This window comes from Phocoena sinus, chromosome 3, assembly GCF_008692025.1.
Source record: "Phocoena sinus isolate mPhoSin1 chromosome 3, mPhoSin1.pri, whole genome shotgun sequence".
Classification (NCBI taxonomy): Eukaryota; Metazoa; Chordata; class Mammalia; order Artiodactyla; family Phocoenidae; genus Phocoena; species Phocoena sinus.
In genome coordinates, this window is record NC_045765.1 from 9,699,607 (window position 1) to 9,825,190 (window position 125,584).

At 54.0% G+C, this 125,584-nt stretch overlaps 14 protein-coding genes across 28 annotated transcripts; 7 read left to right on the plus strand and 7 right to left on the minus strand.

The window, feature by feature from the left end:
• The first annotated feature begins 2,040 nt into the window (after positions 1-2,040).
• Positions 2,041-4,138, plus strand: GADD45GIP1 (GADD45G interacting protein 1). The gene is made up of 2 exons (XM_032628215.1): positions 2,041-2,408; positions 3,772-4,138. Exons 1-2 carry the CDS (start codon positions 2,059-2,061, stop codon positions 4,088-4,090), a joined length of 669 nt encoding a protein of 222 aa, XP_032484106.1. The 5' UTR covers positions 2,041-2,058; the 3' UTR covers positions 4,091-4,138.
• Positions 4,139-4,656: 518 nt separating this feature from the next.
• On the minus strand, positions 4,657-10,541 carry RAD23A (RAD23 homolog A, nucleotide excision repair protein). Of its 2 annotated transcripts, none has more exons than XM_032628214.1 (9): positions 10,262-10,541; positions 8,766-8,927; positions 8,416-8,597; positions 8,221-8,276; positions 7,960-8,087; positions 7,617-7,695; positions 7,363-7,493; positions 5,518-5,682; positions 4,657-5,435 (listed from the first exon to the last, which is right to left on the minus strand). In XM_032628214.1, the coding sequence occupies exons 1-9, from the start codon at positions 10,331-10,333 to the stop codon at positions 5,322-5,324; spliced, it is 1,089 nt and encodes a 362-aa protein (XP_032484105.1). In that variant the 5' UTR covers positions 10,334-10,541; the 3' UTR covers positions 4,657-5,321. The 2 variants fall into 2 exon arrangements, with proteins under 2 accessions (XP_032484105.1, XP_032484104.1); XM_032628213.1 differs by having other exon boundaries at positions 7,363-7,496; positions 10,262-10,537.
• Positions 10,542-12,428: 1,887 nt separating this feature from the next.
• On the minus strand, positions 12,429-16,564 carry CALR (calreticulin). Of its 3 annotated transcripts, XM_032628496.1 has the most exons (10): positions 16,394-16,563; positions 15,926-16,027; positions 15,537-15,740; positions 14,999-15,093; positions 14,700-14,909; positions 14,504-14,617; positions 14,277-14,420; positions 13,320-13,412; positions 13,145-13,234; positions 12,429-12,686 (listed from the first exon to the last, which is right to left on the minus strand). In XM_032628496.1, the coding sequence occupies exons 1-10, from the start codon at positions 16,482-16,484 to the stop codon at positions 12,576-12,578; spliced, it is 1,254 nt and encodes a 417-aa protein (XP_032484387.1). In that variant the 5' UTR covers positions 16,485-16,563; the 3' UTR covers positions 12,429-12,575. The 3 variants fall into 3 exon arrangements, with proteins under 3 accessions (XP_032484387.1, XP_032484386.1, XP_032484388.1); XM_032628495.1 differs by having other exon boundaries at positions 12,429-13,234; positions 16,394-16,562; XM_032628497.1 differs by having other exon boundaries at positions 12,429-13,412; positions 14,999-15,037; positions 15,700-15,740; positions 16,394-16,564.
• A 3,420-nt stretch (positions 16,565-19,984) lies between these two features.
• Positions 19,985-30,867, plus strand: FARSA (phenylalanyl-tRNA synthetase subunit alpha). The gene is made up of 13 exons (XM_032628758.1): positions 19,985-20,170; positions 22,002-22,139; positions 22,226-22,324; positions 22,413-22,531; positions 23,591-23,683; positions 23,769-23,897; positions 23,974-24,089; positions 26,790-26,874; positions 26,986-27,085; positions 27,178-27,346; positions 27,477-27,554; positions 27,717-27,831; positions 28,509-30,867. Exons 1-13 carry the CDS (start codon positions 20,024-20,026, stop codon positions 28,645-28,647), a joined length of 1,527 nt encoding a protein of 508 aa, XP_032484649.1. The 5' UTR covers positions 19,985-20,023; the 3' UTR covers positions 28,648-30,867.
• A 1,678-nt stretch (positions 30,868-32,545) lies between these two features.
• On the plus strand, positions 32,546-47,233 carry SYCE2 (synaptonemal complex central element protein 2). Its single transcript, XM_032626801.1, has 5 exons — positions 32,546-32,576; positions 33,194-33,309; positions 42,938-43,148; positions 44,428-44,616; positions 45,734-47,233. Exons 1-5 carry the CDS (start codon positions 32,562-32,564, stop codon positions 45,779-45,781), a joined length of 579 nt encoding a protein of 192 aa, XP_032482692.1. The 5' UTR covers positions 32,546-32,561; the 3' UTR covers positions 45,782-47,233.
• On the minus strand, positions 44,300-60,596 carry GCDH (glutaryl-CoA dehydrogenase). 8 transcript variants are annotated; one of them, XR_004349211.1, is made up of 14 exons: positions 55,388-55,729; positions 51,096-51,225; positions 50,971-51,006; positions 50,545-50,688; positions 50,314-50,376; positions 49,861-50,031; positions 49,026-49,155; positions 48,728-48,944; positions 48,083-48,186; positions 47,693-47,818; positions 47,243-47,403; positions 45,174-45,649; positions 44,545-44,674; positions 44,300-44,448 (listed from the first exon to the last, which is right to left on the minus strand). XR_004349211.1 is itself a non-coding variant. In XM_032626794.1 (13 exons), the coding sequence occupies exons 2-13, from the start codon at positions 55,559-55,561 to the stop codon at positions 45,576-45,578; spliced, it is 1,530 nt and encodes a 509-aa protein (XP_032482685.1). In that variant the 5' UTR covers positions 55,562-55,615; positions 60,542-60,571; the 3' UTR covers positions 45,099-45,575. The 8 variants fall into 8 exon arrangements, 6 of the variants coding, with proteins under 6 accessions (XP_032482689.1, XP_032482685.1, XP_032482686.1 ...); XR_004349212.1 differs by lacking the exon at positions 44,545-44,674 and having other exon boundaries at positions 44,311-44,448; XM_032626794.1 differs by lacking the exons at positions 44,300-44,448; positions 44,545-44,674 and adding an exon at positions 60,542-60,571 and having other exon boundaries at positions 45,099-45,649; positions 55,388-55,615.
• KLF1 (Kruppel like factor 1) lies at positions 55,773-59,757 on the plus strand. The gene is made up of 3 exons (XM_032626800.1): positions 55,773-56,403; positions 57,058-57,898; positions 59,090-59,757. Exons 1-3 carry the CDS (start codon positions 56,317-56,319, stop codon positions 59,263-59,265), a joined length of 1,104 nt encoding a protein of 367 aa, XP_032482691.1. The 5' UTR covers positions 55,773-56,316; the 3' UTR covers positions 59,266-59,757.
• A 213-nt stretch (positions 60,597-60,809) lies between the features above and the next one.
• DNASE2 (deoxyribonuclease 2, lysosomal) lies at positions 60,810-63,338 on the plus strand. Its single transcript, XM_032626799.1, is given in 7 exon segments — positions 60,810-61,120; positions 61,236-61,416; positions 61,508-61,586; positions 61,917-62,081; positions 62,173-62,370; positions 62,787-63,124; positions 63,127-63,338. Coding segments are annotated over 7 exon segments (1,104 nt in total). The 5' UTR covers positions 60,810-61,025; the 3' UTR covers positions 63,175-63,338.
• Positions 63,339-63,588: 250 nt separating this feature from the next.
• MAST1 (microtubule associated serine/threonine kinase 1) lies at positions 63,589-89,502 on the minus strand. 2 transcript variants are annotated; one of them, XM_032628946.1, is made up of 27 exons: positions 89,464-89,502; positions 85,765-85,796; positions 83,695-83,783; positions 83,143-83,239; positions 81,096-81,174; positions 79,036-79,196; positions 78,841-78,916; positions 78,459-78,668; positions 76,656-76,757; positions 76,420-76,552; positions 76,273-76,340; positions 73,522-73,601; positions 73,224-73,432; positions 70,632-70,770; positions 70,384-70,516; positions 70,082-70,247; positions 69,876-69,977; positions 69,589-69,711; positions 68,956-69,065; positions 68,051-68,229; positions 67,711-67,958; positions 67,170-67,376; positions 66,748-66,977; positions 66,306-66,428; positions 66,044-66,180; positions 65,003-65,190; positions 63,589-64,902 (listed from the first exon to the last, which is right to left on the minus strand). In XM_032628946.1, exons 1-27 carry the CDS (start codon positions 89,500-89,502, stop codon positions 63,665-63,667), a joined length of 4,698 nt encoding a protein of 1,565 aa, XP_032484837.1. In that variant the 3' UTR covers positions 63,589-63,664. The 2 variants fall into 2 exon arrangements, with proteins under 2 accessions (XP_032484837.1, XP_032484835.1); XM_032628944.1 differs by lacking the exons at positions 85,765-85,796; positions 89,464-89,502 and adding an exon at positions 85,433-85,515 and having other exon boundaries at positions 83,143-83,218.
• Positions 89,503-93,110: 3,608 nt separating this feature from the next.
• Positions 93,111-95,873, plus strand: RTBDN (retbindin). 3 transcript variants are annotated; one of them, XM_032627977.1, is made up of 5 exons: positions 93,111-93,497; positions 94,034-94,100; positions 94,215-94,325; positions 94,869-94,965; positions 95,401-95,873. In XM_032627977.1, exons 1-5 carry the CDS (start codon positions 93,329-93,331, stop codon positions 95,839-95,841), a joined length of 885 nt encoding a protein of 294 aa, XP_032483868.1. In that variant the 5' UTR covers positions 93,111-93,328; the 3' UTR covers positions 95,842-95,873. The 3 variants fall into 3 exon arrangements, with proteins under 3 accessions (XP_032483868.1, XP_032483870.1, XP_032483869.1); XM_032627979.1 differs by having other exon boundaries at positions 95,451-95,796; XM_032627978.1 differs by having other exon boundaries at positions 93,443-93,497; positions 93,941-94,100.
• An 8,698-nt stretch (positions 95,874-104,571) lies between these two features.
• Positions 104,572-111,431, minus strand: RNASEH2A (ribonuclease H2 subunit A). Of its 2 annotated transcripts, XM_032628129.1 has the most exons (10): positions 111,136-111,431; positions 109,597-109,802; positions 108,338-108,731; positions 108,048-108,119; positions 107,796-107,922; positions 107,616-107,703; positions 106,171-106,308; positions 105,978-106,065; positions 104,881-105,004; positions 104,578-104,772 (listed from the first exon to the last, which is right to left on the minus strand). In XM_032628129.1, the coding sequence occupies exons 3-10, from the start codon at positions 108,462-108,464 to the stop codon at positions 104,643-104,645; spliced, it is 894 nt and encodes a 297-aa protein (XP_032484020.1). In that variant the 5' UTR covers positions 108,465-108,731; positions 109,597-109,802; positions 111,136-111,431; the 3' UTR covers positions 104,578-104,642. The 2 variants fall into 2 exon arrangements, with proteins under 2 accessions (XP_032484021.1, XP_032484020.1); XM_032628130.1 differs by lacking the exons at positions 106,171-106,308; positions 111,136-111,431 and having other exon boundaries at positions 104,572-104,772; positions 109,597-110,927.
• Positions 109,603-111,286, minus strand: LOC116750653 (thrombospondin type-1 domain-containing protein 8-like). Its single transcript, XM_032625581.1, has 2 exons — positions 111,136-111,286; positions 109,603-109,802 (listed from the first exon to the last, which is right to left on the minus strand). The coding sequence occupies exons 1-2, from the start codon at positions 111,284-111,286 to the stop codon at positions 109,603-109,605; spliced, it is 351 nt and encodes a 116-aa protein (XP_032481472.1).
• A 33-nt stretch (positions 111,432-111,464) lies between the features above and the next one.
• Positions 111,465-114,638, plus strand: PRDX2 (peroxiredoxin 2). The gene is made up of 6 exons (XM_032628131.1): positions 111,465-111,599; positions 112,069-112,173; positions 112,270-112,423; positions 113,036-113,158; positions 113,323-113,453; positions 114,316-114,638. The coding sequence occupies exons 2-6, from the start codon at positions 112,071-112,073 to the stop codon at positions 114,399-114,401; spliced, it is 597 nt and encodes a 198-aa protein (XP_032484022.1). The 5' UTR covers positions 111,465-111,599; positions 112,069-112,070; the 3' UTR covers positions 114,402-114,638.
• Positions 114,639-116,797: 2,159 nt separating this feature from the next.
• JUNB (JunB proto-oncogene, AP-1 transcription factor subunit) lies at positions 116,798-118,631 on the minus strand. The gene has a single exon (XM_032628701.1). It carries the CDS (start codon positions 118,331-118,333, stop codon positions 117,290-117,292), a length of 1,044 nt encoding a protein of 347 aa, XP_032484592.1. The 5' UTR covers positions 118,334-118,631; the 3' UTR covers positions 116,798-117,289.
• Between the last annotated feature and the right edge of the window lie 6,953 nt (positions 118,632-125,584).

Genomic DNA, 125,584 nt, shown 5'->3' on the forward strand with positions numbered 1-125,584 from the left:
TGTGAGCTGCTGTGAATGCTCCTGCATTCCTGTGCAGTATTCTGTTGGCTAAAACATCACAATTTAGGTATCCAGTCTACTGCAGATGGACTCAGGTGTGGATTGTTTCCGCTTGAGACTGATATATATGAGATATATGTTACTGCTACGAACTATGAACACTCTTGTCCAGGCTTCTTTGCTCACTGAGCACACTGCATTTTTTTTTTTTTTTTTTTTTGGCTGCGTAGGGGTCTTCGTTGCTGTGAAGACCTAGTTGCGGCGAGCAGGAGCTACTCTTCCTTGCGGTGCGCGGGCTTCTCACTGTGGTGGCTTTTCTTGTTGCAGAGCACAGGCTCTGCACATGCAGGCTTCAGTAGTTGTGGCACGCGGGCTCAGTAGTTGTGGCTTGCGGGCTCTAGAGTGCAGGCTCAGTAGTTGTGGCGCACAGGCTTAGTTGCTCCGCGGCATGTGGAATGCTACCAGACCAGGGATTGAACCCGTATCCCCTGCATTGGCAGGCAGATTCTTAACCACTGCGCCACCAGGGAGGTCCCTTTTTAAATCATTTTTAAGTGTACTGTTCAGTGGCATCAAGCACATTCACAGTGTTGTGTAACCATCATCACCATCCATCTCCAGCACTTTTTCATCATCCCAAACAGAAACTCTATACCTATTAAGCAATAACTCCCATTCCCAATCTCCCTGCCCCTCCCAACCACCATTCTACTTTCTGTCTCTGTGAATTCTACTACTCTATGCACCTCATATAAGTGGAATTATACAATCTATGTCCTTTTCTGACTGCTTTATTTCTCTCAGTATTATGTCTTTCAAGTTCATCCATGCTGTAGCATGGGTCAGAATTTCCTTCCTTTTCAAGGTGGAAATCCTTTTTAAAAATAGTATTTAGGGCTTCCCTGGTGGCGCAGTGGTTGAGAGTCCGCTTGCTGATGCAGGGGACACGGGTTCGTGCCCCGGTCCGGAAAGATCCCACATGCCGCGGAGCGGCTAGGCCCGTGAGCCATAGCCACTGAGCCTGCGCGTGCGGAGCCTGTGCTCCACAACGGAAGAGGCCACAACAGTGAGAGGCCCGCGTACCGCTAAAAAAAAAAAAAAAAAAAAAAATATTTAATTTCTACACCACGATCAAACGTTTTAAAATATAAAAAAATTAAAAGGTATAAAGTAACTATTTACAATAGAATTTAAAATAGGGCTTCCCTGGTGGCGCAGTGGTTGAGAGTCCGCCTGCCGACGCAGGGGACACGGGTTCGTGCCCCGCTCCGGGAAGATCCCACATGCCGCGGGGCGGCTGGGCTTGCGCGTCCGGAGCCTGTGCTCTGCAACGGGAGAGGCCACGGCCGTGAGGGACCCGCGTAGCACCAAAAAATAAATAAATAAATAAATTTTCTACATAAATATCTTAAACAATAGCTACATTCAAATTTAAATGTTTTAAACAGAAATGTAAATATTTAAAATGTTAAGTAAAGCTTTAAATAATTATTGAAAATTAAAATTTTAATAAAGATACTAAGATCAAATTAAAAAGCATAAAATAAATAATGTTATGAACAATATTTAAATAAGTGTTTATAAATTTTAAATACTTCGAATAGATTTAAAATATTTAAATTAAAATATAAAGTACCACGTAGATTGAACTTAAAATTGAAATGACATTTGAATGTTTAAATAAGTAATTGCTTTTTTGTTGTTGTTGTTTTTTGGTTTTTTTTTTGGCCGGGATCTTCCCGGACCGGGGCACAAACCCGTGTCCCCTGCATCGGCAGGCGGACTCGCAACCACTGCGCCACCAGGAAAGCCCATAAGTGCTATTTTTAATATATAGAATTAAATTTTAAATACGACTTTAATAAATTAACTGCTACAATAAAATTTAAAATTACACTTGAAGATGTGTAAAAAAATATATTACTCCCCTCTTCTCCTCCCTGCCCGGAAGAGAGGCAGTAGGGAAGCTACTGGCCTCCTCCGGGGCTTCAGCAAACCTCACGCGCAGGCAGCGCCTTGGCCAGCCCGGCCAACTCGCGAGGACCCCGTACGGCCAATATGGCTGCGCCCGTACGGCAGGCGCGCAGCCTGCTCGGGTTGGTGACGACCCTAGGCCCGGGCTCCCGCGGCTACCGAGCGCCTCCGCCCCCGCGCCGCTCAAGGGGGCCCTGGTGGCCCGACCCGGATGACCCACTGACCCCGCCCTGGCAGCTGGGGCCGCGCTATGCAGCTAAGCAGTTCGGGCGGCATGGCGCCGCCTCCGGGGTGGCCGCCGGTTCTCTGTGGCCTTCGCGGAAACAGCTGCACGAGCTGGAAGCTGAGGAGCGCGAATGGTACCCGAGCCTGGCGGCCATGCAGGAGTCGCTGCGGGTGCAGCAGCTGGCCGAGGAGCAGAAGCTACAAGCCAGGTGCGAGCGTGCGGTCGGGCAGGCGCGGGGCTGCGGGCCGTGGGTGAACTGTGTCCCAATAGCAGTACTTAGTCCATCGGGCAATTTATCGCGGGGTTTGCATGCAGTATTTACGTGAATCCTCACCTAGATACAAAACAGACTTCTGAATAACAGTTCATTTAGTCATTCATCAACAAATCTTTACTGAACGCCTACTGTGCGCAAGGCCTTGCCCCCCCTACTGAGGACACAGCAGGGAACAAAACAAAGATAATTTCAGGTGTCGACAGAGAGCCATTAGGAAAATAAAATTGGGTGGAGAATGCATGCCTGAGGGAGACTTCGGTTTGGTAAGCCTCAGGCCTCTCTGAGAATTTGACGTTTAAATGTTTAAGCAGAAACCTGAATGATGAGTGGTAGTCAAAGGAAGATCGTAGGCAGAGCGTTCTCAGTGGCGGGAACAGCTGGTGCAAAGGCCCTGAGGTAGGAATGTGCTTTAAGGAACAGCCTGGACATTAGTGTAGCTGGGGAAGAGTGGGAGGTGATGGGGCATGGAATCAAGGGCAGAGGTCAGCCTTGGAGGCAGGTCTGAAGGATTTGGAGTAGAATGGAAGCAAGACCAGGGACATTGATTGTGCCACTTAACCAAACGGAGGGGGCAGCCAAAGGCAGGCAGGTGTGTTCCCGGTGTTTATTGTTCTTGTCCTCACAGCAGCTCTAAGAGGAAGAGGGAACCACCCTTATTTCAGAGATAGGACACTGAGGCCTAGGAAGGTGAAGTCACTTGTCCAGTCAGGTAGTGAACGGTGGAGTTAGGATGTGAACACCTCTCTGATAACCTCAGTTATCCCAGCTAGTTGACCCTGCCAGGGGGCTTTCAGCTTCATGTTTCTAATTCTTAAAATGGGACAGTGACTCACACCTACACACTCACAGGATTGGAGGGAAAGGTCCAATCCATTTCTGGCCTTCACTTCTGTCCCTCGAAGTAGGCCTGCCATACAGTGGTTGCTCAGTGATGTCTGTAGGACGGAGGCGTGAGCTGTGGGAATAGCTGGCGTAACACGCAGCATAACATGCGACATTCAGTAGACAGCTCAAGGAAACGTTGCGTTGACTTGGGGTCTGCTCCTAGGAATTACTGGGGCTTGGTTCTCTCATGCTCAAGGCTACACATGTTGGTTTCTCTTCCCCGCCTCTCTTCACTTGCCAAGAATTTTTCTTCGCAGTTTTAATGGTCACCATAAGTCTTCCCGGTCTTTCATCTGGAGATGTGGGGGCCTTGGGAGAGGCAGGATGTGGGCAAAGGCTTGGGGGTGGGGAGTGGGGTGGATGGGTACTGCTCTGGCTGCCCTCACTGACCACTCTCTTTCCCCTGCAGGGAGCAGCTCATTGAAGAGCGCATGGCCAAGATGCCACAGATGATTGAGAACTGGCAGCGGCAGCAGCAGGAGCGCAGGGAGAAGGAGCAAGCAGACAAGGAGCGGAGGGCTCGGCTGCAGGCTGAGGCCCAGGAGCGCCTGGGATACCACGTGGACCCGAGGAGTGCCCGCTTCCAGGAGCTGCTGCAGGACTTGGAGAAGCAGCATCGCAAGCGCCTCAAAGAGGAGAAACAAAGAAAGAAGAAGGAGGCACGAGCTGCTGCGATGGCCGCTGCTGCAGCCCAAGACCCAGCAGACTCTGCAACACCCAGCTCCTGAGTTGTGTTCTTTCCCAATAAAACCTGCTGCCTGATAGCCCCACCCCTGAAAAGCTCTGCATCCTCTCTTATCACACCCCTCCCTGGGCACCCTGGTTCTTTCCCCAGCACGTGGAGCCAGGGAATCCCCACCCTTCCCTGACTCTGCTCACTTAGGGACTCTAGGCCATGCCGACTAACTCTGGGGCTTCAGGGGGAGTGAAAGGGGGATGCAATGGGGAAATAATGGAGGAGCAGATGGCAGAGGAGAAGAGGGCTTCTGTTTACCAACATTAATCTCCAGTAATTAGCCAATTACCAGGGGGGAAGTGTAGCCAAAACAGACTGTGGTGATGATGGTGGGGGGCAGGGAGAAGCAGCCCTTCCAAGGCTGAGCCAGGGCTGGGGCTCATTGCCTGGGAGTGAGACAGCTTGGGGGAGGGGGAGTGAAGACACTGGGAGCCACAATCTGCAGAGGTTGACAGACCCCTCTGCCCCTTCATGGCATTCCCACATCTCCTGTGTCCAACTAGCCCCAGACCCACACAAGCTGGAGTGGGAAGCCCCAGCAGGCACAAACCACAGGACTGGCTTTTAAAACTTTATTCACTTCAAAATCTTTTATCAGAGACACGGTTCTGTTCTGGGGTGGGGGGTGGCCTTGACCTCCAGAATGACTCTGATGTTTCCCCTTCCCCAGGCAAGACAAACCAGACCTCCTCCTCCCCAGCAAAAGGATGCAGGATGGAGGCCAAGGCCAGACCATGGAGGGGTCTTGGGCCTCCGAGTGCTCACCCCAGATGGAAAGATTTGGGCCACTCCAATGGAGAATCAAAGTTTGGAGCTCCAGCTACCCCTCACCCTGCAGGAGGGCGGGGGAGCTCTCAGGGGCTCTTTGGGGGGATGGGGAAGCAAGCAGCCGCCTCTCCATCTGGCTGCAGGGAGCTGGGACAGAGGCCAAGAGGGGCCCATCTGTCACCTCCAGTCCTGCCAGCTCCTTGGAGCAGGCTGGGCTCGGGTGGGGGATGGGAGGACAGCTGTCTGGCCCAGGTCTTCTCAGGCCAAGATGGGAATGCGGGGCCACTTTAGGAGAGTGGGAAGTTGGGGTGGAGTGTTTTGGTTTTTATTAGTTTTTGATTTTTTTTTCCACTTCTTAAATAAACATGAATATATATATATTTTTTTCTTTTATAAAACTTTTGTGGAGTTGGGGGTGGGGAGGAGGGAGCGGTGGGCGGCCTGGCCTCCCGGCATCACTCGTCATCAAAGTTCTGACTCAGGAGGAAGTTGGCAGCCAAGTTCTCGTTTTTTTCACAAGCGAAGTAGGCCTGGATCACCAGGCTCTCTGGGAAGCCCAGGGCCTTCAACTGCGGGAAGATGGGCAGGTATGAGCAAGAGGTAGGGGCCCTGCCCACCCATGAGGTCACCCCTCTCAGCCAGATCTCTTACCCTCTCTATAGCCTCTTTTTCCTGCGGTGTCACCTGGATGTAGTTCATCTGTGGGGCCTCCTCGCCTATCGCGCCCACCTCACCCTCCACATCCGAGATGTCTGCCAGCTCCCCAGGGGGCTCGTTCAACATCTGGATGAATTGCTCCTGGTGCCGGCTGATTTGCTGTGGGAGACAGAGAAAGTGGTGGTGACCCACAGCCCTTGTCCCCCGCTTCCCCAGGTCCCTGTTACAGCCCTTGCTTTTTCTTTCATGCACTCAGCAAATATTTAGAGGGTGTCTATTCTGGCCAAAGAGCCACACGGTGGACATGGGCCCTGTCCTAGAGGAGCTGATGTTCCAGGGTGGAGAGGCAGGCCGTAAACAAGCAAGCAAGTTGACAGCAACTTACAATGTAAATACTGGGCGTAACATACATTAGGGTAGATCTTGGGCTGGGAAAGACACTTTAGGCCAGGAGCAAGGGCCCTGTGAACTATTGGATGGGGAAGGAAGTTTCCCTCCACATAGAGCAAAAATCAAGTGCAAAGGCCCAGGGATGGGGTCCATTTGGAAAATTCAAAAAGCAAAAGATCCATGTGGCAAAACAGTAAACCAGGAAGGGAAGGAGGAAGCAGAAGATCAGATCAGAGAGGAAGGGACCAGATATGCTTTCTTCTAGTGTGACGGGACACCACAGTGGTGAGGATTAAATAGGGAAAGACATCTGTGTACCTTTTAAAAAGATTAACTCATCTGGGTGTTGCGTATCTGGGGGTTCTAATATGCCACTCTCTCTTTTTATGTACATCTGAAAATTTACACATCAAAGGAAAAAGTGCTTTTTCAGGAATCTGGCTCCTAGTGGAGAATGGACCGTGGGGGCTGTGCAGATGCAGAGAACTGGGTGGTGGCTGCCAGGGGACCTGGGAGAAGATTAGGTGGCAGCCACAGAGGTGGAGTGCGGGGCTGGGCTGAGTGAGATGTTCTGGAAGTAGAGCAAAGAGGACAGGTGAGAGACAACCCCAGCAGGCCCCCAGTGCCTGGGGCTCAAGCAACCCCAGGTCCTTGCGGGGTTACGGAGGGCTGGGAGGATCTGTTCTGGTCTTGGATATCTAGAAAGCATTTTCATGGAGGTATCAAGTCAGTCACGGGAGAGCATGGCATCCAGAGGGCCCAGACTGGTCATATGGATTTAAGGGTCGCCACAGACTGAAAGCCCCAGGATTGACTGCAGATAAATGGAGATGCGCAGCCCTGGCCCTCCAACATCTGGAGGTGAGCGGGAGTCAGCACAGGAGACTGAAAAGTCGGCGGTAGAAGCAGCAGACGCCTGAACCAGGAGAGGCAGGTTTTCACAGAGGAGGACCCAGGAGACCCTGTCACACCCAGGGGCCACTGCCCCTCTGCCTAGGAACCTTCAAGGACAGGATGGAGCCTTGCTGAGCACGGTGGTCCCGAAACCAACTAGGGCACACACAGCAGTCCTGGGTGCTGCCCATACAACCCTATGGACATTCAGAAAGCAACAGCAAAACGCAGAGTGGAGCCAGAGCACAGGATCCAGAGACTGGAGGCAGACACACACTCCACCAGTTGCCAGGCTGCTCCAAGCCTCTGACATCTTCCTCCATGGAGTGGAGATGACAGTAGCACCCACACCTTACAGAGTGGTTGAGAGCATTACATGAAACCACGTAGGTAATTAGGTCGCACGGAACAGGAGAAGGCTGTCGTTAGTCCTGCTTTCCAAGCATAGAGATGCCTACATACCACGCTGGGCCAGGCTCACTCTCTGGGGCTGTGGTACCCACAGGAGAAGGGAGATGGTACCTGCACTGACTCCCTCTGCCCCCAGGCCTGTACCTGTAAAAGCTGGGGGTTCTCCTGGCCCAGCTGCTGAAGCAGGGCTGGCAGCAGCGCCGGGTTCTGCTGAATCACCTGCCGCATGTTCTGGAACTGGGGCTGATCCCGCAGGAATTCCAAGGGGTTCTCTCCTGCTGGCAGGAGGAAAGGGTGTGGTCAGATACCACCCTGGGCTCCCTGAAGTATGGGGGCTTGGGATGAGTCAGGTGCCTTGACAGCAGACACCCCACATGCACACCTCCCAATCCACTCACCTGCTTCTGTGGCTGGCTGCTCGGGTACTTGGCTCTCCTGGACAGAACCGTGTTCCGGCTCGGGGCTCCCAGGAATTCCCTGTCAGGGGTCCTATTTAGTTCAAAGCACAGACTGCCCACTGCCTCCTTCCTGCATACTCAGCCCTGGCGGGAGACACGTGAAGCCTCTGCTCTGCCCTCCACAGGTCCACCCCATCGCTCATGTCCAGGCTCCTGCAGGAGGTCTTTCCTGGCTAGAACCATAACCCAAAGGCTTTTGGGGGCAGATTTTGACCAGCCAGCAGGGCACCGAAGCCTGCATGCTCCCTTGAGGACTCCCCAGGCAGCAGCAGCCCCACCTCACCGTGAGTAGATACTCCACGGCCCGGTGGGGATTGTTATAGCTGGCCCTCAGGGCAGCCACGACCCGCTCCCGCTCGTAGCCCATGGACATGATCTCCGTCAGCATCGTCTCGTACTCAGAGCCAGTCACTGTGGAGGGAGTGGCAAAAGGTGGGTCACCAAGGAGAGGGAAGGACAGCTCCCAGGCCCTCCCACACCCCCACAAGGCCCAGCTGATGACTGGGGCACCCAGTCATTTTCGCTCTGGGGACCACCCACCCACCTAGCGTGGAGGCCGCGTCTTCCTCTCGCCCGCTGCTACCTGAAGAGGGAACAGAGCTGCAAATTCAAGAGAGAGAAATCGGACCCTGGCTTCTGGTGGCTTGCCCTCCCCCAAGGTGTGTGGAACCACAAACGTGGGCGCTGAAATGTGCCGGAAAGACAGGGCCCAATCTGGGGCTGCTGCTCCCTGCCTTACCCGGACACAGACTCCGGGGAGGTCGTGGGGGCTGATTCCTCCGATGGGCTCTTGTCCTCTCTGGCGGTAGGTGGGGGATTGGACATGCCTGAGGCAGGGGCCGATGGGAAAGATGTGGAAGACTCCGGGGCAGCAGTGGGTGAAGCCTCTGGGGGTACTGAGGTGCCTGGGCTAGTTTTGGCCTGTGACACCCAGAAAAAGGGAGCAGGCATCAGTAACTCTATCTAGCCCCAACATCCTTCCACATCTCAGCCCCACCCTGTTCACGGCTAATCTCTCTTGGGCACACATGCTCTTTGCCAGCTCCCCAGCTAATCCACCCATCCTCCCAACCAGCATACATCACCCACCTTGGTCACCATGACGACCACGAAGTTCTTCTCATCGATGTGATAGTCCTTGATGGGGACATCATCGCTCAGGATCTTGCCAGCATAGATGAGTTTCTGTCCAGCCACGGGGAAAGCATCACGACCCTTCTCAGCTTCTATCTTCTCCTTCAGCACCTTCACCTGGAGGAAGGGGTAGACAGTCACTGCAAACCCCGAGATTCTCTCTTCCCTTCTAGTTTGGGGGCAGGGGGGAGGCTGCATGCCCTGATGGCTGAGAAGCTAAGCTTCATAATCAAGCATACTAGACCATTCCACAATTAAACAGAAGATTTGCTGAACACCTGATATGTGCCAGGTGCAGTTTTAGACACTGACGATACAGCAGAGAACAAAACTCAATACAAGTCCCTGTTCTCATAGAGATGACATTTGAGAGAAAAAAAAACACATATTTCAGATGATGTAAACATGATGAAACGCAAATCAAAATAAACGGGAGATAGGACCATTCCTCACTCCATGCTGCTGAGTGACCTTTACTAAGAGAATCCTAAGTTGACATCTCTATTGTAAACGTACACGGGTCACAAGTTTATTAAAGCCTCATATTAACTGAGTGAAACAGTTACCATTAGCCTCATTTTATATCTGAGAAAAACAGAAGTACAGACAGATTAACCAACTTGCCCCAAATCAAAAAGTTAGGCTGGTCAAAAAATCTGAGTCTGTTTCCTTTTCTACAAAAAGTGAACTTCAATGTCTCCCTCGTGGGGGAAATTGTGCAAAAAGTGCCAAGTACATATGTTTGTTAGGTCCTAAGTCTCTTTTCAGCTAAAAGGACAGCATCATGTTTAGACCGTGGGCTCTCACTTGAGGCAACTCCGAATTGAAACCGCTCTGCCATGACCTGCTTTTGTGCATATGCAACTATACCGAAGTTCTTTAATCCAAGTTTCCGCATCTGTGAAGTGAGGAGACTCAGAGTCCCCAAATGACAAGCCTACTTCGCAGATTTAGTAAGATAACATAAAAACGCTCAGCGACTGGTGAAGAACAAACACGGACCACTGAAACTCAAGACCGTTTATTATTATCGTCGTTGCTGTCATCACCCGGCATCTCCTGGTCACTACTCCCAGATTCGGCCACCAATGTCCCGAGGAGAAGCCTACAAAGCTGGGAACTCGGAGGACCCATCCCAGAGCAGGCCGGCCGAGAATCCGAGCCCGCGGCTCCCGCGCCCCGCGAAGACACTGACATTGGACCCGGGGCCTGGCGGGCGCCCCGGGGGTGGAGCCTCGCCTGGAGAGAGATCCAAGAGCTCCGCCCGAGCCACCAGGGGCTGAGCCGGGGACCATCAGGGTATCTGGGAAAGTCAGGCCCGTTGGGAGAATGGGCACTGCCCGGCGCCGCGCCGTCTTCCCCGCCTCTCTTGTCAGGATCCCGGCCTCCCCGCCCCCACCCCATCCCCGGCACCCGTCGCTCCCGCTCCCGGGCTCCGGCCTGGCTCGCACCGTCTCATCAGGCTCCATGCGGATCTTGAAGGTCTGCTGCTGCAGCGTTTTGAGCGTGATCGTGACGGCCATGGTGGGGCCCGAGCGACGCGGCGGCCCCGGGATCCTCACACAACATGCAACTCACGCCGCCGCCATCTTAGCGCCCAGCCGCGCCGTAAGCCGACCGCTTCCGGGGCAGGCGGTGCGCGCGCCGACCACCGCAGCACGTGTCCTGAGCGCGCCCCCTTTGCCTTCGTGAGCATGCACAAGAGAGCGGCCTCGAGCCAGGCATGCGCAGACTAAACTGTGCTCCGGGGGTGGGGGGGGGGCTTCTCGCTCAACTGTCACGTGGCTTCCTGCGAGTGACGCCATGCCCGTTAGCGGTGACGTCATGTGGCCACAAAATGGCTCCGACGTCCCCAGTGTCAAGCCTACGAGTTTCATTTATTTGTTGACGTTGAACTCTTCATGTACTTGTTATACTTTTACTTCTTCCATAAAATGTTCGTGTTTTTTTGCTCATTCCAAATGAGTTGTATTCTGGTCTGGCTACCCTGACGGGAAGCCTGTCAAGCCCTGAAAGAACTAAAGGATACTTGAAAGGTCACCAACAATTAAACGAAAATTCTGTAAACACGTTTGGCCAAGGAACTGGGGACACGAGGCCATTTTGTGGTCCCATCCATTCCTGAGGGAAGAGCTGGATTTTTGGAATGAATCTGTCCTAGCTCCTGGGTCTCCCCACGTCTCTGCTGCTCCTTCCCTGATCACTTTGTTCACCCAGCTACCCCCAGTCTGACCCCAAAGTTTTTAAGGAAGATGTAGCTTCCCTACACCGAATACAAAATTCTCTCCTTAAACTTTCCCTGGATACGCCAATCCTGGAGGCTTCCCAGAAGGGTGGCGCTAGGCCACAGGACACAGGAAGCTCAAAGGAGGCCTATCCAAGGAACAAGGAATCGAAGAGTTGATTGGCCGAAGCTGAAGAGGGTGCTTTGGCAGACAGGATGGAGGTGATGGTCTTATCTTCCAGTTAATGGGTGAACTCTCCCCCGCAATCCTGAACTGACCATTACCTGCCTCCTAAACTGCTCTTCTCAACATTCCCATCCAAGTAGGACACCAGGCAGTCGCCTGCCACCTGACTCATTACCCAACTGTTACCAGGTCCTACTGCTTCTCCCTTCACTGCATGCCCTGAGCTAAGAAGCTTCCACAAGAATAGGCCAGACTTGGCTGAGGGATTCTTTTTTTTTTGTTTTGTTTTTTTTGTTTTTTTTTTTTTTTTTGCGGTAAGTGGGCCTCTCACTGTTGTGGCCTCTCCCGTTGTGGAGCACAGGCTCCGGACGCACAGGCTCAGTGGCCATGGCTCACGGGCCTAGCCGCTCCATGGCTCATGGGCCTAGCTGCTCCATGGCATGTGGGATCTTCCCGGACCGGGGCACGAACCTGTGTCCCCTGCATTTGCAGGCGGGCTCTTAACCACTGCGCCACCAGGGAAGCCCTGGCTGAGGGATTCTTAACCTCTGGCAACAAGGGACATCAGTTCCCAACCACCCACTGGACATTAAGTGGCAGCCTTCAGGACCCCAGCAGAGGTGGGCCTAGGCCAACCTTAGGGGCCCACACTCTCCTCTGCCACTTTACACCATCACTTGGTGCCACCTCCTTCCCTTCAAGAGGTTCAAATCCTGACTTGGCCACTGAAGACCACTGGACAAGCTAGATACCATTTCTGAACCTATTTCTCCTTGACTATAAAGAGAATTAATAGCTTTTGACACTGGCTAATATTAAGAAAATGTGTTTAAAACTGTCCAATAGCTCTGTGTAGTCTTGCTCCTTAATAGGTAAGACGTACATATGCGGCACAGTGTAAAACGGTTGGTACAAGTTGGTGGCTAAGGTGTGGGTTCAAACCCCACCTCTTACTAAATCTCAGTCTCCTCTCATCAAACACAACTGGTACTAGAGCCAAAACTCACCAGTTTGATGCAACGACTCAATGAGTTAATAAGTGAAGTATTTGTAACGGCACTTAGAATAGTTACTCTTTCCCACCTGTTTGGGGTTCTCCGGATAAACAAGGGCCCCTGTAACCTTATGGGACATTCAACCAACACTTGTAGTGGCTGCAAAATGAGCCTCACTTAAGAGTCACCTACCCCAAAAGGAAACACAGGAGGAAGACACAAAACTTAATTTAATAGAAATTTCATTTGTAGTTCTTACATTCTCAGTATGAGCCGAGCTAGAACCCGCTGCCCCACTCGGAACTGGCCCAGTCCTGGGGGCAGGGGAGAAAGGAGAGAGGGAGGTCAGAGCTCAGGGCTTAGGAGCCCCATTCTTCCTCAGTGCTGGGAGGCTGGTGATGCCACCCTCTTCTCCTACCACCCCCCTGTGGGATCCAGGAAGGAGAGCAGATGGAATCTTGGGCCTGGGGCTCCTCCTCCACGCCACACCCCACCCTGAGTCCCCAAGTTGGAGGGGAGCTAAGGGATCTGGGGAGATAAGGGGACAGCAGAAAGCAAAGATGTCAAATCAAGAAAGATGAAGGCCAGGGGTGAGGGGTGAAGGAGGATCAGAGACAAAACACCTGTTAAAAAAAAAAAAAACAAAAAAAAAAAAAAGGGAGGGGGAGAACAAAAACAAAATCCACCCCAAATTGGAACCCGCCTGGAAAAAAATGAAAGTTCTCCAGTCTCACAGAGACATTATTTGGCGCGGCCGGCTCTGCGGCAGGAGCACTCAGGCCTCAGTCCAGCCCTGGAGGCGGCGGCGGCGTGGCCCCTACAGCTCATCCTTGGCCTGGCCAGCGGCAGCGTCTTCCTCGTCCTCTTCCTCTTTCTCGTCCTCATCCTCCTCATCCTCATCCTTGTCCTCCTCCTCTTCCTTGTCTGCCTCCTCCTCTTCCTTGCGCTTCTTCTCCTCCTCCTCCTCCTTTAGCCTCTGCTCTTCGTCTTGCTTGTCCTTCATTTGTTTTTCTGCTGCCTGTGTGCAAACCACACACCTCAGGGCCCGGACTCCCTTGGCAGCCCTGCCCACCCCCAAGCCCAGGACTGGACCCTGGTCCCACCTTCGTAACACCCCATGTCTCGTTGCCAAACTCCTCAGCGTATGCTTCGTCGTTGGTTATGAGGAAGTTGTCAAAGATGGTGCCAGACTTGACCTGTATGGGGCCAGGGAGTAGAGGGGTGGTCGGAAGGATGGTCAGAGGGGATATACCTGTTGGCCTTGGCCTCGAAAAGGTCTCCCGCCCATATTCCCATAACCACTACACAATGCTACAGTTTCATGTTGCAGTTAAAAAACAGGCTGCCTGAGCTTCCCTGGTGGTGCAGTGGTTGAGAGTCCGCTTGCCGATGCAGGGGACGCGGGTTCGTGCCCCGGTCCGGGAAGATCCCACATGCCGCGGAGCAGCTGGGCCCGTGAGCCATGGCCGCTGAGCCTGCGTGTCCGGAGCCTGTGCTCCGCCATGGAAGAGCCCACAGCGGTGAGGGGCCCGCATACGGCAAAAAAAAAAAAAAAAACCCCACAAAAAAACACAGGCTGCCTGGGTTCCAACACCAGCTCTTCCATTTCCTGCCTACATGACCTCAGGCTGGTGACTTCACCTCTCTGCACCTCAGTTTCTTCATCTGTAAAAAGGGGTCTCACTCCCTTCTTTAAATATTTCTCTAGTACCTACTACATGCCAGGCACCATTCTAGGTGCAGAAGGTACATCAGTGCACAGAACAGACAAAAATTCAGTCCCTGTGAACCTAATTTTCTAATGGTACTATGTAACCACCTTCTAGGTTGTTGGGGGCAATAAAATGAGTTGGTTCCCGTAGGTACTTGAAAAAGTACCAAGAAGTTAGTAAGTTCAACTTCAGAATGGGTGCTGTAAGAATGCCATAAGGACAAACCAGGAATTTCTTTAAAAAAAGAAAAAGCACCATTTTGGAGTCAGACCTCCTTTGTCCCTTTCCTCCTGGGTTGACCCTGTGCACTTGAGGTTCTGGGATCCTTCTCTTCCCTCCGTGTCTCACCTGCCATAGATCCAAGCCCAGTACAGCAAAGTTTTCATAGGCGTAGATGTTGCTATCAGGGGAATACTCAGGGTTGTCGATCTCTGGGTGGATCCAAATGCCCTTGTAATCTGGGTTGTCAATCTGTCGGGGCTTCCACTCACCCTGCAGAAGAAGTGAACTGGTGGGTGAGTGGAGATCAGTGCGTTCCCCACTGTGTACCGCCCTACTCAGAACCCCAGGCCCACCTTGTACTCTGGGTTCTGAATCACTGGTGGTTCCCACTCTCCATCCATCTCTTCATCCCAGTCCTCGGGCTTCTTAGCATCGGGGTCAGGAATGTGCTCAGGCTTGTCCCAGTCCTGCAGGTACATTAGGAGGTCAGAGTTGGCCCAGTTGTCCTCCACACCCTCCATGATGGGGAGCCCCTGCCCAAGAACAAACCTCAGGCTTGGAGTCCGTAGGGTCATCAACCTTGGCTCGCTCGTCCCAGTCTTCAGGCTTTGCAGCATCAGGATCCTTTATCTTCTTGGGAGGCAAGAAATCCCAATCGTCCTCCAGGGAGCCTGACTCCACCTGGCTGTTGTCGATCTTTACCTCATAGGTATTATCAGGCCGCACAATCAGCGTGTACAGGTGTGTGAATTCATCGTCCTGAAGGAAGTGGGAGATCAGTGCCCCGCCCACCAGGCTGGCCTCTGAGCCTTCCCTTACAGCCATTTGTCACCACCCCCAGAGCACACCTTGCAACGGATATCCTTGTTGATCAGCACGTTCTTGCCCTTGTAGTTGAAGATGACATGAACCTTCTTGGTGCCAGGACCACAGATGTCCGGGCCTTGATGAGAAGCAGATCCAGTCAGAACTAGAGATTGTCCACCATTATGAACCCCTTCCCACCCATTTATAAAAAGAAAATTTGGTTCTTAAACTCAGGTCTGTTAAGGTGAAAAGACAAAATTCAGATATCTCTAAGGGACCGTGATTAGGGATTTAAAGAAAAAAAAATCAGTGCTCTAGAAGTCAGTATCTTTACTTGCAGAACTAGTAAATGCCTACCTTATAAAATCGCGCAAATTAGCAGTCTTAAATCAACGATAACAATATAGAAAGTTGCTACTAACTGTAACTATTTTCTCAGCTTCTCCTCCAAAGAAATGTTTAACCATTTAAGTGTTTTCTATGATCTTAAGACCACTTTTCATGGGCTATAAAGAACTCATGGGGTTTCAAACTCCCTCTAACTAATCAGAGGTCAGCATCAGGGTGGGGCCCGCTCACCAAACATGATGTTGTATTCAGAGTCTCCATGCATGTCTGTCTGGTCCAGACCATCTGGAAATAGCTTCACGTAGCCGCCCCCACAGTCGATGTTCTGTTCGTGTTTCACGGTGAACTGCACCACCAGTGTATGACCCTTATTGGAGAAGGGCTCGAATCTGGCCGACAGAGCATAAAACCGGGCATCCTGGCTTGTCTGCAGCCCTATCAAGGAACGGTAGTCAGATCACGGCTCAGCAACAACCCCCGGGAGACCCTTAGGATGGGAAATACAGACGACTCTCCCTTCCTCCACCTGTTCTACTTCTAGGGATACCCAAACTGTGTGGTGACTAGGGCTTCCTCCAGGAAGTCCTCCTGGATCTGAGCACCCACCCCTAGGCTCTTACCTTTATCTTTCTCCTGGTCACCGTAGAACTTGCCGGAACTGAGAACGAATTTGCCAAAATCTGGTTTGTGTTTGGATTCGATCCAGCGCTCGGTCCATCCGTCTAAGGGACCAAAGGGGCAGGTCAGAGTAGCGGTGCTGATCACCCCCCACCAAACATCTACCAGGAGCTACAAACTGCTGGGGGCAAGGAAGGAGATTCCCCCTCCCCCCGACTGTCTCCACCCCAACCTCTAGCTTGACATCTCTGGTGGCTTAAAAGATTCTCGGGCGAACCCTAACTCCCGCCGCGGAAGGCCGCCGCGCCCTCCCCGCTCCCCAGGGACGCAGAAGGAAAGATCGCCTGCGGCTCTAGCCCCTGAATACCACTGTGTTGGTCCTCTGAGCAGTAATTACAGGCGACACGCAGATATGGGCTGGGGGGCCAGCCGCGTCGTTAGGACGGCCTCAAGGCGGGACTAGCCGTTACCTCCGTCCAGAAACTGCTCCTTGAAGTAAACGGCGGGTTCAGCGGCGCCCAGGCCAAGAAGGCCGAGCAGCACCAGCACGGGTAGCAGCATGGCGGGCCGAGGGGGCGGCGGCGCGCGGGCCCTTTAAGTCACTGTACCAGCAATAGCTCTGCAGTAGGGACGGACGGTGCCGCCAGCCGTGCGATTTTATAACCGGCCGCCTCTCAAACCAACCTGGTCCGGCCTCTTGGCCCTCCTCTCCCACTTTATCATTGGTCTGTGGCCACAGCTCTGCCTTTCCATTGGGCCCTTGTGGGTTCAGCAAGTTAGGCTGTGCCTCGGAACGCTGGGTTCCCAGATGGCCGATTTCTATTGGCCGCACCGCTGACCAATGAAGGTCGACCACGCGTTGTGGTGGACGCCCACCGGTGGAGTGGGGGCCTTGAGCCCCTCAGGCCAGGTCATGTGACCAGACCTCGGCCCAACCCCGCCCTCGCCCGCTAGCAGCGCTAGAGATCTAGGCGTTTAAAGAATCCGCGCGAGAGCAGGTGCAGCTGCTTAGAGCTAGGGCCCTACTCCAGCATCGACTCCACTTATCCCCTCTACAGGGATGGGTAGGCAAGGTTTTCCTATCCTTTTCTACCCTGAATTTGGGGAACCCCACCACTCCGACCCTCTCTCTCTCCATCTCTTTCTCTCTCTCTCTCTCTCTTAACCCCCGCCCCCCGCCCCGCCAGGATGGGGCAGAGGGCATCGAGCCCTAGGGCTTCACTTCACCCCAGCGCCAGAGCCGTGCAGGCCTGCGGGGGGAGTGCCGGCTCTCTCCTCCGTACGGCCCCTAGTTCCCTGGCAGCCTGTCAGACTGCTGCTGTGTGAGCTGGGGCAAGGCATTTAGCCTCTTTGAAGGCACAGGAGCTCCTGAAAGGCCAAGAGGAGCGACCCCGGCCAGCTGCTGGCCGGCAGAAATGCTTTCAAAGCTTTTAGGGATGTCTGGGACAGAGGGAAGGAAGCCCTGAACGGCTCGAAGTTGTGACTATAGGCTGGGTCTCCTACGGTTGTTCGCCTTATTGCAGCCTGTCCTTTACCCCCCATCCCCTCCTCAGCCGGTAAATGAAAGGGGTCACAGTCTTGTGGTCTCCCACAAACGGCCTGCTTTTGCAATTAAACGGCTAAAGATGAGAGGGCAGGGGGTTCCGTTGGGGAGGGAGAAAATGGGACGGATGGTGGGGAAGATAAGGTCTAAGGGAGGTGGCCAGGACCCCTGACACTAGAGCCTTCTTAGGAAGGCAGAGGCACATGACTGAAAGTAACACACCAGCTCCCTGCCCCTAGGCTGCAGGAAGGAGGAAGGAGAGGTGGGGCTTTCCCAAACTCTGAGCAAATTGGCTCTGGACCTGGGAAGTGGAAGTAAACTGCTGAAGGGGGGGATCCTGGCAAAAGGGTGGGGAGGGGGTGCTTCCCCTCTAGTGGTGGGGACTCAGAAAAGAGAGGAATTAGGAGTCTTGGAGAAGTTGGGGTTCTGCCCCTTCCCCAAGACAGTATCCAGTATTGCCCAACCTGGTCCTCCCCAACGAGGACCCCCCAAGTTTGGGATGACCACTCTAGGCCTTCCACTGACCTTCCCCCCGTCTTCCCGCCCTTCCACCATGTGTCAGGGACACGTGGGCTAGGTGCTGCCTGCCAGAGGGTAGACACTATGCCTGTCTTGTTCACCTCACCATTCCCCCCCGCACCCCACAGTGTCTCCTGCAGCACCAGGCACAGAACAGGCTTAAAACCTACTTGACGTGTGACAGAAGCAAGGAAAGAAGGACTCTTGCTGGAATTAAATAAGCAAAAATGGGGAAAGTGCTTTGAAGCTAAGAAGAGACTTTGAGGGATGCATTCTTAATTTTTATCAGGACCTCACTGTAGGTCCAGCATTGGGGGATATTAGTAACGCCATTTACCACGCTCAAATAACAGTTGTGATGGCTAAATGAGTAGGTGCTTAGAACAGCACCTAACACAGAGTCCACACTCAATTTAGTACCAGCAAGTATTGCATGTGTGTGTGGGTACTATTTCACTTAATTCTCACAGTAACCTGGGCTCATATCATTTCCATCCAAGTGAGGAAACTGAGGCACAGAAAGATTAAGTGATTTGGCTGAGGGACAAAAATGGCAGAACAGGGATTAGAATCTACTTGTGCTGTCTAATGTAGTCTCCACTGGCCACATGTGATTATTGCCTTTTGAAATGCAGCGGCTGTGAAGTAAGCTGTAAGTGGAAAATATACATCAGAATTTGAAGACTTAGTGTGAATAAATAATGTAAAATATTTCACTAGTAGTTTTATATTGTGTTGAAATGATAATGTGGACATTTTAGGTTCTATAAATTCTTCAAATTAATTTCACCCCTTTTGTTTTTAACGTTGCTACTAAAATGTGTAAAATTACATTTCTATCTCGAAATATATTTCTTGTTTTGTTTTGTCTTGGCCAAGCTGCGGCATGCTGACCAGGGATCAAACCCGTGTCCTCTGCAGTGGAATAGTGGAGTCCTAACCACTGGACCACCAGGGAATTCCCAGTATCTTGAATTATATTTCTATAGGACAGCACTGATCTATACTACAAATGATTTTCCTGACATTGGTCTTCTCAGAGCAGGGGTATGGGGAGGAGGGGGCAGGTTCTGGAGTGTTTATAATTTCTGACACTGTCCACCAGCTCCTTGCAGAACCTTGGGCAAGGCATACCACCCTCCAAGCCTCAGTTTTCACATCTGTGAAATGTACATTATATCAGTATCTACATCATACAGTTTTGGGGAAAATGAAGTAAGACACCTGAAGCACTTAGCACTGGGCTGGGCACGGGGGAGAACGTCCATACAGGTTAGCTGCAACCTTGAATATATTATTCAATAATATACTATTATTGAGTCCTTCTCCCCTCTATAAATAGGGTTGGTCCCTACCCAGACTCCCTTTTAAAATTTAAAAGTAGTTGACATCAGGGACTTCCCTGGTGGTGCAATGGTTAGGACGCCATGCTCCCAATGCAAGGGGCCTGGGTTCAATCCCTGGCCAGGGAACTAGATCCCACATGCATGCCGCAACTAAGGAGCCCTGGAGCCACAACTAAGGAGCCCATGTGCTGCAACCAAGGAGCTGGAGAGCTGCAACTTAAGACCCAGTGCAACCAAATAAATAAATAGATTTTTAAAATAATAATAGAAAAAATAAAAGTAGTTGACATCAGCAGGATGACTATAACTGGAGTCCACCACTCACAGCCCTCCTGTGGGGGTAAGAAAGAATCCCCAAGGGAGGACTGGTCTGAGGCCCAGAGAGGGGGAAGTCCAAGGTCACACAGCCCCTGCTGGTGAGGCTGGGTGAAGCTTAAAACAATGCTGTGAGTCTGTCTTTGATGGTATTAATTTGACCTCTCTGGTCAACAAGAAACCACCAGCCCAGCCAGTACCGGGTCCCTAACCCCCTCTTAAGTTCAAGTGACACGCTCAAGATGGCGGCACCCGACCCCTGCAGCATATTCTGCCACACTCAAGATGACGGTGTACGCCCCCCGGCGCCGGTTCCGGTTCCGGTTCCGGTTGTTCTGACCGCCGGTAGGCACACGCCGAGCGCCCAGGGAGCAGTCATGGCAGATGGTCCGGTGGCGGAGGTGCTGCTGCAGCGGCTGGAGGCGGCCGATGGCGGCTTGGACAGCGCTGAACTGGCGGCCGAGCTGGGCGTAGAGCATCAGACCGTGGTGGGCGCCGTGAAGAGCCTGCAGGCGCTGGGTGAGGTGAGCTGGGCCGGTGATGCCGGGCCTCCTCGCTTTTGCACCTGCGGTTCCCTTGCCAGGAGGGCTCTGCCTCCAGGCCAGATTATCTCAGGCCTGGTTAGGAGTAATTGTATGTGTCCCGCCCACGGTGCGCAGGCGGGGAGTCAGGAACGAGTGAGGGCCCCGGGGTACGGATGTTCCTCATGCAGTAAACGTCCGTTGAGGCATGATCAGTGTTGAGGGGGTGGAGAGGAGAATGGTGGACCAGAAAGACGCAGTCGCCGCCTTCACGCAGGCTGCGGTATAATGAATATACTCAAGTGACCGGAGTGATGGAGGAAGCACGGGGAACCCAGAGGTGTTAGCAGACCCAGCCTTGAGGATCAGGGAGAGTATCCCAAAGGAGCTGACAGCTGAGTCGGGTTTCTGCATTGAGTAGAAAAGCCACGGCACTTTAAGGATCAGTGGGGTAGGGAGGTGGCACAAGTGGTGAGAGAGACCCAGCAGAGCCAGATTCTGCGAGGCCTTGTAGGTCTTTGTCTCACAGGGGTACTGGGGGGCCATGGCAGGAGCTAGAGCCAATGAGATGTGTGTACTGCCTACATCACTCTTGGAAAGGATCGGTGCGGGCAGGACTGGAGGCAAGGGGACAGTGGCAGAGACTGGCACATCCCCAAACTACAGGGTATGGTCCCTGGCTGTAGGGAGGCAGCTGGAATGGAGAAGGGATTCAGGTGAAGGAATGAAATAAGGTTCATGGAAATGTAGGGGTAGCTCGGATGAAGCCCAGCCTTCTGACTTGGACAAGGGAAGGGTGATGGAGCCAGAGGGGGAGGTTGCTGACCGACCCGTGGGTCACCCAGCAGGCTGGATCCATGAGGCTAGGACTCAAAAAACATAGCTGAAAACATCAAGCTTACATGATGTGCCCTGCTCTGGCCTCAGATACATTCCTCATCCAATCTTTGATGTGACCTTCAGTTGATGGCACTGTTAATTATCCCCATATTGCAGATGTGACAACTTCTAAGCACTGGTCAGAATCTTGATCATTGTCACTAGAAGGAACAGGCAAACCTGGATTTGAAGCCCGAGGTCGTCAGTGCAGAAAGGGATTGAAGCTATGGTGTATGGGATGACAGTACCTTGATTGATGTGAGTGACATTTGTGTAGGCTACTGAGGGTTAAGTGTTGGCGGTTTAATGTGGTTCATTGTAAGGATGATGACGATGATATTAATGTAGTAGTAGTTATATTTATGCAGCATTTGCTGCATACTAAGTGCTCTGCATCCTTTCTGTGTATTAATTTAGTTACTCAAAGCAACTCTCTGAGGTAGAGCCCACCACACCCTTCTCTCATGGATAAGAAAATTTGCTCAGGGACGTTAAGCAACTTTCCCAAGGTCACACAGCAAGAGAGGAGCAGAGCTAGGAATTAGAACGAAAGGGGAGCCTAGGGTTCCTGTGTGTAATGTGGGCAGCCTGGGTTCTTCTCTGACATCTGGCTACACTGAGATGCATGTAAGTGTGGAAATAAATCATTTCACCCGAGACTTTAAAAAAATCTTTCCCAGGTTCAAAAGTGATAGGATTTGTTCTTTGCCAGGCAGGTAATACCCTCAGTACTTGACCTCACCCTGGGAGGTGTGAATCATTTTTGTCATTTTTCCCGTGTCACAAAAGATCTACTGAGGCTCAACGAGGCGAGATCACTCCGCTGGGAAGTGGTACAGCTGAGAGGCAAAGCTGGCATCACAGGCTGTTCTTTGACCCGCGTCCCCAGTGCTGCGGCAAGGGGGTGCCTGGATCTGAACCCTGTCCCTGCCCGTGTCCCCCTGTTTTCCTACAGATAATCGAGGCTGAGCTGCGTTCCACCAAGCGCTGGGAGCTTACCACTGAGGGCGAGGAGATTGCCCGGGAAGGCAGCCATGAGGCCCGGGTGTTTCGCAGCGTCCCCCCAGAGGGCCTGCCCCAGAGCGAGCTCATGGTAGGAGTCTGAGTGGGCAGGGCCTAGGGAGGTGTTGGGATGAGGGCGACCCTTGTGTCCCCCTCACTGCAGCCTTGCTCCCACAGCGACTGCCCAGTGGCAAGGTGGGCTTCAGCAAGGCCATGTCCAACAAGTGGATCCGAGTGGACAAGAGTGCTGCCGACGGGCCCCGGGTGTTCAGAGTGGTGAGTCCCTGCCGGGCGGTGGTTGGACAAGTAGTCGGACAGTTGGGCCCCCTGCCCTCACGGCCCCTCACGCCCATCACTGTGGCAGGTGGATAGCGTGGAGGATGAGGTGCAGCGGCGGCTCCAGCTGGTCCAGGGTGGACAGGCCGAGAAGCTGGGAGAGAAGGAGAGGAGCGAGCTCAGGAAGAGGAAGCTGCTGACTGAAGTGTGAGTGGGTGCCGCCCCCCAGGCTCACACCTGTGTCACCTGCATGGCCCTGGAGCTGAAGGGGAGCCATTCTGCCCACACTGGGCCAGGGTGCTATCAGTCTCCTCCCAGCCTCCTTTCACACTGTGGTTGTTGAGCACACATGCCAGGCTCATGCCGTGTCAGGGCCTTTGCCTCTGTTGTGCCTTCTGCTGAGAAAGAGCTTCCTGCTCTTCTTAAAGCAAGTTCTGACATCAAACCTCTGCTCATGTGTCACCTTAGAGAGGCCACCCTGACACCCTTTCCTCCCTTCAAATTGCATAAAAGTTCCTCACTCCCGGCTTCCATCCCTTGTGCCCTGTTGACTTCCTTTACAGTCCTAAGCACTGTCTGAAAGTTTATGACTGCTGGGACCTGGACAGGCTGGGGGCTCTGCCCTCACAGAGCTGACGACTCTTTGAGCAGACGTAGCAGTGGCCTAGCAGTTATAAGAACGCAAACTGGGAATTCCCTGGTGGTCCAGTGGTTAGGACTCTGAGCTTCCACCACAGGAGGCCTGGGTTCGATCCCTGGTTGGGGAACTAATATCCCACGTGCTGCATGGTGTGGCCAAAAGAAAAAAAAAAAAAAAAGACTGGAACGGGGCTGCCTGATTCAAGTCCCAGCTCTGTCATATGCTAGCTGTGTGACCTTGACCAAGTCACCTGATCTGTCCAAGCTTCTGTTTATGCCTGTGTAAAATGGCTCCTTTTCACACAGGATTATGGGGTGATTTTATGGAGCAGAGCCTAGTGTGGAGTAAACTCTCTAAACTTGACCTATTATTATCACTCCCAGCTATATGCCTAGTGCTTTGAACAGACCCTGGTACACATTAGGTTCTCAGTAAATGTTTGTTGAATGAGTAACTGCATGAACATAGGGATGTAGGTCGGGGCCAGCTAAGAGGATTCCGGAGATGGTAAGTGTCAGGAAGGAAATACAGCAGAATGACTTGGTGGGTGACTTTGGGGTCAGGATCAGATGGGAGGTCAAGGGAAACCACTTGGAGGAGGTAACAGCGTTGTCCTCTGGCCTCAGGAACCTGAAGACCTACTGGGTGAGCAAAGGCAGTGCCTTTAGCACCAGCATCTCCAAGCAGGAAACAGAGCTGAGCCCAGAGATGATCTCCAGGTAGGGGGTAGCCCCAGAGTTGGGGGCCGATGGGGGTGTGGTAGGCAGCCCCCACCAGACCCATGTACCCTGCATCCCCCCATAGTGGCTCTTGGCGGGATCGGCCCTTCAAGCCCTACAATTTCTCGGCCCATGGCGTCCTCCCTGACAGCGGCCACCTGCACCCCCTGCTCAAGGTCCGCACCCAGTTCCGGCAGATCTTCCTGGAGATGGGGTAAGCATGGGGCCAGGGGTGGGGCTAGCCCACCTGCTTGGCACAGGCAGGGCAGTCAGGCTGTGTCTCCCACCAGGTTCACCGAGATGCCGACCGACAGTTACATTGAGAGCTCCTTCTGGAACTTTGACGCACTCTTCCAGCCCCAGCAGCACCCAGCACGGGACCAGCATGACACCTTCTTCCTGCGAGGTGGGTGGGCCCCGCTGCACCATCAGAGGTGCCAGGACTGGACAGAGCCTTTTGGGGTGGCATACCGTTTTACAGGATAAACTCCATCCTCCTCAGTGTGGCCGACAAACGTGTGTGAGCTGCTATCATCAACTTCTGTTACCTTCTTCCACCTCCCCTCCTGCCCACCTCAGGGCCTTTGCCCGTGCTGTGGCTTCTGCCGAGAACTGTCTTCTCCCAGGTCTTCATGGCAGGCTCTGGCATGAAGCTTCTGTTCACATATCACCTCAGAGAGCCCACCCTGACATGCCCTTGTCCCCCCAAGTTCTGAAAGCTCCTCACTGCTAGTCTTCAACATTGCTTCCCAGTTCTTTCTTTCTTCCACAGTCCTTAGTACTCTCTGAAATTGAATGACTTTCCAAAATGGTGGTTGTTTCCCCCACCAGCAGGGCAGATGAGGCTGTTGGGTGCCTGTTACCTGGCCGGGAGCAACAGCGCCATTGTCATCATTTCAGCATCCAAAACTTGCTGAGCCGTGGGACTTCCCTGGTGGTCCAGTGGTTAGGGCTCTCCGCTTCCACTGCAGGGGGCCGCAGGTTTGATCCCTTGTCAGGGAAGTTCCACATGCCACGTAGTGTGGCCAAAAAAAAGAAAAAAAAAATATATAAAACTTACTGAGCTGTCACCGTCCTAATCTCTCCACCAACTATAGGAAGTAGACCGTTAGCCCTGTTTTGCAAATGAGGAAATTAGGTCTCAGAGAGGGGACATCACTTGCCCAGGGTCACAGCTTATAGGCGGTGGGCCTGGGATTTGATGTCAGGCTTTTAAGATGCACTAAAATTGTGTCTCTGGAAGGGAGTCATAAGAACTTGCACATTCGCTCAGCATATGACTGAGCTCCTGTGTGCCAAAGTCTCTGTGAAACACCTGGGTCACAGCCATGAATGAGACAGAAATCCTTGCCCTGATGAGACCCGCATATCCTGGTTGGGTGAGATATGCATTTAATCCTAAGTAAGCTGTAAACACGGCAATGAAAGATGGCAGTAAATGTGATGGGGGAATTGACGTTATGTTGGTGGGGGAGCACGCTGTCAATTTAAATTAAAGGCCGCGGGCTTCCCTGGTGGCGCAGTGGTTAAGAATCCGCCTGCCCATGCAGGGGACACGGGTTCGAGCCCTGGTGCAGGAAGATCCCGCATGCCGCGGAGCTACTAAGCCCGTGCACCATGACTACTAAACCTGTGCTCTAGAGCCCACGAGCCACAACTACTGAAGCCCACATGCCCAGAGCCCGTGCTCCACAACAAGAGAAGCCACCGCAATGAGAAGCCCGCGCACTACAACGAAGAGTAGCCCCCGCTCGCCACAGCTAGAGAAAGCCTGCACACAGCAATAAGACCCAATGCAGCCAAAAATAAATAAAATAAATAAATTTATTTTAAATTAATTAGATAAAGGCTGCTTGGGACTTCCCTGGTGGCGCAGTGGTTAAGATTCTGCCTGCCAACGCAGGGGACACGGGTTCAATGCCTGGTCCGGGAAGATCCCACATGCCGCTGAGCAACTAAGCCCGTGCGCCACAACTACTGAGCCTGCACTCTAGAGCTTGCAAGCCACAACTACTGAGCCTGCATTGCCACAACTACTGAAGCCCGTGCGTCTAGAGCCCGTGCTCTGCAACAAGAGAAGCCACCGCAATGAGAAGCCCGTGCACCGCAACGAAGAGTAGCCCCCGCTCGCCGCAGCTAGAGAAAGCCCACGCACAGCAATGAAGACGCAACGCAGCCAAAAATAAATTAATTTAAAAAAAAAAGTCTCCGTGCTCCCAATGCAGCGGGCCCGGGTTCAGTCCCTGGTGAGGGAACTAGATCCCACGTGCATGCCGCAACTAAGAGCTTGCATGCTGCAACTAAGGAGCTGGTGAGCCACAACTAAGAGGCACACCTGCCGCAACTAAGGAGCATGCCTGCTGCAACCAAGACCTGATGCAACCAAATAAATAAATTTTTTTTTTTTTTTTGCGGTACGCGGGCCTCTCACTGTCGTGGCCTCTCCCGTTGTGGAGCACAGGCTCCGGACGCGCAGGCTCAGCGGCCATGGCTTACGGGCCCAGCCGCTCCGCGGCATGTGGGATCTTCCCGGACCGGGGCACAAACCCACGTCCCCTGCATCGGCAGGCGGACTCTCAACCACTGCACCACCAGGGAAGCCCCAATAAAATATTTTTAAAAATAAAATAAAATGAAGGCTGCTTAAGCAAAGATGGAAGGAGGTCAGGGAGGGAGCTATGCCTGGGGAAGGAAAGTTCCAGGCAAAGGGAATGGCCAGTGCAAAGGCCCTGAGGCTGGCACATGCCTGGTGTGCTCACAGATCAGCAGGGAAGCCCTGTGGCTGGAGGAACTGATCAGTTAGGAGTGGGAGGAGAGAATTCCCCAGCAGTCCAGTGGTTAGGACTCTGCGCTTTCACTGCCTAGGGCACAGGTTCAATCCCTGGTCGGGGAACTAAGTCCTGTGCAGGATGGCCAAAAAAAAAAGAGGAAATGGGACCACGGAAGGTTCTGGGCAGAGGAGAGTTGTGACTGAGGTGTTCCCAGGTACCCTCTGGCAGCTGTGGAGGGCGGGGGAGGGAGCTGCCTGTGTCACTATCTGTTTTCAGGGCGGTGGCTATTTGAGAAATGCTCCTTGACTGACCAGATGTTGCTCTGTCCTGCCCAGATCCAGCCCAGGCCCAGCAGCTCCCAATGGACTACGTCCATCGCGTCAAGCGGACCCACTCTCAAGGCGGCTACGGCTCACAGGGGTAAGGCAGGACCCAGGACTTTGGGTCCTGGGCAGGACACCCAGGGGTGTCGGGGGAAAGAGGTTGGGGGCCGTGAGCTGCATCATGGACTTCCTGTATGTCCCTCTGAAGGTACAAATACAACTGGAAACTGGACGAGGCTCGGAAAAACCTACTGCGCACCCACACCACGTCGGCCAGCGCCCGCGCCCTCTACCGCCTGGCCCAGAAGGTGTGGCAGGGCTTGGGCAGCGTTGGAGGGGCCAGGGCTGACATCCTGACCTTCTCACCCATGCCCGGGCTTGGCCTGCCTCTCATCTCTAGAAGCCCTTCACAGCGGCCAAATACTTCTCCATTGATCGTGTGTTCCGGAATGAGACCCTAGATGCCACGCACCTGGCCGAGTTCCACCAGATCGAGGGCGTCGTGGCTGACCACGGCCTCACGCTAGGCCACCTCATGGGTGTCCTGCGGGAGTTCTTCACCAAGCTGGGTGAGCAGGCGGGCTGGGGTGGGCAAGCAGGAGGATGCCTTGGTCGTCAGCCTGACCCTCCCCCTTTGCCCCTCTCCTCCCCCTTTGCCCCACCCCCAACCCCACTCTGTTTGGCTGCCTCCCCACCCAGGTATCACCCAGCTGCGTTTCAAGCCGACCTACAACCCTTACACCGAGCCCAGCATGGAAGTGTTCAGCTACCATCAAGGTCAGGGTGGAACCCAGTACTGGGACAGGGAGGGAGGTCTCAGGCTGCCCATGGCTCAGCCCAGGTCCCCGTCACTGCCAAGCCCACACCCCACCTCCCAAGCTAACTGCCAGGCCCAGTATCACCCACACAAGCCGCCCCATCGTTCTCTTGCCTTCACAGGCCTGAAGAAGTGGGTGGAGGTTGGAAACTCTGGGATCTTCCGCCCCGAGATGCTGCTGCCCATGGGGCTCCCTGAGAATGTGTCAGTCATTGCCTGGGGCCTCTCCCTTGAGCGGTGAGTACCCAAACCACTTAGGGTATTGGCTGCCTTACTCAGGTGGCTTGCCAGGCATGGGGGCCTGCAGACTTTCAGCCCCATTCATTCGTTCATTCATTTGAGAAACGCTTAGTGAGCACCTGCTGTGTACTGAGTCCTGTGCTGTGATTATGACATACACATCTCTACTTCCATGAAGCCAGGGGTGCTAGTGGAACACAGAGGATGATAATTAGTGAGATAAATAACTCAACAAGTAAAGCTTAAAGTATGTCTAAAAGCAGTGTTATAGAGAAAACACAGCAGGGAGGGCTAAGGAGATGCCAGGGAAGGCCTCTCAGAGGAGGTGGCATCTGAGCAAAGACTGAAGGTGGGTGAATTGGTAAGCCGTGAGGATATCTGGGGAATGGCGTTCCAGGCAGAGGGAATAGCCAGTGCAAAGGCCCTGAGGCTGGAGCGGGCCTGCTGTGTTTGGAGAACACTAAGAAGGCCAGTGTGGTTGGAGGGAATGAGTGAGTGAAGGTGGCGAATGGGAGGAGATGAGGGTGGGGAGGTGACAGGACATATTGAGCAGGGCCTTTTGAGCCCCAGGAAGGACTTGGGCTTTTACTCAAGGAAGGTGATAAGAGAGGTTCTGATCAGAAGAGAGCATGACCTGACCTCGTGTTAAACCATGTCATGTCCCCCCTCCCAAGCCCGACAATGATCAAATACGGCATCAACAATATCCGGGAGCTGGTGGGCCACAAGGTGAACCTGCAGATGGTGTACGACAGTCCCCTGTGCCGCCTAGATGCCGAACGGGGGCCCCCGTCGACACAGGAGGCCGCATGACACGAACCGCCCTGGATAGGCCGCCTTCCCCAAGACCCTGCTGCCCTTTGCATCCCTGCCAGTGACCCCCTTGTACTTACGAGGCCTCTGTGAGGCCAGTCCCCCTGCCCCTGGTATCTCCTCTTCCCCACTGGCCCCAGGGTCCCAGGGACAGGGGAGCGGGTAGCAGGTTCATTCTGTTGTCCACCTGTGAGGGTGGGCCTTGGGGAGCCCTGCAGACCAGCTGCTGGCTAATAAAGTGGGCACTTGCCCTCATCTGGTGCCTTTCCTTAGGGGTGGAGGGGTGCTGGAGCCCCGGGTGTGAGGCGTGGTGGGTTGGAGGTCTTGGATCTTCAGGAACCCCTGGCCAGCCTGAGCCAGATCCCACCAGGGAAGACTAGCTCCATCAGGCATTTACTGATATACCTCCTGGTGCCAGGTCTCTTCTAGGTGAAGGGAACAGAACCCCCTACCCTTGTGGAAGGGGCATTTGGGAAGGGGAGGCCAAGGCGGGCGTCGGGGCCCCAGGAGCCAGCATTCCCACCAACTGGGAGCCAGCATTGGTGGGGTGGGGCGTATAGCAAGCTAAGCCTTTAAAGCTGCCCTTTTTGTTTTTTTAAGAGCAGTTTTAGGTTCATAGCAAAATTGAGTGGAAGGTAAAGGGATTTCCTATAAACCCCCTGCCTTGACACATCATAATGACCCAAAGTCCATAGTTTACATTACAGTTGATTCCCTGTGTTGTATGTAGGTTCGGACAAACATATGATGACGTGTATTCATTCATTATTATGGTATCATAGAGAGTATTTTCACTGCTCTGAAAGTCCTCTGTGCTCCACACATTCATCCCTTTCTCCTCCCCCTAAAATACTACTCTTAAAAAAAAAAAACTCTCAAGGATTTCAAATGAGCCCAGAATAGAGATGAATGAGTAGGATAAAGCTCCATGAACTCACCACTCACACTGAACAGTGAGCAGCATCTCACACCTGTTTCTATGGGAATATTTCAAAGCCAATCCAAGTCACCACGTCGCTCAGCCCAGATCTTCAGGGGCAGCACGCTTTTGGAAACATAGACAATTTTTTATGTAACCATGAGGCCACTTTTATACCCAGGGCAGTTGGCAGTCAGCTGAGACCATGGGTTTTGCTGGTCCCAGGGCCTGGGGGCACCAATCTTCCAAGGCTCCTCACTCAAATCTTTTGTTTATTTATAATTAAATAATCCAGGAATACAGAAAAATACTCCTTCATTCAATAAATGTACACCTTTACTTTTTTAATTTTTTTTTTTGAGGTATGGTTGATTTGCAATGCTGTGCCAATCTCTGCTGTACAGTGAAGTGACCCAGTTATACACATACAGACATTCTTTTTTAGTATTTTTTTGTTTGTTTGTTTGTTTTTTTGCGGTACGCGGGCCTCTCACTGTTGCAGCCCCTCCCGTTGCAGAGCACAGGCTCTGGATGCGCAGGCTCAGCGGCCATGGCTCACGGGCCCAGCCGCTTCGCGGCATGTGGGATCTTCCCGGACCGGGGCACGAACCCGCGTTCCCTGCATCGGCAGGCGGACTCTCAACCACTGCGCCACCAAGGAAGCCCTCTTTTTTTATTTTTATTCTTTTCCAGTTTGGTTTATCACAGGATATTCAATATAGCTTCCTGTGCTATACATTAGGACCTTGTTGTCCATTTGTTCTAACTGTAATAGTTTGAAACGTGCATCTCTTAAGTGCCAGCAGTGTTCATGAGCTGAAGACCCAGCAGTGGGCAAAGCTGGCTCAGGTCCCTGCCTTCAGGAGCTGACGTGGGGTGGGGGTGGGGAGGGACCTGGGGAGGCATGAGAGACAGGATGAACAGATAAAGAAATGGGGGAGGGGTAGAAGCCATGTAAAAAGTAAAGGCTGGTGAGGGTGAAGCATGTATAATATGAAGCATAATACAGTAAGCACCCAAGAATCCACCCCTAGTTCATTCGAATCTGAGCATAGATTATATTTGCTTTGATCTTTGACTTTTTGGATCTGTACGACTAATGGTTTGAAGACCCTATGAGCTTGTCCTAGTTTCTTTTGCCCCCAGCCCACTAAGGTTGCTGCCTCCTGAATTTGGTATTTATTATTCTCATGTGCTTTTAAACTGTTGCTACTTAACATGTGTCACTTTAACAAGACACGGTTTCAATTTGCATGGTTTCGAATGTTACACAGACTGTGCACCATAAAAATCATCCTGCATCTTCTGTGTTGCCTTTGTTTTGGTTTGGTGCCAGTGTGTTTGTGTATGCATGCTTAAAAGTAAGTCTGAGGGGCTTCCCTGGTGGCGCAGTGGTTGAGAGTCCGCCTGCCAATGCAGGGGACACGGGTTCATGCCCCGGTCCGGGAAGATCCCACATGCCGCGGAGCGGCTGGGCCCGTGAGCCGTGGCCGCTGAGCCTGCGCATCCGGAGACTGTGCTCCGCAACGGGAAAGGCCACAGCAGTGAGAGGCCTGCGTACCAAAAAAAAAAAAAAAAGATTTTTCCCAGTAGATAATCCTCAAATCTTTAAATCTGATGCTGCAGGAAGATGCATCTCACTTAACTTGTAGCTTTGCCACAAGATACTGTTAGCCACTGTTTATTAAACTCTTAATGTGTTCCAAATGTTTATCCCTGAAACCCTTATAATAGTCTCATGTTTTAGATTTTATCACCTTGCTATTTGACAAAGATGGGTTTTGAGAGTGAGTGGCAGTTTAATGATCACCCCCATTGGTAAGAGCCCAGATTGAAACCCAGTTCTCCAGAACGTAGGTGTTAAGGTGTGTGCTCTAGTGTGTGGCCAGGGACAGAGCCCTGCACAGAAGGGCTGAGCGATGTGAGCAGATTCCCACTGTCTCCCTTTTGTGAGCAATGTGACAGGTGTCCCGAAAAGGAGCTCCATCTCCTTCCCAGTCAGTTGGGACGAAGTCCCAACCCTTCATCCTTCACCCACTGCTTCCCCCCAGCCCTGCTCACGCCACCAGGCCTGGCTACTCCTCAAAGGCACTGAGCTTGCTCAGACCTCAGGGCCTTTGGCCAACCATTTCAAATCCTTTGCCTTTTTTTTTTTTTTTGCGGTACGCGGGCCTCTCACTGTTGGTGGCCTCTCCCGTTGCGGAGCACAGGCTCCGGATGCGCAGGCTCAATGGCCATGGCTCACGGACCCAGCTGCTCCGCGGCATGTGGGATCTTCCCGGACCGGGACGTGAACCCGTGTCCCCTGCATCGGCAGGCGGACTCTCAACCACTGCGCCACCATGGAAGTCCCCTTTGCCCATTTTTTAACTGGGGTTTTTCTGTCTCACTGAGTTGCAAGAGGTCTTTGTAGATACTGGATACAAGTTAAATACTTTCTCCCAGTCTGTGGCTCCTTGTGTGCCAATTACTATTATTGTTGTCACTATTAATTCATTACTGTTATTACTACTCTTATTATTAAGGGGTATGGGCCCAACCCTTAAGGGCCAGGCCCCCATGCTTTCAAGGAGCTTCTGGTTTTGGAGTGCAGGTAACTGATTCAAGGTGGTAACTGCATGAACTTTTTCACTGAGGGCAATAGGTCGTAATCAAGGGACAGCAAAGGTCAGAATTTTTTATTGGAAAGACCTCCGGGCAGAGCAGATGAACGGTTCTCACCATTCCCCTACTGACCTTGGGCCCTGGAACCTCACACATGCGCACACGCGCGCTCAGCGACCACAGGCTCGTCCCGGCGGTGCCGGCTGCGCGCGCAGCCCCTAGACAGCCCAACCGCCACTTAACGGCCGCCCCCGCCCCGCTGCGCGCGCAAGTTCCCAGAAAGAGGCGGGGCCAGGAGTGCGCACCGCTGCCCATCTTGGGGGCGGGGCATTCCGGGGGCGGGGGAGGCGCGTGCGCAGAGGGCGCGAACAAGAAGGCGGGAAAAGACGGAATGGAGCGGCAGGGAGTACGCTGCGCTTGTTTCCTTCGCGCGGGCGGCGGGCGGCGGGCGGACGGGCAGGGAATGGCAGCGATCTTGGGCTTCCCCGACGAACCAGAGCCCTGCCGTTTGTCTCCTGCCATCGCGGCCCCTCCTCGCCCGACTGGGCTCCGATTTCCTGACTGACCTACCGGACCCTGACTAACCGACTGATTGTGCGACTGACGCACTGACAGCCCAGGCAGGACCGACTTCCACGCATGGCGAGTGGCAGGAGTAGGGTAGAGAGAGACTCAGACATCCACGCGCCTCACCCGTTTTTCTTCTTTTCTCCTACCTCTTTCCCTCCTTGAAGGCCTTGAGCCGACTCGCACACCAGTTAGCCCAGGCCCCCCAGCACTCCATCCGGAGCACCTGTCCTCACCCCGGCCCCTTCAGGTCTCCCCACCTCAGTCCTCCTGTGCTCCAGGCACAGGATCCCCGCGGTCCTCGTGGTGCCCGTCCCAGCACCCCCCGTCTCTTCTGCGGGTCCCCAACATGCCGCATCGGCAGACAGAGGTGCCCAGGGTTGACGGGGCGGGAGCAGGGGGATCTGACTACTTCTCGCCCTCCTTCGACCTCTCAAGCGCTGGCCGTGCTCACAGGTGGACATGCCCCAGATAGAGTGCAAGGACCAGGAGCCACAGCTGTTGGGAGAGAGCCAGGAGCAGCAGCAAGGCGAGGAGAGCCGCGAAGAGGAGGCTGGTCGAGGGCCAGCTAGGTGAGGAAGAACCCGGCCCATCGAGTCCAAACAGATCCCTGAGTCCCTCTCATTCACCCTTTTCTTCTGCAAGACCCTACCAGTGTCTGCTCTTGTCGCATTTGTTGCACATACTCGTCCAGCATCTCCCATGTGCGTGGGATGGAAGTGCTGGGGACACAGCAGTGAGGTGACGTTCTAGGAGAACGTCTATAAACTTGGGAATATGCAGTAGTCAGGGGATGCTAAGTGCTCTGAGGAAAAAAATAGGGAGGGAGTGACAGGTGACCCGTTTATTTATTTATTTATTTTTAAGTTGATAAAATACATTTTGTTTATTCTGATGCAAAGCCAGTCTAAATCAGCTAAGTCTAAATTATAAAATAAGCTTTTAACAACTAGGAAACAACTTTTATATATATGCATTAGCCAGTCTAAATTAATCCAGCCAAGTATTGCTTTGAAGAGGCCCTTAGATACCTGGAGTTAATTTGAAAATGAAGAAGAAATTGCTTAAGAACATCATATAGCAGTTCCTGTTCAAAAAAGCTGTGTATTGGGGTGGCCAAAAAGTTTGTTCGAGTGTTCCATAAAATGGTCAGAAAAAACCCGAACGAACTTTTGGGCCAACCCAGTATGATGCCTGTGAACTCCCCTCCTCCCAAGAGTCTACAGCTACATATGGAAAAATTTCCTCTTATAAAAACCTAAAGGCTGGGCTTCCCTGGTGGCGCAGTGGTTGAGAGTCTGCCTGCCGATGCAGGGGGCGTGGGTTCATGCCCCGGTCCGGGAAGGTCCCACATGCCGCGGAGCGGCTGGGCCCGTGAGCCATGGCCGCTGAGCCTGCGCGTCCGGAGCCTGTGCTCCGCAACGGGAGAGGCCACAGCAGTGAGAGGCCCGCGTACCGCAAAAAAAACAAAACAAAACAAAACAAAAAAACCCTAAAGGCTGGCTGAGTAATAACTACACATTAGGCAAATGAGAAGAAAATCACATCAAAGTGGGTAGGAAAGGCTAGGAAACAATCTCACCATATACCCTACCCCAGTGTGGTGTCCCACAAGCAGGAAGGAACTCAGACCCTGGAGCTTCTCCCTGAGGACTGAAGGGTTCAAACCCACTCCTCAGGCATGTCGACTTTTTTTAAAGAGGTGAATTGTTGCACCTGAGACCATATGGCCTGCAAAGCAGAAGACTTCCTATCTGGCCCTTTATAGAAGTTTGTAGTCCTCCGGACTAAAAGGCTCCCTCTAGCTGCTGTGTAGAGAATAGATTATTGAGGGCAGGATTGGAAGCCGGGAGGCCAGTGGTTAGGCAATTGGAATAATTTATGTGCAAGATGACCCTAACTTGACCCAGGGTGGATCCATGTAGGTGAAGAGAAGTGGTCAGATTCTGGATAGATTTAAGAAGATAGAACTAACATAAACTGCTAGGGGATTCGATGTTGGAGTGAGAGAAAGAGTAGTGTCATGGATGACTTTAAAAAGACATTGTTGTCTTGCACATTTATTCACCAAGTATTTATCAAGGGTCTTCTTTACCCAAACACTGTTTTAGATGCTGGGGATACAATAGTGAACAAATCAGAATTCCTGCTCTCTTGGAGTTGACTTTCTTTCACTTAGTAATACACACTTAGTAATTTACACAATGTACCCCAGTTTATTTATGTACTCGCCTATTGAAGGACGTCTTGGTTGCTTCCAAGTTTTAGAATTATGAATAAAGTTGCTATAAACATATGCAGGTTTTGTGTGGATGTAAATTTTCAGCTCCTTTGGGTAAATACCAAGGAGCACAATTGTTAGATCATATGGTAAGAGTATTTTTAGTTTCGTAAGAAACTACCAAAATGTCTTCCGAAGTGGCTGAACCATTTTACATCCCTGTCTTCAATGAACGAGAGCTCCTGTTTCTCCACATCCTCACCAGCATTTTGTGTTGTCAGTGTCTTGGATTTTCCCCATTCTAACAGGCAGTAGTGGTATCGTTGTGTTGATTTGCAGCTTCTTTACGAAGTATGAAGTTGAACATCTTTTCATATACTTGTTTGACATCTGTATATCTTTTTTGGTGAGGTATCTGTTCAGATCTTTTGCTTATTTTTAAATTGGATTTTTTGTTCTCCTATTGCTGAGTTTCAAGAGTTTTTTATATATTTTGGGTGTCAGTCCTTTATCTGATTTGTGTTTTGTAAAGATTTGCCCCCAATCTGCGACCTGTCTTTTCATTCTCTTAATGGTGTCTTTTGCAGAGTAGAAGTTTTAAATTTTAATAAAGTCCAACTAACCAATTTTTTCTTTTGATATTGTATCTAAGAAGTCACCACCAAACCCAAAGCCATCTAGATTTTCTCCTATGATATCTTCTAGGAGTTTTATAGTTTTGTGTTTTAATTTAGGGATATCTATTTTGAGAAAAATTTTGTGAAATGTACAAGGTCTGTGTCCAACTTCACTTTTTTTGTATGTGGATGTCCAGTTGTTCCAACACCATTTGTTGAAAAGACTCTCCTTTCTCCATTGAATTTTCTTTGTTCCTTTGTCAAAGATAAGTTGACTATATATGTGTGGGTCTATTTCTGGGCTCTCTATTCTGTTCCATTGACCTATTTTCTATTCTTTCACCGGTACCACACTATCTGGATCGCTGCAGCTTTATAGTAAGTCTTGAAATCAAGTAGCGTCAGTCTTCCAACTTCATTCTTCTTTAATATTGTGTTGGCTATCCTGGGTCTATTGCCAAGCTGCCTTTCTAAAAGGTAGATAATTTTTTTAAAATGTGATTTCACTTGGTGGCAAGTGCTGTGAAGAAACAAAACAGAGAAGGAGCAACTAGAGTGACAGGGAGTTTAGAGTAGCTGGAGATCGCTAAGGAGGTCACATGAGGAGGAGCCAGCCAGGAGGTGCCCAGGACTCCAAACATTCCAGGCAGAGGGAGCTGCAAGTAGCAAGTCCCTGAGGCAGGAGCAGGCCTGGTGTGTTCACAAAACAGTGGGAAGGCCAGCATGTCAGTCATTGTGATTGGCAGCAGTGACACCCAGGGTACACTGACAGACATGCTCATACACTCCCAGTGCTTCCATCTGACAGGAAAGGCATATGCTGAACAAGTACTGACATGGAGGAGCTCAAGTAGCTAGGAAAATGTTTCCCTTGTGGGCAGGGGAGTGAGTGCCAGAGGGGGACTCAGCACAGGCTAGGTTGCAGGGCATTTTGTCGGCTGTGGACTTGATCCTAAGGATTTTTTTTTTTTTTTGGTAACAGCTTTATTGAGATATAATTCATATACCATACATTTCACTTACTTAAAATGTACAATTCAGTTGTTTTTAGTACATTCACAGAGCTCTGCAACCATTACCACAGTCAACTTTTTAACATTTTCATTGCCCTGAAATAATCCTTTGACCCCTTAGCCGTCACCTCCCAGTCCCTGCGTCCTTCCCAGTCCCTGGCAACCACAACTCTACTTTCTGTCTCTACAGATTTGCCTCTGCTGGATATTTCATATAAGTAGAATCATACAATTATGTGGTCCTTTGTGACTGGCGTCTTTCACTGAGCATAATGTGTTCAGGGTTCATGCATGTTGTTGTAACATGTATCAGAACTTCATTCCTCTGTGTGGCTGAATAATATTCTATATTATGGATGTACCACGTTTTATTTGTCCATCCGTCAGCTGATGGAAATTTGGGTTGTTTCTGCTCTTTGGCTCTTGTGAGTAATGCTGCTATGAACACCCATGTACACGTTTTCATTTCTCTTGGGTAGATACCTAGGTGGGGAATGGCTGGGTCATAGAAGTAACATGCTCAGGTTCCTGTTATAAAAAGACACCGGCTGCTCTGTGAAGAATAGGTGGGAGGGGGCATGAGTGGACCTGGGAGATAGGTGGGAGGCTTCTGCAGGGGTGGCATCTAGCAGGACAGATGGAGAGAAGATGAGGGGGGTCATTTAGTGAGGCATGAGGAAGGTGATGAGCTGAGGATGTCTCCCAGCTGCAGTGTGCTGGAGCCAGCTCCTGCCCGCAAGAGCCGGTTCTACACATCACTTCCCAACCTGGCATTTAGGAACTTCATGTTAGTAGCTTGAAATTGGCTATAGTGGGAGTCTCTGCACCATGGAAATTGGCAAACACTACAAATCAAGGCTTCCCCTGCCACTCCTGCTCCCCGCTTTCTGGCTTGGGGCAGTTTCCAGCTGGCAGAAGCACAAGTTGTATTTTGCCCTTGTTGAGTCTGAGGTGACCAGAGAAATACACATGAATGCGTCCAAGATGGGGGTTGGACTTTCTGATGCAGAATTCGGGGGGGGGGGGGCAGGGGCTGGAGATGGTGCTGCTTCAGTGAAGGAGCTCACCTGGGGATAGAATGAGGCTCAGGACGGGGCGCCTGAGGACTGCACCACGCACGAAGCCAGCTTCCTCTTGCCTCCCAGATTCCTCAGTTGTAAACAACACCGCAGGGCGGAATGGTTTCCAGGTGAGTGCAGTCAATTGGAGACCAGAAAAAAAAAGAATAACTGAAGTAGTTTGATAACACCTTCCTGCAAATAGTGTGTTTAGACTGGGATCTAAGTGGTGAGGAGACACAGACAACTGCGAATCATTGAGAGACTTCAAGGAGTTCCAAAAGAGCTTTGGGCTGAGAAGCAGATGGATTAGGACCAGTGCAAGGACCAGTTAATAGATCCAGCAGCAGACTCTCAGTGACATGATTAAAATGTGAGCACGTTTCAGGCGAGAAGAGCAGAGGGTGAAAGGAATGGGCTCTGCAGCTTCGATTCAAACCTTCCCCCTTCCTGGCTGTACTTCAGCAAAACATCGTTTTGCCCAAGCGCCAAAGATTCTGTTGTGTTCCTCCTTGAATGTTTGACTAGCTTTCCTCCCCTCCTGGGACTGCCGCCTGCGGTGGTCATAAGTGGCTGGCGGATTGTTTACTTGTATATCTGTTAGAGGCCATGGAGGGAGGGCCCCACCAGCGGGTGGCTCTGGCTCACACGCCTGCCAATCACAGCTTTACCTGGAGCGAACAGATGGTCTCTTCGCTTAAACCCATTTCCTCCGCAGTTCCCGGGCCCCCTGCCAGCCTGAGCTCTTCTCGGAAACTAGGTCCTAATCCTCAAAGCCGAATTAGGTACTCCTTAGAAGGACAGACCGTCATAGATGGGCGGAGGGATGTGTTCACAGCCCCCATCCCGACCCCCCACTGCCCTACCCCGTGCACACGCGGCCTGCTGTGTTGAGCTGACTTCCATTCCCTGGCCTCCATCCAGGGTTGGGCCACAGAGGCAGGCCCAGGAATGGGGGGAAGCCGGTGGAGAGGACATGGTGCATTTTGTTTATTAAAGTTAATTGGTGAATGCAGGCCCAGGGAAGCCTATGATTCATTAGCATCCTGATTATACGCAGCTGCTGAGTATTAGGAAAAATGAAATGGAAAGGAATAAATCCCCAAAGGAGAGGTTGGGAAAAATCAAGAAGCTCTCGGCAGACATCTGATGCAGGCCTTTGTCCCATAACGAAATTTGAGTGAGCCGAATTCCACTGATTTTTCACCATTTGTGTAGCTGCCACGAAGACCAGTTCCAGCTTTATCCCTTGAGCTTGAAAAAGGAGCAACTCTGAACAGTTAGCAGCTCAAGCAGGTTGTGAGCAATTACACAAAAAGAAGCACCTGGTTCTATCATTGATTTTAATTTCAGAATCCTATACTGTTGGGACAACAAAGCAACTTCGGGTGCAAAGTGGCTTAAGAGCAAGAATGTTACATCTGGCTCTGGCTCCAGCAGCAGCTCATTCATTTAGGTATTCGGCAAATGGTTGTGATGCCTTTGGAATGAAGGCAATGCAGCCCCTGCCCAGAGTGGCGCCTGGGGGGAATCTAGTGTACAAACTGGCAGTGTTGTGATTAGAAAGCAAAGGTGAGGTAAGGATGCTCCAAACGTTGCCTCGTGAAGTTGACAGAAAGGAAAAATCATTTCAGGCAAAGGCTGATGAGTTTGGTGAAATTGTGGAAAGTTTCAAGTTGCTGGGAGTGGAGTCTGAAAAGAGAAGGTGGAGGCCAGGGCCCTGGAAAGCCTTGTGTGCTGTGCTAGGGAATTTACTTGCTTCTGCAGCTGATAGGGGCTCTTGTAGGCTGTGGAGCAGAAGTGGGACATCGGATTGCGGTTATAAGGTCACTAGGGCCCAGGTGAGAATGATAGGCGTGGGGTTGTGAATGGTTGGGTGGCGAGGAGAGGATAGATTTGGGAGAAATTAAGGAGGTGGAAATGAAAGGATTTTGTGACAGGATTTGGAAGGACAGAGAGAAGCCAGGCTCCAGGCTGACTGCTAAGTTTCTGGCTTGGGAACCAGGTGGCTTTTGGTGTCATTCAATGAAATGAGGAGGGAGGACAACATTGGGCTGGTGTGCAGTTTTTTTTGCTGTTGTTTTTTTTGGCCGCACTACCCTGCATGTGGGATCTTAGTTCCTCGACCAGGGATCCCCTGCATTGGAAGCGTGGAGTCTTTTTTCTTTTTAAATTAATTAATTTATTTATGGCTGCATTGGGCTTTCTCTAGTTGCGGCGAGCAGGAGCTACTCTTCGTTGCGGTGCGTGGGCTTCTCACTGTGGTGGCTTCTCTTGTTGCGGAGCACAGGCTCTAGGTGCGCGGGCTTCAGTAGTTGTGGCACATGATTTTAGTTGCTCCGCGGCATGTGGGATCTTCCCATACCAGGGCTCGAACCCGTGTCCCCTGCAGTGGCAGGCGGATTCTTAACCACTGCACCACCAGGGAAGTCCTGGAAGCATGAAGTCTTAACCACTGGACCGCCAGGGAAGTCCCTGGTGTGCAAATTTAGAGGAGTTTAAAATGCCTCTGGGACAGCCAAGTGGAATGGGCCTGGGGATAGTCAGGTACCTTGTTGGGAGCTCAGAAGTTTGGGAGAAGGCTTCCCTGGTGGCGCAGTGGTTAAGAATCCGCCTGCCAATGCAGGGGACACGGGTTCGAGCCCTGGTCCGGGAAGATCCCACATGCCGCAGAGCAATTAAGCCCGTGTGCCACAACTACTGACCCCGCGCTCTACAGCCCGTGAGCCACAACTACTGAAGCCGGTGTGCCAGAACTACTGAAGCCCATGCATCTAGAGCCCGTGCTCCGCAACAAGAGAAGCCACCACAACGAGAAGCCTGCGCAATGCAACGAAGATTAGCCCCCGCTCACCGCAATTAGAGAAAGCCCACGTGCAGCAAAGAAGACCCAACACAGCCAAAAATAAAATAAAATAAATAAATTAATTTTTTTAAAAAAGAAGAAGTTTGGGAGACATGAAAGCATGGATGGTAATGAAAACCCTTGCTAGTCATTCATTCTTTTATTTGATGCACTTTTATTATTCTTCCCATGAGAGGTAGGTACCGGGGACAGCAAAACATTTTTAACAAGAACGCCCAGGGAGACTTTAGTTGGTCTGTTGTTTTCTAGCTGATATGAGGCTTTGCTATAAAATGTCTGCCTTAATCAGAGGCACGCTTTCTCATCTTGACAAATGCACTGAACACAAGTGTCTGGCTTTGGAGGCAGATGAACTTGCATGCTTTGTGTGAAGCCAGAGGAGGGAGGACTAGATCAGTATCCTTCACTCATTCAGCAAACAGTGGAGGACTTAATATGTGCTGGATGCTGGGAATGCAGAGATAAATGGGGAGATAAGGGTGTGAACAGTGACAAGCATAGGTCATAGGCGGCTTTGAGATGCCGTGGTCTGGGCTAGGTCTCACAGTCAGAGAGCAAATGCAAAGGCCCAGGGGCAAGGAAACTTCTGGTAAGGAATACACGAGGACAAGGACACAGCCAGCATCTCAGGCCTGAGGACTTTTGTGTCAGTGAGAGCCTGGCTCTCATGCACCCAGGTTTCACTGTGCTTGCATCCTGGGCCAAAATGAAGAGCTCAGGCAGTCGGGGAGAAGTCAAAAAAATAGTTGTATGGAGGAAGCATCCAAAAATCAAGACGTGTTTTTCTAAGTAGCTGTGCCTGCCTTGCAGTCATGGCTGACTTTATGGTTGTGTGTGAACTGGTGTGTTGAGGAACTGCTGTGTTGGCACCTCCGAGTCAGCCATTCAGAGCTGGAAGCACCTCAGGGGGCGAGGAGGAAACAGAACTTTGGGGGAAGCAGGACACAGGCTGGGGGTCAGGCCAACTGGGCACCACACCCGGCTCTGCACAGACTGGCTGGTGATCCTGAGAAAGTGATACAACCACGCTGAGCCTGTGTCCTCAGCTATGAGGTAAAGATGATGGGGATAGACCCCAAAGGATGGCTGTGAGGATGCAGCAAGATGAGGCATGTAGTTTAGCATGGTGCATGGCAGATAAAGCAAAGAAATGGCCAAAAAAAAAAAAAAAAAGCAACTTACCTTAAACATTTTAGCTTAATTTAAAACACCAATGGGTCTGCTGATCAGATTGCACCATTTTTATTTTTTTTGCATAAACCTCATTCATAATGCATTACCCACAATTTCCACTTTTGTGTTTTTATAGCAGAGCAAAAACTTACAGGCCTCGACAAAGCGATCTGTATGCAGGATCCTAGATTTTTATGTTCTTGGTCCCAATATATAGCTGTCTCCCCCACACTTGATTTAATAGTTATGTTTTATTAGGGTCACCTTTATTCATTCCATTTAGCTTTATTAGACACCTGTCCCTTTTTCACATGTCACTAGCTAACACGATATTTAATGAATTGCATAATTATAGCCGTGTACAATGTGGGACAAACATAACTAACTCTTTGGAGGGGTATTTTTGAAATTTTTATTTTTTAACATAACTACCTCTTTTTTAAATTTTTATTTATTTATTTTTGGCTGTGTTGGGTCTTCGCTACTGCGCGCAGGCTTTCTCTAGTTGCGGCGAGTGGGGGCTACTCTTCGTTGCAGTGCGCGGGCTTCTCATTGCGGTGGCTTCTCATTGCAGAGCACGGGCTCTAGGCGTGCGGGCTTCAGTAGTTGTGGCTCACGGGCTCTAGAGCACGGGCTCAGTAATTGTGGCACACGGGCTTAGTTGCTCCGCGGCATGTGGGACCTTCCCCCACCAGGGCTCGAACCCGTGTCCCCTGCATTGGCAGGCGGATTCTTAACCACTGCGCCACCAGGGAAGCCCCCCATAACTACCTCTTGACAGGCCACCTTACCTGATGGGAGCAGAGACACGCGGGTACACTAGCCCCAGGTGGTCTGCATGCTGCTATGAGCATCACTAAGTAGGTTTAGAAAGGGATGGAAAGGGATTCAGCAGGCTGGTGACAGGAATATCATCTATGAAAGCATCTAAACTATTTTTATTATTATTGATGCTCATTTCAAAGCAGCAAGTTGGTGTAATAAAACGACTGTGGGCTTTGCAGTCAGGCAGATCTTCTTGTTTGGGAACCTTGGGCAGATTTTGTTTGTGCTCCTGGGTCTGTTTTCACAGTTATAAGATGGGATGCCATCCCTGCCTCTCGGGGTGGGGGTGGGGGTGTATGTGTGAATGAAATAAGAAGTGTCACCCACGAGAGACACACAACACAGGTTCTCCTCCCACCACAGAGCTAATTCAGATCAGCCACTGTCAGCAGAGTTTGGCGCTGATCCCCGTTTCCTATACTTTCAGAAGCCAGGTTTCTAGCCCCTCTAGTGCCACCTCCAGTGCCAACCGCCAGCTGATGATGCTGGAAGGGAAGTCAGGACCCTACTTCTCCTCTCTGGACTCGAGCATCGACATCCTGAAGAAGAGGGCCCAGGAGCTGATCGAAAACATCAACGAGAGCAGGCAGAAGGACCATGCCCTCATGACCAACTTCAGAGACAGCCTCAGGATCAAGGTGACGGATTTCCCCCTACATACTGCCAAGCCCCAGTGAAAGGGGAGGGAATGAACCGCAGTTATGTTCCCAGCATGGTGCTAGGCAATTTGCATGCAGTACCTCATTTCACCCTTACAACAATCCTGCAAAGAGATTGGACCCATTTTGTAGATGGGAAAAGTAAGGTTTGGAAATAATTTGCCTAAGTGAGAGAACCAGGATAAGAAGCCAAGGTTCATCTGCACCCACAGCCCAGGCCCTTACTTCATGCCAGGACTAAGGGCTGTGGCAGGAGGGCATTGAGGCATAACCTGCATTGTCACACCCATTTGTCCTCCAGAAGTTGAATGATTTGTGACAGGAGAGTGGAGGTCCCTGGACATGGCTGGGGCTTATGTCTAACAAAGCCTGATGTTATGTTCAGGTCTGGTGTTAATGGTTGTCCCCGCCGATGCTTCTTCAGGATGCGTAATGGGTCCTGTGAGCTGGACAGCTTGTGGATTCCACATGTCATCTCTCGATGACAGGCTGACTTTTTTCCCTGCCCCCCACCATCCTTACCTACCTTGTACATAGAAAATTTAGAGAGTAGAGAAAAATATAACATAGCAGAAAAAATATAAAAACACCCTGATACCACCACCCAGAAGCCACTTTGTTGCATGTTTTCTTCCAGTCTCTGTTCTATGTACTTTCCTCCTAACCTGGTTGAGCTTATACTATATACATAATTTTGCAACTTGTTTTTTTTTAATATTTATTTTATTTTATTTTATTTTTTTTCTTTTGGCTGCGTTGGGTCTTAGTCACGGCACACGGGATCTTTGCTGAGGCATGCGGGATCTTTTTCCTTACAGCACGCGGTCTGCTCAGGTTTCTCTCTAGTTGCGGCGCGCAGTCTTCTCTCTAGCTGTGGCGTGAGGGTTTTCTTCTCTCTAGTTGTGGTGTGTGGGCTCTGCGGCACACAGGCTCTCTAGTTGAGGTGTGGGAGCTCAATAGTTGTGGCACGCGGGCTTAGTTGCCGCACGGCATGTGGGATCTTAGTTCCCCGACCAGGGATTGAGCCCGCATCCCCTGCACTGGAAGGCGGATTCTTTACCACTGGACCACCGGGGAATTCTCGCACCTTGCTTTTTAAAAAGAAAAACTTAACATATAGGCAATTTCACCTCCAGTCACAGGAGTTGTTTTTACCACTTTTATAAGATAAATTGCAGAAATCTTAAAGAGCCAGCTAGAACAAATGTCTTGTGATGCCTCTTGTTTGACTTTCCAAGAACATCTTATTCTTTCAAAGGTTTCAGACCTGACAGAGAAGCTAGAGGAGAGGATGTATCAGATTTATAATCACCACAACAAGATCATTCAGGAAAAGCTTCAAGAGTTCACCCAAAAAATGGCAAAGATCAGTCACCTGGAAACAGAGCTCAAAGAAGTGTGCCACAGCGTGGAGACCATGTACAAAGACCTGTGCGGCCAGCCTGAGGTAGGACTGAACTCATGCATGCACATGGGTGCCGCCAGAGGAACGAGAGTTGTAGCAGCTAAGGTGAAAGTAAATGTCAACAGAGAACAAGGACATTAGCACCACCGGGCCCTAAACCCCACAGGGGCCACACTATTACTGCAAAAGCCCTGGGGCTCTTGCCATCCCACTTGTGGCGCCGTGCTCCCCTGTAATGTGGGGAGTCCGAACTGAGAAGCTGGACCGTTATTTCCCACACTGTGCGTCAGCTTTGTGGTGACAGAAAGGACAACGTCCCCTCTGCCCTGAGCCCTGAGCCCTGGCAGTGCCTAACCGGGTTTATTTATTACAGCCGAGCCCAAAACTCAGGCGTGGATCACTCTGGGGCGGGGGAAATCCCCACCAGGTCCCAGCGCGCTTCACAGCCCCGACACATGTTCCCTTCTCCTGTGACTGAAATAACTTCTCGGGTGGTTACAAGTCACTGTGGTCCAACACTGTGGGCTCAGACACGCAGACTCTTTATTATTCTCTCTTTCCCCCTCACTCTGCTCCAACGTCCAGCATAAGGCACTTACCCTAAGATGGGAGGGTCAGAGGGCGCAGAGTAAACTCTTGCTGTGTGGAGGGGGTAGTTTGCGTAGTCAGACACCAGGTGGGTCTCACAAGTTGCTTCCATGTCACTCTCCTTCCCTCTCCCTGCTCCCCTGTCAAAGGGAGCTTCTGTTCCAAGGTGAGTGGAGTCTGTTCCCATCCACAGTTAAAACTGGATTGAGAAACTCAGTACAGACAGTCCCATCTTCTTTTTAAGGAACACATTTGAATGACTTCAAAAGGGAAATTTTGATATTTAAAAATCAGCGTCTCTCACTTCCCACCAGAAGAAATGGCTCCATCTGCCACCTCCCTGACTGAGCTCAGAGCGCAGTATCTCCCTGGGAAGGGGTTTGGTACCATCCGGGCTCCCAGGTGAAGTGGGTTCACTTGCTGGCTGTGAACGCCTGGATCCCTGTGATTGCCCTTCCGAGGATCAGAGCATGGATGTCATGAGTGCCTGGGCAAGATAAATGCAGAGTTGGTTTGGAGTCTTAACAGCTTACAACTTCCCTTTAAAGTCAATCTTCATGTCTCCCCACAGGCTACCACTTTGGAAGAAGAACAGACCCACAAAGACAGCGAATGCTGACAGCTGCCAGGAGAGCCCCCTTAGTGACAGCCACCAAGGGAAGGCTCAGAGGCCACCATTCTGGCCATGCCGAGAAAATTGTTTTTCAGAGTTCTGTAATACATCTTGGCAAAAACCGACTGACCAACCAACCCAAAGCTACTTGTGCCAGGCCCAAAACTGCAGCGGGTCCAGCCCCCACCATGGGCCAAGCTTTGGTGCTCCCCTATTCACCCGACCCCAACCCCACACGGTTGATTAAACATTTGATTTTCAACCCAGCCATGCTTTCTTCCCACAGAGGTGGAAAGAGCTGATGAGCTCTGCAGAAATGGATCAGGCCCTTTCTCACTCACAGGAGGAATGGGAAAGCAAACATCAGACAGTTAGTTGCCTGTCCCAGATGATCCCCCATCCTAGAGCCACCGCCCCACGCCCCACATTCCACATCACATCCCACATCCACATGTCTAAGTAATACTTTACAGCCCTCAGTTTTCTCATTTGCTCTTCCTCAGCTTCTAGAGGTGGAAGGCAGAGATTATGGCCTCCCTTTTATGGAGCAAAATAATTCTACTTTCTTCCTAAAGTGCAAATCTGACCCTGTCCCTCCCCTGCGTAAAACTATCTGAAGGTGCCCTCTGCTTGTCCTCCGGGTCATTGTCATGCCTGTAGAAACCGCCCACCCCCAGCCCTCCTTCTTGCTGTTTCTGGAATGTCCCATCCAGAATACCACATGGATACTATTTCACCATCTCTGCCCAGGGAGCTCCTACACCTCCCTCAAGGCTTAACATGGTCCCACTTTCTCTCTAAGAGATTGAGTGCCTGTTACAGCTCCCTCTAGTTCTGTGTGACTCACACTGGAATTGTACATCTCTTTTCTTTTTTTTTTTTTTGGCTGCACCACGGCTTGTGGGGTTTTAGTTCCCCAACCAGGGATTGAACCCAGGCCATCGCAGTGAAAAGGCCAAGTCCTAACCACTGGACCACTAGGGAATTCCCCACATCTCTTTTCTTTTTAATTATCTTTTTCTATGTCTGTCTTCCCATGAGGCAAGGGGTTCTGGGCCCCATGTGAGTCACAACTAGTTGTCAGGTGCAAACACCACAGCCTGCAAATGATTTACCTTTTCTCTTTCTTTCTCACATAAAATGGAGTGGTGATTCCTGTGTGTAGCTGCACTCTCACTCCCTTGCATCCACCAGCTCCCTAGGCATTAATGCCCCGCTCTGGGAATGCCTGTGGAAGCCATAAGCAGGCTTGGGAACATCCCTCCCCTGGACCATAACGGAGGGAAGGACTGGGAGGGTTTACTTCCACGGTCCCAGTATGGGCCACTCCAGATGAGGGACACAGGGTGGGACTTGCCCCACGTCATGCTGCCGACTGGTGACAGCTGGGAGTAGGACTTGGGTCTGCTGTCCTCTTCCCCAGACGTGAGGCCACTGTGAACCCCACCCCAGGGATCCGGCCCCCACCTTCATAGGTGTTCACGGCCTCCAGGTTCATGGCATGCCGGATCACGTGATACTCATCAGAAATCCCATTCCCTCCCAGCATGTCTCGGGCCTGGCGGGCAATGTCCAGGGCCTTCCCACAGTTATTCCTCTTCAGCAGGGAGATCATTTCCGGGGTGGCCCTGGGAACAGCACAGACGTGTAACGAGCATTGGATTATAAAGAACTGACCCTGCTTTGGGCATCCAGGCATCCCTACACCCTGGACAAACCCAGCTGGGGAGGAGGGTTACCGTCACAGCAACAGACACAGCTCCTAATGAGGGAGAGGCAGGAAGGGATGGGTCCCAAGGGGCCACCAGGCAGGAAGGACCTCTCTCTCCAGGGCCAGCTGCCACCAGGCCCAGAAGGGGCACTGGGTCCTCCCACCACAGCTGCCTCCCGCTTCCTCCCCAAACACACAGCCCCTACTTGTCTTGATCCTTCAAGCGGCCGAGCTGCAGGCAGGCATGAAGGCCCAGCGTGATCTCGGTGAGCATGTCCGCCAGCTTCTTCTGAATCAGTTGGTTCTTGGCCAGTGGGACACCAAACTGGATCCTATGTGGTCAGGGTCAGGGTCAGTACAAGGAGGGCCCACTCCCCAGTCCTGTCCCAGGGCCTTCCCATGCTGCCTCAGCCCCCATGCAGCTCACTCGGGCCCTATTGTTGACTGAGCCCCTCACTGCTCAGAAGGACTTCCTCGGCCATTTCCCAGAGCAAGGAACTTAGGTCTCGTGGGTGGGGGCCAGGGGTGGGGGGGTAAGAGACAGAACCCAATCTCCCACGCAACCCCCAGGAGTTCTCATGGCAGCCCCTACACACCTGTCCAGGGTGTACTGCCGGGCCGTGTGCAAACAGAACTCAGCAGCTCCAAGCACACCCCAGGCGATGCCATAGCGGGCATTGTTTAGGCAGCCGAAGGGACCCTGCAGGGTTCAGAGGGGGCCTCAGCCCCACCAAGAGGAGATGAGAGGCCTGCGCAGAACTAAATTTTAAGTAGTGGGTGGAAGGCCCCCTCCCCAGATACCCAAGACATGCAGTCAGTGTAAACAAGGGGGACTCAGGGCAACTGTTTAAGTCACACGTGGCCCTGACACCAAAGCTCATGCACATAAGGTCTTGCTCGCTGCCGGCTCACTCTTGGTTTGCATACAGTCCTACCCAGCCCAGGGTCTGGATTGGATACTCAGACCTGGGGTTGACGTAAGGAGACAGGAAGATGCACATACATCGAAGGATTAAGCTCGTTCAGGCCTATAAGTACTGGGCAGAGCCAGCATGAGTGAGATGGTCACCAAAATGGGGTAGCTTCTGCACATCAGTGAGCCAGGCAGAGCCTCTCCAAATCACTACTGTGTGAACTCCATGTGTGTCTGTTCCCCAGCTGGGTCTCTAGCATGGTACCTGCCCAAGAAAAGAGAACCAGCAGGTGACCTGATGCCAGTTCCCAAGGTGGCTGCTGCTTACCGCCAGACCAGACGCCTTGGGCAGCACATTCTCCTCTGGCACTTCCACATCGTCCATGATAATCATACCCGTGGCCGAGGCCCGCAGAGAGAACTTTCCCTCAATCTTGGGGGCCGAGAGGCCCCGCATCCCCTTCTCCAACAGGAAGCCCCGAATGCAACTATCTTCGCACCGAGCCCACACTACGAACAGGTCGGCCACAGGTGAGTTGGTGATCCTGGAGGCAGGACAGGCAGTGAGGCGTCTGGCCGTCACCCACTGCCCTTGCCCACCTGCCTGAGGCGCCCAGGCCTCTCACCAGGTCTTGGCCCCATTGAGGGTGTAGCTCCTGCCGGACGGGTTCTGGCGGGCTCTGGTCTCCATGCTGCCAGGGTCACTCCCATGGTTAGGTTCTGTGAGCCCAAAGCAGCCCAGAAGCTCCCCCTTGGCTGCAGGCATGAGACAGGGTCATGAGGCTGCCTCTCCCCCATTCATTTCCTCTACTGAAAATTGTCAGCCTCTCCGCTGAGCCAGGCCAAGGCAGATCCAGCCCTGCCCTCACAGCACTCCCAGGTGATGGGGGGACCGGTCTCACCCAGGCCATAGTCACAATGCCATGATGGGGTGAGGCCCAATACGAGTCAGGAAAGGGTGGGCTAAACTGTCTTGAAGGGCAGTTAAGCAGGAAAAGGTGTGAAGGGCAGTCCTGGTAGAGGGACCAGGATGTGCAAAGGCCTAGTGGTACAACTGAGAATTCCAAGTAGCTGAGTGTGGCTGGGAAGGAGCCATCAAGGGAGTGGCCAGAGATGAGGTGGGAAGATCAGCAGAGGCCTGCTCACGTGGGGTTTCGTGGACCCGGTTAGGAAGTTAAGACTTTAAACTGTGGACTGGAATGGGGAGTACAGAAAGCAAATCACGGGGGCTATGATGGTGGTGAGGGAGGGGCAGAGTTAAGAGAGACCTAGGAAAAAGAAAAAAAGACTTAGGAGAATCAGATGTGGGGGTGAAGCCCAGGGTCTGGCAGGGGGCCCGAGTGGCCACTGGTAATATCCTTGGGGTGAGGACAGAAGGCAGGCCTAGGGATAGCCCTGCCCCTGAGTTTCAGACCATTGGGACTGCCCTCCTTCCACCAAGCTCCACAGGCAGCTGCTCACCCAGCCGGGGCAGGTACTTCTGTTGCTGCTCCTCGCTGCCGTACGCGTAGATGGGGTGCATGACAAGGGAGGACTGGACACTCATCGCTGACCTGTAGCCGCTGTCCACTCGCTCCAGCTCTCGGGCCAGGAGCCCATAGGCCACAGATGAGACTCCAGCACAGCCATACCCTGGTGGGTGGGGAGGGGGAGGGGAGAAATAGGGCAATGGGGGACAAAGCCCTGCCCAGATGAGATCAGTGACTCCTGGGGCCCAAGAGACAGAGCTACATAGGGGCACCCAAGGAGAGGGTACCAAGCTGGCCCTTACTTGAGGGTTTCATCCCCACAGCCACTTCAGACAGAGGGATTAACAGCCTCTCTGTACAGACTGGGAAACTAGGCTCAAGGAAAGGAAGGGGCTTTTCAGGACACAGTGGGGGCTGCAGAGTGTGGAGAGAAATTTGTCCCTACCTTTGATGGTGGGGCCCAGCACACCCAGCTCCCCCATCTCTGAGATGATCTCCCGGTGAAAAACTGCAAAGGGACAGATGCCCAACCTCAGCCTTGGCCCACTGGAGCCCCAACCCAGGGCCAGAGGTGCCCTAAGGCCCAGCTAGAGCAGGCAGAGCTGGTGTGAATGGTGGAAAGTGTGGTTCAGGTGGCAGCGGGAGCTCCAGGGTGCCCACCCGCCTGCCTGGGCACCTTCGTTGCGATTGGCCAGCAGGATGCGGGGCATGAGGCGCTCCTGGCAGTAGGTGCGGAAGGTGTCCCTGATGAGGACCTCATCTGCTGTCAGCTGCTCCTCCAGCAATAGTGGGTCCCTCCAGTCAAACTCGGGCCGCGAGGCTGGGCAGAGTTGGAGGAGGTGGGGCTCATCCCTGTCCACCCGATCACTACACCCTCTCCTCCCCCAGAATCATCAGCTCCAACCCTCAATCCCCATTTCGCTCCCAACAAATGTGGGTTGCAAACAGGACTGACAAAGTGGCTTTTCTCGGGGAAACTCACTGCCTCAGCGGCCCTGCCTCCCCGCCTGGGCAGCCCTCGGATTCCGGGGCAGAGCCCATCCGGGACAGACAGACAGTTGGACAAGGGCCGCAGACGCACGGCGCGACAAGGGATCCTTACACTTGGCAGATCGGCTCTGGGTCTTCCCGCCTTTTTCTGCAAACACAGGACGGGAAAATCACCCCGGGAAAGTCCCCAAGCCTCAAGTTTCTCCCTCCCCATCCCACCCCAGGTCCGGCACTGACCGGTTTGCGTCGCCGCCGAGCTCCATGAACGAAGGACTCGCAGGCTGGGTCCGCGGCTCAGTAGCCACACATAGACGCCTCTCAGGGCCATGTGGGCAGTGAGCTGGCGAGCGGAACAACCAAGGCCGACCTGGAGGAATGGAGGCGTCTGAGCGGACTGGCTCCCCTGGCCCTTTGCGCCCTTCGCCCCTATAGCCAGTCCTTACCTGGAGACCCCGGGCTCACCGCACAGGCCACAGGGCTACTGACCAAGGCTTTTGACCTCCGGAGGGGGCGGGCTGGGAAGAGGCCAAATGGGGCTTGTCATTGGTTCGTCCTAGGACTCCGCTCTTTCAAGGTTCTGCCTTTTAAAGGGGCCACGGCAGCCTTGCAGGCGTAAGCAGGCGCGCCCAAGCCGAGGCACCTTAACCCCTTTAAGGGGCGGAAGAGGAAAGGGGCGGAAGGCGAGTGCGCCAACTCCATTGGCCAGCTGTATCCCTGCTCTGATTGGCCCTGGGAGGGAGCTCGGCCCACTCCTGGTGGTAGGGGGCGAGGGCAGAGTCTGGAGTTAAAGTAGGCAACTGAGGCACGAGAAAAATGAGTCCTAGTACTCAGGAGACCAGACCTCAAGGTCTCCTTTAATGGGGTCCTCTGTGTGGGAGGAGGAGGTGGGCTCTGGTGGGCGATCTCAGCCCAAGCTGTCTGCCAGTCTGTCCCAGGAAGCTTGCTAGCCACATGTGACTGTGGCTTGGTGTGATTCCCTATGCTTTGTGATTCTGTGCGGTTGATTTGAGTGACCGTGTATCTATATGTGAATGGGGCTGATTGTTTCTGTGACGTCGTGGGGCTGTTGATTATGGGTGGTTGTGTGCCTGTGTAACTGTGACTGTCTGTGTGGCTGAATGTCTTTGTGGTTTCTTGTCTAATTGTAAGCTCGTGTAATGGTATTCTGTGTGATCGTGTGTTTTTGTGGTACTGTGTGCATGACTCTTTTTTAAATAATTTTTTCAGGGCTACTGAAATTTTAAAAAATTTTTGTTTAATTAAATTAAATTAAATTAATTAATTAATTATTTTTTGGCTGTGTTGGGTCTTCATTGCTGCCTGAGGGCTTTTCTCTGGTTGCGGCGAGCGGGGGCTACTCTTCGTTGTGGTGCGCGGTTCTCTCATTGCGGTGGCTTCTCTTGTCGCAGAGCGCAGGCTCTAGGCGCGTGGGCTTCGGTAGTTGTGGCACGCAGGCTCAGTAGTTGTGGCTCACGGGCTCTAGAGCACAGGCTCAGTAGTTGTGGCGCACGGGCTTAGTTGCTCCGCGTGTGGGATCTTCCCGGACCAGGGCTCGAAGCCGTGTCCCCTGCATTGGCAGGCAGATTCTTAACCACTGCGCCACCAGAGAAGCCCCATGACTCTGTTTTGATGGCTTTCTCTGTAGATGCGGCTGTTATCTTTGTGAGAAGATGACTAGATATTTTTGTGTATGTCTGGGCGATTGTATATAACTATATGTGTCAGTGTGATTTGGTCTATGTGTTGTGTGTGGTTGTGAGCTTGAGTATATAGCTGAGTGAGTGGCTATGCTCTCCTAGATCACTTTTGTGAGCACTTGTGTGGTGTGCTTTCGAATCTGGATGCATCATGCTTGACCATCTCTGTATCTGAAAGTCACTCATCTACCACGACCGTGTCCATTTCCCAGTTGGGGAAAGGAAGGCTCAGAAAGCAGAATGGTCTTGCTCAAGGTCACAATGGACCAGGCCTCCTGCTTCCCAGGACAGACCCTGCCTGCTCACCCAGGAACACCTCTTCCCACATAGACAGTCTGGGTAGTTGTGTGTGTAGAATGCTCTGTCTCACACATTGTCTGCGACTGAGTATGATGGGAGTAACTGTGAGATTGTGTCTGAAGGTGATCACTAGCCTGCGTATCCCCAAGTGCCTGGGGCCTGGGTGTGTCCAGACTCTTCCACTTTCTGGGCCCTTCTTGCCCTTAATATCCAAATAAAATGATTTGAACTCTCTTCACTCAGTAGGGAGTCCATCACCACCCTGAATTGTCTGGGATTCTACATAACTCTTATTCTTCTGGACACCTCCCTCCACCAGGAACCAATGGCCTCCCTCCTTCCATCCCTTCCTTTCACCAAAGCTCCCTGCCCTGGAGTTGTTGTGGATATTGGAGTTCTCTGTAGGGGGGTGTACAGGGTGCTGACAGCATACACATTAGGAAACCCAAATTAAGGCTCAGGCCTTGCCACCCAGGGAAGTCTGTCATCTGTACTGGCTACCTGCTCCCAGAGGCCTTATCTCCCAGCCAGATGCCCACCCCTCCCCCCTGACCCTCAACCTCTTGCCTCACCTTTCAGAGCCAAACATGCCTGTTAGTGCTTTATCCTAAATCAAGGAGCTGTCTCCCCAAGAGACACTCTGCTTTCTTCTCCAGGAAACCACTCTAATTTCAAACATTTTTGTTTGATTGAAGTGAAATTCACATAACATAAAATGAACTTTTATTTTTTTGGCTGTGCCGTGTGGCTTGCAGGATCTTGGCTCCCCGACCAGGGACCGAACCGCAGCCACAGCAGTGAAAGTGCCGAGTCCTAACCACTGGACCGCCAGGAAATTCCCTAAAATGAACCATTTAAAGTGTACAGTTCAGTGGCTTTTAGTATATTCACAATGTTTTGCAACCACCACCGCTATCTAGTTCCAGAACACTTCCATCACCCCTGAAAGGAGACCTTACACCCATTAAGCAGTCACTCCCCATTTCTGCCTCCCCCCCCCCAGCCCCTGGCAACCACTAATCTTTCTGTCTCTGTGGATTTGCCTATCCTGGATATTTCATATAAGTGGAATCATATAATATGTGACATTGTGTAACTGGATTCTTTTACATAGCATGTTTTTGAGGTTCATCCATGTTGTAACATGTATTAGAACTTCATTACTTTTTATAGCTGAATAATATTCCTTTCTATAGATGGACCACATTTTGTTTATCCATCCGTTAATGGACATTGGGGTTGTTTCCACCTTTTGGCAACTGAAACTAATGCTACCGTGAACATCAGTGTACACATACTTGATCCAGTACATGTTTTCAGTTCCCTTAGGTATATACCTAGGAGTGAAATTGCTGGGTCATATGATAACTCTATGTTTAACTAATTGAAGAACCATCAAACTGTTTTCCACAGTAGCTGCACCACTTTGCATTCCCACCAGCAGTGTACGATGGTTCCAATTTCTCTGCATCCTCACCAACACTTGTTATTTTCCTTTTTTGTTGTTGTTAATAGCCATCCTAGTAAGTTTGTCGAGCTGATTTTTTTTTTTTCCTTGCGGTACGCGGGCCTCTCACTGTTGTGGCCCTTCCCGTTGCGGAGCACAGGCTCCGGACGCGCAGGCTCAGTAGTTGTGGCTCACGGGCGCAGCCGCTCCGTGGCATGTGGGATCCTCCCGGACCGGGGCTCGAACCCGTGTCCCCTGCAGCGGCAGGCGGACTCTCAACCACTGCGCCACCAGGGAAGCCCTGGCGAGCTGATTTTTACATGACTTTTTTGCTCCCCCCACCCTTGTTGCACATGACGATTTTTCGTCTTTTTGTGTGATGCATTTATGGTGCACCAACTCTGGTGATGTGCCTCCATCTGGGTGAGGCTGTATGCCTTTCACTACCAGGGTGTCTGATTTCATGTTAGTGTGGTTGTGTTTGGGTGTGCCCCCTGTGGTTGTGCATTAGTAGTTCAGTTGTGTGACTAAATAATTATACACAGTATCAGAGACAGGTGGCTGTGACTATGTAAGGTTGTGGCGTGTGATCGTGTCTGTGTCTGATGTATAACTGTGTACCTGACTACATCCAAAGTGTGTTTGTGAATGGTTGTGTGGATGTGTTTTACACTGTTGTGTCTCAGGCTTCGTCTGTGTTTGCTGGGATTGTGTGACTGCATCTTCTATAGTTCTGTGACGATATACCCAGGACTCTCCATGTGCCTGTTTGGTTGTGACTAAATCGTGTGTGTGTGATTTGGGTAACTGTGTATGATTGCCAGCGCCTGATTATGAATTCTATGTCTGAGGGATTGTGTGACTGTAACATCATGTAACCAACGTAGTGGATGGTTGTTTTTGTGCCTGAGATTATGTGTCTGTGCATGGTCTATGTGACACACAGACACACAAGTATTTGTGCAGGGACTATATGGGGTGTGTGACTTAGGGACCAGGAGATTTGTGTCATTATGTAATTGCATAGTGAGTGTGTGTGTGTGACTATGAACTATGTGTCTGTGATGTGTGTCTGTGTCACCCACCTGGACTCCTTTGGCACCACAGTCTCTGATGCAGAACCTCAGATTCCCTCCCCCGAGTGGGGTAGAAATCAAGAAGCAGCCAGGTCTCCTGAAGGTCAGGTGTTTCCTATGGCCCGATCCAACCTTCCCATGCCACGCAGGAGAGGGAGTCACCTCCTCCTTCCCAGCCCCCATCACGCGGGAGCAGCTCTAGTTGCACCAGCCTCAGCCTCCATGCAGCTACACTCCCTGCAATGCCGCCTGGGTTGGGGGGGTGTCCATGGTAGAAAGTGACGGCTGATTGGCAGGGGCCTCTCCTGCCACTGGGCTCAGACCTGGGAGCTCACTACCCAGGAAATTTAAAACCAAGTTAATCCCCAGCCCCCAGCCCTCCCACTCACCAGGGACAGAGCCTTGGCTGTTCTGGGTCCCCACCTGATAGCAGCCTCCAACATCTGGGGAGTCTGATAATGCTTGGCTTGGCAGGGAGTTCATGCCAAGTCCCGCCATCAGCACGGTTGCTGCTGTTTACGGGGAAGGGGAGAGCTGCAAGGTCCTGGTCAGGGGCAAGGGGGTCTTGAAGCTCCTTCCCAGAATCCCCATTCTGCCTGTCACCCCCTTCTCCAGGAAGGTAACTGAGAACAGGCTCCAAGTTTCTCCTTCTTTGGGAACCCAGTGCCTCACTTTGCCCAACCCCTGAACCCCCAGCCCCTGAACATCTGATTGGCTTTGGATACAGGATCAGTCTTTAAGGCTCAGCCCCAAACAGGCCTAGGCGAAGTCTGTTCCCCCAGAAACGGTGACCCCCGCCTTTGCCTGTCCCTTATCAGGGGCTGCAGCCAATCAGCTGAGGGCAGAGAGGAGCCCTCCAAGGGGCCATCAGAGCCTCAGAGCCCACGAGGCCGCCAAAGGAGAGGAGGCCTGAGCCCCAGGGTGGGCACCAGCCAGCCATGGCTGCAGCGGAGACCGCCTTGCCCTCCATCAGCACGCTGACCACCCTGGGCCCCTTCTCGGACACACAGGAAGACTTCCTCAAGGTGGGGCCAGCGGGGTCTAGATGGGCTGCCAGGGGTTCCGGGCCCAGGCCACAGAGCTGGGGGATCAGGTCTGAATCTTGCCTTGGAATTCAGAGACCTGGTCAGCACTGGGTGTCCTCAGTGCAGGCCAGGGCTCTGAACTTGGTCTAAGGGCCTATTTCTGTCATAGAAAACTCAGGCTGGGAACTGAACAACTCAGGGATCTAGGCTCAGTGAGACACCCCCAGATATCAGAGGGAAATGGCAGATGTGTCTAGGGGACATCCAGGAATTAATCTTGGAATTAATCTTGCTGGGGGACAGGGAAGACGAGGAAGATTCTTGGGGGAAACTGAGGCGAGGCTGAGCCTCCCCCAGCCTTCCATTCTTGACTCTGCCACCCCTTCCCCCTTGCCTGAGTGTGGCTCCAGATAATGTAAGCCTTATCTCCTGTCTCCAGCCTGACCGATAGACCTCTGTCTCTGGAGCTGAGGTGGTGGGGGGAGGGGGGGAAGGACAATGTGAGGGACAGACTGACATGACAGACAAGCAAACAAGACCCCTTTACTGAGCCTCTAGCCAGTCTGCCCCCATCAGGGCATCCGGCCCCCACCGTCTCCGGGCAGGATACCCTGGTGTCCACTGAAGCTTCGTGCTACCCGCTCCCTCCCACAGTGGTGGCGCTCTGAAGAGGTGCAGGACTGGGGCCCAGGCCCCCCCGACCCCACAGGGCCACCCCTTCACGTGAGGCCTGAGTTGGAGGACACGCCCGGGGAGGACGAAGACGATGAGAGGGACGCGGCTACCCCCTGGGACCTGGATCTCCTCCTCACCAACTTTCCGTGCCCAGAGCCGGGCAGCGCGCCCCAGACCTGCGTCCCCCAGACTTGCGCTCTGGCGCCTGGCGAAGGTTCCGGGGTGCAATTCCCACTGCCGCCCGAGACTCTGGGCGCGTACGCGGGCGGCCCGGGGCTGGTGGCTGGGCTCTTGGGTCCCGAGGAGCACCCGGGCTGGGCGCGCCCGACCCCACGAACCCCGGCTCCCGATGCCTTCGTGGGCCCAGCCCTGATTCCAGCCCCCGAGCCCAAGGCGCTGCCGCTGCAGCCGATGTACCCGGGACCGGGTGCGGGTTCCTCCAGCAGCTATTTCCCCCGGACGGGTCTTTCAGTGCCTGCAGCGCCGGGAGCCCCCTACGGGCTGCTGTCCGGGTACCCTGCGCTGTACCCGATGCCGCAGTACCAAGGGCACTTCCAGCTCTTCCGCGGGCTCCAGGCTCCGGCGCCCGGTCCCGCCACGCCCCACTCCTTCCTGAGTTGTCTAGGGCCCGGGACGACGGGTGCAGGACTCGGGGGGACCACAGGAGACCCAGGAGGGACCGCGGAGGCCGCGCCATCCAAGCGCAGCAGGCGATCGTGGGCGCGCAAGAGGCAGGCTGCGCACACGTGCACGCACCCGGGCTGCGGCAAGAGCTACACCAAGAGCTCTCACCTGAAGGCGCATCTACGCACGCACACAGGTGAGGGGGCAGGGCCCGGTGCAGGGGCGGGGCTGGGTGGGACCTTGGGAGCCTAGAGCTGCAGAGGAGCTGGAAATCAGGAGCAAGGGGCGGGGCTAAAGCAAAGTCTCGGAGCAAAAGGCTGGGCAGAAGGAGCTGGGGACGAGTCTGGAACATCAGGAGCCGGATGGGAAGTAGTGCGGAAGGCATGTGGGGACGGAGAGAGGACATGGAGAACCTGGGAAGCATTTCAAGGAACCGAGGGCTAAGACCTGGGCCAGGGACGGGCCGAAGAGGAGAAAGCCAGGCAAGCTGTGTAGGGGCCGGGGCTAGAGGAGGGACTGCGGGGAGAGGACAGCTCGAAATACCAGGGGCGGGGCCAAAGACCCAGGGTTCAGTTTTGGGGCAAGCGGGAGCGGAGTTAGGTGTTCTGGGGTGGTAGCCAGGACTTTACAGAGTGGGTTGCTTGGTTAGACTGTAGGGGGCGTGCTGGAGCTCAGGAGAGTTAGTTTCAGGGGCCCGGACGCAGGGGCAGATCCTGGAGAGCAAAGGGAAATGGCTGGGAAATACAGGAGGGTAGGCATAGGAGGAGAAGCCGGGTCCTGAGGAGCCAAAGACAGGGGAGGGGACGTGGAACAGAGGCGGGGAGGAGGAGGAATGAGGCCTATGCATAGGGGTCCGCTCAGAGGATGGGGCCACGTGTACAGACCCGTCCAGGAACGCAGGGAGGAGGGGCCACGTCTAGCAGGGGGGAGAGCATAATCACTGGGGACAGGGCCTAGAACACCAGGTGGATTTCGGGGCTCAAGGGCCAAGGCCAGGGACAGGATTGGGCAGCAGCTTGAGGGTCCCCTGGTGCAAAGGAGGGGCTGGGACATAGGGGCTGTGCCAAAGGACGAAGATTGTGGCGGCATTAGGACGCAGGGGCAGGGTACCGGGCACAGGAAGTAAGGCTAGTAGTGTAGAGGGCGCGACCTGTGACCAGGAAGTGAAAAGGGGCCTGGCGCCAGCAGGCACAGAAGAAGAAGGGTCGGGGTAGCAGAGGCCGGTCCTGGGTACAGATTCAGACACTCCCCGAGAGTGAGTGCCTCCTTAAATGTCACGACCTAGGCGCCTCACTTGCCTCACCCTAGTCCCGGCCGAGGCTAGGAGGGAGGACTCTGGGACCAGGTGTGGGGCACAGTGGCTTTCAAGGCTTCCTCGTGCCCCCAGGGGAGAAGCCATACGCCTGCACGTGGGATGGCTGTGGCTGGAGGTTCGCGCGCTCCGACGAGCTGACCCGTCACTACCGAAAGCACACCGGTCAGCGTCCCTTCCGCTGCCAGCTCTGTTCGCGTGCTTTTTCGCGCTCGGATCATCTGGCCTTGCACATGAAGCGTCATCTTTGAGCCCCGCCCCGGCACTTGGACCTTTTCTGGGGACAGGGGTTAGAACAAGAACGGATCCAGGCACGGTGGTTTTCCCTCGGATGAACCCTCGTCTGGACTCTTGGGCCCACAGATCCACCAAGGACTGGCCCATAGACAGACCTGGGGGAGCCTCCAGCAGAAGTTCCCACATGTCCTTGGCTAAAGGGAGCCACAGTCACACACGGTCATGTAGACCGAGCGAGATAGACCTCCAAATAAACGGACTCAGGTGGATACTTAGATACTTCTGACAAAGAGACAGACCCTCAGAGAGCTGGACCATCAGACCAGCTCACAGGTGGCCCTAGACAACGGAGGCGTTGTGCGGTGAGGCTTCCCAGAGACCCTTGTTCTAGAAGAAGGCTTCACACTGTGACTCCTGAGCCTCCACATAGCGGCTGGCATTGCTGTGAATGGTTACGGGTCTCGTAAAAATGCTCCTCCCAGATAAAGCTTCAGTGTTGGTCTGAATTTGTGGGTTTTGGTGTGGAAGTTGGGAAGAAGCTTAACCCCAGAGGTGATATTGGGGAGCCATACACACGCTACATTCTCCTCTCCTAAAACTGGGCAACCCTCCTCAGGCACTTGCAGCCGGTCCTTCCCCCACCCCAAGGTCAGGCTACATTGTCCCTGCCTCCTGCCTCGAAACCCAGGGACATTCACGGGGACCATCTTCCTCCACTTAAGAATCCTCAGCCCGGGGGCTTCCCTAGTGGCACAGTGATTAAGAATCCACCTGCCAATGCAGGGGACACGGGTTCGAGCCCTGGTGGGGGAAGATCCCACATGCCGCGGAGCAACTAAGCCCAAGGGCCACAACTACTGAGCCTGCGCTTTAGAGCCCGCGAGCCACAACTACCGAGCCTGCGTGCTGCAACTATTGAAGCCCGCACGCCTAGAGCAGGTGCCCCGCAACGAAAAGCCATCGCAAAGAGAAGCCCGCGCTCGGCAACGAAGAGTAGCCCCCGCTCACCGCAACTAGAGTAAAGCCCACGCGCAGCAACGAAAACCCAACGCAGCCAAAAAAAAAAAAAAAATCCTCAGCCGGGTCCCAGAGCCCCGTCATCCTTCACCCTGTCATCATCCAAAGTGACCCCTTGGCTAGCTCAGCGACGGTGGCGGGGGGTGGGGGGAACGTGCGGAATGAAAAGGGGGAGGACCAGGAGGGCAAGCGTCCTTTAAGGGAGCAAAAATCACAAGAGTTGGACCTCAGGCTGTAAGGCAGGAAAGGAAAAAAAAAAAAATCCAAATTTACCTCCGACGGAGAAGCCAGGGGAGGAGCGAGGTTCAGCGGAAGAGTGTTAACTGGGATTAGCCAGAATTGAAAGAGACGGAGGCGGGGCCTGCTGGAGGGGCGTGGGCTGTGATTGGCCAGGAGTAGAGCCGGAGGCCGGACACTGGAAACCACCTGGCCATGAGAGGCCGTGTCTGGGCCCAGCCAGAGCGTGCAGCCTATCAGGGACTAGTCTGCCGGAAGCAGGAGGAGGCCCCAGGCTGGCCCGGTCGGGGGCGGAGCCTGCAGGGAGTGACTGCCCGGAAGAAAGCCGAGCCCTCTAGAGGATCCTTGACAACCTATTCAAACCTCTGCTTCTCACCTCGCGGGCGGAGTCTCCATCCTCGTGAAGCCTGGGCCTGGGTTCCCAGGCGGATTTGGGGAAGTGAAAGTCACCAGAGGCCGGGTGTGGCCCAGCTCGTGACCCTGCGCCTTGCGGTCCTGACACAGCTAGAGCTCTGAGCTCATGGACGCCCTGAGTTTGCTGCTATTGGCCGCGCTGCTCTGGGTCCCTGTAGGGACCCTGACCTGCTACGGGGACTCGGGGCAGCCTGTGGACTGGTGAGTGCGCGGGAGCCGACCATCCCTCCAGGGCCGCATTGGGGATTGCTGCGTTCCTAGGTGAAGACGGGTTCCTTCTCTTCTCCCGCTATTCTGTCCATTTCCTAACCTCCAGGTTCGTCGTCTACAAGCTGCCGGCCCACAGCGGGCCCGGAGATGCGGCGCAGAGGGGGCTGCGGTACAAGTACTTAGACGAAGACTCAGGGGGCTGGCGCGACGGTGCGGGGTTCATCAGCAGCTCCACGGGGGCCGTGGGCCGCAGCCTGCTGCCGCTGTACCGAAACACCACCAGCCAGGTGAAGACGCCCCCGGCGGAACCAGGGGTGGGACTCTAGGGTGGGCCCGACTTGGGGGAACCTTCAAGTTGCCCCTGTCCATCATCCCCAGCTCGCCTTTCTACTCTACAATGACCAACCGCCTCAATCCAGCGGGTCTCAGGACTCTTCCAGCCGTGGGCACACGAAGGGTGAGGCCAGACTGGGGACTGGGGAAGAGTTCTGGTTTCCCTGTGCATTTCCCCCAGCTAACCCATGAGTTGCCGGGGGGTGGGGGGGTGGGGGGTGGAGAGTGGGCTGCTCTGTCAGGCCCTAGCCATCTGTTTCCTTATTTTAAATCAACACTGTCCTTCCTCTGGACTATGAGAATCGATGGCTGTGGAAACTGAGCTCAGCGGTGGTTCTGACCCTGCCCACTGGTCCTGTGGTCCAGGCCCCCTACAGACTGAGTGTTCCTGGGTTGCACATGTGCTTGCTGGGATGCCTCAAGCAGTCCCCCTGATCTCCAATTTCTGGTTCAGGTGTGCTGCTCCTGGACCAAGAAGGGGGCTTCTGGTTGATCCACAGCGTTCCGAACTTCCCTCCACCTGCCTCCTCTGCTGCGTACAGCTGGCCTCCTAGTGCCCGGAACTATGGGCAGACCCTGATCTGTGTATCTTTTCCTCTCACCCAGTTCCTGGATATCAGTGAGTGGAGACGGGGAGGCAGGGTGAGTCCCTGATTCCCAGGCTAGAGTCTTGGAACAGTCCCTCGTTTTCTTCTCCCCTTGCCCTCCAGGCAGACAGCTGACCTACACCTATCCCCTCGTGTATGACCACAGGCTGGAAGGGGACTTCGCCCAGAAATTCCCCCACCTGGAGGAGGTAATCAAGGGCCATCACGTTCGCCAGGGACCATGGAACAGCAGTGTAACACTCACATCAAACAAAGGACACGTGTTCCAGAGCTTTGCCAAATTTGGAAACTTTGGAGATGGTGAGCCTTGAGGTTGACAGTTGGAGAACTTTTTCTGCAGAGGGGGTGTCTGGTGTGTCCATGGCCGAGGGCAGGTCATGGCTAGGGACTAGAACACCTTGGAGTCATAATCACATGAGAGGTAAACAACCAATATACCTGTGTTCAAATATTGGTTTCTGGCTGTGTGATACACGATTTAACCAGGGCCTCAACTTACCTTTTTGAAGAGTGGGAATAATGGTATGAACTTTAAAGGGCTGTTGAGTGGCATGATGTATATAAAGCATTTAGTAAGGGCTATTAGTCTTGATGTTGTAATTCTCCAGATTGCCAGGAACTGATAACTGAGGAAACAGCTCAGAGATGGGAAGGGGCCTAGGGAATCCCTAGCAGTGATCCTGACCCTGTCCATGTCCTCTTTCCATCTTCTGCAGACCTGTACTCTGGCTGGTTGGTGGAGGCCCTTGGCAGTGACCTACAGGTCCAGTTCTGGCAAAGATCTTCTGGCATCCTGCCCTCCAACTGCTCTGGGGTCCAGCACGTACTGGATGTGACCCAGACGGCCTTCCCTGGGCTAGCTGGGCCAACCTTCAGTGCCACAGAAGACCATTCCAAGTGGTGTGTAGCCCCAGAAAGGCCCTGGGCCTGTGTGGGTGACATGAATCGGAACAAAAGAGAGGAGCACCGGGGTGGGGGCACACTGTGTGCCCAGCTGCCCGCCCTCTGGAAGGCCTTCCAGCCTCTGGTGAAGGCATGGGAGCCCTGTGGAAAGTAGAGCAGGGCCTTCTCTCTAGGAAGCCCAGCAGAGCATATAAGAGCTAAGGCTCAGGGGCCAGTTTGGACTTCAGTTTGAATCTATTTAGCCTCTTCCTATCTGTTTGGCCTTAATGTGCCTTAACCTCTCTGTGACTCAGTCTACTCACCTGCAAAACGGGAATCATAGCACCGCACTCAGGATTGTTGAGGAATAAAAAGAAATTGGTAAATGAGGCTGCTAGTCTTTTCTTCAGGTGGGACTCAGAAGAGCACTGCAGTTTGCTGAGGGTCTGGGGGCAGCTGGCACATAGGTGAGACACAAAGTGGGACCACAAGGAAGGGCCGACCAAGACTCACCTCCCCTCTTTATGGTAACCGGGACTGGAGTTCCACCCCTCAACAAGCACACAGGCAAGGGGGAGGAAACATGATGTCCTGCCTTGCTAGGGGAGGAGGGGCGAGCTCTAGAAAGCTCACGCAGCACGGACGCACTTTATTTATATGTGTACATATGTATACAGGCGGCTGTACAGCGCGGGGCCAGTGGCTCCCTTTGCTATGGGCCCGGAGGCATGGGGCAGGGCGCCCCTTTTTTGGTCGGGGCTGCTGGGGGCACAGCTTCAGCAGGGCACCGGGAAGTCAGCGCCACCTCAGGCTTGGTGGTGGGGACCAGGAGGGAAGCAGGTGGGGCTGCGGGCCCTGCACTGCTGGGTACATTCTTTGTTAGGGCTTGGGAGGGGGTCTGGGGCTCTGGGGAGAGCTTGGGAGAGGCAGGTTTGGAACGAGGCCCGCTCAGCGTGGTCCGCTCCTCCACCACCTCCAGCACCCAGCGCTCCCGGCCCCGCGGGGCCTCAGGTGCGGGAGGTGCCAGGGGTGCAGATTCCTGCAACCCCTTGGAGTCCACACTTGGGAGTTGTGGCACCTCAGCCTTGGCCCCAGACCGCACAGGCTCTACGACAATGGGCACCGGGGGCGTGCCTGCTTCGCCGGAGCTGCTGCGCCGGCCCGTCTCGTGTTCCTGCACCGGGCTGAGCGCCGCCTTGGCCACGGCCCTGGCCGCCCCGCCCGCGCCGTCCTCTGTCTGCACGCTCTGGTGTCGCGTGCCGCTGGCGTCCCGCTCCAGGGTCCGGCCCCCGGGGGTCGTCGCGCGGGGCGGAGTGCAGGCCTCGGCGCCACCCGGGGACTCTTTCTCCTTACTCGAAACCGGCAGCAGCGGGTCCGCGCCCAGGCTCAGGGGCGACTCCTGGCGGCCCAGGCGGCGGACGGCGACCTGCCGCGTCGCGCCGGGACCCTCGACAGGGGGCGTCTCGCCGTCCGACTCGGCGAGGCTATGCAGCGCTAGCTCGCCGTGGAAGTCCTTGCGGAAATCCGGGTGACCCACCTCGAGGCTGTGTTTGCGCAGCGCGCCCTTCTTGTCGGCGCCCAGCGAGGCTCCCAGCTTCTCCGCCGATTGCACGCGTTTAAGGAGTGGCGAGCGCGGGGGCTCGGCACTCTTAGGGCGCGGGCGCACCACTGGCGGCGACGAGTGCAGCTTGGCCGGAAAGCTCTGCGTCGTGTGAGAGCTGCCCACCGTGTGGCCCGGCAGCGGCGGCGGCGACGCCTGTGTCGGGGACGGCGTGTGCGCTAGCGGCGACAGCGGGATGTTGCCGGCCGACTTGCAGCGCGCAGAGCGGTACTGGCGGTGCAGCTTCGGCGACAGGCCGTGCAGCGTGCTGGGCCGGATGTGGTGCGAGGCCGACGACGCTGGCGAGTTGGGCGTGCTCGAGGCCGGCGAGCTGCTCTGGGACGAGGCGCCTGTGGACGGGCGAGAGAGGACGATGAGCGCCGCAGGCGCCGCCAGGGCACCGGCCCGCCACAGCGCGCAGCTCGGCCCCCGCCCAGGCTCAGGGCCTACCTAGGTAGGCGGAGTCAGGCGTGGAGCGGTAGCTGTGGGTGGGCGAGCGCGCCGGCAGTCCGTGCGTGGGCGAGCCCGGGAGGCTGTCACTGGACGACAGCGAACGGTTCAACGACGACAGAGAGCGGCTAGTGTGCAGCAGGTTCGACTGCTTCGTTATCTTGCGGAAGAGGGAGCTACGCTTCTTGCTGGAGGACAAGGAGGGGACCACCTTCCCTAGACCAGACTCCAGAGCTCCCGGCTCCTCCCACTTCAGGACTTCAAGGTACCTCCTGGAACCACCCACCCTTTCTGACCCCTCCCTCTTCAGCTACCACACAGTTCCAGACCAAAGAACTTCCTTTAGCTCCGTCCCACTTGGCTCCTCCCACCTCAGGTCTACCCGTTCCTTTCTGACCACTCACAGTCCAAGCTGGAAACACCCATCAAAACAGAACCAACCTTTTCTGGCCCCGCCCACCTGTCTAGCCCCTCCCTCTCCAACTAAACTCACCTGTCAGAATGGGAAGAAATTCACTGGGCTCAGCCAGGCTTATCTCAAATCCCCACTCACTCCTTGTCCAGGTCAAACCCACTGATCAAAACAGAAAACTCTCCTGGCTCCACCCACCTCTTCTAGTTCCTCCTACATATAAGGGAAGAAATTATTTCTACTGGCCTGGCATACTCATCCCAGATAGAAATCTCTTCTCCCGGCCCCTCTCAGTCGCCTAATACATCCGGCAAGGCAGAATCATCTCCTGGACGGCACCCTCTTAGTCCACATCTGCTGGCTCAGCTCTGCTCCCACAGTGCCTTTCCTTCAGCCTAGGAGCTTGGTACATCCTCCTTTCCTGACTCCTCCCGCTTTCCCAGCCCCTCCTTCTCTGTTGTCTTGGTTTTGCTCTTCACTTGGTGGCCCCGGCCACCTTTCCTGTGAATGTCCCTTCTCCTGTCCTCACCTATGCCTCTCCCACGTAAGCCCTGGCCATCGCTCATAAACTGGAGTGTTCCAGGGGCCTGCTGTTTATAGCCCCTCCCACTGCACTTGGCCCCACCCACCTCTCCTGGCCCTCCTTGGCAGAGGGCCGCTTGTTCCTCCGAGCCATTTTGGCCTTGTAGCTGCTGCGCCGCGCAGGGCCGATGCGAATGGAGGTATTTTCGAAGGGCGTGGTGGTCACGGCTACTTTGTTGCCACTCTGGGGGAAGAAAGGGGGAAAGTTCTCTGCTGGAAGCTGCTCTGGCAACTCCAACTCCCCGGGATCTCCCCCACCCTTCGCCCCACCCTCGCCCCAAGACAGTTGGCGCTCTCCCATGGACTCACCTTAAGGATCAGCTCGACGACCTCAGGATGCACCATGCCATGCACAGGCTCCCCATTCACGTGGGTGATGAGGTCCCCGGCACAGAGCCCTGCCTCCTGGGCTGGGCCCCCCTCCTCCACGTGCTGGGGATAGGGAGCCCCACAGGAGCAGAATTAACAGGCTTGGTAACAAGGAAAGCTCCCTAAGCTTATGTGCCAGACACCTAGCTCTGCAGGCACGGTAATCTTCATAACAGTTTATGAAATAACAGTTATTCTCCCCAGTTTACAAATGAAGAAACTGAGAGTCAGAAAGGAAAAGTTACAGAGGAGGGTCACAGAGGAGTCTCATCCAGGTTGCCTGGTTCCAGAGTTTGAGCTGTCCCTCACCCCTGGGGAGGGTGGGGGGTGTCTCTCTCCCCACCCCCACCGTAGAACACAGGCTCCACCCATTAGTGCTCACCCAGACAATGTGGTGTACACTGTATACATCTGAGTCACCCATGTAGACGCGGATAGCACGCAGTGTGAAGCCATACTTCTTGCCCGAGCGTTGGATGGTGATGGGGGAGCGAAGCCCACTGACAGCTGGCGAGTAGTCCCGACTCGGTGAGGAGTCCCGTGAGGACGGGTTGGAGGAGAGAGATCGTGGGGACATGGGGCTGGCCAAGGGTGAGCTTCCATGGGGGTCCACTGCAGACAGACCCATGGTCAGAGGTCAAAGCCAACAGACACAGGTCTCCCTGTGTCCGCTCCTCCCTCCTCCCAAGTCAAAGTCCCAGAGCTCTCACTGGCCCATCCCAGAGCCAGTCACTGTGGACAAGGAAAATGCACCTGGCACCAATGGGGGCAGCCCCTCCCCTGCCAGGCGGGGCCCAGTGTCACCTGCAGGGATCATGACAGACAAGGCAGTGGCCGAGGCTGACTTGATGACTTTGCCCCCGGTTCGAGAAGGCCGCTTCTCTACCACCGGGTCTCCTGACAGCTGCTGGTGCCGCGCCCGGCGCAGAACCAGGTCATTGGTGGCTCTCAGGCCTGATGGGTCCCCATCCTTCGAGGATGGGCAGAGGTCGCCTGGGCGTGGGCGGTCGGCTGCAACAGAGCAGATGGGTTAGGGGTCACTCCAGGGTTATAAACTTCTTGCACGCTGTTCCCTCTGCCTGGAATGCGCTTCCCACTTCTCTCCCTTGCTGGATTGTGAATTTCATGGGAGCAGGTAACATGCGTCACGAACAGCTCCTGACTCAGAGGAGTGCTCAAATACTTTTGTTGACTGACCATGGAAAACGGGTCTTCCTCATATTGATGAGAATCCCAGATTGGAGTGTGAAGAGTACACGAGAACTTGCATAAACAGTACAGGCTCATTGAACGCTCATATATGATCCCTGAGGAATTGGGGAAGGCGGCAGGAAGGGGCACTCACTGGCCTCCGGGTCCCCGGCGCTGGGGGTGCCATCCCCTTGAGCTGCCTCCTTGGGGGCCCGCGCATCCAGCGAGCCTGGGGGGTCGGAGCTGGGCCGAGCAGACCTGCGCAGCCGGGCCTCATCCTCGTCCTCCTGGGGGGCGCTGAAGCGGCTGGGCTCCAGCAGCGCCGAGAAACGGCGGCGCGCGCCCAACGGAGGACTGGCCTCCCCCTCCAGGAAGCTGGCCTCGGACGCCGAGAAGCGCTTGCTGCGCAAAGGGGGCGTGGTCAGAGGAGTTACTCCCCTTCGGGTCCAAAAGGACCCAAAAGGACCCAAACCCCAAATCCTGCCCCTGCTCACATCTCCGGGGAGCCCCCTCTCCAGGTCTTCTCGCGCAGGGTCAGGCCACCTAGGCCTTCCCGCTTGCCGGCCACCTTCTCCTCTGGGCCCTTGGCGCTCGGCTCCCGCTTGTTGGTCCCCGCTGCTGCCACGGGGGTCTTGGGCTCGTGCTGCGCCAGCTGCTCCATACTGCTATACACCTTCAAGGACGGATGAGTGGTGATGGAGGCAAGTCCAGCCCCCAGGTCCCGCCTTCCCTCCCGAACCAATCGAATTCCCGCTACTGGACCCGGCCAAACTACGCTCCGCCCCAGTAAAGCCGGGGGCCCAGCCCCCCAATTCTGGGCCGATCCCGACCACCTACAGTTCTTCAGTTCTGGCCCCACCCCACAAAATTAGGCTCCGACCTATTCTAGACCCTGCGCTGCCCAAGCCCCAAAGAATCTGCTCTCCTTCCTGCCCCGCCTCTCCAGGCCCCGCCCAGTTATGTGTGCCTTCGCCCAAGGCAGGTCCTGCACGCCCCCTACGTGCTGTTCCTAAAAGCGAGACGTTGCCCAGCCTCGCCAAGGCCTGGCCCAGCCCCCTCCATCCCCAGGCCCTGACCCCGCCGCTTCCAGATCTAGCCCCGCCCCACTGTGGGTCCTCATTTCCACAACTGTCCAGGCTCCCGTTAGATTCCACTCGATGCCAAAGGTCGGTTCCAAGACATCCAGCGAGGATGTCCCCCCGCCGCCCCCGCCCAAGCCTCATCATTCCCCGATCCTCACCGCCTCAGTAACTTCTCTAGTCTGAGACCTTGGGCCTGGACCCTGCTCCCCATAGCCTCCTCAGCCCCTGGCCACTTCAGGCCCACCTCCATCCCGTACTTAAACACAGGTCCCACCTCCCGACGGTCTCACCCCACCCCTATCCCCACCTGGCCTCACCTTGCTGAAGCGCGGGGAGCAGGAGGAGAACTGGCGGATCTCCACGGGCTCCTCCTCCGTCGTGTCGTCCTCGTCATAGGAGTTCACATGGTGATACCTGTCTGAGCGGGCTGGAGTGGAGGTGTGGGTCGTGACCACGGGCATGGGTCCACTCCTCAAATCACACCCCATCGGAGCCAGGTTCGGGTCCTGCAGCCCCGGCCACGCCCCTGCCCCTTTCTCGGATCAGATTTAGGTCCTTCCCCCTCGCTGGGTCCCCGTCCCACTCTCTGAGGCTTCGTCTAGCCCCGCCTCCACAGAGGCCACATCCCCAGATTGCACCGAAGGCTCTCTCCACCCTGGCTCCGCCTATGCCAGCCCAGGCTCTTGCCTCGTGCCGCGTCCTAGCACCGCCTCGTAACCTAGGTCCAGTCCCAGTTTTAGAACTTACTCCTGTCCAAGCCCCACCCCTACCCCAGCTTCCCTTCTTACCTTCTTCTCAGACTGAGCCCCGCCCCTATGCCAAGCCCCGCTCCCAACACAACTTCAGCCCTCTCCTCTCGTCTAAGGGGCTAGTCTCCTACCCAGCTGCGTCCCAGCCCAGGCCATATGCAAGCGCCCCCTCAAAGGATCCCACACCCTGTCCCCGCTCACTGTCAAAGTAGCTGGTGTCATCCTCGGACTCCAGGTGGGGGATGAACTCGGCCTTTTGCCTCAGCAGCCCTGTCCAATCCAGGTCTCGAAAGAAACTGTGCTGCTTCACCTCAAAGGCACCGCCTGGGGAGGAAGGGGTGTAGGGTGTAGGGGAGGGAATTCTTGCGACAGCTATGGCCAGCCAAGCAGCCCAGCTCCCCACCCATTTTCTGGCCCAGGGACACAGCACTGGGAGCCCTGCTCCCGGACAACAGACCCCCCAGCTCAGATTCTCTGTGACCCCTCACCTGCCCCTAGCCGGCCCAAGGGGTTGGTCTGCAGGAGGCTGGATATCAGGTGCTGGGCATCCGTGGGCAGGGCCTCGTCCCCCTCGGGCCACAGGATGTCATCTGCAGAGCAAGGTATAGGGCTGGGGTTCGCTTCTGGAGTCCATGAGGCCCTGGGCCAGCCCATGTTTCCGTGCCCCCGGCCTGCCCACCACGGAGGCACGCACCACTGATGACCTGTCCAAAGAGCTCTTCAGGTGTGTCTCCAAAGAAGGGCACGCAGCCCACCAGGAACTCGTAGAGAATGATGCCCATGGCCCACCAGTCCACCGGTTTGCCATAGCCCTGGCGCAGGATGACCTCGGGTGCGATGTACTCTGGGGTCCCACACACCTGGGGGCAGGACGTCAGCCCACGCCCTGGCCACAGGAGGGGCCTCCCGGGGGAGCAGTGCCCCCCGCCAGGCCCTGGGCCCCACAGTCCTGCCGGGTCACTCCACCCGAAGTGACCCCCACTCCCGCACACACACCTGTTTGTCCAGGAACTCCCGGGCATCCTTCTCAATGTGGCCCTCATATAGGTTGGTGGTTAGGCTCATAAGCCCCATCTTGGAGAGGCCAAAATCCGTAAGCTTGATGTGCCCCATGGAGGTGATAAGGAGGCTGCAGAAACAAACTGAGGTCTTAGAGGCCAGGACCATCCACTTCCCTCCTGGCCCTTCCATGCCAGGGCCTCCCGAGGGACAGGGAAGGAGTGATGGGAAAGGTCAAGGCTCACTTGTCAGGCTTAAGGTCGCGGTGCACGATGCCGTAGTTGTGCAAGTACTCGAGCGCCAGCACTGTCTCAGCGAAGTACATGCGGGCCATCTCCACAGGTAGCGCCCCAATGTTCTTCAGCAGGGTGGCGCAGTCCCCCCCTGGGGGTGAAGGAATAGGCCCATGTGAAGAGGGAGGTACCCCTGGCTCAGAGCTGAGCACTCAACATGCACCGTAGTACCGAGTCCCCATCTCACATTGCCCCAATTTTATAGCTAAGGAAAACTGAGGCTTCGATAGGGGTCTCCCTCTCCCCAGCTTGCACAGGGACTGCCCTCTACCAGGCTTCTCTTGTCCTCTTAGCCATCCTCCAATGTCAGTATAATCAGCTGATTTTACCCAGGAGGGGACTGAGACTCAGAGAGATGTTGGGTCATGCAGGGAGTTGACGGTGGAGGTAAGGTTTGGTTTGGGCCAAGGCTGCCTGCTTATCTACTGAGTTTAGGCCCTTGATCTGGAGTCTGAAACTTGAGGGTCCGGGGCCTTAATATATAAATTACTTGCCCCCACCAGATTTACTGCAAGCAGCATTCATATTTTAGTCTCCTTCGGTGTCCATTTCCCCTTTTTCTTACAAGGGTCAGATTTCCTTCCAGGTTTAATAGCTGGGTCAGCATGTAACCCAAGTTGCGCCAATGACTTTTCCCTATTTTTTCACAAAGATTACTAAGCCCATAGAATGTAAACCGGAATCTGTTGGATAGTAACCTCACTATATCAGGGCCTGTTTAAAGGGAAGTCCACAGAGCCAAAATATGGAGCGATTACTAATGACATGATTTGAGCACCTAGATACAGCCATTCCTGAAGGTGACCTGGATTTTTTCTATCACAAGTCAATAAATTTCTTTCTTTCCTTTTTTTTCTCTTGAGCCAGATTTATCTATGTCAGAAACTGATGAATCAGACTTGAAGCCGTGCCCTCTGCAGTGGAAGCACGGAGTCCTAACCACTGGACTGCCAGGGAATCTGAATTTGGGCACCAGATAATCCTGACACACACTTGTGCAGAGAATAAAGTGCCCATGTGGCCATGGTCTTCTTGAGCCTTATATCCCTTGTTGCCAACCTCACTATATGAAACAACCTTGTCTTTTTTGGCTTATTTTTCTTGTTTATTGTATGTTTATACAGACTTGAATGTTACCTACATGAGGGAAAAGTGTGTCTGTCTGGGTATCCACCAGCACCCAGCACAGCATGTGGAATGAGGGCGATGATGAGGGGACACCTGTTGAGTGACTGAATGTTCAGTTAAGGCTCGGAAGTGGCACAGTTGTATCCCTGTGAGATCATGTGTGTGTCCTAATAACCATAATACATGTCTGTTTGGATGATAGATGGATTAATACTGGGGATGGATAAACAGATGAAAAACCTATACATTGGTGGTTGGATGATTGGATGGATGGTAAATGGACAGATAAATTGATGGATGAATTGTGGATGAATAGATGGATTTAAATAGCTTGCTAGATAAAATGAGATAGCTGCTAGAATGGAGGTTTGGATGAATTAATAAAACTAAGAACAGTAAATGGATGGATGGAAAGAGGGATGGATAGCCGATGGATTAATAAATAGGTAAATAGGTATTGGTGGAGAGATGGATGGTAAGTAGTTAGGTGAATAAATAGATAGATGAATGAATGTCTAGATATAGAAAAAGATGGATTGATGGAAAACAGATGTACAATACAAGCAATGAACCCTAATATAAATTACGGACTTTAGTTAATAATTATGTATCAATATTTGTTCATCAATTGTAACCAATGTATCATACTAATACAAGATGTAAATAACACGGGAAACTTGGGGGGAGGGGGAAGCGAGTATGTGGGAACTCTCAGTACTTTCCAATCAATTTTTCTATAAACCTAAAACTGCTCTAAAAAGTGAAGTCTATTAATTTTAAAAAATAGATGTAGGGCTTCCCTGGTGGCGCAGTGGTTGACAGTCTGCCTGCCGATGCAGGGGACACGGGTTCGTGCCCCGGTCTGGGAGGATCCCACATGCCGCGGAGCGGCTAGGCCCGTGAGCCATGGCTGCTGGGCCTGCGCGTTCGGGGCCTGTGCTCCGCAAGGGGAGAGGCCACAACAGTGAGAGGCCCACGTACCGCAAAAAAAAAAAAAAAGATGTAATATAATATTGTAAATCAGCTATACTTGAATAAAATAAATAACGATGTAATGGATAAACAGAAATATGGATGGACAAACAGACGGATAATCAAATGGATGGATGGATGGAGAGATGGCACATAGATATATGGATAGAAAAACAGATGGATTAGCAAATGAATAGATGAAATGAAGGAAGGGTGGATAATTGGATGGATGTATCTATATTGAGAGAAATGAAGATAAGTCAATAGATGGCTGGATATAAATAAACAGATGGAATGGATGATCAGTGACTGGACGGATAAATGGTTGGATAAACATACAGGTGGCTAGTTAATTTGGTGACTGGGACTCAGGCAGGCCACCCCCAGCAGCCCTGACTAGCGAGCATCCCCTCATCTTCCCTGCAGCCCTGCAGGCAGCCACACCTTCCACATATTCCATGACCATGCAGAGGTGGCGCCGGGTCTCAAAGGAGCAGAACATGCCGACCACAAAGGGGTTCTCAGCGAAGGTGAGGATGTCGCGCTCCACGAAGGCCTGCTGGATCTGGTTGCGCAGGATCAGGTTCTGCTTGTTGATCTTCTTCATCGCGAAGCGCTGCCTCGTTTCCCGGTGCCGCACCAGGTAGACGGCGCTGCAGGGGGAGAGAGCGAGGACCGGCCATCACCTCCGAGACACCCGGCCTCCGCCACCCTCCCCCCGCCAGAGCCCCGGGTGGCTCACCCGTAGGCACCATTGCTTATGAGCTTGATGGTCTCAAAGTCATTCTCTCCAGGTGGTTTCTTAGCCTTGCTGCTTCGGCCCTGCAGGGGAAAGATGGAGACCACCCCATCATCATCATGAGACTGGCACTCTTGTTATTCCACCTAACACATGGGGAAACTGAGGCACAGAGGGGGTGGGTGTGTCCTTCATCCAAGTGCCACAGTGAGGGAGTAACAAAGTCAAGACGTGAACCCAAGACTGGCTGACCCTGAAGCCATATATTGATAACTAACTTCTCTCTATTAGGAAAGAAACATACAAAATGGCTAATCACTCTAATATATAAAGAGCTCTCAGACATCAACAAATAAACTAACAATTGAAGAGAAAAAATAGGCAAGATATGTGAATTAGAGTTAGAGCTCTTAACCATGTGAAAAAATGTTAAACCTCACATATAACGACAAAAAGGCAAACTAAAACTACACCAAGACACCATTTTGCACTCAGAAGATTGGCAAAAAAAAAAAAGAAAAAAAAATCCAAAAAGCTGACACTCTGTAGGCAAAGCTGTGGGGAAACAGATACTTTTATACCTTGCTGTTGGGAGTATAAATTGGTACAGCCCCCATGAAAGGTACTTGGGTGTATATCAGAATTACAAATGCATGTTCCCTTTAATCCAGCAATTTCACTTTTGAATTCATGCTACAAATATGCTTGCACATGTGAAAAATGACCTACGTACTATCCTGCTCATTGCAAGACTGGAAACAATCCATACACAGGAAATTGGTTAAATAAACACATGAGGGGATATAATCTAAAGGAATATTGTACCGTTGTTTTGTTTTGTTTTGTTTTGTTTTTGGCTGCATTGCGCCACATGCGGGATCTTAGTTCCCCGACCAGGGATCGAACCCGTGCCCCCTGCAGTAGAAGCATGGAGTCTTAACCACTGGACTGCCAGGGAAGTCTTGTACATTTTTAAAATGAGGAATATCTCTGTACACTTATTAGAAAGTTCTCCAAAGTATTTTGTTAAATGGGGAGGGGGATAAGGAACAATATTACTGTATGCTTTTGTGTAAAAAAGGGGACAAAATATAATCATATTTGAGGTAATAGGGATATGGGGGACAAGAGTGGGTATAAGATTTTTCACTGTATGTCTTTTTAAAAAATAATATTTATTTTTCTTAGGGACAAGAGATTTATTACATAAATATTTCACAAAAAGATCTATGAGATATAAAAATATTGGACTCTACACTCCTAAAAATGTAGCCCAAAAGAGTCTGACCACAAACATTGACAGAATTACGAAGAGAAATTACTCAAAACAAGAATTTAACACATGGCTCTCAGAAACTATCAGATCAATCCGGCAAAAAAAAAGATGAATAGGAAGATGGAAGATTTGAATCACTCAATTCACAAGTTTGATTGAATGGAATTACATAGGATCCTACAAACAACAATTAAAGATAAATACCTTTTTAGAGTTTTAGACTTTTGAGTGATGTCATTCCATTACCTATTCAAAAAATTAAACAAATGGCATGTATAATGAGATTCAAAAAATATGTATATATATATACATATATATATACATATATATATATGACAGATGTGTGTGTATGTATGTGTGAATTCATAGACACAATTTGAAACAAAAGTCACAAATCCAAATGCCTTCATGGGCCAGGCATACCAGGTGAGAGCCATGGGTGGCTGGGGTGTGGATACCCCATATCATAGGCTAGCCCCCACTCAATGTCAGCTGGTTCCATCACAGTATTGTCAGAACTTCTAATTTTTCAAAAAGGCACAAACCCAGATTCTAATTTTAATCTTCTGATTTCCATATTTTGTTTCACATTTTTGAAAACACTAGGCAGCTCAGAGAAAACACATGCATGACCATTATGGTGGGCAATCTCCACCAGATATGTGGAACATCTACCAAGTGTGGTTGGCCTGGGGGGTGGAATTATAGTAATTTTTACTATGCTGAGCTGTTAACACACAGAGACACTCAACCCACTCAAAACTCCATGCAGTGTTCCTCAAGAAATTAAAAATAGAATTACCATGTGACCCAGCAATTCCACTCCTAGGTATGTACCTAAAAGAACTGAAACAGTTGTTCCAACAAATACTTGTACACAAATGTTCACAGCAGCACTATTCACACAACAGCTAAAAGATGGAAACAACCTAAATGTCCATTGATGAACGATGGATAAACCAAATGTGGCCTATTTTATTCAGCCATGAAAAGGAATGAAGTACTGATTTATGCTACAGCAGGGATAAGCCTTGAAAACATTATGCCAGACACCAAAGGCCACAGAGTGAATGATTCCATTTATATGAAATATCCAGATTCAGCAAATCCATAGAGACAGAAGGATCTAGAAAGCAGATCAGTGGTTGCCAGGGGCTGTAGGGGAGGGAGGACGGGGAGGAACTGCGTAATGGGCACAAGGTGTCCTTTTGGGATGATGAAAATGTTCAGGAACTAGACAGAGGTAACGGCCACACAACATTGCGAATGTAGTAAATAACAATGTTATGTGTATTTTACCATGAAAAGAAAAAAGCCTACGGAGGAAGAGCTATTATTAACCCATTTTAGAGTTGGGGAAACTGAGGCTCAGAGTGGGGACCAAGAGGTCCACCCAGCCTGAGGACAAAGAGCCAGGAGGTGAGCCCCAACCAGTCGGGCCAGACCAGAGTGTTGCCTGCTGGGCCACCTGGCCTTACCTCAGAGAGGTCGTCCTGCTCAGGTGTGTTAGAGCCGCCACTGTCCTGTTCCTCCAGGTGTACCACATCTAGGAAGGGAATGAGAGTGAGTGGAGACTGGGGTCCCAGCTGGTTCACCCACAGTCCCCTGCACCCAGCAGCCAGCACCTGGAAAGGGGTCACGGGTGAGGCCCAGCTGGCGGATGATGTAGCGGGGGATGTCCGTCTTGACAAGGTGGCCCTCCTTCGCATGGCCCTCGGCTGCCTCCAGCAAGTGGTAGAACTCCTCGGGGTTGAATTCCTGAGGCAAGGCAGGGTGCGCTCAGGGTGAACTCCAAGGTGTCCCAGCCAACCCCTCCCCAGTCCCCCACCAACTGCCCCCCGCCCATGCCCAGCCCCCTTACCAGGCACTCCAGCAGCCTCGCTGGGCGTGAAATGATAATGAGCAGCTTCTTCACCAGCTGAGTGACAAAGGCCACCTCCAAGCTCTCGGAACGTTCATAGGCCTGGGGTGTGGGGCATAGTGGGGGTGTGGTTCACAAGTGCCTTTCCTGAGCCAGGCTTCTCTCCCATCCCCACAGGAACTGACAATACTGCTGCTGTGTTCCCATTTTACAGATGAGTAAACTGAGGCCCAGGCCACATGGTAAAAATAATCATTATTGTTACAGCAAACATGGTCCTAAAACCTTCACTCACTCAATTCATCTTCAAAACAGCTCTATAATCCAGGCAGAGTTAAAAATTCCTCTGCCTGGCATGCTCTCTCCTCAGATCCTTGCATGGCTTCCTACTTCTCCTCCTTTAGGTCTTTGCTCAGTTGTCAACTCCTCATGGAGGCCTGCCTTGACCCCTCCAATCCAAAATCACACCCCACTACCTGGTAGGACTCTCAATCGCCATTACTCTACTCTCCATTCCTGTTTTCTATCAAACAGGCCACATATTAATTTATCTATCATGCCTATCAAAGTCAGGACTATGGTGAGGCAAATGAGGCAGTCACCTTGGACACAAAAACCCTCAGTCTTCAAGATAACTAATATTTTAATGCACTATTTGAAAAATCAAAATTAATGCAGAAAAAAATGATAAGCAAAACTTATTTACTCTTTGGCCGTGAGGCTTGTGGGATCTTAGTTCTCTGACCAGGAATTGACAAGGGATTGAACCTGGGCCCTGGAAGTGAAAGCACCGAGTCCTAACCACTGGACCACCAGGGAATTCCCAGAAAAATTTAAATAAGGACAGGATCCCAGAGGGCTGGGCCAAACCATACTGGAGCTTGAATCAAAAGGAAACGTGTGGGACCATCTCTACATGTTTTTATGTTTTTCAAATGGTTAATCATTTTAATGAAAACAGTATTACTGATTAGTTCGTTTCCATTAAAACCAGGAAAGTTAAATTATAACAAATTTTGGTTTAATTATAAATAAAATATTTAAACTTAATGTTAAGTTTTAACATAATTTTTTTTCAACTTTTTCAATAATTAATGTTCTGAAGGGGGAAGAAAATCACCTGCCTCATCCTAGTCTCAGTCCTGATGCCATCTGAGGAGGTAGCATTTGAGTAAAGACCTGAAGGAGGTGAAGGATGTTAAATTCCTGCTTCCTGTTTGGGGGGTTGGGAGGGATAAATTGGGAGATTGGGATTGACATATACACACTATTGTATGTATAAAATAGATAACTAATAAGAACCTACTGTATAGCACAGGGAACTCTACTCAATACTCTGTAATGACGTATATGGGAATAGAATCTAAAAACGGAGTGGATATACGTATATGTATAATTGATCTGCTGTGCTGTACAGCAGAAACTAGCACAACGTTGAAAATCAACTATACTCCAATAAAATTAATTAAAACAGTGAAAAAAATAAAAGAAACTTTTAAATTATTACTGTGAATATCACCAAATTATGTGAAAATCTTGGTTATAACAATACAGTGATTTTGATGAAATAAAGGCAAAAGGTGCATTTTGTGAAATATATACGTATATATATAAATTCCTGCTTCCTCCGTCAGACCTAGAGCGGGGCTTTAGTCTTTCTCCTCCACCCTTCAATCCACACTAGCCCCTTGGCATGTGGCAGGCGCCCCCTGAGTGGATGTGGGATGAAGGAAAGTATGGGGCCATTGAGCCTGATTTGGGGGTTCGGAGCCTGAGGTGTGGCCGGCCTCCTGGTGCACTCACGTCCTGCAGCAGCTTCTCCAGGTTTTCCTGCAATTCGTAGAAGTATACGGTGGTGATGAGGCCGTCGCGGGACTTGGTCAGGCAGTCCCGGGCCAGCTCGATGATCTGGTGGTGAATGAAGCTGAGCACGCCGTCGGCCAGCGGCAGCACGCTGTCAGGTTCGTAGGCGCGGGCGAAATCGCGCAGCTTCTCTTCCATCTGCGCGGTGGCCTGTGGGAGGGACGGAGGCAGGGCCGGGATGCCGGCGCGGGGCTCAGCCCAGAGGCAGTGGTTGCCAAAGCCTGCACGGCGCGGCGCCGGCCGCCAGGGGGCGCGCGAGGCTAAAGCGAGCGAGGGCTCCGGGCGCCCCGCTTCCCTGCAGCCGCCCCCTGCCCCGCCTCACCTTCGGGAACCTCTCCTTGTAGACATGGTTCATCATCACGATCTCGTTGTCGTAGGAGGAGGGGGAGCGCCCGGGGCTGCGGAGAGAGAAGCCCATCGCGTCCAGCCACCTTCCTCCAAAACTGCAGACAGGCGTCTCGCAGGGCATGAGCCCCCAGACCCACCAGCTTGGACGGGGAGGGGGATGCAGGCCCACCTGAGGCTCCGCGAGCGAGGCCGCACGGCAGGGGAGCGGCGGCCACCATCCTCATCCGTGATGCTCTCGGTGCTGCCGAAGTGTTTGGAGAGGAAGTGGAGCTCGTCCACGGTGGGCTGGTAGGGCAGCTGGTGCAGGCGCTCCTGGGAGGAGCAGGAAGACTGGGGGGAGGGGCGGGGCCGGGGTCAGAGCCACCACGTTCCCCCACAGCTCGGGACCCTGGTCTGGGACCACCGCGGCTGGCGGGCCACTGAGCAAGGCCAGAATCTGGACCTGGCTTATGATCCTTGGATCCCAAGGCTCAGCTTGGGATTCCTGGCAACAGAGGGGGGGCGGGGGGCCAGGGACAGACACAGATGAGAACAGTGACACAGACATGAATGTGGCCCGAGGGAGCCTGTGAAAACCTGAGTCAAGTCTCATGCCTCCTCTGTTCAGAACTCTCCATGGCTCCCACCGTATTCATGGTGAATGCCTAAGTCCTCCCCACAGCCCACAAGGTCTTGCAAGATCTGATCCTGTCTCCTTGCCATCACCTCCTCCCACTCTCCCCCTCACCTGCTCTGCTTCAGCTGCACAGGCCTCCTTGATGGTCCTTGAACAAACCAGGCACACTAGTGCCTCAGGGCCTTTGCACTGACTGTTCCCTCTGTCTGTGACACATCTACTATGGATCACTTCTCCTTCAAGTCTTTGCTTTAAAGTCACCCTTTGGGAGGCCTCCTCTGACCACACGCATCATTCCCTCTCCTTGCCCCAACTCGTTTCTTCTTGCTGACTTCTTATCTCATTACTTACTACTGTATATCTTTATGACTTATTTGTTACTGCTGTCTGCTCCTCCAGGGCAGGGATTTGATTCTGTTTGGCCCCAGTCAGGGCCTGGCATGCAGTTGGGGCAAACACAGACCCACAGACATCAGTGGAGAAACACAGGGACAGCCACCAGATTCTGCAGGCAGGATGATCTTTTTCAACATGGTATCACTCACTTTCTTGCTTAAAACTCCCCAACCCATCATTATGTATTAATCTTTTCAGTGCACACAATCTATGACCTACAGAATCAGTAGGTCAGACTGAATTTTTAATTTAATTTAATATAAAGCAAAACAGCCTTTCTGTGGCTTCCCACTGCATTTAGAATAAAATCCACCTCACGATCCTGGCCAAGAAGTCCCAGCATGAGGAGGGTTGCTGCCTGCCTCACCTCCATCCCTCCACTTCCAAACCAAAGTTCCAGCCACACAAGGCTATTTTCACCTTTCTAAATGTGAAAAGTTCTCTGTTGCCTCTGGGAGTTTGCACATGCTGCTCCCCTTTGCTGAAACACCCTTCCCTGCCTTCTTCCACCTGCCAACCCCCTGCTGATCCTTTGTCTTGGCTTCAATGCCACCTCTTCCAGGAAACCTTCTTTGACCCTCCCTCCAGCTCAGTCAGGTGCCTCCCCTCTGCTATCATCCCCTTGCCTTATGCTACCCCCCATCACAGCTCTGACCACCCCAGCACCCCAAGTTATAAATGCCTTCTTACTGATCTGTCTCCTCCCATGAGGGCTTTGTGAATCCTTGGGCCCAGACCCAGCTTGTAGAGCCCCACACACATGACAGTCATGTGATAAAAGTCTGCTGAACATCATACCAATGTATGGATGAGCGAACCAGAGAGACATGTAGAAAAGAGGGCAGATGGAGAGAGAGAATTTGGGTACTGCAGTGGGGGAGCAAATGGGCTCTGGGTGAAAGGGGTGTGCCCTGGCCAGCTGCAGACACTTGGGCAGTTGGCTTAATACATGAGCCTTAATGTCATTACCTGAGGTAAGTAAAATAAGTAAGTAAAATAAGTAAATAAGTAAAATAATTAAAATAAGTCCGAGGTAAGTAGGACCCCCAAGAAGATATGTTGAAGATGGAGAACAGGACCTTGGAGGGGACTTGGAACTCACTAAGAGATGGACAGATGACACCCTCGGAGAGCAAGAGAAACCCAAAGCTCTCATTTAGGCCAGTCCAGCCGGCCCCCCGTGGCTCCCACCCACCGGCCCCGCCTGCCACACTCACCGAGACGGTGGAGCTGGGCGTGTTGGTGCCATAGCCAGACGAAGGGAGTGAAGCCAGAGACCAACGGCGTCCGTCCGCCCTGGAACCCAGCCGACATGCTCAGAGGCCGCCAGGCCCCACCAGACAGCCCCATTCCTCAGAGTGTGAGAGAAACCACTGGCCATGGCCAGAGCAGGAGGTGGGGGAATATATCTGCACTCTGAGATTCCTGAAGTCCCTCAGGGTCAAGGAGGTAAAGAGGAAGTCTTCCAGCCAGGTACCTGGGACCTGGAGCAAAGATCAGTCTTCTCTGCTCCTTCCCATTTATACTCCTCTCCTGTCAACCTCATGCCAAACAAGCCCCCAAAGTGAAAAGCCCACTCAAGGAAGTCATCCCAGAGGGACCCCAAAAGATGACCGCTAGAGGACCCCCATGAGAAAATTCTCAGAGGAAGATCACTTGGGTCTTTTCAGAGAAGAAATATTCCTTCCTCATACACACACACACGCTTGCTCCCATAGACACAATCACTCTCACGGCTACATCCATTAGTACTACTGTTACTAGTACGGTTGAGTTCACACACTGAAAGTCACACGCATTCACACCACGTGACTCTTCAACACAGACACTCACATGCGTTCACTGTTCCATACATGGACCCAAATATCACATGTTTCCAGGCTAACACACAATCATACATGAAAAAAGAGACGTACACTCACATATAGACATATATACTTACAGAGACCTGGTACTCATACACTCTGACCTACACACACACTCCCCCACACAGTCTAGACTTTCACATTCACGTGACACACATTGAAGACACCCTCACGCAGTCAGTCACACATTCAAACTCTCAGAGAGCCACACACTCATTCACACTCCCACACAAATTACGTATTCACATGGAGACACACATGGAGGTACATGTTTCCTCAGCTATTCACACACACATTTACAACCCTAGAAGCACACAGTCACACACGTTCACTCTCACACGCTGATACACACCCACGGATACAAAGACAGGCATGGGCTGCCTCCCATATTCACAGCCTCACAAACTCACACACATCCCCATCAGCACACAGATTGCACACTCACGTGGACACACACTCCCATGCACTGGAATCCTCTCTCCAGGCAGTGACCTCGCTCAGCTCACCTGCTTCCCAGCTCACCCTCCATGTAGGTAACCACATCCGGCCCAATCTTGGAGCCCTTTTCTGGCTCCCTATTGCCCTCAGCTGAATTCCACGGTCGAAGGGAATCCCCACTCTTCCAAGGGAGCCGTCCTCTGTCCCCACAGTCTCCTGTGACTTGCACCCCACAGCTTTCACCAGCCTTTGCGGTGACCTGCGTTGCCTCCCCAACTCAACTCCAAGGATAGAGAAGGGATGTGGTTCACCCCATATCCCAGGTCCCAGAACACAGCAGTTGTTCAGACGCTTTTAGAATGAATAAAGTTCAAAAAAAAAGAGACCCACCCAAACACCCTGGTGACTCCTCAAAGATTCCCCCTCAAAATTCAAAGAATCTCTCTCCCCCAATCTCGACAAAGCCCCCCAGAAAATTCATCTAAGGGACACTCCAGAAACCCACAGAGACCCCCGGATGGAAACCTGAGATTTCTCCTCTTGGGCCCTCGAGAAATAGCCCTAGGGGCCCTCCCCAACGTCAAGGACCAAGTCCTTCGATGGGCATCAAGCAGTCTGCGCTTGCGCACTTCCTCCCTGCTTCCCTGTCCTGTTGCTATGGAAACGCCTGGCCTGGAGAGCGAGGCTTGGGAGACTAAGACCCAGGCCCCATAGCGCAAGCGCTTTCACTCGGCGGCAAAGGAAGCCCCGCCCCTTCCGTGGTTCTGAACTGGTGGTTGGTCCCGCCTTCTTATAGGTCCCGCCCCTAAGACTGGGTGCCTGTTCCCGCCAGGACGTTGGGGCACTCTGCGGGTCCCGCAGGCCTGACTCAGGTGCAATTAGAAGGGGAACAGATGGTGGCCCAGACGGTGGGTAGGGAGGGTATGGCCAGGGTTCTGGGGCCCTGGGGAGAGGGACTCACCTTCGGGAGGAGGCGAAGGAGAAATGGGCGGGGGTGTTGGGGGAGAAGTTACGGGGACTGTCCAGGGGACTGCTACCTGTGGCGGAAAGAGAGGGATCTTCAGGCTTGGGATAGAAGGCAATCCCATCAAACCTCCTGATCCTCAAAGCGGGTTCCAAACAGCAGCTTGTCCCCTCTTTAGTCTAATCCCACCCACGTATGGGTGGACCGCTCCCCCTAGCTGTGGCCCTGCCTCTCAAAATGTTTTGGCTACCGAGTCAGCCCAGCCCCTCTCCAGGCCGATTCCGTCTTTTTCGGGGTGGCTCCGCCCCTTAGGTATGGCTCCTCCTTTCTGCTCCATCCCCTTTCCAATCAAGCTCCTCCTGGGCCTCCGCCCACAAATGCCCGTCCCCCTGCGGACCGGCCAAGCCAACACAAGGATGGCTCCGCCCCTTGTCCAATCCCGGTCCTCTCCGTCTAGACTCTGGACCACCACTCCTGTGGCATGGACACACCCCTCGCCTGTGACCACGCCTCCTCTAGTCTGGCCCACAAACCCACCACCTGTCTCACCCAGGTGTCCAGGCAGTGGGGAGTGGGGTCGCGGCAGCGTGGGCGAAGTGCTGGTCAGGATGAGACTTTTCCGGTTACTGGTGCGGCAGCTGCGGGGAAGGCGAGGCAAGGGACCGGACCCGGCCGTAGCCCAGTGAGTTTGTGGACCCAACCCGCAGCCCTCCCATCTCAGATCCCCACCTGTCTCCCAACTGTGTGTGCTTGGATGTGCTCCCAAAGGACTGCTCAGAGGAGGAGGCAGTGGAGGCCTCGGTAGGACTGTGTATGGGAGGTGATGCGTATGTGTTGTGTATGTGCAAGACTCCTGGTGTGGATCATGTGTGACCATGCATGGCACAGTGTATCAGTCAGGGGGTGATAGTCATGTCCACGTGATACTAATGGAGATACTGAGTGTCTGTGTGTCTTTGGGTCCTTGCGTGACATTCGCTGTGTGTATCCAGGTGTGGCACCCGTGTGTGAATTCAGCATTGGGAGCATCCTAGTGTGATATCATGTGTGACAGTCCTTGGGTTTATCTTGTGTGACATGACCTGTGGCTTTGTGTGTCTATATGACACAGTGTAACGCCACTTGTCCATGACTAGATGTGCCCCTGTGTGCTGTAAAGTGTGAGTGATGCATGATTTCTGCTACGTGTCTGTCTTTGTGTAGCAATCTGAGTCTGTATGAGATACTGTCCTTGTGTCTGAGTGTGACATTAACCATGTGTGTTCCCGTGTGGCATCTACTGTGTGTGAGTTTAACACCCTGTGACACTGGGCACGTCTGAGCATACCACTGTGTGTGACATGGATGAAAATGAGTGGAAACCTGTGATGTTGTGTGTGTCTCCGACTCTGCAAGATTCTGTGTCTGTTATTCTATCATCCGTGTGGCACAACATATGACATGCTTAGGTGATATCGTATATTGTGCCATTGCACGGATGTCATTGCCACACATGTGTCTGTGTGCATTTCAGGTGGTGTGGATCACCAGGCATGTGACATCTTACAGAGTGTACACTACACTGTGCCTGTGGGCTTACTTGTCTGTGTGATGCTGCGAGTGTCCTTGTGTGTCTGTGCGTGCCTCTGACCTATGGCCACCATATGGCTGGGTACGCGTGGCGGCTCCCGGGTGTATCTGGGACACTAGGGCTGTTGTGTGTGTATGTGTGTGTGACATCATGTCCTGAGTGACGCTGTGTGTCACTATTTTTCGTATGAGGCTGTGTTCTTTGGGGGGCGGTTGTGCTATTATAAAAGCCCCCCCTTTCATTCTGCCCCTCAGGATCCCAGCTTCCAAAGAGGGACCCTCCAGCCCCTCCATTCTCTTCGCACACACCCCCCTCCCCGGCTCAGTGACTGAGCATATTCGCGCGGCCAGAGCACGCGGCATGGGGGTGGGGGGAGGCCAGGCTGCGGCTATTGTTCTGAGGGTGCTAAGCCCCCCACCCTCCCCTTCCCCTACCCTCACCGGGCTGCCGGAGCCCGCAGCGCCATCAGACAAAGGCGCCTCAATCCCCCACCAGGCGCAGCCCCCTCCCCCCGCGGCGGTCCTTTCTAGCGTGCAGTCCCCCCAGCCTCAGCCCACACTGCCCCCCATTCAGCCCCATCCCTGGCAGGAAGGCGCGAGCGAGCACCTCTGGCGCAGCTGGACCGGGTGCAGCATCCCGGGCCCCGCCCTGCAGCAGCAGCCGGAGGGCGGCTTTGGGGGAAGGGCCAGGTCAGGGTCTGAGGGATCGGGGGTCTACCTCTTGGTGCGACGGAACATACTGCCGCCAGGGAAGGAGGGCATCGAGAAATTGGAAAGCGCGGTCCAGAGAGAGTCAGACATGACCCGGCGGCGGCGACATGGTGGCAGGTGCGGCAGCGGCGGCGGCGCGGGGAGCAAACGCGCGGGGCGGAGGCTGGAGCCGCAGCGGGCAGGGTAGGGCGGGGGAGGGGAAGGCCTGCGGCTGCCGCTAGCCAGGAGGGGGCGCTGCAGTGCACCAGCGCGCCTGGCCCCGCCCGCGCGCCCGCCTGGCGCCCCCACCCGGGCCGGAGAAGGGGCGGCCAGCCCCGCGCGTTTCTCCCCAGGGCTCACCTGCTGCTTTTCCGGGGCAGGGGCAAATCTTTCTGGAAGGCAAAGAAGCAAAAGGATAGAGGTCAGCGGGGACCAGCAGCCACTGCCCAAAAGCCCTGTCAGCCCACTGGAGGGGTAGAGGTGGGATGGGACAGGTCCTTCATCAGCATGGTCACCTGCGCCCTTGGCCATGAGGTGAGGGCTGGGCTCCTAGGGGAAAAGGGTACCAGGGTGATTCCTCTCCCGACCCCCAGAGGCCAGCAGAGGGCCCCCTATAGGACTCCTGAGCTGGCGTCTCAGTATGTGTTTGTGCAAATGAAAACATCCAGGAGTCGTTATTTGAAAAATATTTCTTGAGCACCTACTGTATGACAGGCCCCGTGCTAGGCACTGGGGACACAGCAGTGAATGAGACAAAAATCCTGCCCTTTGGGGACTAGCATTTAAAGGAAGGAAGCAGACAACCAAGATTAACATAGAAGTGAACGAAATAATTTTAGACAGAAATAAATGTTATGAATAAAATTAAGCAAGGTGATGTGATGGAAAATGGCTAGGAGGGGGACATGATAGTTACAGAGGTCTGCTCTGTGGAGATGATTTTTAAGTTTGTTGCTGAAAAATAAAAGTCAGCCCTGGGAGGCTCTGTGGAGAGAGCATTCCAGGTAGAGGGAATTGCAAAGGCCTGGAGGTAGGAATAAACTTGGCATGCTCAAGCATGAAAGGGTGAATGACTGGATGAATGAATGAATGACTCCTCCACACCTCAATGGTTCTACCCCACTCTCAATCAGATTCACAGAGTTGGGGTGGGGATAGTTAGGGTGGCTCAAACTGAGATTTGACATGGGAATCAGGTGATGGCTGGGTGGTCTTTTTCGGTAATGGCAGTGATAATAATTGGTAGGTATTGGGACTTCCCTGGTGGTCCAGTGGTTAAGACTCCGTGCTTCCAATGGAGGGGGCGAAGTTCAATCCCTGGTCACGGAACCAACATGCCACACGGTGTGGCAACAACAAAAAAAGTTAGGTATTAACTCTGTCCACATCACAAGAAGGTTGCATTCTGTTTGTCAAGTACACAGGAAACCACTACAGGGACCAGAAATTACAGAGGTCTGGACCCTTTTCTGAGAGCGCTGGGGAGAAGGGGCATCACCTTCCACCCAGTTCTGTGTCCACAGGCTAAGGTGAATAAAAGGGATTGGGTAGGGCTGCAGGCAGAAAGATTCAGGTTAGGGTTCCAAAAGCCCTTTGGTGGGGACTCCAACCAGGGAGAAATGAGGAGTGTTCTAGGATTTTTCTAGAATCTCTGATAGCAGAAAGCCCTGGGTTCAAATCCCAGTTTTGCCACTTATAACCTTGGCAAATGACCTTCCGATAGTCCATTCCTTCTAGAGGATTCTGTCAGATGATGCAGGTGCCTAGCACCTTAGTATGGTGTCTAGCATATAGTAAGTGCTCAATAAATGTTAGGTCATAGGAACAGGAGTTATTGTGGATGGACATGCTGCATGGCAGAAGATGGGCTAGAGGGACCTCACACTCCCATGTACAGAGGACAGAAGGATGGTCGGCGTCAAAAGGAACACTGTCCAGATTGGCAGCTCTGCCATCCTGAGCCAGGGGTGACCGGAAATCTATACCAGCTTTTCCTTCTGTCTTTGCAGGATCAGCTTGAATGAGCCGCCCCTTGGACAAGCCCCTTGGACGGCCCGGCCAGGCGGCCACAATGGCCCAATCAAAATCAAGACCTGGATTTTCCCGCCACGGAGCCCGGTACTCCAGACTCGGGTACAATGGGCCTAGGAGGGTGAGCCCCAGGGGGACCTTTAAGTGCTACCTAGAAAAGTCCTCGACTCTAGCCCCATCTGCTAGCATCCCTAAACATTTTAGGGTCGAAGAAAGGGGCAAGGTGGAGAGGTAGAGGATTTGGATCCTTGGCGTCCGTGTAAACAGACGCCACTTCCATCCCCAGCTGCAGAGCTGCTCTGCCCAGCGGATTCTGCATCTCTTCGTGATTAACGGACCGCCCTGTGGCCGGGGCATTCGAACTTAGGTTGTTGTACGATCCCAACTGTACACAGGGGACCTTGGGAGCTCCGTGGTTGTGGGACAGCTCCTAAGGGGTTGCACCAGTGTGTGAGAGTGTATTCAGGCTGCGAAGTGGTTAACCCTGCCAGAAGGGAAGAGGTTCGGGCAGGACTTCGGTGGAGTAGCTCCCTCGGCCTAGAAGCCTGGGGAAGGATGGGTGGATGAGTGGGAGGATCCCGGGTTGGGGGCGTGGCCTTGCGCTGGAGAGCTAAGTCCCGCGTGGCACTGAGCCAATAGGAGTCGGCGCCGGCCCAGGGGGCGGGGACACACCCCATGCAGGCTCCGCCCGTTTCAGCCCTTTTCTGGGGACCCGACGGCGCGGACCCAGTCTAACTGCTTCAGCACTTGCTCTGGTTTTACAGCAGCTCCCTCCCTTTTTTCAGAACCCGTTCTCCTAACCCAGCCCAGGGAAAGGAAGGAAATCCGAGGAAGACCTGAAGAGCCCATCTGGGCTCTGGTTAAAACTCAGGTCTGGCTCCAGCATCATCCAGACGCCAGGGAAGTCCTTCCTGCCCTCTGAAATGGCCCCATCCAAAAATGGACGAGGTCCCTGGGTGATGGTTTGAATCCTCTCCTTCTCTTTCCAAGCTCCAGGCTAGGGATGTAGCCTGAGACTGGGCCCATTCTAGGCTTTATATAAACTTCTCCAGACTACCTAGCTCGGGGCTGCTTCAAGGAGGCTCAGAAAGACCAGATGCCAGGCAAACCTTAGGGTGAAGCTCTCTGGGGTTAGTTTGGGGCCAACACCGAACCCCCGTATTAACCCTTAGAAGTGCATGCTGCAGACCGAAGAGAACCCTTCTCAGCTTCAGAATCCCCACCCATCTAGGATGTGGGAGTTCCTGATGCCTGGATTTGTCCCCGACTTCCCCACACTCCACAGCAAACCTCAGTGTCCCACTCCGCGCAGTGGACCCACGTCTCCTGCGCCTGCGCAGCCTAGAGACCAACATCTTCTAAGGCTGCAAGGAGCTAAAAATCGCTCCCGCCCACCCACAAGCTGGGCTGGACTTGAGGATCGCGGAGTGGGGGTGGGGGGGGGTAGTGTTGTAGTGGAGCGGGGTGGAATGAAGAGTGAGGAGGGAGGCTGTCTAGATGCCTGTCCAATTAGGGCAGTAGGAAGAATCCTGGTGGCCGAGCAGGTGCGTGGAGGTCGCAGGGGGTCGGCATGCCTCAGGAAGGGACTCCTGAGGTGGTGAGGGGCGAGGCTGCAGCACAAACATGTTTACCACTGCTGCGGCGCCGGCAGCCCCGAGGGGCGCGAGCCCTGGGGCAATAACTTTGTTCTGCGCCCCCTCACCCCCAGCCTGGCTGGGCACCAGGGCAAAGACCTCGATCCCAGCCCCTTCCGCCTCTGACGGGCCGGGAGCCCCTCGGGTTATCCTCGAGGGGAGCGCTAGGCTGCATCCCCCTCTGTCAGATCCCTGGATCCCCGGGCGGCCCCTGAGGGGCGGGGTCCCCAGCGCGGCGGGACGCGCGGCCACCGCGTTCCCCCTAGGTAGAGTCCCGAGGCCATGGGAGAGGGCGCCTGGGCCAACCCTGGCGTAAGTTCTCCCGCCTCCTGCCGGGCCCCGCCCCAGGGCGCCGACCCCTTCCCCTCCACCCGGGGCCAGGGCTGCCGAGTACCTGCAGCCTCCGGCGACGAATCAGGCCCGAATCGTCCATGGCGGCGGCGGCAGAGGCTTCGGCCCCGGGGAGGGAGGTGGGAGGCGGCGGCAGGGGCGGCGGCGGGAGGAGGGAGGCGGGAGGCGGGAGGCGGGAGGCGGGAGGGAGTGAGAAGCCGCGGGGACCGCGGCGGCGGCGGCGGCGGCGGCTGGGGGGGGGGGGGGGGGAGGGGGCAGGGAGGTGGCGGGGGCGGAGCAAAGTGGGGCGGACCCGGCGTCGTCACTGCGTCTGGGCGCCCGAGCCCGGCCTCGGCCAAGGCTGCCCGCGCTGGGGGCGGGGGGGTGGCGGCGGACAAGAGGGGGAAGGAGCCTCCAGATGCCCCCAGGGAAGTCAAGCTACCGTGAGACCCCTGTAGAGACACGCCAGGGGAGAGACATGCCCATGGGTAGACTCCCAACCCAAGAAACACCCCAAAGGAGACATTCTCACTAAGATATATTCCCTATGCAGACAACCTCCTCCCCGCAGTGACCCCCTCAGAGAGACACATTCCCACGGGGAGGTAGTCTCCATAGGGAGGCCCTCTCCAATCAGGAATTCCTCTCACCCTGAAAATCATTTCTAAAACAGATGGTCTCTGAGGGGTGACGCTTCCTCTCAAAAGCCCACCCTCCAAAGAGGAGACATTTTCGTAGAGAAAGATCCCCGCGGGTGATATTTCACTTGGGGAGCTTCGTGAGGCTACCCTCAGTGAAAGACCCCACGAAAGCCATATTCTCTATGGGAAATTGTCCCCACCCACGAGACCTCACATCCCAAGGAGATACACTCTTACAGAGTGTGTATTTGCACTGAGGAGACCCGTCCTTACGGGAGAAGCCCCCTCCGAAAATCATTTACATGCTTATACCAACCCGCTTCCCTAGCGATCCCCTCCCTCATCGTCAGGATTAAGAAGCCAGGCCAGGCTGGGCCGTATTTATAGGAACGATTAGCTGGTGGTTGGGGAAGAGGGCAGCCGAAGCGATTTTCACCACTCCCCCGCAGTGTTCCTGCAGCTGAGGCCAAGCCAACCATTGCTTCCCCTAGTTGTAGTGAAAAGCGTCGGAGACCTCCCCACGCCAGTCTTGGCACTGGAGGGCATGGTGGGGTGGGGGCTTCCCAAGGGTCTCAGTCCATAACTGTCCCGAAGACCCTGGAGGGCGCGGTCACTGGGCGGGAGCGACCCCTGCCTGTCAAAGGGGGCTACAGCGAGGTCTAGGTCCCGGTGTTCCCCAGGCGCTTGTCTGCTCATCTCTGCGCCTTTGCCTGAGTTGTCTCGGTCTGTTTCTCTCTGTCTCTGTCAGCACGTTCGTGTTGCCATCTCGCTGAGTCTGTTCCTCGCACTTCTCTGTCCAAGGCCGGGAAACCGCTCTTGCCGCGCCTTCTCCCGCCGGCTGCTGCGGGAGCTCTCCGTGGTGCTGATTTCTAGCGCTCCAGTCCGTAGTGCTGAAATATGAGCTCAGGTTGGGGGCGGAGGTTAGGGAAGGGGAAGGGTTGTCAGGAGGCACAGCCTAGAGGCTGGACAGATAAGACCCACGAGCACCCTGGACTACCCCAAGATGAACCGGAGGAAGGCTAGGTCCACTGAGTACTGGTTGCTGAAGCTTCCAGGACATCAGTGGGTGCCCTTAGAGGGGCCAGGAGACAGTGCCTCCTGATTAATTTACTCAACAGGTATTGAGCACCTACTGTGTGCAAAGCTGTGTTTTGGATTCTGGGAGTACATCAGTAAAAGAGACAGACAAAACCTCTGCACTAGTCCGAGAAAAGAGGAAGAGAGATTTGTGGTAGTACTCATTGCTCACAAAAACACATATGCAAACTCTACAAGCACAGGCACGCACACACACTGTGCAAATACACACACAAACACGAAAGTACCAACACATGCTCAACAAACAGACTCGCATATACCCATTCACACACCCTGCAAACACATACTCCACAAAAACACATATTCTGCAAATACACACACATACAAACACATACTCAGCAAACACAAACTCACAAACACATGTAATCATTTGCAAACATGCAGTTAGCACATAGACACAGAGAGTCCTATGCAAACACATAAACACAGAAAACAAACACACACTCAGCAAACACAGAAACACATATTCACATAAACTCACATTCTGGAAACACACGTGCAAACACGTACTTAGAAAACACAGACATACACACACTCGGCAATGCAGGCATACACAAACAACACATACAAACACTCAACACAAGCACACACTCATCGTCCCCAAACCAAAAGAAGCTTAGCTGCACACAAACTCTTGTTCAAAATATAGACTCATTATCCTCCCAATGCAAAACATGGACACACATACACACACTCACATACCCACTGGAGGGCTGTTTTTCTCTTCTTTTCTATTTTATTTTATTTTAGAGGGCTGTTTTTTCTTACTGGACTCCCCCACTAAACTATCAGCTCTATGAGGGTTGAGATTTTCATGTCTTAGTCACTACACTGCATCCCCAGAATCTGGCACACACTAGGTGCTCAATAAATGTTTGTTGAATGAATTGAGGGAATGTTTGCAGGGACACAAATTCACAGAAACTGCAAAGGGGCACACACACATACACACACACACACACACACATGTCAGATGGAGTCCTACATCTTCTCCACACATGACAACACCTTCTTGTTCACTCATTGTCAACATTCATGGTCAATAACCTTTGTCCAGTGACCTATTCACAATATTTTTGCAGAACATCTATCCTCATCCTTCATCCCCCTCCCCTTCATTTATTATCTGATTCTTACTCAACCGGACACACTTGGCTCTTGGAACAATTACAGACCTCCTTACCCAGATTTTGAGCACACACACACACCACACACTAAAGAGATGCACATAAACATATCGTCACACAACAAACACACATACCCACTCAATACATACACAGACACAAAACACACCCTCATCCCCCCCCCACACACACCCTCATCCATCTCCTCACACATATACAGAGTTTAAGCCACAAGCTCAACATAAAGACAAACACAAGGATATATACACACCAGCCTCAGATCCTCTGGTCTTTGGTCAGCTGGAGCAGAGGGCGGGGCGATGGGAAACCCCTCCCCTGCATCAAACCACGCCCCTTTCAGCTGTTTTCTGGATTTGACCCTGAAGTGTCTCAGCGGTGCCCTAGACTCCAGTCCGGATAACAGGTGAGGGGTGGCCCGAGGGGGCAGAGAGGGGGAGGGAATTGCCTTGTCTTCACAGATCCCTAGTTCCCCCTGCCCTGGGGCCTTTGGATCCCACTGGCAGAATCCCAGTCCTGCCACAGCCAAGCTTGGGTCCAGAGGTCCAGCCCTGGGTGTCAGCCCCTAAGCTGATTGTGGGCCGAGAGAAGGTGACCATGAAAGGGGCCAGCAGGGATCAAGAGGGAGGGAGGAGACTGGGCAGAAGAGAAGGAAGAATTACTGGACAAGAGGGGGGTTTGGAAGATCTGGGGAGGTCCCTTTAGAGGACAGAGGAGGTTGCCTGAGGGCCCATAGGGTGGGAGATCCCGCTTTGGGTCGGGGTGGGGGGGAAGGGAATCATCGTCAAACACGGGTGGGGGCACTTGCACCTGAAGGGATGGAGGGGACATGAGTCTGATGGGGGTGGGGCTCCTTGGTCAGAGACAGACCTTGGTGGCCCCCGGGGATTTGAGGGTTCTTGGCTACTGCTTCCTCATCAGCTGCCCATTCTCTGCTCTGCCTGGCACTGTCTCCTGGCTGCGCATCAGGACAGTGCCACCCTGAGCTACCAGACAGGGACAGCTGAACTTCACCCCGTATCCCAGCTGACTCTTATCTCAGGTGGACATGGCCTGCAGGGGTTGCACTCGACCCAGGGGCCTGGCCTGGGCCCTGCAACTGACCCTGGCATGGATCCTGCTGGGGGCTTGTGGAGGGAGCCACCCACTCCCAGCTAGATCCCAGAGACACCATAGGCTGGCGACCAATTTGGGCACAAGCCAGCTGCACCTGGCAGGTAAGCATTCCAGACTCTGCCTAAACTCTAACAACCAGAAACCCCAACTCAACCATAACAATGCCAGAATTTCCTTTGGAGAGGGGTTTAGGGTGACCGGAGGAGGCACCTGGGTCTAGTGGTGGTTAAACAGCACAAATTGCCTAGGTTCAAATCCCAACTCTGCCACTTCATAGCTGTGTGACCCGGGGCAAATCACTTAACCTCTCTGAGCCTCAGGTGGGCCATTAAGAAAGGAGGAGAAATAATAGACCTACCTCGTAAGGATGTTGTAAAAGAGTATATGTAAGTATATGAGAATTTATATCCCCACCAGGGTTGTCATAAATGATAAGCTGATTATGATTAGTGATTATTTCTTGAAGCTCCATTTGCATCCCAAGCGAAGTGTCTTTAACTTTTATGTTTGAGAGAACATATATAATTGGGGTCTCCCCGTTCAGAGGAACCCCAAGCCTTGGTTCCCCAACCCTACCTGAGGATCCAAGATGGCAACTCACTGGAGTCCCCTTCTCCATGACACTCTTGTCCCTCAGAGATGAACACACCAGAGGCATCGGACCCTGGGATCGTCTCAGGGAGCTGTGGGGAGCTGAGCCCCGGGTAAGTACAGCCACCTCCAGTGTTTCCTTGTGTTCTTTGCTCAAGTTGCCCCGACCAGGGGACAGAGCCCTTGCGCATCTTGACCTATCTGGGCCTGTCTCTCCCGATGTCCAGGTGTGAATCCTTCCTGGGACACCTCCAGGTTGCCCTCCGCAGTCGTTTCCACCTGCTGCTATTGGGGGTACGCCAGACACAGCCTCTCTGCTCGGAGCTCTGCGATGCCTGGTAGGAGAGGCGGGGCGTGAGGGGTGTGGCCTATGGCTTGGGCGGGGCCGAACGGGGGATCTGCAGCTTGATCCTCCGGGTGCCTGAAGGGGCGTGGCCTGCGTCCAAAGCCGCCAAGGTGTACAGGACGAGGTCTGGTGTTAGAGGCTAGGTAGAAAGGGACGGGGCCTGTGGAGGACCCGCTGCTAAGACTGGCACTACAGAGGACTGGCCTTCCATGGAGCTGGCTTTTTTTTTTTTTTTTTTTTTTAAGGGGAGGGCCTCTTGATTGAAAAGAGAAGCTAAAAGGGTGGGGCTGGCCTGGAATAGATGGTCTGAGGTCGGCAGGGATGAGGTCTGAAGTGACAGACCCCTGGTAAGTTTAGAGAATATGGGGCAGGCTGAAATCTGGGGGATGGCTTTTGTAGGAGCGTGGTTCTAAGAGGCGGTGCCTGGATCTGGGGAAGGGACATACCAGGGGCAAAACCTTGGAGACCAGGAATCCCACTAGGACGTGGCTGCGGAACCTTCACCCACCTTCTTTTCTCCACACACCACCCCCAGGTTTGCCACCTGCGAAAGTGATATCATCTGCAGCCCGACTTGGCTCCCACTCCTAGAAAAGAGGGGCTGCGAGCCTGGCTGCACCACCTATGGGCAGGTGAGCATGGGACAGAGGAAGCCAGGAAGAGACTGATACTTCCCCTCACTATGTCCTGGGTTAGCCCGTCTAGGTCCCAGAGTCCGGACTGGCACTCCCAAGGCCCCCACTCCCATCCTTCCCGCTTCCACAGCCCAATCTCCATAGTAGGATATGCCTGTAGCCTCCCTAAGGCCCACTGAGTCCGGATTTGCCCTCCCCAAAGGACGGTCTCTGCTCTAGGCCCGTCCACAGTACCCCTGGAAGGCCCAGAAACCCGAGTCTCCTTCTCCAAGGCCCCAGCCTTAATCTGGTTCTCCGCCACCCGAGCCCCCTGGGACCCAGTAAGACCTCGCACTCCCCAAGGCCCCCCCCCGACTATGGCCCTGCCCCCAGGCTCCCAGGATGACCTAGAGGTGAGAATTTCCTGCCCTAAGATCGCGCCGCTGCCCCCAGGGTATCCGGACTCCACCAACTCGGACCCAAACTTCACCCCTTCCCGCCAGACTTTTGCTGACGGAGCGGAACTTTGCCGCTCGTTTCTGGGCTACGCGGTACCAGTGGCGGATCCTGGCTCTGGTCACTGCCTCAACATTTCCATCTCGGTGCTGCCGCGTCCCAGACACGCACGGAGGGCCCGGGAAAGCACTTTCCGGCGCTCCCGACGCCCTCGCACCTGGATCCTGGACGCTGCGAGCAGCGGAAGTGGCAGTGGAAGTGGCAGCGGCCCCTAGGGGGCGCCTGGCCTTGAATGGAAGATGCACCCCCTCTCCCCACCTCCGGCCCCGCCCCTCAAGACACCCAGAGTCCCACCCCTGTCCCTCTCTGCATTCTAGTTTCCAGAGTCCCATCCTTCCTCTCTGGGGCCCCAGAGACGCCCCTCTTCAGATTATTTGAGAAATAACCCAATTGTAGTTCATTGTTTTCCTCACCCCCCTGAATAAAGTCGCCAGTTAGAGCACGTGATGTGGCTGCTTTTTGGGGGAAGTAAGTGCAAAGGAGAGTTGCCAGAAAGTGATAGTTGTCTCTCAAATCTTCAGGTGCTAAAGTTAGCGACTGATTCACAGGAGCATGTAAATGAGGGCTTGTCTACACCCTGGAGCATCAGTCACAACTTGGAATATCCAGGTGTCAGAAGTGGGGAGGAGGACTTCCTGGTGGCCAGTGGTTAAGAATCCACCTGTCGGGCTTCCCTAGTGGCGCAGTGGCTGAGAGTCCGCCTGCCGATGCAGGGGACACGGGTTCGTGCCCCGGTCCGGGAAGATCCCACATGCCGCGGAGCGACTGGGCCCGTGAGCCATGGCCGCTGAGCCTGCGCGTCCGGAGCCTGTGCTCCGCAATAGACGAGGCCACAACAGTGAGAGGCCCGCGTACGGCAAAAAAAAAAAAAAAAAAAAAGAATCCACCTGTCAATGCAGGGGACCCAGGTTCGATTCCTGGTCCAGGAAGATCCCACATGTAGTGGAGCAACTAAGCCCGTGCACCACAACTACCGAGCCTGCACTCTAGAGCCCGCGAGCCAAAACTACTGAGCCTGTGCGCCTAGAGCCCGTGCTCCACAATAAGAGAAGCCACAGCAATGAGAAACCCGCGTACCACAATGAAAATTAGCCCCTGCTCTCCACAACTAGAGAGAAAGCTCACACGTAGCAACGAAGACCCAATGCAGCCCAAAATTAATTAAAACAAAACAAAAACAAAACACCGCTGGGCCTGTTTAATCAGAGGCGAAGGCCATAAAGGGTTTCTGGAGGTCTGTACAAGTCAGGAAGCTTCTTGGTGGGACTGGTGGCACACAGTGGGAGAGCACACCTCCTCTCCTTGTCAGTCCCTCTTCTGGACCCCTCCCCATTTTTAAAAAATTTATTTATTTTTGGCTGCGCTGGGTCTTCGTTGCTGTGCACAGGCTTTCTCTCTAGTTGCAGTGAGGGGGGGCTACTCTTCATTGGGGTGCGCGGGCTTCTAATTGCAGTGGCTTCTCTTGTGGAGCACCGGCTCTAGGCGCGTGGGCTCAGTAGTTGTGGCGCACGGGCTTAGCTGCTCCGCAGCATGTGGGAATCTTCCCAGACCAGGGATCGAACCCGTGTCCCCTGCATTGGCAGGCGGATTCTTAACCACTGTGCCACCAGGTAAGTCCCAAGGGTGTCTTCTTCTTTCCTTCCTCCGCTTCTCCCAAATGTCATTCCTGGACCTAAAGCAAAGGACTTACTCAGATTCAGGATTTGGGTTGTAAACACACTGTAACCACTGGACCGCCAGGAAAGTCCCATGTAAGCACTACCCTTCATCCTCCTCCTTATCCACAGGCTCTAGGAGAACCAGTTTCCTCACCTGGAAACAGGGGCAATATCCCTTTTAGTTCTATTCAATAGAGCAAGATTGGTGGATGCCTCGTGTGTCCAGGCACTGTGTTAAGATAGATAGATCAGGCCCATTCCCTGACCTCAGTGACGGCGAAATAGCATAAGCAGCAAAGTGTCCCACTGGGAGAGTAGTAGACAGGCATCTTTCAGATGCCAGAGACAAACTCAGTTCAAAGTGCCTTTAGCCAAGACAGTGATAAGCTTCAGGAATGGCTGTCTCTAGGTTCTTAAATGATGTTACGAATCTATCTGTATATATATTTTTTCTTGGCTGTACTCTGGGACAGGATCTCCTCACAGTAGCAAAGATGGACCAGCAACTCCATGATTTTGTTGATTAAAATGGGCCTATTTCTCTGTAAAACCAGCAAAGTTCCCAGGGCTGGCTCTCATTGATCCAGCCTCCTCATAAGCCCATTACCAAGCCAATAATTGTGTCAAGGGGCGCGCTGTACTCTCACTGGCCTGATTTGGGTTATGCTTGTACCTAAACGTCCACGGTGGGGTGAGCTCCATCTGAACCACATGGACTGATGATGGGGGAGGGGTGTCCCCCCCCTAAAGAAAATCAGGTGATGAAAGCAGGAGAAGGGGAAGGAGTGCTGGTCAGGGAGTCATGATATATTGACCACAGAGACTGGTGGTTATGACCTTGACTCTGTAGTGTATCTACCTGGGTTCACATCCCAGTTCTACCGTTTACTCACTCTGTAACCTTGGGCATGTTGCCCAGCACTTATGAGCCTCAGTTTCTTCATGTGTAAAATGGGGATAATAATTGCTCCTCTCGTAGGGTTATTGGGAGAATCGAATGAGTTTATGCAAGTCGTTATGGTTATGCATCACTGTGTAACAAACAACCCCAAACTTAATGGTGTAAAACAGCAATCATTATCTTTCATGGTTCTGGAGTTTCCCTGGGCTCAGCTGGATGGCTATTGTTCAAGGTCTCTCATGCAGTTGCAGAGAGTGGCTGGGGCAGAGTCACACTCAACGTATCTGGTGGTTGGTACTGGCTCTTGCCTTGAACCTCAGCTAGGGCTGTCAGCCAGAATTAACTACACGTGGCCAATCATAGTGGCTTGGGCTTCCTCATAACATGGCGTTTGGGTTCTAAAGGTACATGTCCCAAGAAAGAGAGCCAGGTGGAAGTTGTCTCACCTTTGACGACCTAGCCTTAGAAGTCAAACTGTGCTGGAATTCCCTGGCTGTCCAGTGGTTAGGACTCGGCACTTTTCACTGCTGGGGCCCAGGTTCAACCCCTGCTCAGTAAACTAAGATCCTGCAAGCCAGGTGGTGAGGCCAAAACAAAACAAAAAAAGGTCACACGGTGTCACCTCTGCTTTCTATTCACTAACGTAAGTCACTAAAGACAAAAGGGAGGTGCCCGAGACTCCACCTCCAAATGGGAAGGATGTCAAATACAATGCTTAGAAAGTGACTGGCACGTAATTAATTAACACTCAATAAATGCAGACATCATCCATGATCACTGTTGTTGTTGATGATGTTTTATATGTACTGTTATTGTGACAAGGAGGATAAGCAGGTATTCAAGGAAGAGGAGTGAGGTAAGCCTTTGAAGGAGCTCCAGGTAGATGACCAGAACACAGGGAAGGGCGTTTCAAGCAGGCCTGAAGATTTCAGGTTCTGGGGAACTCCCAGCTGCTCAAAACGCCTGGAACAGAGCATGGGAGCTGGGGTCAGATCACAGAAGGACGTGAATGCCTTGCAAATCACTTGGACCTGTTGATAAGGGGTATGAGAGCCATGGAAGGTTTAAGCAGGGGAAAGTTCATCAGACTGACACTCTTGCTTACAAGCAGGTCTGGGGGAGGGTGAGACTGGAGGTGAGGGGCACCAGTAAGGACCTTGGGACGAGAACTGAAAGATGGGCAGAAGGGGATGAATGAGAGAGAGTCAGAGGAATAACCCACAAGGCTGTCCTGAGGAGAGTGGGACTGATCATTTGAAACTTTCAAGAAGCAGGGGTTGTTTTCAACCTCATTTGAAATAATACCCTGGGGATCTTTGGCAGGTTTGGTGTGGGACTCTGAACTTCACATTTCTTTCTATTTTTTTTTTCTAGCCATATTTAATTATTAAATACAACTGTATTTATTTGTGACCGGCTTATACCTGCTTTGTGGGTTTTTTTAAATTAATTAATTTATTTTATATTTATTTTTGGCTGTGTTGGATCTTCGTTTCTGTGTGAGGGCTTTCTCCAGCTACAGCGAGTGGGGGCCACTCTTCATCGCGGTGTGCGGGCCTCTCACTGTCGTGGCTTCTCCCGTTGCGGAGCACAGGCTCCAGACGCGCAGGCTCAGTAGTTGTGGCTCACAGGCCCAGCCGCTCCGCGGCATGTGTGATCTTCCCGGACCAGGACACGAACCCATGTCCCCTGCATTGGCAGGCGGATTCTTTTTTTTTTTTTTTTTTTTTTTGGGGAGGCGGATTCTTAACCACTGCGCCACCAGGGAAGCCCCTCTTTCTATTTTTTTTTTTTTGACTCACATATTCATTCTTTATTTCCCACCCAATTCCATCTTGTGATTCTCTTGGTTCTCTATCACGGTCTTTGGAAGGTTGTCTCAGTTCCAAATAGCTGGACTCCACATTTTGTACTCCCTGGTGAGCTTGATGCTGCTGGTCTGGGAACCCCACTTTGAATAGCCAAGGATCCCTAGACTTTTGTTAGTAGAAATATTTGCGAGTTACAGCTTTAGGGTACCCACTCGTTTCTGCTTGTCACCAGATGGGAAGAAAGAGGCGAGCAGTTTCTCCTTATCTTTTTTTTTTAAATATTTATTTATTTATTTTTGGCTGCATTGGGTCTTAGTTGCAGCATGCTGGATCTTTCGTTGCGGCATGCGGGATCTCTCGTTGCGGCGCATGGGCTCTTCATTGCGGTGCACGGGCTTTTCGTTGCAGTGCACAGGCTCAGTAGTTGCTGCATGTGGACTGAGTTGCCCCCCCGCATGTTGGATCTTAGTTCCCCAACCAGGGGTTGAACCAGTGTCGCCTGCATTGCAAGACTGATTCTTTTTTCTTTTAAATAAATTTATTTATTTATTTATTTTTGGCTGCATTTGGTCTTCACGGCTGCGCACAGGCTTTCTCTAGTTGCGGCAAATGCGGGCTACTCTGTTGTGGTGCGCAGGCTTCTCACTGCGGTGGCTTCTCGTGTTGTGGAGCACGGGCTCTAAGCACGAGGGCTTCAGTAGCTGTGGCTCACGGGCTCCAGAGCGCAGGCTCAGCAGTTGCGGCACACGGGCTTAGCTGCTCCGCGGCATGGGGGATCTCCCCGGACCAGGGATCGAATCGTGTCCCCTGCACTGGCAGGTGGATTCTTAACCATTGCGCCACCAGGGAAGTCCCTGAAAGGCTGATTCTTAATCACTGGACCACCAGGGAAGTCCCTCTCCTTATCTTACCAAGGCAAATTCCATCAGCAGTCAGAGGGCCTATAATTTCAAGATGAATTGTAATTTTAATAATTCTGAGAAGGAAAGAGGCAAGTCTGAGATACTCTGCATATATGGCATAGAAAACGGCAGAATTACAAATGGAATCAGGTTCTGTAATGTTTTGCAACTATAGTGACAACCACAGGCAGAGGCGTGAATAGAAGATGGCTTTAGGTAGGAAAATGGGGTGGACATGGCTCCTCCCCAAGGTCTGCCCTCATCACCTCTGCTCTAGGGCCTTCTTATAGCCAGGTACTCTCATCTCAGGGTCTCTGCACTTGGGCCTTCATCACCTCTGCTCTAGGGCCTTCTTATAGCCAGGTACTCTCATCTCAGGGTCTCTGCACTTGGGCCTTCATCACCTCTGCTCTAGGGCCTTCTTATAGCCAGGTAGGGTCTCTGCACTTGCTGTTCCCACATTAGAACCCCTTTACCCTCCTGTTATCTGTTCCACCCCTCTCACCCTTCAGATCTCGGCCAGTCAGGTCCTCAGTCTCTATGAGCCCCAGGCTGGAGCTGGCCTCCCCATACGCACTCCAGGGTCCCTCTGTCCTCAATGGGAGGTTTGGGACCCTTTATGGCTGGTCAGCACGGGCTTCCCCTGTCCAGCACGGGACGCGCAGAGCGCAGAGGTGCTCTCTCATGAATTGAACTGCACCCACTGCCCCCCAACAAATTCGTATGTTGAAGCTGTAACCCCCAGTACCTCCGAATGTAACTATATTTAAAGATAAATCTGTAAAGAGGCAACTAAGGTAAAATGAGGTCCCATGAGTGGGGCCTAATCCAATGAGTGGAGTCCTTATAAGTAGCAATTAGGACACAGACACACACAGAGGGATGTGATGACATGGGAAAAAGATGGCCATCTACAAGCCAAGGAGAGAGGCCTCAGAAGAAACCAACTCTGCTGATACGTTTATCTTGGACTCTCAGCCTCCAGAACTGTGAGAAAATTAATTTCTGTTGGTTAAGTGTCCCAGTCTATGATATTTCTTATGGCACCCTTGGCTGACTAATAATACACACTCCATAATACTCCCACCATGCCCCGGGTTTCTGTTATCAGAGCATTTATTACAAAGTGAAGAGCCATTCTCTCTTCCTTTCCATTAAAATCTCACTATTCTGGTGACTTCCCTGGTGGTCCAGTGGTTAGGACTCTGTGCTTCCACTGCAGGGGGCACGGGTTTCGATCCCTGGTTGGGGAACTAAGATCCCACATGCCGCATGGCGTGGCCAAAACAATTAATTAATTTTAAAAATATCAGTCTTACTGTTCAGGAGTTCCCTGGTGGTCTAGTGGTTAGGATTCAGTGCTTTCACTGTTGTGGCCCAGATTCAGGGAACTGAGATCCTGTAAGACTTGTGGCCAAAAAATAAAAAAACAAAAAAAAGTGAAATAAAATCCTACTGTTTACTGTTCAAGTCAAGGTTGTGGGGGGAGGGTCAACAGTGGGGAGGATGGGAGGATATGGAGCCTCTCCCAACCCCCAGGAACCAATTTTTGACTCTTTACCCCAGATATTCCATTCCCCTCGCCACGGATTACTTCAGGCATAGACATGTCCTACCTTCAGCTAGGAAGGGACAGGGTGGCTGCTTGGAGATGAGGCCTTTGGAGGTTGGGATGTGATGTCTGGAGCTGCTGCAGCCATCTTGGTACGATAAGAGGTTAAAAAAAAAACCCACCAAAATTGGCAAAACAGAAGATGGATTAAAAAAAGTGTCTTGGGCCTCCCCTGGTGGCACAGTGGTCGACAGTCCACCTGCCGATGCAAGGGACACGGGTTCGTGCCCTGGTCCGGGAAGATCCCACATGCCGCGGAGCGGCTGGGCCCGTGAGCCATGGCCGCTGAGCCTGTGCGTCCGGAGCCTGTGCTCTGCAACGGGAGAGGCCGCAGCGGTGAGAGAGGCCCGCGTACCAAAAAAAAAAAAAAAGTGTCTTTGATGTTGCTGAGCCACCTGACTTCCAGACTTCTCATGGAGTGAGATAAACCTGTTCTGGTGCAGGCAAAGCTGTGAGAGAAAGAAGTGCTCACCTATTGCTCATGGGAGTGCCATCGAGTACAAGCCTCCACAGAGGGGAATTTGGAAATACCTCTCCAAATTACAAACCACACAGACCCTCTAACCCAGGAAACCTACACCTGGAAATTTTTCTAAAGACAAAACAGTGTGAGAAATGGTGGCAAACCTGTCATTCCCTGCTGTACAAGTTTAACAGCAAGATGGGGGGCAAATCAAGGTCTATTAAAAGGTGTTAAGGGATTCCCTGGTGGCACAGTGGTTGAGAATCTGCCTGCCAATGCAGGGGACATGGATTCAAGCCCTGGTCCGGGAAGATCCCACATGCCGTGGAGCCACAAAGCCCGCGCAACACAGCTACTGAGCCTGTGCTCTAGAGCCTGCGAGCCACAACTACTGAAGCCCATGTGCCTAGAGTCTGTGCTCAAGAGAAGCCACCACAATGAGAAGCCCTCGCACCACAACCAAGAGTAGCCCCCACTCGCTGCAACTAGAGAAAGCCCTCGCGCAGCAACGAAGACTCAACGTAGCCAAAAATAAATTAAAAAAAAAAAAAAAAGGTGTTAAATAAACTATAGGACAGTCACACCACAGAGGAATCTGCAGCTGTAATGGGAACAAGGAAGGTTTTTAGACACCTATTTGGAATTATCTCCAAGATATATGTGGTAAAAAGAGCTATGCACACTACCTAAGGAATACTTTGTTTTCATTTGTGTAAAAAAAAAACCTTCAGTTAAGATGTATCTGTATGGGCTTCTCTGGTGGCGCAGTGGTTGAGAGTCCGCCTGCCGATGCAGAGGACACGGGTTCATGCCCCGGTCCGGGAAGATCCCACATGTCGCGGAGTGGCTAGGCCCGTGAGCCATGGCCGCTGAGCCTGTGCGTCCGGAGCCTGTGCTCTGCAACCGGAGAGGCCACAACAGTGAGAGGCCCGCGTACTGCAAAAAAAAAAAAAAAAAACAGATGTATCTGTATGTATGTTTGTAACATGCCAGGATATCTCCAGAGGACCTAGAAGGCACCTGCTATGGTCTGAATATTTGTGTCCCCCCCCAAATTCATATGTTGAAATCCTAACCCCCCAAAGAAGATGGTGTTAGGAGGTGGGACCTTTGGGAGGTGATTAGGTCATGTGTGTGGAGCTCTCTCATGAGTGGGATTAGTGCCCTTATAAAAGGGACCCCACAGAGACTCCTCACCACTTCCACCATGTGAGGACACGGCGAGATGGCAGTCTGTGACCTGGAAGAGGGCCCTCCCCCAAAGCTGACTGTGCTGGTACCCTGATCTTGGACTTCCAGGCTCCAGAACTGTGAAAAATAAATATACATTGTTTACAAGCTGCCCAGCCTGTGGTATTCCATTACAGCAGCCCACAAAGGACTGAGACACCCCAGTAAGCCCACCAGGGTGCTGTGGGTAGGATGGGAGGGAAGCTTCTCAGCATACTCCTTAATTTTGCTTCAAATATACCATGCATTTAAAAAATCAAATCAGGGGCTTCCCTGGTGGTCCAGTGGTTAAGACTCCGCACTCCCAATAGAGGGGACCCGGGTTCAATCCCTGGTCAGGGAATTAGATCCCGCGTGCCGCAACTAAGATCCCAGCGCAGCCAAATAAATATTTAAAAAAATCAAATCAAATCAATCAATCAATGTCCATCCTGTTTCAGTTCTAGAAGTCAACAACTCGGTCCAGATGCAGACAGAGCACACCTCCACCCTACCACCACCCCAAAACAGAACCTCCACACTTAGTTTTCCTTGAAGAATTTTAATCACAAACTGGGGGTGGGGTGGGTGTGGGAGCAGGTAAAGGGAGTACAGGCTGGCTGCTAGAGAATGGTGGCTGACTCCAGGCCCCGCTCCTGGAAGTACCGATGGGGGAGGCGGGGGCGGGGGCCTTCGCTGAAGTACGACTTGATCCTCCTAAGTCCCTCCTGATCCCCCGTCTGCGAGTCCTCCCTATGGGAGAGAGATGGCGACACTGACTTCTGGGGGATCGGCCCTCTCAGGCAGCGCTGAGCCCTGGCTTCTCACCCTCCTTCCTCATAGCACCTCCAGGATACCTACCATGTAACGTCTTCTGCCTCCTTCTCCAGGATGCTCTGGGCTGTGCGCCAACTGAACCGGACAAACTGGGGGAAGCCGAACACAGGGTCCACATGCTCCCTCAACCACGCTTTTGTCTTGGGATCTGGGGGAAGGGGAGGGTGGACAATGTGATAGCCCTGAGCCCTGCCATAATGTCCCAGCTTCTCAGCTTGGCATCTGAGGCCCTACCACCTCATCTCAGTCCTCCTCTGGAGTACCTGAAGCACTGCCCACTGTCTGAGACATCCTCCTGCCTCAGGACCTTTGCACAAGCAGTTCCCCCCGACTCTTTGCCTGGCCAACAGTTGCTTATGGTGCAGTTTAAGGAGACTGCCCTTGAGACATCTCCCTTACCTCCCCAAGGACATGAGGCATTGAACCAGCATTTGTGGACCACTGAGTTAATGCCCATCTCTCCCATGTAACCACGAACTCAGTGGGCACAAGGAGGTCCTTGTTTGTCTTGCTCATGGCTGAATCTTCAGGCCTTGGCCCTGCAGGTCACATACCAGGTGTTCAGTAAGCAATGAACACTGCCCAAAGTGTCTTTGGCCTGGACCTGGTTTCCTCCCTTTGGCCTCACCTAAGTTCCAATCCTAGACTTGCTGTGTTACCCCACCCAACTGCCAAAGGGTTCCTTGAACCCAGCCACTGAATCTTTGCCTCTGCCCTTGTGTGTCTTTGGGAGGGTTGGAGGGGAGGGGCACAATCATTTCCACTTTACAAACAGAGACTGAGCCTCCCAATGAAGAGAAAACAATGGATTCAAGCTGGGACCACTGGACAGGAGCCAGTGCCCCTCACTCTGCCCTTTGCCCCTTAACAAATGGACAGATGCCCATCGTGAGTCTCAGTCCTTCACTGGGGCTCCAGAGACAGAGCAGAGAGGGAGGGAGGGAGGGAGAAGGGAAGAGGGAGTCTGCCAGCTGGAATCCAACTTTGCCACATTGTGGCCATAAGCAAGTGGCCCCCCTGTCCGGGCCTCAGCCTCTTCTGCTGCAGAGTGGGGTGGTCAGAACAACTTAGAAAACCTCAGAAGCATGCCAAGCCTGCCTTTTTAGTTTATTGTCACTCACCATTGGGGTAGCCTGAGCCATAATCAGTGTCCAGGTCCTGCAGTTTTTCCACAAACTTCCAGTTCTTCACAGCCTGGTCTCGGGCCACCTGTGGGCAAGATAGGCACTTGGGATCTCCCTCCCCATGAAGCAGCCATGCTTGCCTCCTGCCAGGGGGATGCTGGGAGCTGGCCATGGCCAGCAGGGGCCTAACCTTGGCACAGATACTGGCGGCACTGACCACGGGATAGAGGGCATCTGCCTTGGCCTTGACTGTCACCTCAACACCAGGAAAGCGCTGCTGCAGCCGCTCCTGGTATGTCTCTGGGGGCCCCACAGTGTCCACAAACACCTGCCGTGGTGACAGAAATGTATTCATTCAACAAACATCCAGAAAAACAACTGTGTAGATGATCCAACTTCACAGCCTTTGCGCTTGATGTTCCTGCTGCCTGGAATACTCGTCTCTCAGCTCATGCCCAGGCTGCGTCTTCCTCTCAGGGGTCTCAGCTCAAATCTCACCCTCTAAAGAGGCTTTTCCTGATCACACTATATCCATTCTACATTTATTAAGCACCTACCTACTGCATGCCATGGGCTGCTCTATGTGTCGGGGACATAGCAGTAAACATGCCAGAGTAGACACCCTGGTGAGGGCCACAGACAAGAAACAGGATAAATAATAAAGAATAAGGGAGATCCAGAAGAGATTATAATTTTAAACAATTTGGGGGTGTTCATGGAAGGTCACTCTGAGGTGGTGACATCTGAATAAAAGGCCTGAAGGAAATGAGCCACAGGGAGATCTGGGAAAGAGTGTTCTAGTGCAAAGGCCCTGAGGTGGGACCATGTCAAGTACGCTGGACAGCAGTACGAGAACCACATGTCTAGAATAGAAATGAGGTCCGAAAAGTAACAAGAAAAGTAATCTCCAGAGCATTTATTATTCTCAAAAAACACCTTTATTTTCTTACCAGCTGCCCATCCATCTCCTCTGATTTGGTCATGAACTCGAGGGCAGGCTCCTTGTCTGTCTGCTTCAGTACTGCATCGTCAGCTCCACATTCCAGCCCTGGACCTCAGCCACCTTCTCAGCAAGGCCTCCCTTGGTACATTCTCTATCTCAAGTATATTTACCCTTGTGATTCTCTCAAAACGGTCTGTTCTTTGCCTTGCAAACTCGATGCAATGCCAACTTATAATCCTCTCTGGTGATTTAATCTCATTCTTCACTTGCCTGTAAACTTTCCTGATTTAATTCCCACTGTGTTCAGAAAATTAAACATCGAGATTTACATTTCAAAAACGTAAATGACTGTCTGCTGTGTGGGGAGCACATTGTAGGGGAGGGGGCTGGAGGAGGATGGGGCAGGTATCCAGGAGGGGAGGGTGCCCTGGGCTAGGATACAGACTGCGGTCGGGGAGAACAGATGTGAGATTCGTTCTAGACACTGAGCCTTTAGAATATGGAAATAGATTAGATGGGGGTGAGGCTGGGGGCCCCACCATGGTCCTCAGTGGGGCACACATTTAAGGTAGGAAAAACAGTAGGACATCAACAGCAGTAAAACACATTCCTGAATCATCCATCGCACTTCTATACTCCTATTTTATCCTGAGGTGGTTAAATGGGGACAATCCAACCAACAGTTAGCTCACCTGGGCCACTTTCACACCTTGGTCCAACGCATACTGCATCAGCCCAGTAGCTGTATCATGAGACAGGGAGTTCAGGTTGTATTTGACCCTGTGGTGGTGGACAGAGCCCAGTCAACATCGTTCCAGCCACCCATCCCTTCCAGCCCATGATGGCTACCCCCCCCCCCCGGGACCCCTCACCGCCCAAGCATGCTGGTAGAGATGAGGTTTGGAGACAGGATGTCCAGTGCCCAGCCCACAAAGTCTCCGTCCTCCTCAATTTTCGCAAAGAGCCTGTGCCGCTCGCTCTCCGACAAGGTCTTTGAGTCTGGGTGGAGGGTTGGGAGAAAAGGGGAGCGGCTGGTTCCCCCGGTTCCTGCTCTCCCCCTCCAGCTTGCACCCGCCCCTGAACATGCCCAGGAACCGCCTCCCTAGATCTACCCCAGGGCTCACCTGCCACCTTCAGGGCCTCCAGATCTGCCAGGCGGGACAGGGGGCAATAGCAGATGGCGTAGACCATGGGGCCTGGGGAAGTGGGGGTCCAAACAGTGAGCCCGTGAAAGCCGCCATCTCTATTCCATCATCACCGCTTTTTTTTTCGGTGCCATCACCAATGCCATCGCCATTACCACTATCACCACCACCACCACCACCCCCGAGTGCGGTGCAATCCCAGCTCCTGTTCCAGTGCAACTTGCATCCACCTTATCACGCCCCTCCCCCACCCGGCCCTGGGGGCGCACCCAGCACCGGGCCCCGGCCCGCTTCATCGACGCCCAGGACGCAGGGCTCCTTGCGGCACACAGAAGGTACAGGCGAGTTCAGGCGACAGCGGCCCGTATTGTCTCTCTCCAGCTCGCTGAGATCCATGCCGCAGCCACCAGCGGCAGGAACAAAGTCTGCAAGGAAAGGTCTCTGCGCGCTTTTTCCGCGGGCCCAGAGGCAGTGCTAGCTCTCGACCAATCGCCGCGCAAGACACGCCCCAAACGTTCCTGCCGCCGTTGTCGTTTGCGCAGCACACGCCGACGTCGCTGCCGTGCAGCTTCCTGGGAATTGTAGTTCCCCAGGCTGACAGCCGAGCTCTGCGGTTGGGGAACTGGATAGGCGGGGTCGCTTTCGGAGCTCCGCCCGCCGGGGCTGGTGGGAGGAGAGGGAAATAAAGGGGAAATTGAGGGAGGCCTTGAAGGATTCGACCCGGTCAGAGCCTAGAAGGTCAGATACCACTAGACTCCCAGAATACGGTGTCCGCATCACTGAGTTCCTGTCCCCCATCTGGTTTCAGGCTCTTTGTACTCGAGGTCCCTGCCACTCCACACAGTCTAAGCCCCCTGGACTAGGTATCCTGGCTCACGCTGGGCTCAAACCTTCGGACTTGGAGTCCCCCAGCTCCCTCCGTAGCTCACCGGGAGAGCCACCCCCCCGCCTCTCGCCTGCTTTCTACCCTCTCTCTCATCCGGGCTAAGTCTCTCCTACCCCCGAACCGAGATCCCAGACCTCTACAGACTCCGGCTCAGAGTCTCCGCCCACCACGCAGGCTCCTTTCCCCTCCATCCCCAGTTCAGGGTTCATGCTCCCGCCCCGTCTCCCACCCTTCTCCCTCTTTCTCCCACGTCTTAGCGAGGAGCACGCCTCCCAGATTTGTCCACCACTCCAACGACATGTCTCTTTCTATTCCCTGCTCTCAACATAGCTCAAGCCCTCAGACTGTGGGTTTCTGTTCCTCATCAGGGTCCCAGTTCCTCCATCTGCGTTTTCCCCTCCCCGCCCCCACCACCTTTCTTCCTTCCTCCTCGGATATCAGCAGGGCTCCCATCTCCTGACTCAGCCCTCCCTTCCCACGCTGCACTCAAGCCCCAGATTTAGTGCCCCATTGTTCCCTCTTCGAGGCCCGCCTCGTATCCGCCCCCCACAGCCCTTCCTCTCTCCCCGCCCACCCTGGGAACCCGCGGCCCCGGATTTGCCCACCAGCCCCGGCCCCGCCTCCTCCGCGCCCGAGGCTCACCCGGGCTCAGGGCCTCCAGTCACAGTCGTTCGGCCCGCAGGATGAACAATCTCGTTGCCGGCAGGGCCGCACCTGAACCAGATTCTCGCGGTCCATGAACACCGGGCCCGGCGCTGTGCCCACAGCCTCGCGGCTGCGCTCCTGCTTGCCCAGGTCGCAGAAACAGCGCCACTTTCCCCACGGGCCAAGGGCAGAGTCTTCCAAGTCTAGGGATGGAGGGCCAGGTAGGAGGGAACCTTTCGCCCCCGCACCCCCAGGGAGGGAGGAGGAGAAAGACACTAACAAATCACAACAGTTCGTATTTGCTCAGTTGTGCTTCTGTGCCAGGTACCCAGCCATAGATTATCTCTAATCTTACCATTAGTCCCAGGTGGGGAAACTGAAACTTAGAGAGAACAAGCCACCCTTCCAACCTCACACAACTGGTGAATGGCCCAGAGGGACTGCAAAATGACACTTCCCACCTGTGCCTGCCTGTCCAGTTGGGAATGTGGTACAACACCCTTGGTGTCCACCATCTGAAGATGACTCCTCTCTTCAGGGCATGACCTTGAGCCTGTCCAACTGGCACAGTGTCACCTGACCAGCAGGGTTGCCAGGTGGTAAATTAAATGACATAATTGTCATAATGAAGGTACCTTAAAGCCCCTGGCGATGTGCTAGTACATAATACAAAAACAATTATTATGATCACTTTCAAAGCAGCTACAACGTTTATTAGACGCCCTTCACAACCCTTCTTTTACTGACTCTTCCCTACAGCCCTAGTTGACAGGTCTTAGCCCAAATCTGTGGCTCACAAAGTCCTGACACCTCATGCCCTCACCAAGCCTCTGCCAGACAACACTGGCCTCTTTCCAGTCCTCTGTCAGGCCTTTCGGCCTTGGCACTTGCTGTTGCAACTCCCTGTTGCACTCTTCCCCCTAAATCTCCGCACTTTGGGCTTTTGCTTGTCATTCCGGCTGCATTGGTTACCTATCTTCAGCCGGGCCTTCTCTGACTTCAGAAGTTTACCTGCACCCTGCCTTTTCTATCTCCGCCTTTCCCAGCACTTATCCATGAGTTTATGGATATGTCTGCGTCGGTATTTATTGCCTGCTCACGTCCCCTCTCCCGGTGTAGGCTGCTTATAGACAGTCTCTATCTCAATTTACAGATGAGAAAACTGAGCCTCAGAGAAAAGTAATCAGCCCGAGGGGCGCCGCCAGTGATAGCTGGCAGAGATTTTTTTTTTTTTTTTGCGGTACGTGGGCCTCTTACTGTTGTGGCCTCTCCCGTTGCGGAGCACAGGCTCCGGACGCGCAGGCTCAGCGGCAATGGCTCACGGGCCTAGCCGCTCCGCGGCATGTGGCATCTTCCCGGACCGGGGCACGAACCCGTGTCCCCTGCATCGGCAGGCGGACTCTCAACCACTGCGCCACCAGGGAAGCCCCTGGGCAGAGATTTGAGGTCCCTGAAGGAGGGTCTATTTGCAGCCAGATGGTGAAGTGGGGCAATGAAGCACCTTTCTGCACTATCACAGCCGCAGCCTGCAGTTACCTTTCTCCAGATGCTGCAGCCGCAGCTGCTCCCAGGTGTCCCCTTCTCCCTGCTCGCCGAAGTATTGGTAGTCGGGGGAAACCTGGGCAGGGGTTGCCAGCAGCAGGAGTATCAGAGGCAGCAACAGTAGTGTCAAACCGCTCCGGGCCATGCCGGACTCAACCGACCCCAGCTCGCTCCAAAGAGGAGCCCCGCGCATCACCCCCGCGGGCCGACGCAGTGGTCGGGGCCGGCGGCTGCGCGTCTCCCCCTGCCGCCCGCGGGCAAGTGGTCGCGGCCGGCTCCTCTTTCCCTCCCCTGCGCTTGCAGTGGACCCGACCGCTACGCTCGTCCGCCCACCCCTCCGCGCTAGGCGTCATGGTTCGGGCCTAATATAAAAGGCTCCAAGGCCCAGGGCACACTTCGCCCTGCGAAAGCGAGTCTGTGCGTCTGCGAGTCTGTGCGTCCCGCCCTTTCCCACGCAGGTATGGACACCTGGAGTGCATCGAGCTGCGGGGAGTCCCCTTGGAGCAGCTCGGGCCCTATCCAGACCTCAGCGCTGGCCGCCTTTGTTTTCCGCCCGCCGTAGTGGCCGCCTTTGTCCTTGCGGGGAAAAACGAGGCCAGAGCCTTGGAGTACAGGCCGCATCCCCAGGCTCCCCGCCCCCAGCTCGCGACATCTCCTCCTGGGGCGATGGGCTTGCGCGACCGCGCTCAGGCCGACACGCTAACTGGGGGCTGGCCGGCAGCTGCCCGGCCCCTCTAGCTGTCCGGGGGGGCGGGTCTCCCAAAGTCTCAAGGCCGTGCCAACCTGGTCCCGGAGAAGGTGCGAGGCAGTGCTGCTGCCTCCGCCGCTCTGACTCAGTAACTGGGCCCGGTACGCAGCGTGACCTTGGGAAGCGAGGACAAAGGGTCGTCCAGGGCGCACTGACCGGGCGGGGGTCTCGGCTTTCAGTCATGACCTCCGGCAACGCGCACATCGGAAAGCCCGCCCCGGAATTCCAGGCCACCGCCGTGGTGGATGGCGCCTTCAAGGAGGTGAAGCTTTCAGACTACAAAGGTGAGGGCGGCCTGGAGGGGGCCCTGGTGGGGGCGGGGCACAGGCATTAGAGGGACTGAGCCCTAACTCCTTGTCTATTCCCATCCCCTTCCCCAGGAAAATACTTGGTCCTCTTTTTCTACCCGCTGGACTTTACCTTTGTGTGCCCCACGGAGATCATCGCTTTCAGTGAGCGTGCCGAGGAGTTCCACAAGCTGGACTGCGATGTGCTGGGCGTCTCTGTGGACTCTCAGTTCACCCACCTGGCTTGGTATGACCAGTGGGGACCAGTAAGGAGGAAGGGTGCAGCTAAACCTACACCTCTACAGGGTCTGAGCTGTGTGTTCTCCTGGCCGGTGCTCAACCTCTGCGTCTCCCTTTCCCATCAAGAAAATAATGGAAATAGTGATTCCCAAGTCCTCAATGATGATGACAGTAATTAGCTTTTGGAAACTAGTTTTGTGGCGTAGAGAGTTAGCAGATGCTTTTTTTTCACTTAGGGCAACACAGCCTCCCTCCCGTGAACTATTTCAGCAAGGTGGAAACTCCAGTTCAAGAGAGTGAAGGGCTGGGCCCAATGACACAGCTGGAGAGAGGAGGATGGGGACTGTAAGGCAGGTTCTCTGCCTCAAGGTGCTGGAAACCACCAGCACATGTGAAGCCACTTTGCTAGAGTATTAGCTTAGTCTTCCCAGCTGTGAGAAGCAGCCCCAGCACCCACTTCAGGGCGGGGTGGGTGGCGCTCCCCAGGGTTTGCTCAAAAGCCCCTTATCTCTCACCTCCAGCACCCCCTCTCCAGCCCTTATCACAGGCAGGCCCAAAGGGTGAGGACCCTGCTGTGCCAGGCATCCTAAGGTCCCAGCCCTGTCTCCCCCACCCACAGGATCAACACCCCCCGGAAGGAGGGAGGCTTGGGCCCCCTGAACATCCCCCTGCTGGCTGATGTAACCAGAAGCTTGTCCCATGATTATGGCGTGCTGAAGGAAGATGAGGGCATCGCCTACAGGTACTGTGGGACCCTCAGGAAGCCCCCATCCTCAGAGTGAGGGGGTCGCTCTTGGGTGATGTCCTCCCTGCCCCCAGCCGTGTGGCTAGCAGGAAGACGGTGCTCCCTCCCTGGGTCCTGACAGTGGGAACTCTGGCTCCTCACTGTGAACTCTGATATCTCAGGGGCCTCTTTATCATCGATGGCAAGGGTGTCCTTCGCCAGATCACCATCAATGATTTGCCTGTGGGGCGCTCTGTGGATGAGGCTCTGCGGCTGGTCCAGGCCTTCCAGTACACAGATGAGCACGGGGAAGGTGAGCCGAAACCCACATTCACATGTGTTCACACATGGGTACATATGCAGCCCCTCTGTCATGCACACATACATTCACTGCCCGCTCTGTCGCTTGTGTGGGGTGGTTGTGAGGGCCCCAAAGAAGATTTAACTCGGGGCCTTGTCTGCAGGAAGTTTCTAGTCTGGTGGGAGAGATACCCCAATATAAGGGTGGGGAGGTAACAGAAATCTGTAGAAGGTATTTGAGAAGGCCTGTGCCAAGGCAGGCTTGAATGTTAGTTGGATCAGAGTATCTTCTCATGTGAAGGCCACAGCCTGACCACAGGCCCTCAAAGTCCACTGGGGCTGGGGCTAAGAGAGAAAGATGCGATTAAAGGAGCCAGAAAGAAATTAAAATGTCAGCCAGGGAATTCCCTGGTGGTCCAGTGGTTAGGACTCTTGCACTTTTACTGCCGAGGGCTCGAGTTTCCCCTGGTCAGGGAAACTAAGATCCCACAAGCCACACGGTGCGGCCAAAAAACTAAATAATAAAATAGGTACTTCCCTGATGGTCCATTGGTTAGGACTCTCCCTGGTGGTCCATTGGTTAGGACTCAGGGGGCATGGGCTCAATCCCTGGTCGGGGAACTAAGATCCCACATGCCACATGGTGTGGCCAAAAATAAATAAATAAATAAAATAAAATGTCAGTCAGAAAATCCTGCAGCTGGGCTTGGAGGGCTTCTCTTACCATGTGGCATTGTCTTAGGCCTGGACCACTTGGCTCCAGGCTTTTTCTTCTGCAACTCATGCTCTTGCTTTGCCTCTTTTTGTCCCCTCACTACTGCTCTACCTTGAATATGGCACTCTGGCCTCATATGTGCACCCCTGTTTTTCCACAGTCTGTCCCGCTGGCTGGATGCCAGGCAGTGACACAATCAAGCCCAACGTGGACGACAGCAAGGAATATTTCTCCAAACACAACTAGGCTGGCAGAGGGGTGGCAAGCTTGGGCTCTTGGCCCCCATCTGTGCCCCTACCTGGGTGCCCCATACTGACCCAGGAAAGGCCCCTTCAGACTCTACAGGCCATGACCCCAGAGAGCTAGGCCAAGGCTTTCTCAAGCTACCAGCTGAGAGCTGGTGAATGGTGACCCCCTCCTTGGAGCCCACATAGCTGAGAACAGGCCTAGAGGTGACTAATAAAGTATTAGGGACAGATGTAAGTCTGTGTTGGTGTGATTTGTCCTGGCGTGGTACCACTCCCCACCCCCTTCTCCAGACTGTGGCCTGGGAAACTGACATTGTAGTTGCCGATCTCCACCACAAGGTGGCAGTCTTGCATCATGCTCACTGCTTACTCTCCTCCCTCTTCCTCCTTGGCCTGAAGACGGGTAGAGGGGCCGGGGGCGATGGTGCTGTTGGCCCCTTGCAGGGAGCAAGTCCCAGGCTGCCTTACAACCTGAAACCTGGCCATGCAGAGCAGCGCCCACACCTAAACAGCAGCCAGCCTGGGTTCAAATGCCGCTTAAGCTGTGATCTTCCCTGGGTCTCTTCAACAGCAAAATGGGAATAAAGACAAACCTACATTTCACTATTTCACGTTAAAAGAGATGAAGTACGTGAAGCTCAGGACTCTGTTAATGGTTATTAGGACCAAGTTCCTGGGGCTGGAAGAAGGTGGGGACCCAATCCTGAGCATAGAACCAAGAGAGGGAGCTTGAGGTAGAGGCACAGTCCCTGCTGCAAGTTCTACACCACCCCAGGTTGGAAGGGCTGTGCCTCTGCCCCTGAAGTGGAAGGATGAGGGTTAGGCTGGGAGGCAGGTGTTAGGAGCAAGACAGTGTTTGAAGGAGCTCAGTTTGATGCTGTGCATGTTCAGGCAAGTGGCTTTGCCACTCTGAGCCCCCATTTCCTTCCACAGAACAGGACTGACAAGCTCATTTAATCCACAGATCCATTATTACTGCTATCCAGCCTAATGCCCTCCAAGGTCACCCATCTCAGCCTTGGGATTTTATCTACACCCCTCCCGAAGGCCCTGTGTGGTCTTCCCTGACCTTATCTCCCAACTCCTGGTTCATTCCATTGCAGCACACAGCCTTCTTGCTGTTCTTTAACAAGCTGATCTTGTTCTGGCCACAGGAGCTTTGCATGTGTTGTTCCCTCTGCCAGAACGCTGTTACTCAGGATTTTCTCAGGGCTCAAGCTTCAAAGCTGCTGAAAAATCGCCTCATTAAAGTTCCATGTTCCCAATCCATTCTCCAAAGCAGCTAACCTCCCCAGCCCCATCACTACCACTTTGACCATTTTTTTTTCTTCCTAGCACTTACCACCATCTCCGAATCACGTTTGCTTGTTTATTGTCTGTCGGCCCTGGTCCCGTCTGTGACTCCAGGGCCAGGTCGTTCAGTACCTTATAAATGAATTAATGAAGCGTCTGTTCTACCCCACCTCGCCCCTGTGGCTTGGTTTCTCGATCTGTGTTTTTCTCTGCTGCTCTGGGGGCTTCCAGCTCCGAAGCCAGCCAGATCCCCATCGGGGCTCACCAGCCGCCCTCGCACCCGTCACAGCTGCTGGGGAGGCAGCCCCATGAGAGGGCGGCGGCGGCGCCCGGCGGCCCGAGCAGCCGCCCCGGCAGGACCAGACCTGGCAGTCGCCCCGCTCCCGGCCTGGCACTCGGGAGGGGAAACTGGCAGGCGGGCACCGCCCTTCCTGGCGGGGGTGGGGAGGGGAGCGCGGCGGCAACGACGCACAGGCAACTGCATCCCCCCTCCCGGGTCAGGTCAGACGGAGCTGGCGTGGGCTCGGCAGGACCCAGGCACCAGCCCGATGGGGGAGACTCTGGGGTGGCTCCCGGGGTTCTGGAGTGCGGCCCGCCCACCGTGGACGCTCTGGACCCAGGCCTGGGGCTTTCCGGGCCTTGGTAGCCGCCAGCCTGGGAAAATCCCGGCCCCTTTCCAGGCGCCGCGGCCCTGCCCGGCAGAGCGGGGGAGGGGATTCCCGGAATCTGCCCAGAGACCGCCGTCGCGTCACTGGGCAGAATCAGCCCATGTTTGGACAGCGCTTCCGTAGCGTCAGCGGGGAAAGCCCCGGCGCGCGCGGCTGGGCGGGGCCGCGCCTGCGCACTGCGCGTTTCGCCCCAGGCGTCCTGTCCCCCGGTGCTGGGGAGTTGCGGAACCTGGTCCCCGCCCTGCACCTTCTAACCCGGGAGATCGGGGGACGCAAGAAGGGTTGGACACCCAGGCTGGGGACGCAAGATGTCTGAACAAAGCTGGCGAGATTGACACAGTTACAGGAGCAAGCCACAAACCGCAGTGGGGTGGGGGCATCCCACTACTCTCCTCCCTCCGCCCGCCCGGCTTGGAAAAAAAGACAACAGAAATTAATAAAGAACCTTTTTTTTTTTACTTAAATAGATTCAATAAAAAGTAAGAACAACACACACACAAACACATCTTAAAATAAATTCTTTAGATACCGACTGCGCGTTTCTTCCGCACAGTACGGTGCAGAGGGGGGAGGGCAGGGGGCGGGGGTCCCCTCCCCAGTATCTCCGAGGGCTTGAGTACCGGTCGGCGGGGCCAGCTCCGCCGCAATCGCCCCCTCCTCCCCTCCCTGTTAAATACACAAATATATTATATTCAATATGAATTGAGTCCAGCAGAAAAAAAAATACAAAAAAAACGTGGAAGGGGGGCTTGTAAACGTCGAGGTGGAAGGACTGGCCGCAGAGCGGGCGGGCAGGAGTCCAGTGTGGTTTGTGGCGCCCCCAGGCCCCCGGGCCGGTGCCCACCGCCTGCCCCCTCGCCCCATGGGAGGCGTGCGCCCAGCCGTCCAGTTTGGGAAAATGTCCGTACGGGGGATAGGGGGGCGCTCAGAAGGCGTGTCCCTTGACCCCAAGCAGTAGCTGGCAGCCGTTGCTGACGTGGGTCATGACCTTCTGTTTGAGCTGGGCCACCTGCTCGCGGAGGAGGCCGGCAGTGCTGGACAACCCGGCGTTCTCGGCCTTGAGTGTCTTCACCTTGTCCTCCAGGCGCGCGATGCGCTCCAGCTTCCGCTTCCGGCACTTGGTGGCCGCCAGCCGGTTCCGCAGCCGCTTGCGCTCTACTTTGATGCGCTCCTGGTCTTCCATGTTGATGGGGGACACCGGCGGCGTGGCGTCGCGGCTGCGCGCCTCAGGCACGGTCTGCGGTTCCTCCTTGAAGGTGGAGGCGCCGCGGCCCAGGCCCAGCTGCGCCGGGTGACCGCCGGCGAAGGGCGGCGCGTGTGGGAGGTAGCTGATGGTGGCCGTCGGGTACGAGCTCCCAGTCCCGACGGTGGCCCCGGCTCCTCCGGAGGTCGCAGAGGCTGGAGAATAGCTGCTGAGGTTGGTGTAGACGGGAGGCGGCTCCGGGCCGGCATAAACGCCCCCGGGCCCGGCCGGGGGCCCCCCGCTGGCGCCCAGGGACACGTTGGGGGGCGTCACGTGGTTCATCTTGTGCAGGTCGTCCAGGGCTTTTACAAAGCCGTCGGCGAAGCCTTCCTGCTCCTCGGTGACGCCGCCCCCTGCGCCCCCCGCACCTCCACCACTGCCACCCCCGCGGGGGTAGAAGTACTGTCCCGGGGGCGTGGGCGTCGTCGTGATCACGCCGTTGCTGTTGGGGACGATCAGGCGCTCCAGCTCCGATGAGGCGAGCTTGAGCGACGCGCCGGTGTCCGAGCCCTGGCTGGAAAAGTAGCTGCCGCCACCGCTGCCTTCTGGGCCGGGGCCCCGCGCTCCGGGTGCTTTAAGATTTCGGTAGGGGTCGGCCAGGTTGAGTGCCAGGCTGGGTTTCAGGAGTTTGTAGTCGTGTAGAGAGAGGCCGCCCGGGGTCCGGCCGTATCCGGCCGCTGCGTATGAGTCGTCGTGGTAGAAGGGCTGTTCCATTTTAGTGCACATCCGGGCGGCCCGGTCGGTCTGAGGGTCCCTGCGGGGCCGCCCCGGGCCTCGCTGCAGCGAGACGCGCGCAGTCCGCGGAGGTGGCTGGACCAGGTGTCTGGACGCGCGTTCCCGGGGGCCTGTACGGGCCGAGAGAGGCCAACAGGCGGCTGTGCACGGAAGCTCTGTGCGGCTTCTCTAGCCCCTTTGCCCCCCTCTGGCGCACTCGCTTTCTTCGTGTTGCGTCCCCCTTGCTCCCCGCTCCCCGTCGGCTCCGATGCTGGCCTGGACGCGCTCAAGGTCCCGGCCGCTCAGCCGGAGCCACACGCCTTTATACGGCGATTGTCAGCTGCGGAAGTGCGCTCCGATTGGCGGTCGCCCGAGCCGGGCCCCCGCGCCCCCCTCCTGGAGCGTGGGGAAGGGGAGGAGGCGGCTCGCGTCATTGTCAGGAAGCGCGTGTCCTTGTAAACAGCGGCCACGGGCTGGGTGGCTCGGAGCGACTGCAGGGGGAGGGGCTCAGAGGACCCTGGTGCGCGAGGAAGGGGGCGCTGGGGCGGTCAGAGGTACACGGGGAGAGGCTTCAGGGAGGGCGATGACTCCCCTGGAGTACTCGATGAGGGATACGAGGAACTGGTACAGAGCAAGTGTGTGTGTTTGGGGGGACGGGGGTGGTCCCGAGCTGCACACGGAAAGGCCTGAGGGATCTGGAGTCTTCCAGAGGGGCTGGGGGGCTGAGAAAACACTGAGACCCCCCCAAAGGAGAGACAGGAGGGTTAAGCAGGGTAGGTGGGGGAGTGGTAAGGAGACGCCTGACTCAGAAATTGAGTGGGGGGGGTCCAGGGTACAGAAGAGTTGAGGGACTGGAATTTTCACGGGAGGAACTGAACCCAGGAAAAGTGAGGAAGGGGAGCGATCAAAAGTGAACACGGGAGCTGCTGGACACCCATTATGCAGAAAATGAGTAGGGGTCCTGGAGTCCATGGGAGAGACTGAGAGTCCCCCACAAGTTGGAAGGGGAAGGAATTGGGGGTCCTAGATATGGAAAAAGTGAGTGAGGGTCCTGGGGTACACTGAGTCAAAGAAAATATGTGGGGTAGAAGATTAAGACACTGTCAGAGGTTGGAGGTCACTGGGGGTCATCTGCGAAGACCCGACGGAGAAGAATTAGAAGGGTCGGGGCACCCCTTCAGTACTGAGATAGTACTGACAGAGGGTCTCCGGTTGAGACATGAGAGAAGGAGGGGTCTTTTGAGGATCCTGGGGACCTGGACTGCTGCATCTTCCATGATCGGCGTCCCCTCTTGTGGGTGACCTCTAGGTGTCTGTATACTCTGTCCCCACCCCAAAGACCTCCCCCAGTGACCCTGGACTTGACCGGCATAGTGTCGGCTCCTGGTGCCTAGACCCAGCCCGACGGCCGGGGCGCGGTCGCCTAACCCCACTCCTTCCTTAGAAACAGGCTGGGGAAAGAGCGCCGCGGCAGGAAGTGTGGCAACAGCCCAGGGGGAAGGAACCGGGCCCTGCCTCCGTCACTCGAATCCTACGGGACCATGCGCCCCGCCCTGGGTCCAGCCGGGTTCTGCGCCTCGTAAGAGGAACCTGGGCTTGCGACCCCAGAGGAAGCCAGGGGCGTGGGACAGGTCCCGACGCAGAGGCCTCCAGTCGTCGATCCCCACCCAAGCAATGGTTCAGCCCTTGGCGCCCGCAGGCGATCGCCGAGGCTGGCAGTCCGGGACGATTCCATCGGCCTGACGGAGGGGGACTCACCGGGGCCTGGTCGCCATGGCAACAGGCCGGAGTCCGCGGGCAGGATTGGGGGCGGGGCGGCCCCCGGAGTCTCTCCCCGCCGCCCATATAAGGGCACAGGAAGGGGTGGGGTTAACGCTGTCCCGGAGCCCCGGCCAGGAGCCGGCTCCCCCGATCTGCCAGGTCCCAGGGCGCGCCAGGGCCCCAGGACGGCTAGTTCCGACCAGCCCCGGCCGCCTGGCCGGCCCCACCCAGCCGCTGTGGGGCCGCGTCCTGCCAGGCCCTGCCCGACTCGACCCAGCCTGGCAGGTCCCCGCCTGCCCGCGGGCCTGGGTCGGACTTCGCCCCCGGCCAGACGGGCGTGGAGAGGGCGGGTCAGTGCCTCGAGGCGACCCCGGTGCCTGGGTGCCTGGGCGGGCTGGCACGGCTGCCTCCTACCTCGAGCTGGGTGCCCTTACTTTCTGCCAGGAGGTCTGGGGCCCCTCCCCCCATACATCCCTAGGGGTTGGGGTGTCCCCACCTTCACTCATGTGGGTGACGGGCCCTACTCCTGTTTCATGTGCGGGTCGCCTCACCATCCAGAATACCTAAGAGGGGGATCCTTTCCCTCATCTGAGTTGTCTCCCTCATCTGAGGGAACCCCTCCAGAGCCCCTTTCCCAGGAATGGGTGAAGGTTTAGATGGTGAGGCTTCCAGTTAGACTTAAGGTGGGACTTCCAAGCAGACAGGCTGTGAGCCACTAGAACCAGAGGTGAGCTCAGTCTCTCCCTCTCTCTCTCTCTCTCTCTCTCTCTCTCTGTCACTCAGAGAGAGTGTGAGGCCTCTGTCTTTTGGGAGCATGGAAGTTTCTTTAGGGTAGAAAGAGGCTGAGGGAGGGGGCTAGCCAGACTTTGTAGGGCAAGTGCAGAGCTCACCAAGTGTGGAGGAGAGAAGGAAAACGAAAGAGGCAAAAGAGAAACTGAGCTCTGTGGGGGCTGGGGGAAGTCCAGCAGAGCAGTGGCTTTGGGGAGGAAGGTCCCATGAGAAGCTGGGGGTGTCCCCATCTTTGGAGGGTCCTTGTGATCCCTGGGTACCCCCTCTCCTCCTCCCTTGCTTGAACTGCTCCCCTCCCCCGCCTCAGGCTCAAGGGAGATTCCAGTGGCCGCTGAGTCTGGCAGGCAAGCTGCCAGGCCTGTGTCTCCTGCCCATGCTAATAACTGCAGCTGACATCTGGCTGGGCCCTGCGGGGGCGCAGCGGGCAACGTCGGGGGGCTGAGCAGGCCTGGCTGGAGGGCAGCATATCAGGAAGCCAACCTGCAGGTCCCACGGGCCAGGAGGCCACAGTGAGTCAGCCCTGACCAGTGCTGAGGCTGCCCATGCCAGGGGAGTCCTGGAGAGAGGTGAGACTGGCCCAGTAAGGGTAGAGATGGAGGCCAAGGACCCAGCAAGGAAAAGTGGATGTATGGGGGGTGGGGGTCAGGGCAGGGAGGGATGCAGGGTTAGAGTCCTGCAGACAGCAGACTGAGAAATAATAATTATTATTTTTGTAGCTAACACTTATATGGCTCTTACCATGGGCCAGGCACTCTTCTAAGTGGTTTACATAGAATAATTCATTGCCTGCTTCCAACAACCCAGCGAAATGCATGCTATTTGTAGCCCCATTTAACAGACTAGAAAACTTAGGCACAGGAAGGTAAGGAACTTGCCTGATATCCCACAGCTATAAGCACTGAAGTTGACCTAGAACCTGAGCTGTCTGGCTCCAGAGCATTAGCCACTTTTTATGTGGATAATGACAATCAGAGAGGCATTTATGCAGTGCCAACTGTATGCCAAGCTCTGCAGGCCCTTTCATGAAGGGTCTCATTTATCCGGGCTTGGGCACAGGGCAGAGGGCTGCTGGTGTGTTTGGGAGCAGGTCAGCATGCTCTCTGCACGGGTGTCTGACCAGGGGGTGGGGATTGGGGCAGTGAGGGAGGGCGGGGGCCCAGCTAAGCTGGTACAGCCGGTTCCAAGCCCCTGCCAGTTTCACCCTTCTAGCCTGGGTGCCACCACCTCATGCCGCCCCACTGGCGCCAAGGCTGGCCGTCCCTGTGAGGAAGGTGTGAGGATAGCCCCCTCCTCCGTCTGCCCTGGGTGCCCAGACTAGCATCTGGGTACTGCCCAGGCCCTGGGCTCCAGACTAGCATCTGGCTGAGGAGTCTGTGCCCAGGCTTCCCTCATGCCCAGGGGCCCAGGGTCTGGGGGACTGGATAAGGAGGAAGTTCGCCCCCCCCCTCCACCTACGGGTCTCTCTGGGGCTTTTGGCCTTGGCAGGAGGGACTTCTCCTTCTTATAAATAGCCTGGCGACCCCCCTCCCCCCTGGCCTACTGGCCAGCAGGGCCCTCACCAGGAAACTGGGCTGGGGGCTGCCTGTGAGTCAGCCAGTGGGCAGGCCAGGACGAGAACCCGCAAGTCATAGCACCCAGGCTCCCTCGTCCCTGCCCCTGGGTGTGGACAGGCAGCTGGCAGGAAGAGGCTGAGGATCACGGAGGCCCTCCCCCAGGAACCCCTGGCTTTCCAGTTACTTCCCTCCTCCACCTCTGTGGTTTGGGGGGTCCCTCACCCCTCTCCTGGAGAGGAAGCTGCTCGGTTTTCTTGGAAGCAGGAAGGAGAGTCTGTCTCCTCAGACTGACTCAGCTGGGCATGAGGGGAGTTTCCCACAAAGCTGTTTCTGTGCCCCCCACTGCTGGCGAGGTCTTGGGGGGCCTGAGCATGGCTGAGATCCCAGGTGCCCCATTTACGGGGGATGTGCTGAGAAAACAGGCCCACATCCCACCAGGGACTGAGGCTGCTGAGCTGGGCCTCCTAGGGGAAGTGACAAACAGCAGGCCGGGAGGGGGGGGCAATGGTTGGAGAGAGGAAGCACCAGGATCTCTGGGTGGGGGTAGAGACTGGCTGGGAAGCCCAGAGCCCCGCAGCATGGTCCAGGGGCACGTGTGTGTCTGGTTGGCTGTGGGTTAGTGTGTGGCTGGCCTGTCAGGACGTGTGAGAGTGTGTGTGAGGCCTGTCTTCTCAGGGCATGTGTCTGTGTGTTGGCCCAACACTGCAGGGGTGTGTAGGACCTGCCTGCTTTGGCGGGGGAGGGGGTTGGGGGAGGAGTGTGTGTGTATGTGTATGGTCTATGAAATAGGTTGCACGTGGCTGGCCTATGTACATGAATGTAGGTTGTTTTGGAGTTCATATGGCTAACCTATTCGTGTCTAGTGTGCGTGTGTGTCTGTGTGTGTGTGTGAGGTCCATGGCTTGCCTGTGTGAGGTCTGTGGCTGGTGTGTGTCTGTGGCTCAGCTATGTGTGTGTGTCTATGTGGGCTCTGTGGCGTGTGTGTGTGTGTGTGTGTTGGCCAACAGGTTCTGTCACGATGTCTCTGTGCCAACGTGTTAGTGAATGTCCAACTGTGGCCTGTCAATGCTTCTCTGCGTTGGGTGTGACTGTCTGGCTAGACCATGTGTGTGACTGTCAGTCTGTCTGCTTACATCTCCCCAATCTGTCGGAGGGTCTGACGTGTGTGTCATCGGTGAGGTAGTGTGTATCTGTAAGGCTGACTTCTGATGTTCTCAGAGCATCTCTGAGTGTGTGTGCAACTGTGTTGGGAGGTGGGGGGATTCTGTTATGGTCTGTATGTGTCCTTCCCCGTAGGTTTATGTATGTCCATCTCCCATAGGTTTATGTATGTCTGTCTTGCCTCTGAGTATCTTTTTGAGTTGGTGATCTTGCTAGTGTGTGTTCATGTATGTATGTGTGTGTGCGCGCACCTGTGTTGCTTTCTTGTGTGTCAGGATCTGACACTGTATGAACATCTCTAGTGCAGCTCTTGGGGAGCCTGCACTGAAAGTGACTGTCCCTTCTCTCTGAGTCTATCCACATGCATGTATTGCCCGTCTGTGTCTGACACACAGTTCTGTGTGTCCGTCCTGCCTGTGTTTCTGGCCTGTCACATTTGTCTCAGAGTGCCTGTGAGCATGCCACTGTCTGCCAGGCTGTGTGCTTCTCACCAGAATGTCAATGTCCTTCTGTATTTGTGTCTGTCAGTGTCCATCTTGCCTGTATGCTGAGTTGATTTATCTGTGTCACTCACTCCCTGCCGTTATGCTTCTGGCCTGTCAGTGTCTTTGTGTGTTTGGCAGCATTTCAATCTTCCTCTTGAGTCTGCCCTGTCACTGTGTCTGTGTTTGACAGCCGTCTTGCCCAGATTTGTGTCTGACCCTGTCAGTGTGTCCCCGGTTGGCAGTCTCTCTGTGGCCAGGGTGACACGGGTGTTGTGTGTGTGACTGTGTATGTGTACACTCCTTGCCGCCCCCCCAAGTCTGGCCACCCTGGGCCATGTTTACTCTGCCCCCAGCCGATTTCTGCCCTGCCCGGGGAGGGGCTGACCCTCCGGTCTGTCCAGCCAGCAGTCCACAGCCAGCAGTCCACAGGATGTTCCCGAGACGCTGTCTCCGCCGACATCCCCTCCCTTGGGCCACCGTCGGGTCAGGACCCAGGCGTCCAGGGCGGTGGGGGTGGGGCCGCAACGTGGCGGGGGGCATGCCAGGGCCCCGGAATGAGGGTGAGGGGTGGGGAGGCAACGGGCCCAACAGGTTCCGCCTCATTCCTGCCCCGCCTCTCACTTCCTGGGTGCCTGCCCCGGGCAGGGGGTGGACGGGATGAACCCCATGTCCTCAGAGCGCCTGGGTGGGGCACGGCGCGCCCCACAAGGACTCGCTTCTGCTGGTCACCCTGACACCCAGGCCTGAGAGACAGGAAGAGCCTGGGTCCTTCTACCGGCCAAGCCCCCTCCCTGCTCCTCTGCCCAGCTCTGGCAACAAAGCCTCCCATCTATTATTCACTTAATCCCACAACGCCACAATAAGTGGGTCATAGTTATTCCCCATTTTCAGATGGGGAAACCGAGACCCAGAGAGTAATGAGGGCAGAGGCAGGATTTGAACCCAACCCTGTATGCTACCCAAGACCCCCAGCCAGCTCACCAACAGCCTTCCCTCCCCTCTCTAAAAATGGTACATGTGGGGTGGAGTATGAACCCAGGCCCCCACGAGGCCCGGCTCAAGGGGGCGCCTGGCTTGCTCTGAGTCAAAAGGAGCCCCTGGATGAAATGAATAAGAAAACGGCTTTAACCGTTTCATCTCCGATGGGCTCTGCAAAAACTTCCTGTGGGCTATGGGGAGGGGCTGGGGGCTGGGTTCCCAGAGGGATGGGGGGTAGGTACTGCCATTTCAGGGGTGGGGGAAACGGCTCTAGTGACCTTGGCAAGGGATGTCTAAGGGAAGACACCAGACACCGACCCTCGCCGGAGGTAGAGCCCCACCCCTTAAGCTCTAGGCCCCCAGTACTCGGTTCTCAGCCCCCACTGCCTGGAGGGGGGTCTCAGAGTCCGCAGCCCCCTCCCCAAGGGCTTGAGTCACACAAGGGGAAAGCCGCGAGGGGTGAGTCACGGGGTGGAGAAGGGGAGCGAGGTCGGCTGCGGCCAGGGGACCCTCAAGCTGGCCTGAGTCACGCACGC

Bases quoted from the DNA above. Each gene is read 5' to 3' on its own strand.
- GADD45GIP1 (XM_032628215.1), top strand. From the start codon at position 2,059: ATGGCTGCGCCCGTACGGCAGGCGCGCAGCCTGCTCGGGTTGGTGACG. The intron at 2,409-3,771 runs GTGCGAGCGTGC...TTTCCCCTGCAG, and splicing joins GAGCAGAAGCTACAAGCCAG to GGAGCAGCTCATTGAAGAGC.
- RAD23A (XM_032628213.1), bottom strand. From the start codon at position 10,333: ATGGCCGTCACGATCACGCTCAAAACGCTGCAGCAGCAGACCTTCAAG. The intron at 8,598-8,765 runs GTGGGTGATGTA...TGGGTGTCACAG, and splicing joins TGGTCGTCATGGTGACCAAG to GCCAAAACTAGCCCAGGCAC. The intron at 5,683-7,362 runs GTACAGGCCTGG...TGTCTCCCACAG, and splicing joins AGAACCCCCAGCTTTTACAG to CAAATCAGCCGGCACCAGGA.
- CALR (XM_032628496.1), bottom strand. From the start codon at position 16,484: ATGCTGCTACCCGTGCTGGTGCTGCTCGGCCTTCTTGGCCTGGGCGCC. The intron at 13,413-14,276 runs GTGAGACACGGA...GGCCCCATACAG, and splicing joins TGGGCTTGGATCTATGGCAG to GTCAAGTCTGGCACCATCTT. The intron at 13,235-13,319 runs GTGGGACCAGGG...GTTTGCACACAG, and splicing joins AGACATGGGGTGTTACGAAG to GCAGCAGAAAAACAAATGAA.
- FARSA (XM_032628758.1), top strand. From the start codon at position 20,024: ATGGCAGATGGTCCGGTGGCGGAGGTGCTGCTGCAGCGGCTGGAGGCG. The intron at 20,171-22,001 runs GTGAGCTGGGCC...GTTTTCCTACAG, and splicing joins GCCTGCAGGCGCTGGGTGAG to ATAATCGAGGCTGAGCTGCG. The intron at 27,347-27,476 runs GTGAGCAGGCGG...CTCCCCACCCAG, and splicing joins GGAGTTCTTCACCAAGCTGG to GTATCACCCAGCTGCGTTTC.
- SYCE2 (XM_032626801.1), top strand. The intron at 33,310-42,937 runs GTGAGGAAGAAC...CTATACTTTCAG, and splicing joins GCTGGTCGAGGGCCAGCTAG to AAGCCAGGTTTCTAGCCCCT. The intron at 44,617-45,733 runs GTAGGACTGAAC...GTCTCCCCACAG, and splicing joins ACCTGTGCGGCCAGCCTGAG to GCTACCACTTTGGAAGAAGA.
- GCDH (XM_032626794.1), bottom strand. From the start codon at position 55,561: ATGGGGGCTGGGAAGGAGGAGGTGACTCCCTCTCCTGCGTGGCATGGG. The intron at 50,689-50,970 runs GTAAGGATCCCT...AACTCTGCCCAG, and splicing joins CCAGAGCCGATCTGCCAAGT to CCTCGCGGCCCGAGTTTGAC. The intron at 49,156-49,860 runs GTGAGCAGCTGC...TCATGCCTGCAG, and splicing joins GAAGTACCTGCCCCGGCTGG to CCAAGGGGGAGCTTCTGGGC.
- KLF1 (XM_032626800.1), top strand. From the start codon at position 56,317: ATGGCTGCAGCGGAGACCGCCTTGCCCTCCATCAGCACGCTGACCACC. The intron at 56,404-57,057 runs GTGGGGCCAGCG...TCCCTCCCACAG, and splicing joins CACAGGAAGACTTCCTCAAG to TGGTGGCGCTCTGAAGAGGT. The intron at 57,899-59,089 runs GTGAGGGGGCAG...TCGTGCCCCCAG, and splicing joins GCATCTACGCACGCACACAG to GGGAGAAGCCATACGCCTGC.
- MAST1 (XM_032628946.1), bottom strand. From the start codon at position 89,502: ATGGACGATTCGGGCCTGATTCGTCGCCGGAGGCTGCAG. The intron at 81,175-83,142 runs GTGAGTCCCTCT...GCTGGGTTCCAG, and splicing joins TCCTTCGCCTCCTCCCGAAG to GGCGGACGGACGCCGTTGGT. The intron at 73,602-76,272 runs GTAAGGCCAGGT...TTTCCCCTGCAG, and splicing joins AGCAGGACGACCTCTCTGAG to GGCCGAAGCAGCAAGGCTAA.
- RTBDN (XM_032627977.1), top strand. From the start codon at position 93,329: ATGGCCTGCAGGGGTTGCACTCGACCCAGGGGCCTGGCCTGGGCCCTG. The intron at 93,498-94,033 runs GTAAGCATTCCA...CTTGTCCCTCAG, and splicing joins AAGCCAGCTGCACCTGGCAG to AGATGAACACACCAGAGGCA. The intron at 94,966-95,400 runs GTGAGCATGGGA...CGCTGCCCCCAG, and splicing joins GCTGCACCACCTATGGGCAG to GGTATCCGGACTCCACCAAC.
- RNASEH2A (XM_032628129.1), bottom strand. From the start codon at position 108,464: ATGGATCTCAGCGAGCTGGAGAGAGACAATACGGGCCGCTGTCGCCTG. The intron at 108,120-108,337 runs GTGCGCCCCCAG...CCACTTCCCCAG, and splicing joins GGGCCGGGGCCCGGTGCTGG to GCCCCATGGTCTACGCCATC. The intron at 106,066-106,170 runs GTTAGGCCCCTG...TCTTGCCCACAG, and splicing joins CCGCCAGTATCTGTGCCAAG to GTGGCCCGAGACCAGGCTGT.
- LOC116750653 (XM_032625581.1), bottom strand. From the start codon at position 111,286: ATGGCCCGGAGCGGTTTGACACTACTGTTGCTGCCTCTGATACTCCTG. The intron at 109,803-111,135 runs GTAACTGCAGGC...CTCCATCCCTAG, and splicing joins GCTGCAGCATCTGGAGAAAG to ACTTGGAAGACTCTGCCCTT.
- PRDX2 (XM_032628131.1), top strand. From the start codon at position 112,071: ATGACCTCCGGCAACGCGCACATCGGAAAGCCCGCCCCGGAATTCCAG. The intron at 112,174-112,269 runs GTGAGGGCGGCC...CCCCTTCCCCAG, and splicing joins GAAGCTTTCAGACTACAAAG to GAAAATACTTGGTCCTCTTT. The intron at 112,424-113,035 runs GTATGACCAGTG...CCCCACCCACAG, and splicing joins CAGTTCACCCACCTGGCTTG to GATCAACACCCCCCGGAAGG.
- JUNB (XM_032628701.1), bottom strand. From the start codon at position 118,333: ATGTGCACTAAAATGGAACAGCCCTTCTACCACGACGACTCATACGCA.